The following is a 144,179-nucleotide window of genomic DNA, read 5'->3' on the forward strand; positions in this document are numbered from 1 at the left end:
CCATTTTCATATGACCCCAACAGTTGGATGTGTTAATAGTACTAACCACTCCAGATCCCCTTTAAATGACTGAATAAAATTGGTGAAACATTTTAATTTTTTCTGTGCTATAAATAAACCACAATTACCATGTACATAGATTAAGAACATGTCTCTGGAAAGACTGCTAAAAAACTCTGTTTCTTGAAAGTTATGTCTTTTGTGTTACCGCCATGACTCTGTTTGTTATGTCCTTGAAATCCTGGTGTTAGAATTCTTTACCTTCCAACTAATTTGTAAATTATTTTTAAATATATTATAATTATTTCTCTAACATTCCAGTAGTTATGTACAGGAATAAGTATTTATAACTTTACAGAATGTGAATTAGCATTTGAATTTTAAAATAGCTTTTGATTACCAAGACGGTTTCAAACTAAATGAAAAAAAAAAAAAAAAGACTAGCAGACACTGTCATACAGATTGTGAGTTCTTATGTACTTTAAAATGTATGAATTGTGACATGATTCAGGGAACTTTGAAACTACATCAATTATTTTGCATCTGGCATTGCACACCACCTGCATAATGAGAGAGCAGAGGGCTTGATGATTTTTGAAACTCGTTTCAGTGGATAGTCACATGAGTGCATTGTATTGTTCTCTAGACAGATGGAAAGCTAGTAATGTCCCAGAATTCAAACATGACTTGTATTGAATCTTGGCTTATATTTTACTTTGTTTGTTTGTTTTGTTATTTTGGCATATTCTGATATATCAAAAGCAGAGCATTTTTTTCTAAAGAGCAACTTAAATTGTATACAGCTATATCCTTCCTTCTACATGCAGTTGGGCTGCCCCAGGGGAACTGAAAGTAGAATTTAATATACACTGTCTGAAAGGGCACATTTTAATATCTACAGTTTCATTGTTTATTGGGTTTCAAATAGATTCTGTAGCCAAATAAGTTAATGTATGCAAACATTTGGCTCTTTCTATGTTCTCTAAAGACTTTAATTTAAATTCTTAATTTTAGAAGATCAGATTAAGAAAAAAACAAAACCAAAAAACAAGGGCCAGAGCTGGTACAGTGAAGGTATTCTTATTTTCAAATGGTGTTTCACATGTTGCAAGTAACAGAAGCTCCCAGCAGCAGAATATCAAAACTCTGCACTACTAAATACAGTTGTACATAGCATAATAAAAAATGTTTGTGTGTCCCTTCATAGTTTTAAAAAAATAATAATAATAAAAAATAATGCAGTGATTATTCTGACTGACAAAGAATATTGTCCTGGTTTTGGCTGGAATGAAGTTTTCTTTCTAGTACCTGGTATGGTGTTGTGTTTGGGATTGAGGATGAGAATAATGCTGATAACACACTGATGTTTTAGTTGTTGCAGAGGAGTGCTCACACAGAGCCAAGGACTCTTCCACTTCTCATGCTGCCCTGGCAGTGAGGAGGCTGGTGGTACACGAGGAGCTGGGAAGGGATGTGGCCATGACAGGCAACCCAGACTGGCCAAAGGGATGTCTCATACCATAAGGCATCATGCTGAACAATAAAAGCTGGGACAGAAGAGGGAAGAGAAGAGAATATTCAGAATAATGGTGCTTTTCTTCCCAAGAAACTGTTATGTGTGACAAACACTGCTTTCCTGGCAAAGGACTAATATCTGCTTGCTGATAGGAAGAAGTGAGTGAATTCCTTGTTCTGCTTTGCTTGTACACACAGCTTTTGCTTTACCTAGTAAACCATCTTTATCTCAACCCCTGAGTCCTTGCACTTTTACCTTTCTGATTCTCTCCCCCATCCTGCCAGTGACAGGGAGTGACTGAGCATCTGTGTGATGCTGAACTGCCTACCAGGGTTAAACCACAACGGACCCAGACTGGACATTGTATTCAGAAGTGGTATCACAGATGCCAAACAGAAGAGAAGTATCACTTCCCTGAAACCGCAGACTACACTCTTGCTAATGCAGGATAGGATGGGCCACCCATGTTGCATGGCCTCACTGCTGATCCAGGCTCAGACTTGATGACAGGGATCCCCAGGCCTTATGCTTCAGAACTACTTTCCAGAAAGTCTTCCCCCAGCTTGTACAGGTGCATGAGGTTATTCCACTCCAGGTGCGGGACTTGACACATGCCTATGATGAATTTCATGGAGTCATGCCTGCTCTCCTCTCCAAAGTTGCATGGGACCTCTGAATGTCAGCCCAGCCCTCCAGCACTTCAACCAGTCTCTGCAATTAGTTAGCATCCTCAACGTTGCTGAAAATCAGCTTTGATTTGATATGTCTGAGGTCTGTAGACCAGAGGTCAAACCAGGACTAAACTCTAGGTCTCTGATGCCCATGAATTGAAAGTGAAGTTGGTGCAGAAAGATCCCTATCAGGACTGATGAAGTATACCCATGTCAAAAGAGAATCTTGCTTGGTGCAGAAGGCATTTTATGCTGGATCAAATTTTAATCTTTATGACAAATAAAGATAGTGGAATATATTTCCAAAGAGGATGCCTTTCCACTCTCCAGTGTTATATGAAGGTAATATTGGGATTTCTTGCTAGGAATCATTCCTCCTCTGCCCTACAAAAATATGTCAACTTCCTGAACAGAAAAAAGTTATTCTCCTTCCCTGACTAAAGCAATGTAGGTATAACACAAAAAACATAATTGAATCAAGTGAATGGGTAGTTCTACTTGATATTCTGCATTTCAAAATGAGATATCTTTTAGATTTTATTTGCTTATAAGAAATAATCTTTTCTTCTTGCCTGAAAAAAAAAAAAAAAAAGTTGGCTCCTTTTTCAACCTAAAATGAATTTTTACAGACTGTATATAACACCTTGAAAGTAAGGTGTTAATGGAAGTACTGACTGACCTTTAACAACCAGAACAAATGGCTTATCTGTAACAATCAGATTTAAAAGCTCCTCAGGTACATGTGCAGGTGCTTGATTTTTGATGTGTGCTTATTAGACAGAAATGGAATAGATGTAAATGGTTTGGACTAACTTTTACTAGTAGAATTTTTGTTTTAATTGATATCCACAATAACAATGTGTTTAACCATCCAGTGTTTTGAATCGGTTGTAAGAACCATCTTCCAAAGGATGTAGACTTAGTAATGACTTTTTATTGTTACTACGTGGCTGTCTTTCACTTTAATGCCCCTCTGTATCCTGATTCTCTTCTCCTGCTTATCAATTTCATCAGTTTGAGAAAAGAATTAAAAATTTTATTAACAAGAAATGAAAAAAAAGATCTAAGAAAACTCTCTGATTTCAAGATTCAAGATTCAGATCCAGTATAAGAATTCCCCCAGGATCAGAAATATTTAGTCTTGGGGGTTGTAAGATTTTATTATTATTATTTTTATTTTTTGGTGGTGGGAGTTCATTTGGAGGACTGTGTAATTCTTTTGTTTGTGTAATTGAACATATCTGTAATTTATCCATAGGTTAAATAGGTTTCTGGTCATTCTTAAATAGAATGACTCTTAAAAGTTTTGGATTATATAGGCTTGTGGATCAACATCACAGCATCTAGCTTACACCTGGATGGCTCTGGGAAGAGGATTAAGATGAGCTAGCTGACGAAGGATAGTAATCTTGAGCTATCCATAGATGTCAACCACTTCTTCTGGGCCAGGTCCTACACTCTCCTCATTGATTGCCAAAGGGAGTAATAACTAATAGAGAAACGGGGATTTATTATGGTGTCATTCATCTGGCTTCCATATCAGCATGTATCTTGCATTAGATGTATACTTTAGGACGAAATGAATTACAAACTAAAAATGGCAATTGCTTCCAATAACTATAAAGGGAATTTAAATTATTAGCTCCTAAATAGATGTCTGTAATGCATCTGTGTTTTATCAGGTAAATTTCAAATATTGCCTTAGGTGCCTAAAAGCTTTATACAATATAGACTTTAGATTTATTTAGATTTAACTCAAAGTAAATAGCCAGATTTTCAAACGGACTTCAATGCATCAAAACAGAGTTAGATTCCCATTATTACGTTCAAGCATTGAATTAAAGATGAATTATTACCTAACTTTCTGAGATACACTTGAAAGTAATGTCAGCATCTGACTGCATTTCTAGGCAATTGAATACATTTGAAAATTGAACCCTACATCTTCAGTTTACCTCAGAAAGCAAAATGTCTCTGATAAAATAAATAAATCAAATTTCTAGAATTTCCCTTTATTTTCGTTTCAGTATTTCATGTACCACCTATCACTAAGGCACAATTAAAGGGACATAAAGATCACAACTGTATGCAGAAATGTACTTGATTCCATTCTTTATGCAACTGACAACAGAACAAAATTAGGTAGTAAAAATCCTTCCTTACTTTCAGTCACTTTCACAGCCTAGTACCAAGGTTTTGTGTTGTACAGAGGGACAGGACAAGAATTCTGTACTATGTTGGAGTAACCCAAGTTTCAGTGTCAGATCTGGTCTTCATTTAGGGTTCAAAATATAACATAACTCATTTGCTGTCAGTGACTTTTTGTCACTGACATCAATAATTTCAATAATACCCTCTGGTAAATTTCAATTAGGTATTTATTAAAACAAATATATTAAGTTGAGGTGTTGAGATATTGTACTGAGACAGATCTGATTTCTGCAAAATCCATTAAACTACTTAAATCATTATGTGTAATTATTAAATATAATTGTTATAATAGAGACTGGCCCACTTGGCTAGAAGACTCCTAAGAATGACTTACTATAAAATAACTTTAAATTACATGACCTGGTCTCTCAAAATGCAGAAATGAGGAATTTTCTATTTCCTAAGCTAAATATCCTTTCTTTAACTCTGTAATAAGCATTCAGATAAATTACTCTTACATAGTTCTAATCATTTGTCTCTGAGGTGTGTGGGAGATGACTTCTGGCTTTCCAATTAGAATTACTTTGCACTCTGAAATACTTTTCAAAACTAAGTTTTTAATTAATTATTATTTTTAATTTTTCCTTTATTCGAATTATATTTAATGTTATTTAAATTATTTTTAATGTACGAAAAGGTCTATATAACCAGGCTGGCACCTGAAACCTTCTGCAATACACAGTGGCAGTGCTTCTTTAAAGGAAATATAAGTTTCTTGGTTTAAAAGATAAGCAAAAGCAATATTAAAATGGCAGAATTAATGGTAGGATTCCTGGCAGCAGGTATAATTTGTTGGGATTGCAGATATTACAGTAATTTCAAAGCTGGGCCTAAATTTACTTTGCTTTATACTGAGTGAACACAAAGAGCTCCTTACTTTGATCCTTCTTAGATGTTTCTGTTCTTTTGGCTTGGAAATTTTCTAGTGTCCTGGTTCCAGTTAGGACAGAGTTAATTTTCCTCATAGTAGCTGGTAGGGTGCTATGTTTTGGATTAGGATGAGAAGAGCGCTGATAACATGCTGATGTTTTAATTGTTGCAGAGCAGTGTTTACACCAGGCCAAGGACTTTTCGGCTTCTCGCTCTGTCCTGCCAGCGAGCAGGCTGGGGGTGCAGCAGGAGCTGGGAGGGGACAGACCCAGGACAGCTGACCCAAACTGGCCAAAGGGTTATTCCATACCATCTGACGTCATGCTAAACAATATATAGGGGTGGCTGGCCGGGGTGGGGGGCCGGCTGCTCGGGGATAGGCTGGGCATCGGTCAGCGGGTGGTGAGCAATTGCATTGTGCATCACTTGTTTTCTTACACATTATTATTATTAATACTATTATCATTATCACTATTATTATTATTATTGTTATTATTATATTCCTGTCTTAATAAACTGTCTTTAGCTCAACTCACAGGCTTCACTTTCCCGTTTCTCTCCCCCATCCCAGAGAGGGAGGGAGAAGGGTGAGCGAACGGCTGTGTGGTGTTTAGCTGCCAGCCGGGTTAAACCACAACATCTAGACAGCTCATTTTTGTATTGTGAAGAATAAAGCCAAACAAATTAGGAAAGCCAAAAGAAAAGCATAGAATAGCTGGTCTGGTTTTGAGACTTTATATATAAATATATATATATATGTTTCTTCCCCTTGCTCTTTTCCTGAACCTGTCCTGGAAGTGTCTTCATAAGCTCTGAACTAGCTTGAACTTTGATGAGAACTTTTCATCTTTTGTAGCATTTTCATCAGACAAGTCCCCCAGTAAAAGCAGAGCCACTTGAGACTTGTGAGTGGGTTCTTCTGAAAACGATTATCTTGACATGGCCTAATGAATAGCCAGTGAAGCTTAGAATAGACTTTTCCTCCTGCATCATCACAGTAATTGGACTGTGGTCATGGTCATACTGCAAATCTTTGAGTACAGGGCAAATGTGATTGCTGAAAGCTCTGAATCAGAAATGCTTTGGGTTTTGCTTGGCAATACTTGATTTTATACCTCCTGGGTTCTAGGGGTTTTGAAATGGAAGCTTGTTCACATTCCACTAGAGAAAGGAAGATATTCCAAGAAATTCTACCTTATCTTCGAAACATATGGAAGAAAAATAGCACATAGTGTTCTCCATGTTATTTTATTTTCCCTCAATGTTCTTTACCTTAATAGAGGAAAACTTTTGTTTCATTGCTTTTTTTTCCACCTAAAATGAAGAAGATGCAAATTCAGACTATCAAATGGTACTTATAATGAAGCTACAAAGTCAGTTTTATCAAGGCAATTTAATTACAATAAGATGTCTCTCACCTATATATGAGGATCTACTTTCCATAACAATCAAGGGGAGTTTTTGCTTAAGGCAAAACAGATTGAAATTCCTTTAGAAAAAAAGAATTAGGATTAGAAGTGTTTTTCCACCAGAGGCTTAAGAATAAAAAGAGAATTTATTAAGTTAGAAAATTTGAAAGAAACATTTTAACAATTAGTTAATAATGTATTATTAATAGGTTCATATGGGATGGGGTTATCCAGCAGATTTAGATACTGGTCTCCTACGTAAGTGCCCTGACTATTTGTCTGGCTACTCCCACTCTTCCTCTTCTGCTCTCCCTCATAGTTTTAGACTGCTCTGGATTTGAGAAAAATTTCATTTTCAATCCTGAAAGTTTTATTCTTATTCATAGTCATTCTCTGAGTATGAATGCTTTATCAGAATCATACCAGGTACACATCGAATATTGTAAAGACATAATCTTTAAGTCCAACCATCAACCTGACCTAACAAGTGCCATCTCTAAACAATGTCCCTTAGCACCGCATCCACACATCTCTTAAATGCCTCCAGGAATGGAGACTCCACCACTTCCCTGGGCAGCCCATTCCAATGGCTGACCACCCTCTCCATGAAGAAATTCTTCCTAAAGTCCAATACAAACCTATATAAAACTTCCCTAGAACAATGTGAGACCATTTCCTCCTGTACTGTCACTTGAGAAAAGAGAACAACACCCACCTTGTTACAACTTCCTTTCAAGTATTTGTAAAGAGCAGTGAGGTCTTCCCTCAGCCTCCTCTTCGTAGACTAAACAACCCCAACTCCCTCAGCTGTTTCTCATAACACTTGTTTTCTAGTTCGTTCACCTGGTTTGTTGCTCTTCTCTGCATATAGTCAGGCAACTCAGTAACCTTCTTGTAATGAGGGGCCCAAAACTAAACACAGTTCTTGATATGAGGTCTCACCAGTGCCATATACAAGGGGACAATCACATCTCTAGTCCAGCTGGCCACACTATTTCTAATGCAGGCCAGGATGCCTTTGGCCTTCTTAGACACCCGGGCACGGTGCTGGCTCATGTTCAACCTGCTGTCAACCAGCACCCCCAGGTGCTGGTTATCAGCAACACCATCAGACTAGGGACTCTACTGACTTGTTTATAAGCCTTATTTTCAAACTAATAACAGTATTCTTGGTGCAAAAAGAGAGTTGCAGCAAATTTATAACATTTATAACAATTTACAAATAACCAGTCCCTGTCATAACTACATGAAAAAGAAAATTTAATTTTTGAAAATACTCTCTGAAAGTCCTGTAGTTCTCAACAGGGTGCTTGCTAGATGATAGTTACAGATTCTGGAGCAAGGACATTCAACAGCTGAGCCTAGGGTAGAAAAGAAATTGAAAATAATGCTAGATAGGGTTGAATATACCAGGGTAATACATTGTACTGTGTGGTGTAATGTAAAAGATCATCTTGACATGCAAACAGAAAGGATTAAAAAGTATGTGGAAAGTTATATTCCTAGAAAGAGAAATGAAGGGCAGATCGCAAAATCAATGAAGTCATGCTATTGGAACATGTGAATTATTGATTCTGATTTAAAATGTACACAGGAATTCCTCTGAAAGTTTGATAAATATAATCCTGAAAAGTTGTGGGCAGATTATGAATACTAGCCACTGTGAAGGTCACGAACAGGAGGTTTTAGGTCAACAGAAATATTAGGCTCAAGCTGTCTGTCTTAATAACCTAACATATCCTGCTAACCATAGACTATTCATAAGTGGTTTGCAATATGCAAAGGTTTAGTGCTGTATGCACAGATATTTTAAGACCATTTGAACTATTAAGCAGTACATGATTTACTCTTTGCACAAGGCAGAATTTCTCATCCTAGGCTCTAAGCAACTTACCCTGGTTTCCTAACTTAACCACAAGGTCATCTTTTCTCTTGACCACAAAATTATTTTTCCGGTCTCATATGGGTATTTCAGGTCTTGTTCAATTATGGCTTAGATGCATGCTCACTGAAGTAAGCAGCTGGAGCAGTTTGATATTTTAGTTCCCATCAACCAGAGAATAACACCTCATTGACTCTGGCAGTAGAAACGAAATATGAACCTTCATCAAACATTTCAGTAAAAAAAAAAAAAAACAGAACTTAGTTTAAGCTAAGGTTCTGTGACCTTTAGTTTATGCTACCAGTTTTTGCACTGAAGCAGTTGAAGTTTGTTCAGACACTGCAACCTACAGCCAAAAGAAGTGGTCTACAGTGGGGAAAAAATCTTGCTACAGCCATTAGTGAAACAAACGCATGCCTACGCCCTATACCAGGTCACACACCCCTGCACATATATATGTGGGTTGTAGGCAGTCCAAATAAGTGACTGTTTTTCTTTCCTCTCCTCCCCTCTGGGCACAGAGAAGCAGCTTGCATTCAGCTCTTCCTGGTTGATCTAATGGAAGAAAGAAAGGATGTGAAGACTTGCCACTGTCTGCCATGGCCTGTAGATGTGGTGGAAACTGTTCATATCTTCTCCTAACACATTTCCCAAGCCATAGAGCAAACTAGGGCGCACAGTGTAGGTTCTGTGTGTCAGTCATAGAATCCAGCCATAATAGTTGCAATGCTTTCCACGCATAAATGTCGCCAGAGTAAAATATTAATGTGTGTTACTGTGAATGATCCAGAAATGTCATCCTGTAAGCTAAGAAAGTGGCTTCTCAGTTGCTTCCTGGCCATCTGCAACATTGGAACAATTGCTGTGCTACATAATACAGATGAAGTGTGCCTTTGTGATCTCTAACTCTAGGTTTTCTCAGCCGTGGAACAAATCTTGCAGAGTGCATTGCTGCCACAGAAATATTGCTGTGAAATGTCCTTTATTCCATAGCCATTAATGATGTAATATGATCTTTAAAAAAAACTGTTATGTTGTCTATGACTTCTCAAATTGAAAGCTTTTTCTTGGGTGTGTTCATTCCCTATGGTGCTACCATTTTCAGCCTGAGAAATTATGTAAATTCAGAATTTGTTAAAGGATTCTTCAGATATTTCAAAAGCACTTGATTTTAAAAACTGATGTTACCCAGCTCCTGAAAATGGATCTCCTTTGAGGTGACCCAGGTTGGAATACAAAATCACAGATCACTGCTGGTATTTTTGTCTCAGTCTAACCGTAGATGTACTGCTCAAAGCCAGTTACCAAAGAGGTCGAAGCCAACCTTCTTTCATGTGATGGAGGAGGTGTGGGAATGAAAGAGTCTTGCTGTTCCTGTGTAATAATGAAACAAGGGCTTCTGGCTATAACAGCCTTCATATGTGTGAAATGCCGAGTCATCTGTTAAAACACATACTGTTGCATAAAATTTGAGTTTAAAGTTGGCTTTTTCCTTAGAAATGGTGAATAGCCTCTGACTTGCCAATTGTTATTGAAGTTCCCACCCAGAAGTCCTTCTGTCTTGCATAGCAAGGACTGAAGAGGAGGACTGTAATCATACTCCCTTCTTCAGAGCAGTAAGTGGTGGGTGAAACAGAAGGAGAGAAAGAAGAGAGGGCAGTGTAGACCAGCTGTAGTTTTAGGTTGACCTTCATGGTATAGAAACGTATACTGTAGAGCATCTGGAAAATTGTCTGTGGATGGGTGTCCAAGCCAAAACAAAGTTATGTCCTATTCTTTGGACCCCATACACTCAAGCAATTCACTCAGCTACAGCATCCATTCCTTTCTTTCTGAAGGTGATGCCTTCCCTCACAGCGGCTCTGCGCTTGCCACTGGGCATTCCAGCCCTTCATCACATGCATAGTGAATAATCTCCTTCACAGTTTGGATGTGCACTTCTCACTCTTTCTCTTTTCTTTGCTTTGTCCCACAGGTTAGAAATCCCAAAAGAAGGCATGGGACGTTCCGAGACTGTTTGGTTTAGAAAGCAGCTGACATCATGTTTCCTTGTGCAAGAGAAAAAGTTTTCACAGCACATAGGTGTTGTTCCTATGATTATCTTCAGGAAGATTCTCTGCAGAAGTGAGGAAGAAAGGTAGTTTTTTAGAAAACTAAAGCTGGTCAGGCATTTTACAAAAGAACTTGGGAGTCTTTTTCTGTGCATCAGCAAAAGGCCAAGAGAAATCAGGAAGTTTCAAAATCTGCCTCATTTCCTGCCAGCTCACCTTCCTTGCTGTATGTCATCCATGTGGCTAGCTGACAGGGAGCCAAGAGCCTGGTAGCACTGCCTGTTCAGCAGGGGGGCTCTCAGATCTGCAACAGCCTAGGCTGGGAAATAATGACCATTCTCCTCTCTGTTTATAAATAAATAAATAAGTAATCAATCGATCTAGTTTATCTTGCTTTTACAGGATTTAAATTCCCTTTCCTGATAAACTATTGTCTAATCTGCATATACATTTTTAGATATGCTGAAATAAAAAGTAATCTCCTATTTTCACCTATCTCCTTTTCCCAAAAGCTACCTCTTCCTCCACATATTTATCCTTTATCAAAGGTGGGACAGCATATCTGTCTTCTTTTTTTCCCTTCTCCTCAGTGCCAGTGCCAGCAAGTGCAAGATCCCCTCCACCCCTCAGATTCTCAGCAGGCAGTTGCACGAAGCATTAGGTGCACACACGTACTGTGCCCGTGACGTGCATTCAAAGTATTTTTAGAATTTAGTTAATAGGGACTCAGATAAAGCAGTTGCATTCCTGTGCTTATTTAGTTACGGGAAAAAATGGGGTCAATTCCATTTTCAGAGTGCTAAAGGCTTGAAGACTTTGTTTGTAAAAAGTCTCCTTATTTTACACCAAAAAGGTAGCAAGTTATTTTCAGTTATGTTGACTATTTATATCTGTTTATTTCATTAGTAGTGTTAGCATAGCTTTGTGAACAGTGTGGGTTCATCACTTGGATATAAAGATTGAGTTCAAATTCTTTTTAAAATATATTAATATTCTAGAGATAAATCAAATCAAAGAAAATTCCTCTTACAAACTATCTGGTTTTGGTAGCTTGTGCTTCAAAAACTTCTTGAAAAGAAGAATATATAATGCTAAAATATTCAAACAAAAATGGTACAAGATCTGAAAACATCCAGACATTAATCCACAATTGTTGTGTACCTTAAACAGTCCTCAGGTTACTCAGGCTACCTTGTCTCCAAGATACCTGCTCCTCTTGATAAAATAATGTGTGACCAGATGCCCTGCCAAGTGCATATATTTTAATAATAAATAAACAAGTTCCCAGTAGCTCTCTTGCAGTCGGTGAGGGAACTAATTTCCAGCTGCTTGTTTTCTTCTAACAGATGAATAAATACATTCCCAGTACTATAATACCTTCAGCAAGAAAATGATTGTGCAGTAACTCAAGGCCAAGATACGCTCATCCTGCTGTTGTTTATTTGAAAGCAGGTGGGTTATTGCCCAGGTACGTCTCAAAAATTTTATAAGATCTTATAGGTGAGGGATATAATCCAAGAAAAATATCTCTCATGGGAAACTGTAATTGGGATTTTCCCTTTTGAATTATAATACAAGTAATATGAGGGTGAGCAATTTAATGGGACTGAATTGGAAACAGAAAATGAAATCCAGTGTATTAAGCTCACAGAAAATAGAAAAGACTTTAAAGGACAGAGTTCTGAGACAAAATTTTTTCTTGTCATCTCAAAGGGCATCATACTTCCTCAAAATAAACTTTCTGTTTATTAATAGTACTGTTCTTTGTGGTTTGGACCTTTACCTTTGCCAGTTTTCCAAACTGCATTGATATGTTTACTCCTTAATAGTTCTATAATCAGTCCTTACATGCTCTCTGATTACTACAGCAGTATTAGGCTTCATTTTCTCAACAAAATACAAAGAATGTAATCTCTCATCTTTACAGAAATTCTGTGTATAGTGTGCTCTCCTCTCTGCATTTGATAATAGAGCTGTGCAAATGTACATAGAATCATAGAACAGTCTGAGCTGAAAGGGATTTTAAAGATCATCCGATTCCAACCCCCCTGCCATGGGCAGGGACACCTTCCACTAGACCACGTTACTCAAAGCCCTGTCCAACCTAGCCTTGAACATCTCCAGGGATGGGACATCCACAGCTTCTCTGGGCAACCTGAGAACATTGCAGACTTTATAGTGTTCCTCTTATAATGCAATTCCCTAGATTTACAGTTTGTTCTTCAGTGGCATAGCTGAGACCTGATGTGGGTAGACAAATGTACAAGTCCTTCCAGTACTGCAGCTGATAACACAGCATACGTAATTCTGTTGTACCTGAATAAAAACTTTGCTGAAATCACAAAGCTCTGGCAATGGGGTATCCTTTGGTCTTCACTTGGCCATGATCCAGGCATTTCTTGCAAAGCTCTTTTCTGTGACTGCAGTTTCATTCAGTGAGAGGTGAAGGAACATGGTCATGCTGGACTCGGGAAAGTAAAAGGAAGTTTCTTAGCTGCTTATCTAGAGATCTGGGTTACTGATTTTTTCTTATTATGCCTACAATGTGTGACAGCCACAAGTGAAAACCCCCTGCTAAACAAGCGTTATCAAGCTCTGGTGAGTCACATTTTCTTCTCACATATTGAGTGGGAGAGTACGCCTGATGGAAAGTGCTGCGTTCATGCTGGGGACTATCAAGCATGGCCAGACTGAGGGACAGAACATGGAAAATAATCATTCACCAAACAGCAGACTGCTAGAGACTTTCTAAATAATGTTGTTGCCACTAACCCTCCTTAGACAAAATTTCTTCCAGTCATTTCTTTTTGTCTTATTGTGACTTCCTTTTTGTATCTTTCCTACTATTTCACAGAATTACTGTTACCCTCCAGCCAGTCACTCATTACAACTAGGTTAAATGTGTCTGACCAAGACTTTGCGAAATCTGTCTTAATGTGTCTTAAAATACCTAAAGTGGATTCATCCTGCTTTTAATGGTCAGGTATCTAATTTTAAGTAGTTGATGAGAAACAAGAAGCACTGGATGGCAATATGTCTCATCCTAAAGCTTCTGTCTGTAAATTATTGGGAATAATAACCTTTGAGAGTACCTATCCGATGGTCCAGTACCTGGTCCATCGACCACAGAGGGAGACAAGGTGAATAGTTTAGGCTTAAGCAGTTAATTGATAGATGTGTGAAGTTAAGTAAAATCTCACTTGTGGTGTTTGCATCAAGACTATCTAGTTTTTTAGGCCAATGTCTGCAAAATAAGCACCTGCCCTTAACATAATGAGTCAGATAGCCTTAATATAGGAATGAGGAAGCTAGTCATCCTATATATAGATGTATATATAGGCATACTGTGAAAAATCAACACTTCTGAAGAATGATTCATTAGGCTAAGTGTGTTTTCCTGCCTCCATTAATCGTAGGCCTTAAATGCTTTTGTAGACTTGCTCAGTGCATATTGATCAAGGAGCTGCCTTGAGATAGGCACTGTGAAAATCTAGATGCTGCTGTCCAGATCTACATTTCTAAACCTTCTTTTGAAGCAGCTTCACAAAAGGAAAAGAGAGCTCTAAGTTCTTTTTCAGCTTGAGCAGGTTTAAACACAGATCTAATGTCATAACCCTGTAACTGTTGCTCAAAAATGACAAAAGAGTGTCCTTCATCAGTAGGCCAAGCACTCTTTTGTCCATTTGCTTTCTCTCCTGGCTGGAAAATGGCACTCTGCAAGAGAAAGGTTAACAGTTGTGCAGCCCCAGTCTTCCCCATAGACTACTCATTCAGGACAATAGACTTTAGAAATATTGTGACCCAAGAGGTATGTATTGGTTGCTTTGTTAAGATTTGGTAAGTGATTAAAAACACTCACTGCCATCTGGTCTGAATTTGGCCTATAGGTCTTATGTTTTTAGAAAAAAATGACATGAAACATATGACAGACTCTTCAAACTGTGTTTTTTTCTACTTCAAATGGATAATTTACAAGAATCTTACTTTAGTGTTCTTATGCCACCTCACAGTTCTTAAAATTATAGTGATAAATAAAAATGAATGAAGAAATCTGTTCTGATAAGTTCTTAGGGACAGATCACAGTGGCAGGAAATCAGTACTTCAGAAGATTTGGCCCGTAACAAAATTAAATATCTGATTCTTAATTCTGCTTTGTTTTTCCTGTTTGATATTAGAGGAACAGGTAAATAGGTAAGTAAAAGCCATTCACATATTTTATATGCCAGCAAAATGGACTGCAATACAGCATTACATAAATAAGTTTAAAACTAGACTTCCAGAATCATGGGAATAGGATACCACATAGTGGATCCATTATCAGACAGACTTACCTTGGGACGAGCATAGATGACAATTAACATGTTCAGCATTACTAGAATATGCAAATTGTGCTAGCCTTACGAAAAATGAGAACCTTTCAAAATATCTGAGTGGCATATCACCTTCCTATAACTTGTTGTGATACATGCAAATGTGTCTTTCATTTGGCAGGCTAATGAATGGCATCAGTTTCTCCCTAAATAATTTGATGATCTTGAACATGACAATTCACCTGCCACAGTGTGACTATAAAGCAAACAAGGTCAGGATGGAAATTATGAATCATTGGTTCCATCATTTGCAAGCCGACTCAAGTTGAAAACCAAATGCATTTAGCATTGACTCAGACTGGAGCTTCCTGACTCAGTGTGTGTACATGCAGCGAAAGGAAATCCTATTTAAAAGTAAACCTTCTAAAATGCAGATTAGTCTCAGCAAGATTTCCTGTGACAGAAAGATGGAAGTAGCTCTCTCAGTTTTATTTTTACACTTATTTGTGGAAAGATTAGGGTGCCTTTCAGTGAAGGATAAAAAGTGATTTCAGGTTTAAACAACTGAATTGTTCATTGAGCTTCGTTGTTGTTGTTGTGGTTTCTTTTTTCATGTTTAGGGTAGGTAAATGGAAAGTGTGTCTCATTTTAACATGACAAAAGGGGGTGTCATTTTGAAGTACCTCTTCACATTCAAGGAACAAAATGTTAAGTATGTTTCTTCATTATCTACTAAAAATAAATATAACAGAGCACTTTTTACCAGACGGTGTTCCTCTTACTGAAAGATGCCTATAGATGATGAGATCAAACTCTAATATGTTTTAGATAAATCCTTTGACCTCCTTCTCACTCCTTTTAGAATGATAGTATGTATGTATATGTCAACCTTATCCACAAGAAAAAAATAATAATATAAAAACCTGTGGTAAAATATATGGGTCTTATCTGGCATATCATGTACTAGTAGGAAGGATATTATTGTAGAACTGCACAATATATTTGCAACAGTGTCATGAATTTTCCCAGGTGTTGCAAGTATTTGCATTCACCAGAAGCTCTTTATGAGTGAGCAGTCTTTTCCAGATAAATAAGCATATTTATAGTTGTAGGATCTAGGTTGGAATTCATAGCTGTCTGGTGAATCTGGATCTCCAGGGTTGTCAGCGCAACCCAGTAAGCATAAAAGCCTTTGACATATTCAGGTGCTTTTCTGAAGAGGGGACTTCTTAAATCACTAGAACTGTTCTGTATGTACATAATCTTATTACAGTTAATAGATAAATATGGCCAATATTTCCCATTACATTAAAAATCTAAATTTTATTGCCTTTCAGTAAAATATAGACACTAACAAACCTGAATGTCTTTTGAAACAGCTTTTCTCTGTCCTGAATTATTTGGGGTAAGATTCATCTCTCCTTACTTTAGCCACACGCAAGTCAAACAAAACATCTGAGACAGTTGTGTAGTTTCCCTTTATCATCTATAGGGAGAGACAGGCAATTTCCAAAGAGCAATGCTTCCCTCTTGTTTTAGATATCTATTTTAAGATGAGCTAAATCACACTCTAGAGGTGCTTGTCGCTCTCCACTGATGATAAAAAGAGCCTAGAGAATTCACTTAGATGCCTAACTATTAGATCACAAAAGATACTAAGACAAGTAAGACACTCTCTTAGACACTCAGGAACATTACCTTTATATTTTAAGCTCTTTTTCCTTACTACCAAATGATGCCATTTTAAAGAAACATCCAAATAAAATAAACTAGATGTTGAATAGACATGTAGATGGCTGTTGTTCATCTACAAAAACAATCAAATGAAAAGCCACCACTACCACCACCACCAACAAAACAACTCTAAGTCTTTAGAGTTCTTGAGTTTGGAAAGATAATGGTTTTGATCCAGTGCAATGCAGCTACCTCAAAATAATATGTTCATAGGAAGTATTGAGAAATCCAGCATTAAAAGACAGTAGAAATTGTTAATGTTTTTGTTCAATTCACTGAGGAGACAATTATGATCATGTTTTCACAAAAGATGAACTCAGCCTGGAGCAGACTTAGAGAAGGACTGTCAGGAGTAGTAAGGGAGTAGAGGGTCTGTCTGACAGGATGCTCAAGAGTTCGGCTTGTTTAGTGTAAGAAAAGAAAAGTTGAGAGGGAATGTATTTGCTATATAGGGGCAAGCAGAGATTCAGAAGAGCTATTTTAAGCTAAAGAACAATGCTGGCATTACAGAAGCCTAATATAAGCTGTTCATGAATAAATTGTTCTGGAAATTAAAACAGTCGGAACAATAATGTTTTAAAACAGCCTTCCAGTCAAAATAGAGGCAGAAACTTTAGCTGTTTTTCAGACAAAATCCAGTGTTTTGATGCATAGGACAATAAGACATGGAGCCTTGAATACCAGAGGAACAGACTCCATGTCCCAGCACAGACAACTCTCCAGAAGTTAGTGGTATCAAATCCTGCAGACAGTTCCAAGAATAAGAATATAACCAGAAGATCTTTCCTAGGCATCTGTTTCCACTGGAGGCCTTCAGTCTATACCACAAGACAAAAATATGATAAAGAGAAATATTATTAACCATCCAACTTATTTTTCTTATTGAATCAAAAAACTTATGTTAAACCCCAAAAGCATTACAAAATTAAAATTATTTCCTAACCAGCAAAGAAGTGAGATTCTGAAAGGATGCTGCTTAATTTCTAATTTGAAGTTGAAGATTTATGATTTTATTATATTGTATGGGTGCTTGTGATATCAGGGCTTGGATGTCATCACCCACGTTGTCTCTTCAGACCTGTGCTCCCATAGTTGAGTATGGTAAGATATTGATATCAGTCAATATTAGACTGATAGCTGGGGGGATTTTATTGCTCCACGTGTGAGAAGCCATGAACTAAAATGGATCTTCTAACTACATCTTTACTGGATGTCATTACTGATTCACAAGACAGAAATCTTTAGTTTCCAACCTCTCTTACACTCACGGTGTACCTTCTGAGAACAGTCTGTTCATTCACATGTCTTCAGTTATATGTAGTATGTTGTGAGGATGAACCTAAACCGAAGTCTATATTACCAGATTTTGAGGGATTGCAATGACTGAAAGCATTCAGTTCAGGATCTCCCTTTACTATTTTTAATTCAGTCCTTTTTCCTACTGTTTGTGACCACTCATTCATTAATATAAACAAACAATATTCTGGAGACTTGCAAGAAACATCACCTGTCATCACACTTCAGAAACATCCTGAAAGAAAGAACTGGAGCAATGCAGTTGGTTTTGTTTAAATTTTTTCCCACAGACCTTTGTAACAACCCTGAGGCAAACAGTGCTGTGTAATAGCCAAGGGTACAGCTTGTGACAGACATACCCTGAAGTCTGAATGTGGCTAAAAGGTCTGATTTAAAATCTAACTGTGAGGGATGTGATATTGACAGTAGGCTTCAATGATCAGTAGCAACTCCAATCTAATTTCTTGTTTACCCTGTCTGTCATGGGAGGTTGTGCACAAGATGATTATTTTTGAAGCCTGTTCCTTGACTGGGCTGGGTTTACTTGTTCATTACACTCAGGAAGCTTGAAGTCTTCCAATTTTCTTGAATATTCCTAATTTGTACTAATGCAGATACAGTGCAAGGGCTGAGGTCACAGCTACTCCCCCGAGAGGAGGCCGTCTCAACATGCATCAGCAAATTGTTCAGATACTTGTCAGCCTTTGACTAATATTTCAGCTATACTCTGGGGATCCTGTGTCACTTCTTTCCCTTCGGGGAAGCAGCAGTCAGGCTGACTAGCTGTAAAACCAGGTGCACTTCAATCGAACATGTTAACATCTAAGCATTGAAGCTGAACCACTTTATATGAGTCTGTTAAAAGTTTGCAGTCTATGTAATACAGATAAAAGACTGATTCTTTATATATGTACATATGTCAGTAAAAGTTATTCTTTTGAATGAGAAGAGAAATATTTTATATCAGCATCATCTTTCCTTAACAGCATTCTACCAGCAGCTACACTATTACTGCATAGTATTTCTGATCAGTATGTTTCTAGGAGTACAGTATTAGTAAATAGGCTGGGTCTGGGTAAATTTTAGTTTGGAGATAGAGGAATTGAGGAAAAAAAAAAAAAAGAAAAAAAAAAAAGCAACTTAATCCTTTCCCTGAACATTGCACAAATATACAATAGTTTTGTGATCAATAGGGATCATGGGCTCTAGGTGGCAAAGACTTGTCTTTGAATTGAGGATTTCCAGGCCATGCAGGAGATTGAACAGAGGTCCACTGTTAAAACACACAGATATTGAAGCTAAATCTTTGCTCTCCTGAAGAACCTGGCCTTTGGGGCTGTGCTTGATGTGATTTAGTGAGGATCTGTTGCTGTTTTTAGCTTGATTTTCTCAGGAAACAAAAATATTCAACTATTGTTTTGTCTGTCAGTTCACTGTCCTCCTGAAACCCAAATATTTCCTTACCCTGTATCCAGAATAGCCCCAGCACTGTAGCCTCTTTCCCACTCAGATTTAAGGGGAGAAGTTATTGCAGTAAAGAGGTGTTTAGCTGGAGACAGAGGTATGCTTAGAGAACAAGGGACACAAACCTAGAGAAGCAAGTTTCACTCACTGCTTTGCTTACCAAATAACTTGTTCTTCTGAAGAAAATGAACTCACAAGTTTTTCCAAAACCTTGATGACTTTTGTTTGCTTAGCCTTGGATAGCCTATACTTACTCTCTTCCTTGAAATTTCTGGCAGAGATATATTAGGTATTTTTATATATAAACACAAGGGAGAGATAGGTTGGATGAGTTTACATACCTAGTGGAAAAACTTCCACTGAAGTAAACAAGTGGGGTTTGCTCTAAGGTGGTTTTGAAGATAAACTATACAAGGCGGAGAGCTTGGAATGGAGTACGTGCAGCTGTTCCAAATTTTTATTAGAATACAGCAAGCTGTTGTCCCTAGGAGCTGTCTTGTTATTAAAAGTCAGACCAGGTAAAGCAGAGAACAATTATATTATAATGTTTATTTTTTATGCTAAGTGAGTTAGGACATCAAGTACAGAATCACGTCTGTAAAACGCACAAAACTGTCTTCAGGTCTTACAGGAATTACAGTGTTAGCTGTGTCTTGTCAGCAAGGTTTTAATAACAGTGAAGATAATAGCTGCTGTTTATCTAATATTTTTCATCTGTATGGCTTGAAGCATATTACAAAGGAAATATTATTGTCCCCCTTTTATAAATGGAGTATCTGAGCATTAGAGAGATCAACTGCTTAAGGTCATACACAGAAAGGGATTTTAACTAGTCACAAATGTTATTGCTAATATTTTGGTAAGTTTAAGAAAAATGCTTTCTCTTTGAATAATCTGGATTTTTTAATTACTCTTACACTAACTATTCTATATATGTCATTGCCCCATTGCTGAAGAAAAGTAGATTGTGAGGCTGTGTTGTGTCAGATTTTTCCTAAGGAAAAACTTCGTGACACAGAATTGAGGGAATTTAGAAAATTCACAATGAACTCTGGAACGTTATTCACACTACATAGTCTGTACTCTCCTGACACAAGTAAGTCTAAGGAAATCAGTGGTACCTTAGAGGAACAGTGAGTAACACAGTCTGTTTCTTTAAATGTATGTAAGGCTTTTTAATTTCAAGTAGGTGTCAAGACCAAGGAAGCAGCAACTCCAGATCTAGAAACCATAGGTAATATGCTAATTAATATGTCTTGTTGAGAAGAAGCAGCTTTGTTCTCTCAGTTAGGATTTCTGCCCTCTTGCTTTCAGCTCAATCTTTGTTGGCAATCTGGGTCCTCTCCCTTGCAAAACCCTTTAGTTCAAAACCAGTTCGCAGACCACATGGGACTTGCATATTTTGTGTGTCAGTGGTGTTTTTGTCCCCAGAAAATACAAGTGTGAAATATCAACTATGGTAACTAAGAAGTCAATTTTTTTGGCAGTACCTAGAGTCGTGTAAGGAGAGATTTATCTAAGAAACATTTAAAATTTGGGCACTTAATTAAAGCTGGTTGAGTAGGCTCATTGAGTAGTAAAATGTGGAAAAAGCACTTTCAGAAAGTTGATTGTTCTATGCTAAAGAAAAAAAGAAAAGCACTTATGATAGGTGGAAAGCTCTCTTTCCATGCAATTTTATATAAATGACATAGGCAATTAACAAAAATAAAAGCCCAAGGTTTAGATGGCTAAAGTCAAGTAATATAAATTTCATCTATTGTGGTAAATCCTTCACTGCACTTGAGAAAACAACTTTAACTGTGTGTTCTTGCAGGTGTATAACTAGGCAAACTCCATTAAATGCATGGGCATCTCTTTCTTTCTGTGTAACTACAGAGATACACCATTTCATGTATTTTTCTTATCAGTGCATTCAACATAATCTGACCAACGTATCATAGGAAAAAATGTATGATCTAAGAACAGTTATTTAATACCATTTCACATCCACATAAACAGAGGTTTTGTGGGGAAAAACACCTGATGGGGACATGCTAAGAGACTGTGTAAAAGTCCTGGTGACCAAAAGAGAATGAAAATTAGGAAGCATTCCGTTTTACTTTAAGTGCAGCAGCAGTACCAGCCACTCTGTGAGTCAGATACTAAACAACAAGCCCCTGAAGGAACAGAAAGCTACAAAGTCTGTACGTGATAATAATCCTGATGGAACAAAGCAAGCAGCATCCAAGAGAGGTGTTTCAGTCTCCTTGAGAGAGAGAGAGAAAGAGAAAGAAAATGTCATTTATCACTACATACTGGGAAAAATGGAGAATAACAAATGCTGTAAACTCACCAAGAATACAGCTGAAAATTAGACTGTAACTGTCTGAGGAGTAATTTTCTGAAATAGTTTCTCAATAAAGTTAGTGAAAGGACATCAGTCTTTTGTATTTGGCCGTGAAGTTTGATCATTTTTAGTGTTAGCAGTGAATATTGCTTGATAACCATTGAAGCCCTTATTACCTCAGGCTCTTAGGGCAAAATTCACATGGACAGTAGGATTCTGCACTGTTTCACTGGAGTAAAAATAAATCTGTAACAATAAGTTGTGAAGCTCATACAGTAATTGTGTCATTCTTCTATAAGAAGTTACCATATGGAATTATGTAAATTATAGTTCTCAGGTTGTTAAAGAAAAACTGGATTCAACTTACTTCTCTGGAGATATGTTCACTTCATGAGCGACCAAGCAGTGGACTGCTGAGTATATAAATGGTATGAAAGCAAGGATTTGGGCTTTGGGGAGTTTTCTGCAACAGTTCTGTGGAAAATAAATAAATAAATAAATAAATAATCACATTGGCAGAGGCTTGTAAATAAGGGATAAAGACTAGTCTTCCTGGTCAATGGTAAATTGAAGTAGTCTAGAAGACTTTGTTAACATTGATGATAATAACAGTAGTTTTATCAATAGAGTTGATAGAACTGTGTGCATTATAGACTCAGGTTGCAAATTTATTGAACTAGAGGAGAGATAAGGTAAAGAAATGACTTTGTTTTCCACATATTTATGCTAAAAATCTGGATGACAAGTAACAACAGAAAATTCTTGGAAAGTGTGGTGTACTTGGCAAAGCAGGTTATAGCAAGCATGTTTTATGTGACTGGAATTTTTAAATCTTTGACTGTAAGAGCTGAGGATAAAGTGGGAGAAAGCATGAAGACATAGACAATGTGTGCATATCCAGAACTCAATTCAATGTGACTTTGAATGCATTGGGCAACTTAGCTTAGGAGATGGTGATCATGGGAGGTGTACGGCAGGTCGAAGAATTAAAGCAGAAAATTAAGTCAACCATATCTTCTTGTTATGTATAGAATTTTTTTTTTTTTTTCCTGGGGGCGGGGAAGTGTTGGCTATAGGGCACAGGCATCACAATTTCTAGAAGTTATAGACTATGATTTCTTATACAAAAGGTCTGGTACCCAGCAGTGGCTTATTTTATTTGCCATTAAGTTGAACAAAGATAAATTATTTCCCTATAAAAACAAGTAGGTGATTGCCTATAAAGCAGTGACTATTACCTGGTTATATTCAATAGGTAATTAAACAGAGGACAGTCCTAATCAGTTGCATACATGGTTCTTCTAAACAACTAATTTCCCGAAGCTGAGGGTAAGTATGAGTAATAGCGAGTGGGAGGGAAAAGCAAATAAAAACTGAGAGAACTTGAAGAGATTATTAGAAGCCAAAAAGCCACTGCTCCACAGTCAAGAAAGAAGAATTTGGCCAAGAGCCCACTGTATTTTTGTCATAGTATTACGGGGTAGTTGGTGAAATGGAAATTGTAATATTGTTAATAACTATTCAGAAATGCAGTTTCCAGAGCATACTAGATTCTCAGAAGATGTTGAAATACTCTGGTGTTCCAGTAGTGATCAGGGAAGTTACTAATCAAAGTTTTATTAAAAATAGGCCTTTAATAACAACTAGTCAACATTACTTTTATCCCAGAGTCATAGATGAGAGATCTCAGACAACTAGTCTCCTGGTGCTCCAGTATAGTTCTATTTCCTAAGAAAACAGTGATTATGTGATCATGCTGTCTGCCTATTGAGCTGCCGGTCTGCTGTCTGCTCTAACTCCTCATTTAAAAAATAAAAAATAAAAACAAATTGAACCCACTAGTCAATTTCAACTACATTTAAGAGACTGGTAAAAGATTCAAATATAAATAAGTTCCTAACACTTTCCAGAATACAAGTGCCATTTTAAAGTTTTTATTCTAAACTTATTCAGAAAAAAAACAAAACAGAACAACAACAAAACAACAAAACAACTACAACTGTCTACATGGTGATTTGAAAGATAGTGTGTATCAACAAAATTACACTGTTTTTATTTTTATTTTTAAATAATTTGAAAAACAAACTATAACTGCATTTTAGTCAATAGCTACACTATCATCTGGTTCCTGCTATTATGGGAGTTATTGTCTTGCACAGAAGCAGGACGTCAATTCTATAAAGAAAACAAGAATATTGGATCTCTGGGTGACAAACTTGGTAAAAAAAAAAAAAAAAAAAAAGACATCTGCCTCATACAGCAATCAAAAAGCAGCTTTAGCTAACCAGTCCTCATGTTGGGGACTTCCAGATCCCAGTGAGATCTGGATTCAGCAGTATCTGGGACTGGAAACCTGCTGTTGCAAGCAGAAAGAATTCTTTTCAGCCTTGTGCAAGGCAACAATTCTATGACTGTATAAATTTAGTATTATAAAAAGGATTAATTCTTCCATACCTTTTTAAACATTTTTAGTATTTTGAGCCAGAAGAAACCAGCAATTCTGCTCTCTTGATCCCAGCAGAAAGCAATCACTTTAGGCTGGGCATTGCAGATCACAAATCAGTGGTGCACATTTCTGTTGTCTGCTCAGTTTCTTCAATCCAGATCTGCCAGTGTGACTGACGACGTTCAAATGACAAAGACCAGGATATAATTTTGGATTATGTTCTTGGTTTCAGCTGATCCATATTTGCATTTTTTTCTCATACATGTGTAAATGATGTGGAACTGGCAGATTTCTCAAATGCAATGGCAAGAAAATGCAGTTTATATTGTACTACAGTGATCTGCAGTGGTCAGGGTGATGAGTGGGCAGTACAGGAAAGGAGCCACAGAGCCCTGCATGTTGTGGGAAGTTGTAGTTTTACTGAGAGAACAATTTGATGAAGAAAACAAACTTGTGTCGACACTTTCAGAGCAATAGGCCAAAAAGAATTGCTTTTACATAGGAAGTCTTCAAAAGACTTTTAAAAAGTATTCTTTTGTAGCATTTTTCCGTAACTTTTCATTAACAAGAATTTGAAGATAAAAATATATGTCTATTGTGAAACATTATAAAAAGGTCAGCAGCTGTAGCTGTGACTTGAATATGCATTGTCAGAAATTACTTACATACATATTCGTTTTTCATTCACAGACTCTGTTCTAGAAAGAGTGCTACAGTGCTTTACTGTGGGATTGCTAAAATGTTTCCTTTCATCGTCCTCTCCCATGAAATCATCCATGCATTTCGTCATCAGAACAGATTTGCACTCTCCGATCTCCAGAGGGGTGGGCTTGCCATCACACAATGTTCAGTTCTTTGTCTGAGGAAGCAGGCATTGCTCCATGTATGCGCCATGCATATGTTCTTGCACTCTAGGATGCCAGCAGGAAATCTGAGCTGTATGAGGACAAACAAAAATGAGTCACAGCAGCCAGAACTTAATGGCATTCCATTTCACACTCTGAAAGAGATGGCTCCAGCAGCAGCCTATTCATATGCGGGGGCATTGGTTCAGGAAAAACACAGCAACCTGCTGAAAAGCTACGGAGGGAGAAAGGTTGTCTGAGGGTTTGGTCTTTTGTATGTGTGTGTGTTTAACTTCACCCAGGTATCTCCTTAGATACCTCTGATCAACATTAAACCTGTTCAACCTGTAAGCAAAGAGAAAGGTGGAAAACTAGCAGATTAGGCTCTCAGCTTTCTATGAATTTAAAACCTGTTTCTCCACATACTTCATGAAGTGGTGCTCTCCCACCAGCTTTCATAATACACAGTGCTACCACCAAGCAGGACTAGCAGCTTAGTTTGAGAGGGCAGTGCTGAAAAGAAACTTGTTTGCTGAGGTCCATAACATTTGCAAAGGCAGCAGAAATTTCTGGCTGTACAATATGGGCAGACTCTGACCAGAATCAGGTCCTCCTGGTATTTTGTAGGATTTATGCAAGTTATTAGGAGTTGGTAGTTGTGTGCTTCTTCAAGTCATTAAAGAAGGCCTTCTCAGCTGGTTATCTGCTATATCTTCATCAAACAGCCTGGAAACTCAGTCCAGGTTCTTTCTCATAAAACCTCTATCAAATCTGCTTCACCTATAAAAAGGTATGGGCAAACCTTTTTCTTGCAGATCTTTTAGCTAAAAGGTGGCCTTTCATTGATTTCACTGAGTCCAGTATTTCAAAACTTTGCCTCGGCTTTTTGGTGGGAGGCTTCCTTTACCTCTGTACCCCACCCCACATTTCATGCTCCTGGGTAGTTCCCGTCCAAATCACCACACATACTGTCAATTTTTCCTTCTCTTTTTCTTTTCTATTAATTGCTTTGCCTTATCTGTCTATTTATTTATAATTTATTCATAATTTCTTCTTAATTTATTTCATTTTTTATATCACTGTAATCCCTACCTGGGATACTGAAGATCTTGTTGTCAGTGACTTAAACACTGCTGATATTTCATATCATGTTTGCTCATGACATTCTCTACTCTTTGACTTTTTGAGGAAAGGTACCAGAAGTCACTTGCATTGATAGTTTAGAGAACTTTGGTCTACAGTGTGCATCCTCCCATAAGGATATGATTTTTGTTCATATTCACTCTTGGAAGCAAACAAATGAACCATGAATTCCCTTTAGAGAAACAGGAATGCAGGAGGGATTTCCAAGAATGGTAGACTTGGCAAGCATCATATGTAAATCCAGACAATTTCTGTGTCCAACACATTCCTGTTAGATGTTAGAGCTGGCCACATTTTATTTTTACTGCTAAATTACCAAGAGAAATCTTATTTTATGGTACAGTCACTCAATCTGTACAGTTTTCACATTTTCCTCCCTTTCAAAATCTCTTTCATTTCCAGAAATAGCCACATCAATGATTAATTCTGCCTTCAAATTTTCTTAAATCAGCCAATGTCATGCTGGGCTTTCTCTACCTGTACAGCTGTTGAGTCATACAGAATTTATACACTATTATTTTGAAGTGTTTCTTAATGTTATGTCTCCATACTTCTTCACTGCATTCCAGTTTATGCTTTTTCAACAACTCCCACTGCAGACAGTCAGATACTTGATAATGTTACTTGTCAGTGAACCTGCAAAGATTGACCATTGAATTGCAATATGTTGCTTTATTTTTGATGTTCCATTATGCAAAAAGACTGATGGTAGGATTTTCTCAGGAAAAAATGTCTTGGGCAGGAATGAATGATGCATTGCTAGTAACTAAGCTTCAGATTCTGCTTTGATAATATCATAGTCTTTTCAAAATATAACATGCTAGGGTAAAGTTATTATTTTGTGCAAAAGGAGTTCCTTCTTAATTTCCCTATTTACACATGACATTTTCAAGACAGATACATTCAGTTACCTACTGCAGTCATAACTAAAATAGGCAGTCACAACAAAAAAGTTAACCTGCAAATTCAATAAGAATGCAGTTCTAAATATATAATTTAATAATCAAAACTAGATTCTGCTACCCAAAATATTATAAATGATTGTGGCCGAGAAGATAAAATACTAGTTGCTTTCCAATAAACAAGGGCACCACAAAATGAGTGATCTAATGTGTCTGCTATTCCAAAAGTGCAGGCCAAACATTTGATACTCAAAATCATTATCTTAAAAATGACATATTAGCTCTGGGTTGAATTCTCTTTTATCAGTGTTCAGCACAAAGAAGTAGGGAGGAAAAGGGAAAAACATGATTAGAATGGGATGAAAGGTCAGTCAGGGAAGACATGTTTTATATGTCCCTTCTTAGGCAGGATTTGTTTCTCCATACTAGTCCCTTTGCACTATTTTCAGTATACAAAAAGAACAATAATGCTAGCTTAACCATTATATTTTCCATGATAGGGGCTCTCAGAAAATGCAGTATTTGTTACTTTCTTAATATGCAGAATGGCAGCAGGAAGTACAGTACCTAATTTTTACTTGCTTACTTTGTATTCTTAACAAGTACGCAAGGCATCTTACTGCTCCGTTGAAGGCCAGGGTCCAAGACTGTTTGGGGCAACACATTACTTATTTCAAAAGAAAAAGGTGATCGGACAAGTGTGAAAAAGCTGGTAAATGTATGATACAAAGTTTAAAGCTTTTTCCAGTTCTTAACTGTCTCATATTTTTAATCAATGTTTTCATATTACTTAGGTAATGATGTTACTTTTTTTTTTTTTTTAACACTGAATTTTAATTTATTAAGACGTCAATGTGGTTTTTTGTTTGTTTGTTTGTTTCAGAAACCATTATATATATATTTTAATTGTTTAAATATTCAGTTTCAAAACCACAATCTATCAAGCTAAAATATACTCACTGGAGTGAAATAGAATGTCTTACATCTCTGCCCCTCATCTTCTTTCCTGAGAAACAATTAAAAAGATGCATACAATAGTGCAAACTGAAGCCTGTCCTTCTTAAAGATTACCTTGAAAGAAAGAAAGAAAGAAAGAAAGAAAGAAAGAAAGAAAGAAAGAAAGAAAGAAAGAAAGAAAGAAAGAAAGAAAGAAGGAAGGAAGGAAGGAAGGAAGGAAGGAAGGAAGGAAGGAAGGAAGGAAGGAAGGAAGGAAGGAAGGAAGGAAGGAAGGAAGGAAGGAAGGAAGGAAGGAAGGAAGGAAGGAAGGAAGGAAGGAAGGAAGAAACCCAACCCCAGACAAAAGTAACTTTATAAAGTGGAAAAGATGGTACACATGCCTATATACTTACTTTACAGGAACACTTTTGAAAAAAAAAAAAAGGGGGAAAAATTTAAAGGAAATGTACAAGCAGAATTTCCTATTTCTGAAAAGTCAGAAAGGAAAATTTGTTCTGAATTGTTCTAAAAGATTTTTATTATTATTATTTTTATCAATGTTTTCTTGCCACATTTAAAGTCAAAAAACAAAGATTTTGTTCTGACATTTTTAGTGAAGGAGGCTTAGTTATCCTATTATTTTATATAATTTTAAAATTTTAGAACTAGTGAATCAAAATGATATAAATAAGCCTGCATTTTTATTATTTTACTTTACTTGAAGATGTTTAAAAAAACAAACAAACAAACAAACAAACAAAGTTTGTCTGTTAACAATTCTGAATTTTGTTCCCAGTCAGCTAGGAGATCTGTTGGTAAATTGCTTCTCATTGCTTTTTATCATCCCAGATGAACATCAAAATTAATTATTTTGATCACTTTCATAAAGTTCTTCAGAATCTAGTGATTTGAAGTGCTTATATAAGAGCTATCCATTATTATTACAGCCAGCCAAAGTACCTGTGATGTCAAGTGTCAGAATGAAAAGCTCTTTGAATGGACATCTACTCAAAATTGTCTTTCAAAATGTAAATTCTGTGAAAATTCAGAAGGAAATACAATTTCCTGAATCATTGATGACCTGATATAGGAAAATATCCTTTTTCAGCATTAAGTACATGCTCAACTTCCAGTTGTATTTCACCTAATGAAAACTAATAACATGCTTGAATTATGTAATTTCAATAATCAGGCCTATCTACATTAGCTAAAATACTGTTGGGCCTTAATATGCTACTTTTGGTGGACTTCTAATTTTTTTTGTTATTTTTGGCTGATGCCTTCATGAGGATGATGCTCTGTATAGTTCATATTTTCTTTATTTAGCATTTGTGCGCAACTAATCATTGGTCAGAACAACTGCCTTTGATATACTCCCATAAAAATTGCTAATTCAGACGAGACAGAATCACAGAATCGCAGAATCATCTAGTTTGGAAGAGACCTCCAAGATCACCGAGTCCAACCTCTGATCTAACGCTAACAAGTCCTTCACTAAACCATATCACTAAGCTCAACATCTAAATGTCTTTTAAAGACCTCCAGGGATGGTGACTCAACCACTTCCCTGGGCAGCCCATTCCAATGCCTAACAACCCTTTCAGTAAAGAAGTTCCTTCTAATATCCAACCTAAACCTCCCCTGGTGCAACTTTAGCCCATTCCCCCTCGTCCTGTCACCAGGCACGTGGGAGAATAGACCAATCCCCACCTCTCTACAGCCTCCTTTAAGGTACCTGTAGAGTGCGACAAGGTCGCCCCTGAGCCTCCTCTTCTCCAGGCTGAACAATCCCAGCTCCCTCAGCCGCTCCTCACAAGACTTGTTCTCCAGACCCCTCACCAGCTTCGTTGCCCTTCTCTGGACGTGCTTGAGCACCTCCATGTCCTTCTTGTAGTGAGGGGCCCAAAACTGAACACAGTACTCGAGGTGCGGCCTCACCAGAGCCCAGTACAGGGGGACAATCACTTCCCTAGCCCTGCTGGCCACACTGCTGCTTATGCAAGCCAGGATGCTGTTGGCCTTCTTGGCCACCTGAGCACACTGCTGCCTCATATTCAGCCGACTATCAACCAGTACTCCCAGGACCTTCTCTGCCAGGCAGCTTTACAACCACTCATCTCCCAGCCTGTAGCGCTGCTTGGGGTTGTTGCGCCCCAGGTGCAGGACCCGGCACTTGGCCTTGTTGAACTTCATACAGTTGGCCTCAGCCCATCGGTCCAGCCCATCCAGATCCTCCTGCAGAGCCTTCCTACCCTCGAGCAGATCGACACACGCACCTTAACTTGGTGTCGTCTGCAAACTTACTGAGGGTGCACTCGATCCCCTCATCCAGATCATCAATAAAGGTATTACAGAGAACTGGCCCCAGTACTGAGCCCATTGCAGACTAGGAAAAGTGCTGACTGGCTCAAACAATGACTAAATCACCACGAGAGGGTGACTGAACTTTAAAAAATAATAAAACATTCAATTCTGTTTATCAGAAACCAATAGAATGTCAGAGAATCCATTGTTTGTTTGTTTTTTCCTAAGCCCTAACCTATAGAAATAGTATTAATTTTATTTATTTATTTATTTTTCCAGAAAGGTTGCAACAGAAGAAGACCAGATCCCAAATGAAACTATGAGTCCCAAGTAGTTGACAAAATTTACAGTATAAAATTAATTTCTCTAAACCCAATAGGCCAGGATAGTCAAGAAATACCATTAAATGAACTATGATAACTATTATTTTCAGAAGGACTAGCACTTGAGCTAGAGCCTACTTTCTCTTTGGATCGCCCCCTCAGATGAGTCACAGTGAAATTCTGTACCCTTTTCTGCAAATTAGACTGTTTTGGCTAGAACTAACTGGACACATATGTTGCCACCTGCTGCACGTTCTTTAGTCTGAAGTTTTACAACAGCTTGGTTTGTATCATTGAACAATTTGTTCATTAGAGAAGGTAGAAGTAGGGAAGGGAAGTGTATCCTTGATAGATTTCCAGCAATCCTATCCGGATCGGTTTGAGGCTGGCAGTTTACTGTAAAGTTGCTCCTAGGTTTACGGGTCAAACGTGTAGTTTCATTTCTGAATATACTTGTTTAGTCAGTGCTGGAAAGAGGTTACTTCACATGGTGACATTTAATTCAGGTTTTTAAACCAAACTCTAAATGTGCATGTGAAGATTTTTTCATATTCATTTGATTACTCATCTAGGTGTACAAATGGGTTTGTAATTGCACACAACTGTGGATTCATTAAATGCAAATTTAGAAAAACTAGGTGAAAATTCAGTTTCTTTCATTTGCTGGAGTGATTACTTCCAGTATTTTGGATGGAACAGCAACAGTCCTTTTTTTCTTTCTAACATATTTTGTCACTTGTCATCCTTCCTGTTATCTTTCTCATAAACACACACACACACATGCTGTTCCCAGACCTTATCCATTCAAGCCAAGCAGAAATAATCACAGTCAGATTAAGAATATTACATCGTTGTGATGGCACCTCTGTGAAATTTCATTCACCTTAACAGAACAATTTCTCATCCATGGCTTCAGTCAGAATCAGTCACATAGTGAAAGTCTGATCTGTCGCATCTCCATGAATAGAGACTATCTGTTTGGTTTGCTATGGTTGTGTGCTCACATTATTCACTATCCATGAACACTCTCAAGTACATAACGTATTTGTTATGCCAAAAAGATGTAGGGTTTTTAACATTCATGATGATTTCTTTGGCCCCCACTATTATTTATAAGGAAAGTCATATCATAGTGTCATGCTCCATTATTAGCTTTACAGTTACAGTGTTTCAGTTATCCACTCACAGAATGATCATCACAAAACAAACAAAAACAAACAAACAGAAAAGTAGAAAGCTAGGCAGAAAGTTCACATATGAACCATGCCCTTAAAATGAGTAATCTATAGTTTTCATATACTTATGAATAATAAATGCACAAGTAGAAAGAAATCAGTCTGGACTTGTATGTGATAGGAATAGGTGACGGCCTACATATAAAAATGTATATCCTTAATGTTACATTAAGGAAAGTAGATTGCAGGCCTTTAGTTCTCATATTTGATTATTGAATTATACATGAGCTTATCTAGAGAGTTCTAAAAGAAATTTTTGTGTGTAAATATTCATTAAGTTTGCTCCCTTATGTAAGCTTGAAGCCCCAGCTTTTAATGACTGTTGTTTTGAAACAGTTTGATCAGTTTGCCTTGCAGTTCCTCCCATCATCATGTGAGATTTACTTCTGCACTTACAATTCTCTGTGCCTAACAAAGATAAACCTTTGCAACATTGGGTAGTCAGTAAAAATTAATCCCTTTAGAGACCGTCCAAACTGAAGACTGCTGTGGGCCACTACAAGACATGCAGTGATGAGCTTAAGTGCCTTCAACTAAATACAAACTCTCATCTCATATTTCTTTAGGCAACTTCATTTCTGCTTCAGCTGGGAAATATCTTTTCCACACTTTGCCTCCCTTTCTCTTGTCTTCCTCTTATTCTAGGTCCAGAAAGTAATGGGAAGATCAGGGTAGGAAGAATACATGGAAAGGGTAAGTCAGGGAGAAATGAGGCCTACCCAGAGATGATGTGGAGTTGAAGTGTGATTTCCAACCTTGGAAATCCTCAAAAGCTGCCTGGACATAGTCCTTGGCAACATACTCTGAGTGTCCCTGCTTGGGCAGGGTGATTAGACTAAGTAGCCTTCAGCAGCCCCTTCCAACTTCAACCATTCTATGAGGGAAAGGAAAGTTAAACAAAGCCCAAAGCCAAGTGATTTCAGTCAAGTAGGTGAAAGGGAGCCCAAACGACGCATCTCATCTTAATGAACAGCATATTTCCAGACATCTAGCTAAACAAATTTTGTGTAAGAATGGAGGAAGGAGGAAAAAGAGGCTGTAAAGAAATTTAAAGAAGTCTAAAATCATAACAATAGAAAATATTCTGCATACTTGTTGGTTTGGCAGAGTTCAGCAATTTAGAAAATAGCTTCTCTTTCCTAACTAATAAGCAGAGAAAATGCAAGTAAACTAAGAATTCAGATCCCAGCCAAAGATAAATGTTTCCTGACTGATTTTTGAGACAGTTGAACAGTTCTGAATATTAGATTAAAAAATTAAATATATATTTATTTACCATATTTTATTCTGGCAGTCTGCATCATACAAGAGCAGATCTATTTAACATTCATTCTTATATATATATATTTTTTATTTATTTATTCCTAGCAACTGAATCTAGTAGTTTTGAGATGTTATTGTTGATTCCCAACATTAGACTTCTACAGAAATCAATAGACTTAGACCCATATAAATTGGTGCTTACTATGTCCACAAGGACTTAGCCCTGAAGATTTTGTCCTATTTCTATAATTCATTAATCTAGTTTCATTGATGTAAGAAACAAAATATTAAAATTAGGGGAAAAAAAAGATACAAATAGAATTTTTCAAATCAGTATTTTTTATTACATCATCTGGAAAACAAATCTGTTTTCAAGCATCATTGGAGACTGCTGGAATAATTGTCCTCCATCAGTCCGGTCACCTCATTTTTCATACAAAAATGTTGTGAAACCTTCTGAAAAAGCAGAGCCCTGTAGTCATCACTGAGTAAATGTTTATTATTAAACATAAATCTCTTCCTGTGAAATACTTCATGGCCTCTCCTTATTAAGTGAAAAAGAAAAGTAAATTTAGAATCACTGGTGTCAGGTATAAAATGAAATAAAGAAAGTTAAAAATAATCATGATAAAAAGTTCTTTTGATTATATTTTTATTTAATCTGAGGATATCTCAGGCATGCTGCATTTCCAAGCTGCCACAGGTTTAACAACTATAAACAATATAAGGTTTTGCTTTGGGACTAGACAAACATGACTCTCCTCCCCCCAGAATTAACAAAGAATATCAATTAAAAAGTGGGGACTGTTCTGGGAAACTGAAATTACAACTCTCTAGAGGTCTGAAATGAAGAATAAGGAAATTGCTTTTTCCCTTTGGGCATGACCTTTTCCTTTGAATGGATTCCACAGAATAAAAAGAGGAATCATCTTTTATTTAAACAGGAAGCAACTGGAGGCAGTTTGGGGCTCTTGGGAATACTTAAACACATGCTGAGAAAGAAATTGAAAGCTATGACTATTTCAAGGACAGAACTTCAGTGATCTGTGCCTTTAACTTGATACCCAGCCCTCCTGACACCAAGAGCAAAAATAGAATTTATCCTTTCATCAATACATAGCATTAACAATGCAACTGCCTGTGATAATGGCTGAAAATAGAGACAGAGCAGTTGCAGGGGCCTTCTGGAAGGAGTGGACACTCCTGGTAGGTCCATTAGAAGTTGCATTAGGGTAATTTAATTCCTCCAGCCCCGCTCCATCCATTGCTCCTCCTTTCTTCCAAGTAAAAGTTTGTTGAATCAATAACCATTAAAGCAAATCAGCCTCAGTGGGAAAACGCCCTTGTATAAAGCATAGCCTGACTCACTGCAATCATTTCACATCCCTGTTCAAGCAAGAAAGTCACAGTTGGGTCCTCAGCCAGCATGTACGCTATTTTCAAAGTAAAACCACAACCTCCAAGCAACACCAAGGAGCTGTGATACCCATAGAGAAAACTCAAGCCAGCTGAGATTTAAGTCAATGTTGCTTTGTGTTTGCTTCCATAAGAGGAAATGCAGTCCCTAATATGCTGAATTGCTCAGAAATCTGAAGATATTAATATAATAGTTTTACAGAGTATTAGAAAGAAAGATCCATTTCTCTCTGTTCTTTTCTTTCACTCAGGTTCCTGTAATCTCCTGTTTTGTTTGCAGCTAGATGTCTCTGGGTGATGTTTTTCATTTTTTTTTAATGACAGAATATCAGGTTGTGACTTTTTATGGCCTTCCAGAAGAACTGAGCCCTTTTATACCATGATGCATACTTTCATCAGTATTACCATACAACAGGATATTAAGGTCTAAATCAACTTTCATTCACTCAGTGCATTCAGGTGGTCAGAAAAGGATGGCCAGACATCCAACACAGCCCTGTGTGTTCTAATGAGTACAGGGGTCTGTCAAGACAAATGATGGTTCCAAGGGTGAAGATCTTCCATTGGGAGGCAAGAAAAAAGCCTTTTGGTGCAACCTGGGGACCTTACAAGACAGGACTTTGTGTAAGATCTGAATACACTGTAAGTGAATTGAATATACTCACAAGTCAACTAAAAGTCACTGCCTAAAAATTACTTTGGAAAATGTTCTCTGTTACAGCCAAATTAACAGTAAAAACTGTATGAATATACTTGTGCATGTGCTTACTATATGGAACTCAATGCAGTAACTGAAAATGAGTTTTCTCTGTGTATTTCCTTGCCTCTTCGTTTTTCACCATCTCTAAAGTACTATGGTATGTTAAGTGCTTATTTATTTTTTGTCACTAATTAACTCAGAAAAGAAAAAAAAAAGCCATGTGGCTTAATGTACAATAATGACTATGACATGATTTTCAAACTGTAATATGAAACACTGAAAATGTGTTATTCATGTAAGGAGAAAGATCACATACCTATTTAGAAATCTCCTGAAATGATGAATCTTCCAGTGCTGCTACCTATTTATAAACAGCTCAGGGTTATAAAGTACACTGACAAGTTGATGACCTAATATTCCATTATATTTTGACTTTATTTAATATGCATGGATTCTTTAATCGTAACAGCTCATATTGTATTACTTTATAGCATGTTCCAAATATAATAAATTTGCTAACTTTTGCAGATAAACCACAACAGTCACTAACAATTTTCTCTTATTTACTTTTCATTACAAATTATTCAGTTACCTCTAATGCTTATATTTTAGTCTTAAAGTAACAGAATAAAGGATAGGTTCATAACCACATTTTGATCGCATAGCACTGACTTTTTTTCTTGCTAAGAGCTCTGTAAGCACTAATGAAAGCATGAGACAGATGACAATGGATGGAAAGTATGAAAGCTTTGGTTTAATATGGCTCAAGGCTGGGAGGAATAATTGATGACAGGGAAATAAAATTGATGGAGACTGCTATTTTAAACAACGGTATGAATGGCAATAAGAAACAGAGGAGATGAACTGGAACTGGAGCAAGCTCAGACTGAGAAATGTCAGGTTGGTATGATTCTTAGAAACATTATGATAAGGTTTTAAGTATAGAGAGCTGATCTTTATTGCCATGTAAAGTGATATTAAACTTGGGCTGATTACTGGAATTTTCTAGTGCTAAGGGGAATGATCTAGAACAGCTTGTTCCAGAGAGGAACAATTCACCCATGAATTCCTTGGGAACAGCATGAGGCTAAGTACTTGTAAATGATAAGATCACAAATATGGCAAGATAAGATTATATGGTGCAATTTGTTAGGAGAGCTTGGACAAGGTGGTACAATGCAATCCTGCCTGCCTGTGTTAATCCATTGGGATGATCACACCCCAGTCTTCCATGGAATTCACACAGAACAACCAAGAGGTTGCAAAAGCCATCTCACACAAAAAAAAAAAAAAAAAATCATCTTTTCTACACACAGAAGCCCCAGTCCTGCAGACAGACATGTTACTTTTATACTACTATAAACATAGGAATGAGCTTATTAGATTCTAGGTGCTTAAAGTCAGTCCAAATAAATGTTACTGATTTCAACCAAAAAGTGTTTTTAATTTGCGCAGCTGGGTTACAGACAAGGAGTTTATTTTTTGTGGGTTTGAAACATGTTTTTCTTTCAAAGTTTCCAGAGGAAGGTATACTTCTCTTACTCTCTCCTCAAGAAAAAAAACAAACAAACATAAAACTCTGATGCAAGAAGGCCTTGACAATTAATTAATTTCAGCAGTGGATGGAAATTTCTCATTTATTTAAATTAACTTCAAACCAGGAACACGCTCTTCTTCCAGGTGAAATATTCATATTTTTTCTTGGGCTAGACAGTGCTTTCTGCAGAACAAATGAAAATTTCCTCCATGCAAACTTGCATGTTTACTGAAATACATGGAAGTTGTCCATACGAGCTTTGCAGGTTCCAGTAACTGGTTGTTTTAGAGGTTCGAGGTTTCTCAGACCAGATTGCACCAGTGTTTTCTCACTGTACTAGTTTTGGTTTTGTTTTGTTTTGTCTGAACTGTTTCTCTTGATTTCAACTATGCTGCTATTTTTTAAACCATTGTGCTATAGTAGGGAAAAAAAAAAAAAGAGCAATCCTTTCTCATACATGAAAATTTCATTCTATAGCAACAAATTCACTTGGAATGAAATATAAATATGAAGTGCACTGAATGCATAAGAGTTGACAGTAAAAATTCTTATGACAACAAATTCTCCTTCTGCCCAGCCTTGTGCTGGATTTGGTTAAGTCAAATGCTCCAATCATCCCCTGAAGGCTGGCAGAGCAGTGCAAGAGAAGGGAGAGATATACAGGGTCACATCCTCAGGTGAGGTACATCCAGTGATTGAACTCATCCTTGCTGATTTACCACAGCCCAAAAGCCAGCCTGTTATTTTTAACTTTTATGTTTTACTGGAATTTCACCGTTTCTCTCACCTGCAGGCAGAGCATATGCAGGGCTGCCAGTTCTGCTCCCACACAGCCGCAAGCTGCTTCTGCCCCTATTCCAACCACCCATCCTACAACTTGCTGACAAACCTCCCTTAACTACAATAAGGCGACTGCCTACACATGTGCTGGCTGATTTGTTTCGTGCAGACCCAACATACCACCTCCACAATCACAGCAGCCTGTTTCAGTGATTAAAAGTGTGAAGGAACAGCAATGAACAGGGCTTGCATATGCATCACTGTTTGGTGGTAGAATGAACTTTATAAAGATTCTTGTTCTCTTCCCTACAATGCATGACTTCTTCAGAGATTTCCTTAGCAGAAGGTGAACAAACCACAGTTATAATAAAAGTTGCACTTCCTCCTACACAATGTAGGGTATTTTGCAACTAGAAAGGCTGCTTCAGAAGTTTGCTGTATAATAGAGTAGTACTTCAGTTATGCTGAGGGATTCTGCTGGAAGTTTCAGCACATGGGGATGACGCTGCTGCATGAAGGTCTACGTTATGTCTTTTTATTTTGTCTTTAAACATCCACATATCCTGCTTCAGACCAGCTTCCCATAGTCTTTCACCTGTGTGTGTAAAGCAGTCAACTTTCCAGGCATATGTCAACCTGAACTGCCTTTGCTTTAATGTTAGGGTTGCTTATTCTTGGGAAAATGATAAATTTGTTTCTGCAGCAGTGGGATGACTGGTCAGAAGTCTTTCAGAACTCTGTTGAGCTTGTGTTCTTACAGAGCATCAGTCTTAATTCATTAACTATAACTCTTTTGAGACCCACTAAATGCTTTAAAAGAACTTGAGATGATTAACCAAAAGTGCAGGATCCACAAGTCCAAAAGTCCATGAGCCAAAGTCCATGAAGCATAGTGGAAATATTCTAACACCTAAACTATATAGAGATTTTAAGAACCTAGAGATCTAGATTGGAATAAGTGGGAGTTGCAAAACTGTTATCAGCTTAAGTTAGGCATCCAGGTGTTTCTCAGAACACTGAATTTCCCTTTCTTTGCTTTATCTGCCATGTCAGGTAGTTTATAAACACCTCCAACATTCAAAAATCAAGTGATTGAATCTGTTATTTAGCATGTTGGTCTTTGGATATAATTTGTTTCAGAGTTTCAGATTCACACCTCCATCTGGATTTAATCATTTTTCACACTCCGGGAAACATTGATTTACAGAATGGTATATTTTTAATATTCTTTTAGGTGCAAACTTCACAAACAATATTGTGGATCCCTGCCTTGGGGCAATGAGTCATCAGAAGTGGCTGGAGGAGTGAAGTGATTACTTTGAAAAGCATATTTTTAACTACAGGAGGAAATAACTTTCATTATCATTAGACTGGCAAAGTACTTGAAGGTAATAGCTCCATCAGGCATTTTTTCCTAGTCCTTATGTCAGAAAATAATAATAAAAAATCCTTCTTTTTTTTTTTTTTCCAAAGCATTCTTCACAGCAATGGAAAATTAGATGTAAGAGCAAGTTTCAGACACTGACAAAATAAAATAAATGTTGAAGAAAATAATAGGTGGATAAAAGAGAGCAGAAAAGAAAAAATCCCACAGGATACATTTATTTCAAGTGGGATTTTTTTCTGAGATCCTTTTGGACCACAAACACAAAGAAACACACTTAAAACATTCTAGTTTATACCAAAAGCAGAATAGTTTGAAATGATTTCAGATAAAGCTTGTACACCTATGATTTTGGGTAAGAAAGTGTTTTTAGTTATGTGCATAACCAAGAAGGGAAAGAATTTTACTGTTTTATTTGCTATAAGATCTAAACATACATAAATGAGGAGTACCTTTGTATGTGTTTTCTTTTTCAGTCTGCCACTTCAAACATCAGTAGCTGTGGCCATCTCTGACCATGAGCTCCATTTGATTTTGGATCAATTTCTGTATACAGGCAGTCCAACATTAATGTATTACTGGCTGTAGAATAATGGGATCTGTCTAACCAACAACTTAAACTCAACATATCCTATACAGATTTGCCCTTGTAGAAAGAGTATGCACAATTTACCTTTCAAGCTTGTCAATGGGTAATGAATAATATTCATATACTTTATACATGAAAATCAGTATCCAGGGATGTGTTTGTCATACGCACCCTCGCAATGTTTGGAGCTGGACTGAGTGCCCAAAGATCTTTTGAATCAGTTAACTGTAATCCAACTTGATTTACAAGGTTATCTGTAACCCAACTTGATTGAGTTGAAATGCAGGCTTTTGTTAACTTGTCAGCATAAATACAAGACAGCATTATGCATCCTTACACAGTCCAATTTAGCAGCCCTGCAGTAAAGGATGGTTTCTCTCTTAATTTTCATGCCTAATTTTTATGACAGTTAGTCCCAAGCCTCTACTTTTAGGCAGCCTTCTCTGAGAAGCTGCAAAAATAGTTGCCAGTAACAAAGTAGGCCAAATCCTCTACATTAATTGCAGCTTCATCGCTCCATTTAGCAGCCACCATCTGCCAAGATCTGGCCAGAACTGGGGTGGTCCTCAGGCAGGATTTGCCGAAGTAGTGACAAAAAAGCTGAATTAGGTTTCCTTCAGATTCTAGATGGAAAAATCCCTACTTAATATAAACTTTGAAACATTTGAATTCCTCTGACTCTGTCAGTACAGAAAATGTTATACGCATGGTAGAATTTGAAGCAGCTTTGGCTGTTGATCTCTCCGGTTGCATCCACATTGTATCTGAGCTATTTGGTCTGAGAACAAACTTCACATTTCCAAAGCTATTTAATACATATTTTCCCTACAAGTGACCAGAAATGAAAGTGTGCTTTGACTTTCTACAATATACTTATTCTTGCCGTGTCTTACTCTTGCATAAATCCTGCCACGTCCTTCTCAAACCACCTTCGCTGCCCCAAGTCCCTGATGAACCAGCTCAGTAGAGGTGATGTAAGGCACCAGACCACATCCTTCCATCAGGTGAACACTGTGCCAGAGCACCACAGCCACCCTGAGGGTTCCCACCTTCCTCATTATGTGCTTGTGCATTGCATATAGTGGAGTTCCTGTTACAGTATAAAGCAAATCCATGTATTGCATTTATTATGAATATATGGCAAAATGTAAATATGAATATGACTAGAGCAGAGAATAGGCCTAAGTTGACCTTGGCTCACTTGTATTCCTTTCAGTCATACTTCTTTGCTCCTGCAATATTTCAGCTTGCTATGTCCAGCTGAGGTTTGTAAGGGCTGCTACACTGCGGTAGTCATGCTGTGCTCTCCAAAAATCTTTCTCTGCTTTTGAGTGTTGTAAAAATAAATTTAAATATGGATTAATATTCAGCAATGCTTTGCATACATGCTATTCCCCATAGAAACCCATGTTTTAATATGCTGTTCATGCTAGAAAATATATCTATTTTTTGCCAGAATATTTCATTTCTATGACAATTTAGCTTAATTATACTAACACAAAGAATCAGGCCCATTTACTGCCACTACACTGTGGCATCAAACCTCCCACCCAAGTAGAAGGCTTTAAAGCTTTTGATTTGCTGCATAGTTACTGGTGAAATGAATCAATACCTACTAATAACATTTACAGTAGGAGAAATAATATGACTCAAAAGTGTTTTAGCTTTCAGCAGATCTAATTGTTTTCTTTGTCTCTCACTACTTCTGCTCAGTATCTCAGGGCTGATGAGGTTTAATTGTTCTATGAATACCAAACTTGGTAGCCATAGTTTTGCATGTGTTGTTTATTGAGCCCAGTAAGAGTTATTGTTGTGGCAGAAGATGTATCCTGAAAATTATATGGGACAGAAGCTGCAGGTGGTTTGAGTATCCCTCTGAAAGTGTTGAACAGCACCTTCCTACTAGGCAAGACCCTTAGGAGAGGAAGATGGCCACGTTTGGGACGTTATATTTAAGCAGATAGACCATGTACTAAAGTCCCCTTCTCTATCTCTTTTAAGCCTATCATCTAAAAAATGAAAAACTAGATTTTGTAAATATATCTTTAACTATCCAAAGTGCAAATAGTAAGGCTAAAAAGTATTAGTATGAAATGTTTCTTGTAAGACTCCTTAGTTTTAAGATAATTGTACAGTTAATAGTCCCAGCACAGATTCTTGGTTTACTAGTTTCTAGTCACAACCTTTTGAGCCTACTCTATCTTTAAACCAGATAAACTATTTTAATTTTGCCAAACAAGCATCATTTTGATCATTAGACTGTCACACAGCTGCTCTTTTTCATTGTCTTCACAAAATCAAACATTGTTTTTGCTTTTCTCATCACCCCATGGCGGACCCATATCAGTTCTTACCCTTTTGACCAAAGGAAGAAACCTGAAAACAAAGTGAGCTCTTGCTTTCACCTTCTGGGCAATCATGTCCTGCTCTAGGACATTCCAAGCTGTTACACCTTGCTCCATCTCTTTGTTTGCCAAACTGCCTGTTCTTAGGTCCATGCTGGTCATCTTCAGTTGAATTTTTCTTGTTCCTGGGCCTTCAAGTTTACTCTTCTCAGGGCAGCTACAGTTCTTACCTTCTGGTTTCTGTGATGACCAAGTTTTGGTACATTAGACATGAAAAATCACTAGCATCTAGCAGAATCAGGAGAATCTTGCTGGCTGTTTTCCATCCTGAGTGTTCAATTATTTTGTTTCCGTGCGTTGTTTAAGATGTCCTGCAAAATAGAGCTGATTGACAAGAAGGTGTAGGCAAGTTAATTTTTCCTTTAAATCTATTGTTTTTCTTTAACCTATAATTCTAGTCTATATACAGGTTTTGAAAGAAGGCCCTTTTCTCTCTTTCTCTTTTTTATTAGTTAATTGTGGTATGAATCTTTTACATATTCACCCAAACTGTTTCTTTGTTTCCCATTCCGTCCCCATGGGCAAGTGGATGACAGAAGAAATAGATTGTGTGCTGAAATAAATTTCAGCTCTTGTGAGAGACATCTCCCCACGGGACAAAGCACTGTTATGTTTCATCCTTCCCTATCTGCACTCTGCCTGCAGAAACAACTTGAAGTGATAGGCGTCACAACACTAAACACTGAATGCAGAGTGAAAACCATCTCTTTTCTCAAACCTCTTCCCAAGAGGTTGGAGTATGCTGTTGACTTGGGATGGCATAGGATGGGGGAGGTGTGGTGGGAAGGCACAACACAAGAAATATATCCATGCATGAAAGTTCATGTATGTTTATTTTTTGTATAACAAATGCTCTGAGAGGGGAGATATTTTTTAAAAATCTGAAAATTTAATTACATTACTTTTACTTCTGCATTCAAGAGAAAATGATATAATAATAAGAGCTTAAAAAAAATGTTCCTGACAGAAATTGGTGTTCCTAGTTTCTTTTGGATTGTGTTTTTTTTTTTTTTTTTCTTAATTTATTCCACCACATGCTGGATGTTCACACCAACATTCTTTTGGTTTCCTTTGTGGACATTTAGGACACGAGGCTGTGGATGTAAAAACTACGTGCTTCCTTTCAGCACTTTACTCAGCCAGAAACTGGAAAATTACAGTCTTGACTGTCTGGATGAATTTGTTCTAGTTTCATTTCATCTGCCCAATGATTTGACCACATTTTATAGCTTTTGTTCTGATGTATATTTACTGTAAAATTATACAACAATTGTTATCTATCATATCTATTCTTGTAATTTAATTTCTATTCATTTGTACATGTAAACTGTTTTTACATTTGCTTATGTCTTTGAATAATCAAAGGCTTAAATTTCCTCTTTGCCAACTGCTAGGAAATTATGATTTTTTGAGCTTAGAAAAAGCTAATTTCGAACAAAAGAAAAGGGGGGGAAATCTCAGCTATAGACATATTTCTGAATCATTTTAAAGTGGAATAGAACTGGCTTGAAATATGAACCTGCTTGGAACAGTGAGCCAACTAGGAAAGGTGCCCTCCTAGATCTGTTGCTGGAGAACAGAGAGGGTCTTGTGGGAGACGTGGCAATTGGTGGCCACCTTGGTCATAGTGATGCAGTGATGAGTCTGCTTGTCAGCATTGTAGGTCATAGTGACCATGAAGTGGTTGAGTTTAGAATTTATGGTGACAGAAGGAAAACTGTCAGCAAAAATTCAGCCCTGGATATGGGGAAAGCAGACTTCAGGCTGCTCAGGGAACTAGTCAGCAAGGTCCCCTGGGAAACTGCTTTTGAAGGCATTGGCGTCCATCAGTGCTGGTCAACCTTTAAGCACTGCCTCCTAAAAGCACAAGATCAGGCGATTCCAAAATATCAGAAGTCAGGCAAGTGGGGCAGAAGGCTGACCTGGCTGACCAGGGATCTTCTATTGGAGCTTAGGCGAAAAAAGAAAGTGTACGGCTGCTGGAAGGAGGGTCAGGCGACGAGGAAGGAATACAGGGATGCTGTTCATGTTTGTAGGGAGAAAATTCGTGTGGTCAAAGTCCAACTAGAGTTGAAGCTGGCCGTGTCTGTGGGAGACAAAACAAAGTTTTTTTTACATATATGAACAGAAAAAGGATAACCAAAGAAAACATAGGTCCGATACTTGATGGTGAAGGTCTCCTCACAGACAATGACACAGGCAAAGCAGAGACGTTTAACGCCTTCTTTGCCTCTGTCTTCAACACCGATGATGGGCTTCGGGACATAGGGTGCTCTGAGCTGGAGGACCATGACGGTGGGAATGACAAACTCCCAACCGACCCTGAACGTGTGCGGGATTTGCTGCTCCACCTGGATCCATACAAGTCCGTGGGTCTGGATGGGATTCATCCCAGGGTGCTTAAAGAGCTGGCTGACGTCATTGCGGGACCTCTCTCAATTATTTTTCAACAATCTTGGGAATCTGGAGAAGTCCCACTGGACTGGAAGCTGGCAAACGTTGTGCCAGTTTTCAAGAAGGGTAAGAAAGAAGACCCTAGCAATTACAGGCCTGTCAGTCTCACGTCAGTGCCTGGTAAAATTATGGAGAAGATGATCCTTGAGGTTACTGAAGCGCACCTGGGGGACAATGCAGTCACTGGTCCCAGCCAACATGGGTTCATAAGGGGTAGGTCCTGCCTAACAAATTTGATTTCCTTTTCCGATAAGATCACCCATCTAGTCAATCAAGGGAATCCAGCTGATGTGATCTTTTTGGACTTCAGCAAAGCTTTTGACACGGTTTCCCATAGGATCCTACTGGACAAAATGTCCAACATACAACTTAACAAGAACATCATATGATGGGTGAGCAATTGGCTGACGGGCAGGGCTCAAAGGGTTTTGGTAAATGGGGCCACACCTGGCTGGCGGATGGTCACTAGTGGGGTCCCTCAAGGTTCCATTTTAGGGCCAGTCCTCTTCAATGTTTTTATAAATGGTTTGGATGTAAGACTAGAAGGTGTTTTGAGCAAATTTGCCGACGACACCAAACTTGGAGGAGTTGTGGACTCAGATGAGGGTGGAAAGGCCTTGCAGAGAGATCTGGAGAGATTGGAGAGCTGGGCGATCACCAACCACATGAAGTTTAACAAAAGCAAGTGCCGGGTCCTGCACCTGGGATGGGGCAACCCTGGCTATACGTACAGACTGGGTGACGAGATGCTGGAGAGCAGCCCCGCAGAGAGGGATCTGGGGGTTGTGGTTGACAGCAAGTTGAATATGAGCCAGCAGTGTGCCCTGGCAGCCAGGAGGGCCAACCGTATCCTGGGATGCATCAAGCACGGCATTGCTAGTCGGTCGAGGGAAGTGATTGTCCCGCTCTACTCTGCGCTGGTGCAGCCTCACCTCGAGTACTGTGTGCAGTTCTGGGCACCACAGTACAAAAAGGACATTAAACTGTTGGAGAGTGTCCAGAGGAGGGTAACGAAGATGGTGAAGGGCCTAGAGGGAAGACGTGAGGAGCGGCTGAGGTCACTGGGCCTGTTCAGCCTGGAGAAGAGGAGGCTGAGAGGGGACCTCATCGCAGTCTACAACTTCCTCGCGAGGGGGAGTGGAGAGGCAGGTTACCTGTTCTCCGTAATCACCAGTGATAGGACCCACGGGAACGGTGTTAAGCTGAGGCAGGGGAAGTTTAGGCTAGACATCAGGAAGAGGTTCTTCACCGAGAGCGTGGTTGCACACTGGAACAGGCTCCCCAGTGAAGTAGTCACTGCACCGAGCCTGTCTGAATTTAAGAAGAGATTGGACCGTGCACTTAGTCACATGGTCTAAACTTTTGGGTAGACCTGTGCAATGCCAGGATTTGGACTTGATGATCCTTATGTGTCCCTTCCAACTCGGGATATTCTATGATTCTATGATTCTATGGTATGTGATTTTTCCTGAGTGCATGATTGGCTTCAATGTAATATTATAAGCTTTTGAAAATTGATAACATTGATTGCGAAAAGAAGTGTGCTTCTTTCACGTGTACCCATTCGACTCAGTGGACAAGGTGTACTCTGAGATCTGGTTTAAGTAGGCTTTGCATTGTAAGGTGGATTTATTCAGAAGAGACTAACTGGGTGCTGGCTGAGGGTTTCCAAAGTGAGTGATTTTAAAACCATGTTACAAAACAATAACGAAGTGGATGTAGTTCAGTTGAGACCAAAATGTGAAAAATAAAATAGTTGATTAGGTTATTCACTCCAAGTTGAAGAAATTAATTTTGCATAATTTTGAATAGTCAGTTAAAACAAACAAACAAACTAGAACAACAAAACTTAAATAAGTTCCAGATTTAATGAACATAATGAACTTCCAAACTTGAATGAGCATCATATTTTCCTAGTGCTTAAAACTACACTATAATCTTATCTGACTAATAATAAGTCAAGATCTACTCAATAAAGTATTCTGGAGTCACAGCTGAGCCACTTTGGTGGGTGGAAGAAAGATCAAATATTAACCTTAAATTTTTCCACCAAACACTAAATTGGAATAGGCTGTGTTTTTCCACCAAACAGAAAACAAAATTGTCAACAATATTTCCTTCTTTTATTTGTGTTGGAAAAAAAAAAAAGTAATATACATAATTTGACAAAATCTAGACTGTACGGTGGAATTATCCACATATAAGACAAGTGCCTATCCTACCTGTATGGCCAATGGAGAGAACTGGAAGTTGTGAAGTTCATCTCATCTCATGTATAGTAAAGGCATTTTACAGATTAGATCAAAAGCATGCCATAAATTCTTTTTTCTGTTCACTCTCTGCAAAGGAGATCTGGATCCCCAGGTCAGATGTCTATATCACAGGCACATGAAGTTCAACATGAGTTCAGTGCTACCATTTTATTGTTAATTCAGTTTATAGAGTAAATCAGGACTCTTTATATCAGTGTGCCTTTTAAAGTTTTACCATTGCTTACAGATCTCTTGTTTTTGCATTCTTCACTTGTGATTTAGCCCTGCCTCAGAATGTCCTTTTCTAGTTTTGTTCTATTATTAGTAAGCCTAGCTGCATTAGTAACAAAAATTCTTAGAAATACTTTGGAAAACAGAAAAGATATTATAAAATACTTTTTTTTTTTTTTTTACTTGCATGAGTAGACTTTTAAAAATATCTACACAAAACTTCTGTGGCAATTTGCAAAAGATGTAAATAAGGGAATATCTTGAAGGAAACAGAAAACCATTTAACATTTCACTGTAAAAATGGATGAAACCATGATAAATATATATATACGAAACAAACAAACAAACAAACAAAAAACACAGAACCAATTGGTTTCATAATGATCTGCTGAACAGTCTGTCCCCCTTCTTACTATAAGTGGAAACAGATTCCTACTGTTCTACACTTGCAGCAACACGGTGGCAATTTTTTCAGGCTCTTCTCTCTCTAAGGGTTGATTGGCTTTTCAAGCTGTGCCCACTCATTGATCCCAGCTCTGAAACATGCCAATAAATATAAATTCCTGGTCAAAACATTTCTCTTGACAAGTCACTTATTCACTTCAAGGGAAATTATTCTCAAGCACCGTGTTCCAAAGAAGTGTACCCCGAACATGATCAGACTTCAGAAGAGGAATGAAACTCTTCTACCTGAAAGGTTCATTTGTTTATGCACAGTTATACCAACTGTAACAGTTTGTTACAAATTTCCACCTACCTAACACTATTTTGAAAAACAGTTTTTGAATTGCTTTGGGGGATGAACCAAGAAAGTCTGTCCAGTGCTATTATTGCAAGCCAATTTACACCTTGCTTTTTTTCCTGAGGAGGAACACATGCTAAAAGTAATGGTTGTGCTCAAATCCATGCATAAACAGGGAACTCTTCCTAAACTAGGATGAGAGATGGTAGAAACCTGTCATTCAACAACTTACAGACCCAGACTGGCTGTTCTGGATGCTGCTTCAGGATGCCTATACGTACATGAATTCTACACATGTACCACAGGTAATTCCATAAATATAGTCAAACATTTAATATCACAGAATCACAGAATCACAGAATCGTCTAGGTTGGAAGAGACCTCCAAGATCATCTAGTCCAACCTCAGCCCTAACACTAACAAGTCTTACACTAAACCATATCACTAAGGGCTACATCTAAACGTCTTTTAAAGACCTCCAGGGATGGTGACTCAACCACCTCCCTGGGCAGTCCATTCCAATGCCTAACAACCCTTTCAGTAAAGAAGTTCTTCCTATTATCCAACCTAAACCTCCCCTGGTGCAACTTTAGCCCATTCCCCCTCGTCCTGTCACCAGGCACGTGGGAGAATAGACCAACCCCCACCTCTCTACAGCCTCCTTTAAGGTACCTATAGAGAGCGATGAGGTCTCCCCTGAGCCTCCCCTTCTCAAGGCTGAACAACCCCAGCTCCCTCAGCCGTTCCTCGTAAGACTTGTTCTCTCAATATGTTAAATTCTTGACACAGTTTGGGAATACGTTGCAAGTCAGAATGTTTTTTTCCCCTAGTGGGACAGAGGCCTTCTTCATTGATAAGCCTGTTTGACACAGACTTCAAAGTTTGAACAGATAATGAAACACTTCTTGAGGAGATATGGATGGAGATGATTTTGCTCAGTTCTTTTGCTGCACAGTCCCATAGCAGAAATTTTTAAAACCTTGAAAACTTTTTTTGTTAGATATAATGATATTGCTATGATAGCAGAAGACAAATGAACCATATTCAAGTAGCAGTACATTCATTCCACTATACTTTTACACTAGATGAGCCATTTAACTTTAAGAGAAGACATTCTCATTTCTCTGATATGGTTTATTGTGATTATATATTTGGCTATGTCAATTTCATGAATTTTCAAGCCATCAGAAAGTATAGTTGAGGATGACATGTATTATTGAAAAGCGCTGCATATAAACATCAAGCAATCTAGAGGGAAAGTCCAAGGGTAAGTCGCTGAGATATTACTGATATGGGTGGGAAGCTTCCTGGACTCAGATCCAAAGTCAGAACAGTGCTTGCTTAGTGCTGCTAAACAAGCTGCTAAACTTTCAAAGAACATTCTGTGTCCTAACAAAGATCATCAGCTGCGCTGAAAATCACTCTTCCTTAGAAAAGAACTAAAGATTTTCTTTAATCCCATACTCCCTTATATTTCATTTTCATATAATTATAGATAGCTCAGGTTGAAAGGGACTGTAAAGATCATCTAGTTCCAACCCCCCTGCCATGGGCAGGAATGCCACCCAGCAGATCAGGTTGCCCAGGGCCTCGTCCAACCTGGTCTTGAACACCTCCAGGGATGGGGTATCCACAGCTTCTCTGGGCAGCCTGTTCCAGTGAATAGGTTTTTTTAAAGATAGGATTTTGATCCTATCTTCACAGTAGCTTTACCTTTCCTTGTTGTTGTTGTTGTTGTTTTGTTTTTTTTGTTGTTGTTTTTCCTCATTTTGTCAGTATGAACAAAAAAACACTTGTTTTTATTTTCTGTGCATACATTTTTATAATACTTATGCTTTGTTTATATTTCTACATTTCTCCTTTATTGTATATTTTAATTTCTATTGCGAGGTATAAATAAGCTTACTTTTATCATTTGTATCATTTTCCATTACTTTCTCAACTCCATGATACAGATTTGTTGCTGATCATTCTCTGTTTCTACTCCTTTACACTCTTAGTTTGTTACAAGTATATTTATGATGTTCATTAATCCAGGTTAACAGCACAGTCAATGAATTCATTATATTCTACAAGTGTCATAAATTTAATAGTAATAAATAATTGCTGAAGCTAGTATTCTATTTGAAATACATCTAGGACTGTTAGTTACTCTCTAACAGATGTTCCAAAGGAGCCCTTTCTTGAGGTCCTTATGCCTTCCCTCTAATAAAAGAATCTATGCTTAAAGTAATACCTTTACCAAGCATCTTATTTTTTTTGGCCAAGACCCAGCTACTTGTCATGCACTCACTAAGCGGCAGTATCCCTTTGAAGTTCTACCTGCTACTCCAAGGCTGGAAATTTTACTTCCTAAGAATTGCAGGATCAAACACAAAATGGCTGCGTTAATTAAGGAATCGAAAGTGCCCAATCCTAGGTATTTAAAAGGACCTTTGCTGCACATATTGACATTGAAGAACAAAACAAGGAAATCAATGAACAGCAATTGAGCAATATAAATGCAGGGCAAACACATCTGAAATTCTATCTGCAGGTCTCAGTTTCGCAACCCTCTTGACTGCAATGATGTTGCACAAGTATAATGCAAGGCAGAACACAGTCTTCTGCAATGAATAATCAAGAGCCAAGAAGTGCCTTCTGATCCATGTGTAATGACAGTTTTTGCTAGCCTCCACAATCATCAAAGGCACTGTGTGAAGATCTTTATAACTGTTGTGTTTTTAAGGGTGGGAATCACTGCAATCATTTTAGGAAACACTGTTTCTGACAACAGCATCTAAAGGGATCTTTATTGCAATATTTCTGGTTATAAAATTATTTTAGGAATTCAGGAAGCATCATGACATCCTGCTCCACTATATAGGGGAAAACAGATAAAGTCAGTTCGACTCCCTAGAAATCAATATTACAGCAGCCAAAAATTTGGTCCAGGGTGTTATAATGCCTGGAAAAGACATACAAATTTTCCACTTTTCTGCATTAAGGATGAATCATTTTTCTTTGTTTTAGCAGCAAAGCTAAAACAAAGAATTGAGAAGGTGTATGCCAGAGGCAAGGAGGAGAAGGAGGACTTGAATCATTTTGAATTGTTGAAGAGCTCACTTTAATATGAAAAAAATATTTCAACAATCTGCAAATGAATGAGCCATAGAGAAGGGAAAGCCATACTTTTTGTATTAAATCAGTCCATTCATTTAACAGTTGGATGTGTTGATAGCTGAATTGCCATCTGCCATATAACCAGATGTTTTCCATCCATGTTTTAACGAATCTTATTTTTCTAATCAACTTTGTACAGAGTAAAAATATGCTTTTACGAAGCACTACATTTTCTTTACACTGCACTACTTTGGCCTGTCAAAATTACAGATTATCTTATCAAATTAAAGTGTTTATGTGACTGGATATCCTTTTATGGTATGAAATACACCCTCACTTAAGCAATGATTCTTTCCCATCCTTTTAAAAATGACATAGTGAAACTGCGGGCTTTCCCAGAGCAAGGCTGTGGCAATCCATCTGCAATTTGAGGTAGAGCATGCAGATATTGAAATAATTACCTCCTGCTATTACCCAGGGGCTCTCAAGTAATTACCTGTTTCCATTACCATTTTATTTGATTCACTAATTACCTTCAGAAAATCTGGTTGGATGTCCACTACCTGAAAGGACTACATCCAATTTAACAAAGATTTCTCTAAAGTTGTCAGCATGAAATTATAATGTAATCTGATGCATATGAATAGTAAAGTAGTAAAAACTTCTATGTGAGTCTTTTATCTTTGATTTGTTGAAAGTCACAGAAAGTTGTATGGATTTACAAGAAGGGAAGAGAAGAGAATGACATTTGTCCTCACATGGATGTTGATCATGCAAGCAGTTTATTGTGGAAGTACATCCATGTCATTTTGGTCTGATTCATCACACAGAGGGTTACATGCCCACACTGGTACAGAGTTTATTGAAGGACTGACCTCTGTGATATTTGATGGTTTCTATTTTGTTATATACTAGATGTACTATAGTTTGTTGTATAATACCATTGATTGATTGATAGGAAATATCTAAATCTGCTACTCCCCTAATTTGTGGTTTCGTCAAAACACATAAATTTCAGTTGGTGTTTAATATCTAAATGTGCATAATGTACTCTCAGGAAGTCTATGCTAGTAATACAAATAACCAAAAGAGATTTTGTAATGTATTAGATTGTAAAGTAGATTTATTCACAAGTTTAGTAATGATAATATGCTACAAGAGTAAAGCATCTACCTTATTAACAGGCAATAGAAAAATGATTTATTATTATTATTATTTTTAACGCCCCAAAGAAGAGAAGCTATTATAGTTTTTCACCATGGAAATATTTTCCACAAGAAAGCTCAATATAGTCCATCTGTTATTTTTGTATGGGCTTGGTGTTGTGGTTTTTTTTCCTTTTTTTTTTTTTTTGATCTTGTAATAACTGTATACCTACTTGCACTTCCTCCTTTTTTTTGTCTGTGGATGGAGTCTCCCAATGTTTACCCTCCAGCACATATTTATACACAGTTATTCATACATAGGTAAAATACTGGGCCTTGTGAAGAATGCCAGCAGCTTCACATTCAGTAGAACATTCTTGGTGTGAGCACCTCAGGACACTTGCTTTGGGAAATGTTGACCACTTGAAGTTCACAAAAAAAAAAAAAAAATTGAGCAAATATTTACAAAAAGAAAAAGTATTTTGAAGTATGCAAAAATATTGGAAAACCCAGTGACTTTGGTGAAAGTTGATGGTGATACTGTCACAAACACACAGAAGATCAACATAAATGTATAAAAGGTCAGAAAGTTCATTACAATGTTCCTAAAAGTACTTTTTTTTTTTTTTTTCCCAGACTACCCAAATGAAACTTAAAGTTAAGAAAAACAGGTTGAAGTAATTACATGGGATATGACACTTTTCAGTGATGTGGAAGAATTCCCTCAATTAGGATGCCTCCTGATTTAGATCATGGTTGTTAATTTGAAGCTTCCATCTCCTTTTCAGCTAAATGCCATACGCTCAGTACTATAGACTATGTGGGAACTGGTCTCTTCTCCCTTCTTAACTAATCCAATGTTAATCAGAATAGAGAAAGAGCACTAGTTACATTATCGAGTAGTGGTTATGTCATCTTTTGGTGAAGGAGAAATAAAGACTACCTTAAGATTCAGTTCTAAATAAATATTTAGGCTAAACAGAAAGCTTCAGATAGAAGAATGAGAGCTTGAGTTTTGAAAAAATCCTTAAAGCAGTGAAATAGAGAAGTTACTGGCAAAGCCTGAAATCCAGGTCAAATCCCACTGCCTGAATTAGAAGATAAACAGGGCTTTTTCTCCTGGGTGAATACCATAACCCTACAATGTAAGGAAAACGTCATCTACACTTTGATCTTGTGAACACTGCCCATGTAAATCTAACTATTTAAAATAAGTTTAATACTTGAAAGTAAAACAAAACATATCGTTTTGCTCAAAAAAAAAAGTCTTTCAAAGTTGAAAATAGCTGTTTGAATGACTTAACAGATAGGAAGATTACTGATTGATTTCCTACCTTCCTTTCTATTTTATTTTTCAATTCAAACACCAATATGATTCAAAATCTCATTCCAAGAAGCAGTCAGCAAAACTAATCTAAAATTTAAGATGTGACTATGTTGCTTCTATCCCTTCCCCATATAACAATACTGTTCCATCTCCATTTTGATTCTTTTGTCCCCTTTTCATCTGTCTGGAGGACAGAAGATGCCTCTTTTCTAGGGCAAAACTCATCTTACCAGAGTTTTGAAAAGTGATAATGCTATTTGAGACACTTGATTTCAGGGGAAGGTTTCCAGGGCCTCTGGCTAGGTATCAGGGTTGAATTCATTGCAGAGAAAAACATTAGAATGTAGACAGATGTTTTCCAGAGGCAAAGGAGTAAAGTCTGGGTCTAATAATGGCAATTACATTGCATGCTATGCTTCTGGTCTTCTAGAACAGGAAATACAATTTTGAGATAGAAGCTGTCATTTCCAGTATTCTGACATTTTTCTCTTTCTCCCCTTTGCATTGCTGCTTTGCTCATTATCATTTTGCATAGTGTTAGATTTTATGAAGAATCTCTAAAATTTAAAATTGAATTTAATGGCACATGCTTCACTTTTAATGCTTAAACTAAGTTCACTAACTAGTTATGCACTAACTAGTGCATTATGAACACTGTTTGGAAACTGGGAGACAATCTAATCTTATCCTAATGACATAACAACCCCCCCAAAAAATGTAACTAATACCGCCTTATACCAGCAAAGCAAAATCTATGATGTCCCAGTCCTTGCATATTCTTCAGGTATAAACTCAAGCAACAATGTCAGAAAAATATAATCTTATTCATACATGGTAGTAAAGATACCAACACAGCTGACCTGATTGGACATGATTACACTGAGCAATAGCCTTCCACTCAAAAAGGACTCCTATGAAGGGTGCATGTAGTGTTAAAATTAAATTGTGTACTAGTGACGTTTCAAGTAAAAGAAAATTGAATTTACTAAAGATGTATTTTTACTCCAGATCAAACTTCCCCTCATCATAGGCCAGTTTTGGAGGACTCCCTTTAAATTTAACCAACTTGTTTGACTGAAAAGAGGCTCATACATATCTATATATACAGAGAGATGGATATATTTCTCCATATGCTGTTAGAAAGTTTAGACACTTGTTGAATTAGGTGCCTAGGGAGGACAAAAGCACCAAAAATTTTGGTGTTAATCAAGCAAAAGGCAGAGTATTTCCTGTCGTATCAGAATAAAACTTTCTGCAGGAACATAAGTAAGCAGGTAAGGGTATTGTTTACAATCAGGTAATTATTTGGTAATAAAGTATTTCAGGGCTTTACCTTAAAAGAGTAGAACTGGGAAAGTTAACTGTGTAGTCATGTTTTCAGAGTCACACCTCACTCTGCCTTACCGACTCTGAGTTGAGGTAGATCCATACATTTCAGTTTTAACACATTGTTATTGTGTTCATACACATAAGTATTTCATTTTATTACAATAAAAATCATTTAATTGAAAAAAAAAAAACTGTAATTTGCAAGCAGAAAAAATCATTTAAAAATCATTTAATCTTTTTATATACCAGTCTAATAGCTTCCTCCTACTGGCAGGTTTTTTCAAATGTAGGAATTTATTGTTTCGTAGATGTTTTGTCTCTCTCTGTGGTATGCATTTACATGGTCAAGTTGCTAGTTCCATATTTAATATGTTGCTTAATTGTTTAGAAGACATGAGTAGCTTTCTTTAAGCAGATATGGAAAGATGATCAGAATTTTCCCTTCCAGTAATAAAATCTATGAATGAGCATCTTGCTTCTTCCCAAGAATACCTTGTTCTCCCTCCCCAAACTTCTGTTCCATGATATTTCATGCAGGTTACAAAAACAAGATGTTTCTTATGTTATATGTGGGAAATACCTATTCACATCACTTTGTTTCCCAATTCCTGGTCTGCAATATAGTCTGGGGAGTGCCAGTGAACCTTTTCTGAACAAACAGATCAACACGGAAATGGGATAGTGCCATTTCCATTCTTCTGTCTAGAACAGGTGATTCAGCAAAGTTCTCCTCTAAAAATTCTCTCTCTGGTACACTTTAGATTTAAAATGGTAGATATATTGCCCCATTGTATGGTAGTAGTTACGAATCACAGAATCTCTCTTGGCTGAGATAGCTGGGGTTGTTCACTCTGGAGAAGAGAAGGGTCTGGGGAGACCTTATAGAGGCCTTCCAGTACCTAAAGAGGACGTACAAGAAAGCTGGGGAGGGACTCTTTGTCAGACCGTGTACTGATAGGACAAGGAGCAATGGTCTTAAGTCCTAAACTAATGATTTAAAGTCTTAAACTAAAAGAGGAGAGATTTAGATTTTATATTTGGAAGAAATTCTTTACTCTGAAGGTGGTGAGGCACTGGAACAGCTTGCCCAGAGATGTTGTGGATGTCCCATCCCTGTAAGTGTTCAAGGCCAGATTTGGGCAACCTGGTTTGGTGGCAAGTGTCTCTGCCCACTTGCCCCCTCGGGTGGGGGGGGGGGGGGTGATGATTAGGTGACCTTTGAGGTCCCTTCTAACCCAAATCATTCTGTGAAGTTGCAAAACTGTGAGACCAAAAGAGCAAATGAGACAGATTTACCCTCCCATGGATACAAAGGAGCTAACACATGAGTGGGAAGTAGGTTTCGGAGCTTTCCAAATAGTTTGACCCAGATTTGGTTTGCATTCCTGAACATCTGCTAGTGTTTAACATCTAAGTAGAACCCTACACCAAATCTAAGTGAGGAAAACCAAAGACACAAAGGAGTCTCTTCATGCAGTCTTCCTGCATTTTTATCGCTATTCACTATATGCATAAATTTCATTAATATGTATCAGTCAAGCAAAAATCTAGGATCTAATTTTCTATTTTCTGATGGAAATCTTGAGTCCTTTAATATAAATTGATGCTGATAGTTCATTTCCTTTGTATCAAGTTTTCCTATACTTTGCTATATTTGACAGTCCAAAGTGAAGTGAATTATTAGTTTCAAATAATATTCCATCACTGATAATACAGACTAATAATACTGGAAATAGCTTTCTGCAAAAACAAGTAGAGATTAGCTGCAGACAGCACTGGCCAGATTGTTTGATGTGATCTGCTGATTTTGCTATAGCTCAATAAATATTCAAGGCACTATGGCTGAAGCTGACAGAAGGTTTTAAAAAACTAATGTAAAACTCTGGTAGATATTTAGGGGTCTAAGTATCCCTGTATGACACTCAAAACACATATATGTTCTCATAGTCATCTGAAAAACAGTAAGTACCTCATTTCTTACCAGAAAGATTTCTTGACTCCGATTCTTTCCAGAACAGTGACTCTCCCAGGAAAGCTGACTGTTTCTGACCCAGTTTCATATCTAATCCTTTTTGTCCACCTGTGGCATTAAATTCATCAAGAAATTTCTTGTATATAACAACGTTCACTTGAAAACATGGCTGGAGCTTGTGATTTGAAAATACCAAAGGAAGGAAGGAGAAATAACATAGCCATGCATCTTAAGTACCGGAATCCACCACCATTCACTGTAGTCATGAAGTAAGACAGCAGTGGGTAGCTTTTAGACATAAAGCCCACAAGAAAAATATAATTATTTTAACCTCTTTGAACTGTGATATAATTTCAATGCATAGTAGTTGGTGATCCAGAACTTTAGATAAAATGCTGTGAAAGACCTAACTTTATTTCCAGTATATTTAATTGTATTGTACATGGACTTTTACCTAGAATGGTGTGATAATTAAATCTTATTTGAGACAGACTGTGAGATGTAAATTTTAGCCTAGTTTCTTACACTTGCAGAAGATCATATCCAGTGAGGCCACTAGTGATCTTTACTTACCGGAAATACACTCAAATGGAGTGAATGCAAGATGATTCTTTTCTTTAATGCTGACTCTTGGAAGAGATAATCACCTAGAATCCAGACAGAACGTGTACAGTGACCTTACAAGTAAATAAACTGACAATAACAACTTTATGAGTTATGGGTCTCCTGGTTCTGAGTGAGGTACGTTGTACCGGTAGCTTTTTTCCAGTTCCAGGAAATTTCTCCATGATCTAAGAGCAGTTTTGGTAATGTAATGTGGTAAATATTTTGTGAAGTTAGTAAGTTTGGGTTCAACCAAAGCATAGCAGCATCTGCCATACTAGAACAGATACAGGTAAATTCTGTCCCCCTTTTATGTATTTCCTAAGTGCGTGGTTTATTTAATTGAGAGAGGAGGCTTGATTTTATATTTATCTATAAATACGGCAGATGTCACACAAGAGAGCCAATGGCACTGATAAAGACAATGACACGTTGTGCTTTGGGATGGATATGTAAAACACCTAGCCTACTGGCAGAATGACAGTCTCAAGTCTTAAAAGTTCATTCAATTGTTTCAGGCAATCTTCAGAGGGCATATTGTTTTGTAACTAAGCTAACACAATTTTTCATTATTTCCCAGAGCCTTCAATAAATTTGAAAGGTATGCTTATTACTTTGATCTACTGACCTAGGATTGCCTGAAAGGAGAAGCCTGCTGATTCACGTCAATTTCTTATGGTTGTTGTAAGACATGAAGAGAGCTCTTTTCCACTAAAAATTACAAATAAAAACAAATAAGCTTTTTTCTCAATGACCCTAAACAGCGAACCAACAAAAGGTGATGAATTCTTGGATTAATCTACTTAAATATCTAAAAATAATTGGAAAAAAAAAAGAAAACAGAAAAAAAAAGTAATTGTGACACATAATAGTTTGACTTAAAAAAGAAAACAAAAAGATTTATTTTGCCATAAACATTAATAAAAATATAAATAAATAAAATAAAACTCTTTTAAAGCAATAGAATGCATCCTTTGTTTCATTTTCAGATAATTACAAAAGTGGGTTTTGTTGGCTTTATAAAACATAACATCTTTTTTTTACCTATATTATAGGAAATATTAACTCAGCAGAAACTATGTATGTATGAAGAAGAAAGCAGCTCTCTTGCTAATAATGTTTGCTAGTAAAAAGATATCTTGGTATTTTTGCTGTGTTGAAGAAGACAGTACCACTTACTGGACAATATCAATTGATTAATGCTTGTTTTATAACAACTAGTTATTTGCATTCTATTTTGGTAATTTTTGAAAAGTTAAATCCTCAAAGAGATTTCTAACAACTGAATTATAAATTAATTCTATTTAAATATCATTCTGACTTCAAGGGGCTTTACTATAATTGCTTGTTTCAATTCACAATTACATCAGCCTTAACTTTCTTCTCAATTTCTACATCAAAGCAGTAGAAAAAAGCGCATGCGTTCTACTTTCATAAAATTCAGGGAAAGCGGCCTTTGTATCTGCTAATATATGGAAAATATAGTGGGCCTTCAAGGCAGTCAATGAGCATGATTATTTTTTAATCCAGCTGGAATAAAACCATAGCATCTAGACTGGCATTTTTTCCTGTCGTTACGGCAAGGGTTCCTCATACTTGATTTTAAACATTTAATCAAAGTGCCTGAGTGCCAAAGTGACTAAGCTGATTAAAGTTCACAGAGACTACAGCCAATGGAAACAGGTAGACAGCTTGGGGACTTTTTGTGTTTTAGTTACATATCTATGTTGCCTGCATAGGAATACAAGAATGATTGAGTTATACTGAGAAAATTATGGATAATAAATCTAATCTAAATATAAGATTACATGTCCAATAATATATCGGAAAAATAGATAGAAAATATTCAAGTCATCAGTGAGAATGCTATGTATTTTAGCCCAACCACATTTCACCTCTAATAGAAATAATACTTTCTAGAGAAAATGGATGTTTGGATTACTTTATTTTATACTTCCAGGTTTATTAGGGAGCAGAGGAGGGAGAATTTGGAGAATATAATTTGTCTTTGGCAGAAGTGATAGTGGATCCGACAAGCGTCTTTAAGAGAGAGGTCCATATGGAAAATGTTCTTTGCTATATTCATCCTTTTTTTTTTTTTTGTCTCCAAGAAATATACCTTTGCAAATCCATCAAAGACCAGTCAGTGAAAACACTCTTCTTCCACACTCTTCTTCCTTTAACTGAATGTAATACACCTTGTTGTTGTTGTTGTTTAAGAAAAAAAAAAAAAAGAGATATAAAAATTATCATTAATAACATATTTTTTGAAAAACATGAGTGGAAACTGAAGTGAAAAGATCCTTATCAGGATCAAGGCAGCAGCAGTTTTTAGTCTTGAAATCAAGCTTGGTTGAGTCAGTAAGTTAGAGCTCCTTCACAGATCATTGAGTTTGATGACGAAATTCATGTATAAAGCTTTATGACCTGCAAAATAAGTAGTCCAGACACTGCAAAAGCTGTCCTGTGTGTCAAGGATAAGCAGATGTGCAGTATAGAGTTTAAAAACAAAACAAAAGAACTTTCCTGTTCTTCCCAGTGATACTTAGTGTTTGGTGTGGCTCAAGTAGTTCTTCATGCTGACAAAGCCTTGCAAATATAACAATTTCTTTAGGATTCTGTACCCTTGCACAGGTGTACAGGATATAGCCACCAAGAGGGAGCCCATTATTTACATTTTTATTCTCACTTTTTTCCTTTTATTTTTTTTTTTGTCAAATTACCTGAAAATTAGAGGCAAGAAAGAAATATGTGCCCTTGTAAGACAAAAAATGATATAGTTGCTACTATATTTTTATAATAGAAACTTCTCCCCCCGGGGGGGGTGGGGAGATTCTGGTATTTTAGAAAGCAACTATGTGCATTAAGAAAAACATTTTAATTATTCAAAGTAAAACAATAATTTTTGTGATGACCTCAAATGAAAGTGTTACTGCCTAATATTGGAAGAAGTGTTCTAATCATTTCTGTACCTTACAAAAGCACCCAGTGTGTTCTAAACTCCCACTGGAGTCTGTCTAAAATTGCAACACAGAACATGCAGGAAGGAATATGCAAAATGTGGAACATAGCCAAATAAAGCTCAATCGCTTTACTCTTCACTTGAAGTACAAAAGACTCCAGTCAAAAAAATCCACCACATTACTGCACAGAGTTGCACAGATATTAAGAAATTGAGAAATATATTCTTACACAAAAATGAAAATCAAACAAAGATGCTGTGTTTTTCTAACTTAAGAGACCTCTGAATGATCCAAAACCTTGAAGCAGTATTTTACATGCAAATCTAGAATTGTTTTGTAGAAGCACAAAAATAAAACAGATCATAAATTTAGAATTATAATTATTATTTTGGAAATTCTGAATATATTTCTTATAAGGGTTAGCCCAGGAAAGAAATACTAACAGAAATGCTTTTTGTCTAACTTGGGCAGAGTTATTAATATGACCTACAGTACATTGCTACAGATGTAAAAGCTATCAAACAGTCTGGGAAAGTTTTTCTTTAAATATGGGTTCACAGATGTTCAATCACTCGGCTCTTGCAAACAGAATAAATATGAATCCTATAGCATATATTCCCATTGGTCTTCTGTGACCCAGGTTAGCTTTTCCTTAAAGAAAACATAAAGCATTGATGCACTATTCCTTTTCTTTGCTATGAAATGTAATAAAATAATGACAAAAACATTTGCTACTGTATATCCAACAGTAAATTTTTAGGTCTTGAGCAGTGTAAGATCACAGCTGAAAACTGCTTATAGAGTTTTCCTGTTTTCCTGTTTTTGTTTGTTTGTTTGTTTGTTTTTCTTTTCTCCTACAAATTGCAATTATGAAAGCTTGCTAGTAAGTCAAAGGGAAATTCCATGCTGGAATAAGGCTATGAAAAGAAAGGTGTTTTTATAACGATGAATACTCAGAAACGTCTGCAAGTTTATTTGTTGCCTATTATACATTCAAAAAATAAGGCATATTTATTTTAAAATAATTATTAGAATGGAACAAAAATCCAAGGTCAATGTCAGCATCATTCTGAGTTCACACTTGGTTGTCATCTTCAAATAGCTAGTCTTTGTTCATTCAGTGGTATCTGAAATACAATGTGTGTTTTTGTTTAGTTTTATTTTTCATTTTTGCTGTATGAAAGAAACTCGGTTCTTATGAAGGTTTTCAGTGTTAGCTGATGACGTGACAAAAGAAGGATTTTCTTTACATGGTGTGTCATGCAAGGATAGTTATTCTAGAATTGCTCTTCTTTAGTAACACTACAGCTATTTAAATAGGGTAAAAGCCTCTAATTCAGTTTAGTTTCATCTATTTTTCACAGTGAGAAGAAGGATGAGCAACAATGATTTTATAATCACACTTTACTTACATATGAATTAACTTCTGTGTGTATAATGCACCATTATAGCAAAGCAATTTATAAATCCAAGTATCTAGTTTGGAAATTCAGGTGTTGATTTTGGATGAAACTGTTCTCTATCCTGTCAGAAATCTAGGGGAATAACTATGTATTAATCCTATTTGTTAGAAATATAAATGTATTTAATGATTCTCTCTGCTGCAAAGCAGACATTACTATATTTTAAGATGAGAAGCATATCTGGTTGAATAACTCAGAGTAACTTGAAAAGACAAGAGAGCAGGGAAATGCTTCTGTGCAGGTGAAATAACTCCCATTCTTCCCTTCAAAAATGTGGGGGATAGATTATTTTTATTCTAACCCAGTTTTACTGCAGATATACCTCTGCTGTATATTATAGAGTTGCATCAGTGGCAGGAAGACCATATAGTATGTTGTAGAAAATATGTTTTATGACATAAAAGAATATCAGGTGCTTAGATTTATTTCCTCATTTTGTTCACTGGCAAATGCATTAAAACAAAACAAAACAAAACAAAAACTCTCTCTCTTTCCACTGAATTGTGGTAATAAATAACCTATCTATAAGTTGTTAGCATGTGAAAGAATCCTAGAGTACATGTTGATCCAGCTTCCTCATTTACACATATATAAAGAGGGGGCAAAATCTGGAGCACCATTCTTCCATGAATAAAATACATTAAATTTATGTTAGGTCAATAGCATAGTATAAACTAGTTTGCTTTTTTCCTCCGTATATTTGCTTGCCTTCCATAGCAAGTGTGTGCCTTGTAAAACAAAGTTAAAATCCTAGGCTGACCAGCATATTTCCATTAAATTTGAAGATTTCAAGATCTAACAATCTTAAATTCTAAATCAGATACAGATGAATTTGTCCCGTGAAGAAACATAAGGTTACTAAAAAAGACCTATACGTAATTTAAATCTGCAGAGTTTGGATAAATATGATTTTACTCAACAATAGTTGAAGATCTATTTAATAATTGAAAAATCAATATAATATCACTAAAAATTCTGCAACACTAATTACTTTCAATAATGGAAGAAGAACACTATACTTCCCTCTCCCTTGCTTTTTTTTTTTTTTGGAATACACATTTCCCAACAATCTTAGAATCTTAGTGCTCATTTTTCCATAAGTTTTCTCTTTTTTAAGTAAAATTGCAGATAATTTGTCCTGTCAAAGTCAACGCTTCATAACTGATGTTTATGCAAGTCGATGGGGCCGGATGGGATTCACCCGAGGGTACTGAGAGAACTGGTGGAGGAGCTGGCCAAGCCGCTTTCCATCATTTATCGGCAGTCCTGACTATCAGGGGAGGTCCCAGTCGTCTGGCGACTAGCAAACATGACACCCATCTACAGGAAGGGCTGGAGGGTAGACCTGGGGAACTATAGGCCTGTTAGCTTGACCTCAGTGCAAGGGAAGCTAATGGAGCAGATTATCTGGAGTGTCATCACGCGGCACTTACAGGGCAACCAGGCGATCAGGCCCAGTCAGCATGGGTTTATGAAAGGCAGGTCCTGCGTGATAAACCTGATCTCCTTCTATGACCAAGTGACACGCTTAGTGGATGAGGGAAAGGCTGTGGATGTGGTCTACCTTGATTTCAGTAAGGCTTTTGACACCGTTTCCCACAACATTCTCCTCAAGAAACTGGCTGCTCATGGCTTGGACTGACGTACGCTTCATTGGGTTAAAAACTGGCTGGATAGCCGGGCCCAAAGAGTTGTGGTGAATGGAGTCAAATCCAGTTGGAGGCCGGTCGCTAGTGGAGTCCCCCAGGGCTCAGTACTGGGGCCAGTCCTCTGTAATACCTTTATTGATGATCTGGATGAGGGGATCGAGTGCACCCTCAGTAAGTTTGCAGACGACACCAAGTTAAGGTGCGTGTGTCGATCTGCTCGAGGGTAGGAAGGCTCTGCAGGAGGATCTGGATGGGCTGGACCGATGGGCTGAGGCCAACTGTATGAAGTTCAACAAGGCCAAGTGCCGGGTCCTGCACCTGGGGCGCAACAACCCCAAGCAGCGCTACAGGCTGGGAGATGAGTGGTTGTAAAGCTGTCTGGCAGAGAAGGACCTGGGAGTACTGGTTGATAGTCGGCTGAATATGAGGCAGCAGTGTGCTCAGGTGGCCAAGAAGGCCAACAGCATCCTGGCTTGCATAAGAAGCAGTGTGGCCAGCAGGGCTAGGGAAGTGATTGTCCCCCTGTACTGGGCTCTGGTGAGGCCGCACCTCGAGTACTGTGTTCAGTTTTGGGCCCCTCACTACAAGAAGGACATGGAGGTGCTCAAGCACGTCCAGAGAAGGGCGATGAGGCTGGTGAGGGGTCTGGAGAACAAGTCTTAATGAGGAGCAGCTGAGGGAGCTGGGATTGTTCAGCCTGGAGAAGAGGAGGCTCAGGGGTGACCTTATCGCTCTCTACAGTTACCTTAAAGGAGGCTGTAGCGAGGTGGGGGTTGGTCTATTCTCCCACGTGCCTGGTGACAGGACGAGGGGGAATGGGCTAAAGTTACGCCAGGGGAGGTTTAAGTTGGATAATAGGAAGAACTTCTTTACTGAAAGGGTTGTTAGGCATTGGAGTGGGCTGCCCAGGGAAGTGGTTGAGTCACCATCCCTGGAGGTCTTTAAGAGACATTTAGATGTTGAGCTTAGTGATATGGTTTAGTGAAGGACTTGTTAGCGTTAGATCAGAGGTTGGACTAGATGATCTTGGAGGTCTCTTCCAACCTCGACGATTCTGTGATTCTGTGATTCTGTGATATGTTCTCCAGTTAACATCAATACAGCAAAATAAAAAATAATAAAAAAAAAAACTATATAAGACACTTCACAATTCTGCAGAGTCAATATGAATATGTAGAAAGACATTAACTGTAGATGGAAATAAGCATGCAAGGAAATGTACTTGTTGTTTCATTATATTGAATCTATTTTAGTTTTATACAGAAAATTCTGCAATAGCTAAGTACAGAAGTCCACTAACGCTAACTGATGTAGTTAATTTGACTTGAAGGCCTTTAGCTGAGCTGTTCACTCACCTATGGAACCATATTTTCTTGCTTATGTGACACAATAACCTTATCCTTACAACTTCAGTTTGCTCCCTTGATTGCAACTTGTATTTAATTGTGTCTTGTCTCAACTTAGAATGTACTTTCTTTAGGTCATTGTTCATACTAGGCTTGCACAATGAGGGTTCTATGTTCTAAAATAAAACCAAAATATAATAATGTTATATGAATGTTAAGAATGTTAAGGTTAATATGAGAGAGAAACAGACTTATTTGAAATTCTCTTCTGTGCTGATTTATTTTTTGTCATCTTTTTAACATTCTAAGGTGACTTATAGTCTCTTCTTCCCTCCATTGTCATTTCTAGTGGCTTTCCAAAGTAGGACTTAGGGTTAATTTCTAGGTGTAATGGCTTTTTTGTGTTCAGTGACATCGAAACACCTCCCCAGAAGAATATCAGTTTCAGTGAAACTTTTACTGCTCAGTATTTGTGAGGAATTTTTTTTTTATAACACTCTGATGATGATGAGCTCACCAACAATACAGAAGACATTCAAGTCCTGCTCATCTTGGTTTAAAGCAGGACTGGAAATATGATGTCTCACATTGTGGGTGATTGCCCTAAATTATACTCTCCAAGCTATTCTGGAGTGAGTCAAAATTTCAGACTGGGGGGAGATGATAGAAAGAGAATTGTTTTCTTTTTCCACAACATTGAAAGGACTTGGATATTGCAGTGTAATAGGGAAAGAAATCTTCACTTCTCTTAATCCAGACAATATTTGTATTAATTATGTGGGAACCCATATGAACTCAGGTATGAGGATAAAAACAAAATTGCAGTAGGTATCTGGTCAGTGCTTTAATTTCACTTTCAGATTGAATAGAAGAGAAGTCCTATGGGGAAAAAAAATCACATAGGATGATCAGACATCTGTTCTTTTTATGTTTCCCAGTCTCCACAGGGAAAATAACCCTCCATTTCCTGTACATATTACAGACATTTGCTAGACAATAAAAGAATATGAAGTACCATTCTGGGTTGTGGAAGACATTTATTCTAGCAGTGATAACCTTGTTCATTCTGCTTCCCTCATGCTTTTCATCAATTCCCTTGCCAATATCCCTTCCTCCATCTTTGTCACTCCTGTAACACTCTTCTTCTGTGCCTTCTCCAAACTGTCTTCTCTCCCAAAACATGACTTCTAATCTTCCTTACTGTGCCTGTCTTTACTAACAATGACAAAAATTTCCTCGAGGAAATAAACTAACATATTTTTGGCCTTCAATCCTTAAAGTTTGTGAACTCCAATTTTCTGAACCCCCCCATCTAACCAGCTGGCCATGTTTAAGCAATTTTAAAAACATGGCAGAAAACAAATTTCTCAAATTAGTTTGGTCATGTCCTTCCTCCCCCTAGAAAGATTCCAAGTTCCTATCTAAATGCACATTAAGATGGTAGAGCTTCACCTTGAAGCAGCCATAAGGATAATCTTTAGATGAACAAGACAAGGCATTTTCAGAAAGAGTAGAGCTGTTTTAGGTGGGAAGGCTAAAAATATTCAATCTGATACGTAGTTTCAACTTCATAATGAGTTTTCAGAATTTTAAGGCACACCAAACCACTCTTCACACTGTAAAGTTTTGTATAATATCATCTATCAGAACAGTTAATACGTACTGATACATCATGAATCAAAGCCAAATGCGAACACAATGCATCCTCTTTAATAGGGTAAGTTCAGCTTGCACATTTTAACAGATCCAGATATGTAAGATTAAATCAAGACGTGCAGTATCTCTGTAAAAACAATCAAGATAAAACAATCTCAGAACAGTGTGATTGATCTGACTTTGCCCTTAGATCTGGGAGAATATCTTCAGAAAGACAGCTTAAAGAGGCTACATTCAAAAGAAGCAAAACATCACAATGAAATAATGAATGCTGTACATAACAAGGATCAGACAAAGGTGATCTATGCCATTGCTTTTGTGAAGAAGATAGTGCAGGAGATATAGAAAGGAAGGTAAAGAAAGATTGTAGAAAAATGTTAGTAGTAACTATAAATTATTAGAAAATACTTCTCTCTTAAAAAAATAAAATAAAAAATGATAATAATCATAATAATCATTACAATGTGACTGCAAGTATAGAATTACATTTTGTTAAATTGTAGATTTTGATTAGAATATTTCAACTATCTGTATTGTGCATCTGTTGCTTAGCAGGCCTGAGGTAATTACTATCGGGTTTCTATTTACCCATTCAGGTATGCTACATTAGACAAAGATAAAAATATGTAATATGAGTCATCCTGTCCTATTGTAAAGCAAATACTTATATTCTTTGCTGTGGAAACTAATAAAGTAATGAAACAGTCAGAACTACATTAGAGAAAAAAGCTGCTAAAGCAATATTGTAATCTAACCTTGGGACCCTCATTTGCTCAACATTAGCATCTTTTATTCAGCTAAACAAGGTCTTAGTCATTTGCACCTGATGAAGTTTTCACATGGTGACATATATTAATATTGGGGAGAAAAGCAGAATCCTATAAGCAGAAAAATAAAATTCCATAAAAATGCATATTTCTGTTAAGTTTCCTTTTACTTTTTTCTGAACCACTGGAAGAAAAATACAAGCTGGAATCTCAGTAGAATTATATGTCTTGGCATCAGAAAAATGAAAGCTAAATTGACTGGCAGGTAAATACTGAAGGCAAAATTTTATGGAAAATGTATACTTTCCCAGCAGTTCAGGAGTCATAAGGCAATCATAACCACTACTGACATGAATAAGAATGCTGCCTGTTTGCGTCTAATCTGCAGTGCCTGGGGAGAATGAGGGAGAAGGAGCTGGAATTTTAAGAAGTATCAGCAAAAAGCAAGACTTCAAAATGGTGCTGAACCCACTCTGAACCTATTTGTCAATTTGAAAAATTCCATGAGCCAGAAATGTTAGATGGGAAGCAAGTGACCCTAGCTGCTTTTAACAGCACTGAATATGAAATAACTGTATCGTGTAACCAAGCAAGAAATGCATTATGAGTCTGAAACTTACAGCTGTGTTCAGCATTCTTGTTAAAATAGCTGGACAATATCACACATGCCAAATAAAATTACTGTTTCTCATCTCATATGTGAAGTCTAGATGAAAAGAAGTAACAGGGATAGGCTGCGTTTAAAAATGCAAAGAGGGCATGGACTAGCATTTTATCTCCAATTTTATCCTACAGGTAGTAACACCGGAGAGAAGGAAAAAGACAAAGAGTCATAAATGATTTTTACTACCAAATGTGTGTAACTTTACGTTCCCTTTCTTCTGAAGATTGCCATTTATGAACTCTAAGCCTGATTCCTCATCACTTTATTCTTGGATAGTAATAGATTTTAGTATAAAATTATATACATAAATGTATTATTATGATATTTTGGACAACTATTTATATTGGTTTTGTGTAACTGCTGATTACTTCATGACTTCCAAAAAGTCAGTGTAGACCAGTGACAAATAAACAACATAATGCTCTCTTAATTCCTTTGTTGCCTCTCCCTGTCCTAAGTGAGAAGTTACCATGAAGAGCATGTCCATGTCTGCTAAACACCTTAGCCTTTATTATGGGAAACCTCTGCTCTAGCAATAACACCATTTTCCTTGGATCTAGGAGCCTTCTACCTGACACACAGAATATCTTCCTAGTTCTTCTTTATGAAACCCATTGACTTTGCTTCTTTTCCTGTACATTCCGTACAAGATTATCTTAATATTCAAACATGAGTTCAATATCATAGAATCATAGAATCATAGAATATCCTGAGTTGGAAGGGACACATAAGGATCATCAAGTCCAAATCCTGGCATTGCACAGGTCTACCCAAAAGTTTAGACCATGTGACTAAGTGCACGGTCCAATCTCTTCTTAAATTCAGACAGGCTCGGTGCAGTGACTACTTCACTGGGGAGCCTGTTCCAGTGTGCAACCACGCTCTCGGTGAAGAACCTCTTCCTGATGTCTAGCCTAAACTTCCCCTGCCTCAGCTTAACACCGTTCCCGTGGGTCCTATCACTGGTGATTACGGAGAACAGGTAACCTGCCTCTCCACTCCCCCTCACGAGGAAGTTGTAGACTGCGATGAGGTCCCCTCTCAGCCTCCTCTTCTCCAGGCTGAACAGGCCCAGTGACCTCAGCCGCTCCTCACGTCTTCCCCTCTAGGCCCTTCACCATCTTCGTTGCCCTCCTCTGGACACTCTCCAACAGTTTCATGTCCTTTTTGTACTGTGGTGCCCAGAACTGCACACAGTACTCGAGGTGAGGCTGCACCAGCGCAGAGTAGAGCGGGACAATCACTTCCCTCGACCGACTAGCAATGCCGTGCTTGATGCATCCCAGGATACGGTTGGCCCTCCTGGCTGCCAGGGCACACTGCTGGCTCATATTCAACTTGCTGTCAACCACAACCCCCAGATCCCTCTCTGCGGGGCTGCTCTCCAGCGTCTCGTCACCCAGTCTGTACGTATAGCCAGGGTTGCCCCATCCCAGGTGCAGGACCCGGCACTTGCTTTTGTTAAACTTCATGTGGTTGGTGATCGCCCAGCTCTCCAATCTCTCCAGATCTCTCTGCAAGGCCTTTCCACCCTCATCTGAGTCCACAACTCCTCCAAGTTTGGTGTCGTCGGCAAATTTGCTCAAAACACCTTCTAGTCTTACATCCAAACCATTTATAAAAACATTGAAGAGGACTGGCCCTAAAATGGAACCTTGAGGGACCCCACTAGTGACCATCCGCCAGCCAGGTGTGGCCCCATTTACCAAAACCCTTTGAGCCCTGCCCGTCAGCCAATTGCTCACCCATCATATGATGTTCTTGTTAAGTTGTATGTTGGACATTTTGTCCAGTAGGATCCTATGGGAAACCGTGTCAAAAGCTTTGCTGAAGTCCAAAAAGATCACATCAGCTGGATTCCCTTGATTGACTAGATGGGTGATCTTATCGGAAAAGGAAATCAAATTTGTTAGGCAGGACCTACCCCTCATGAACCCATGCTGGCTGGGACCAATGACTGCATTGTCCCCCAGGTGCGCTTCAGTAACCTCAAAGATCATCTTCTCCATAATTTTACCAGGCACTGACGTGAGACTGACAGGCCTGTAATTGCTAGGGTCTTCTTTCTTACCCTTCTTGAAAATCGGCACAACATTTGCCAGCTTCCAGTCCAGTGGGACCTCTCCAGATTCCCAAGATTGTTGAAAAATAATTGAGAGAGGTCCCGCAATGACGTCAGCCAGCTCTTTAAGCACCCTGGGATGAATCCCATCCAGACCCACGGACTTGTATGGATCCAGGTGGAGCAGCAAATCCCGCACACGTTCAGGGTCGGTTGGGAGTTTGTCATTCCCACCGTCATGGTCCTCCAGCTCAGAGCACCCTATGTCCCGAAGCCCATCATCGGTGTTGAAGACAGAGGCAAAGAAGGCGTTAAACGTCTCTGCTTTGCCTGTGTCATTGTCTGTGAGGAGACCTTCACCATCAAGTATCGGACCTATGTTTTCTTTGGTTATCCTTTTTCTGTTCATATATGTAAAAAAAACTTTGTTTTGTCTCCCACAGACACGGCCAGCTTCAACTCTAGTTGGACTTTGACCACACGAATTTTCTCCCTACAAACATGAACAGCATCCCTGTATTCCTTCCTCGTCGCCTGACCCTCCTTCCAGCAGCCGTACACTTTCTTTTTTCGCCTAAGCTCCAATAGAAGATCCCTGGTCAGCCAGGTCAGCCTTCTGCCCCACTTGCCTGACTTCTGATATTTTGGAATCGCCTGATCTTGTGCTTTTAGGAGGCAGTGCTTAAAGGTTGACCAGCACTGATGGACGCCAATGCCTTCAAAAGCAGTTTCCCAGGGGACCTTGCTGACTAGTTCCCTGAGCAGCCTGAAGTCTGCTTTCCCCATATCCAGGGCTGAATTTTTGCTGACAGTTTTCCTTCTGTCACCATAAATTCTAAACTCAACCACTTCATGGTCACTATGACCTACAATGCTGACAAGCAGACTCATCACTGCATCACTATGACCAAGGTGGCCACCAATTGCCACGTCTCCCACAAGACCCTCTCTGTTCTCCAGCAACAGATCTAGGAGGGCACCTTTCCTAGTTGGCTCACTGTTCCAAGCAGGTTCATATTTCAAGCCAGTTCTATTCCACTTTAAAATGATTCAGAAATATGTCTATAGCTGAGATTTCCCCCCCTTTTCTTTTGTTCGAAATTAGCTTTTTCTAAGCTCAAAAAATCATAATTTCCTAGCAGTTGGCAGGGTATTTGGTGTAGAAAGGGTGTAAGCATGTAGAAAGGGTGTCAACATTGATCCCCCCTATCGGAAAGACAGAGGCAAACACAACCTGTGCCCGTGATCCTTTAAGTAGTTGCCCCAAAGCCCTAAAGTGCCTTTTGATCGCTCTCGGACTTCTCGTTGCTACCTCTTCATTACCAGCCTGAAAGACCAGTAGCAGGTAGCAGTCAGTGGGCCATACCAGGCGCTTGACTTTCTTAGCAAAGTCTCTCACCTGAGCCCCAGGGAGGCAACAGACTTCCCTGTGGGTTGGGTTTGGTTGCCGTATTGGACCCTCTGTCCCTTTCAAAACGGAGTCCCCCATGACAATAACCCTTCTTTCTTTTCTGACAGATGATGTAGCAATGCGGGGGGTAGGTGCCTTGCCTTAGGCACCCTCTCCAACTGGGATGGGCTTTCGTCTACTTCGTTGTTCTGAATGTCGTGTTCTAGACCCTCATATCTGTTATATAAGGGTAGATGCGGAGGTGAGTTGGGCAGGGACAGGGCTCGCCTACCACCCCGAACAGGAACCTGCCTCCATTTCCCCCCTTGGCCTAGGTCTCCTCCTACTGCCTGGCGGGATGAGGGAACTTTTGTCTTCTGTGTAGCAGTAGACACTTGTGCTGTGGCAGGCTTGTGAGTCTGTCTCAGAGAGGGTAGAGTACACCTCCACCAGTCGATTTCCCTCTCTGACTCCCTGATGCTCCTGAGCCTGCTCACCTCCTCCTGAAGCTCCGCTGCCTGGCTGAGCAGTTCTTCAACCTGGGCACACCTCCCACAGAGGAGCAAATATATATATATTCTCCTTTACAGAATCACAGAATGGTTAAGATTGGAAGGGACCTTTGGAAGTCACCTGGTCCAGCCCCCTGCTCAAGCAGGGCAACTCAGAGCTGGGTGCTCAGGACCATGTCCAGGCAGCTTTTGAAGATCTCCAAGGATGGAATCTTTGCAACCTCTCTGAGCAACCTGTGTTAGTGCTCCATCACCTTCACAGTAAAGAAAGTGCTTCCTGGTGTTCAGACAGAACCTTCTGTGTCCCAGTTTATGCCCATTGCCTCTTCTCCTGTCATTGGGCACCACTTATGAGTTACCTCTTGTTGGCTGAATACTCACATCAGGATTTATGCATTTTCTCAGCAAATGGGGGTAACGTTGTCATATGTCAGCCTTCACATCTGTCCCTGGTTAAGTTGGGTGAATTTGTTTTTGATGAGCACATGTAGGCAGGTACTGCAGCTTAGATGAGCTGCCTGTTCTTGAGATGGCAATTTGCCCATGTAAGTAAACAGACCCTTATACCATTCAGGAGCTCAATATTATTTCAAATAAAGCTTCTCTTGTTACTCTGGTAGAATAAGGAAACCGATGTCCAGTTGAGAATCAGACTCTTCTTAATAATAGATGCATCTGTTAACATTTGCTAACTATATGACCTAAGCATTATTGTGAGCCTTTCTTATCCCACTGCTTTTGAGGTGGCTTGTTTCCTTTTCCTTGTAGAACAGTGCTTGCAATTAGCCTTTACACCAAGGAGTTGCTTGTGCAGTTTTATTTGCTGTGTAATAGTTATTGAGATGGATTTGTTCTTCCTCGGCCAAAGTTATCCAAGTCATTCTATAAATATTGGAAAATAAACATGCCATTCTCTGTGTTTCCTTGTTTGTTCTGGACTATTGTAACAGTTGTCCAGGATGCTGTCTTGACTGATGTTGAAAAAAAAAATTAACAAATCTTGTGGGCTTCATGGAATATTTGCATGGTACCTAAATTTTCTTGCCATTTAATATACTTGGGATGAAGGATTTGTCTATTCTCAACCCACTGACTTTCCCTCATTTTTTTGTGTGTGTGTGTGTATGTTTTGCTTTTGTGTTTTGTTTTGTTTTTTTTTTTTAAAGCTTTCTTACACGAGCAATAAGCCTCTGATATCTAAACCACACAGGAGATATTTTGTTTATGCATATTCATAGGTGATTAAAGGAAATTATACTTGTTTATTTTGCCCATCTGAATTGTAATATTATCCATATTGATTCCTGCCTCGGAAAATGCTGCTTAAAACTCATATGAAAAAAGGCAAGAATTCCCTGTAGAACTCTTCATGGTTAATTCTATTTTGAAATAAACCTTATGCACAAAAGGCCAGTTTTATTTGATGTCATAAGAATAAAGATTCATACTTGCTATTATTTTACTGAAATGATTTTGTAATGCAAATTGAGCAGCTTTAGTATTCAATTACTTTTGTGCTAATATAAATGGTAGGATTAACATAGTCATACTATAGCTTCAGCAGTTGGTATTGTAAAAATTCAGCCAATTTCAACAGCTGCAGTTAAATGGTATCCTGTGGTCCAAATACTGAAATTGAGGTACTGGTAATAGAAATGCTTCTTTTGGACACAATTGTGATAATTAGAATACTGCATAATTTCCGAGCCACTGTCATGAATAAACAACAAAAGAAAAAATAGAATAAACATACAGAAGATATAAGCCTTTCTGTGCTTTACAGAAAGTAACACTGTGCTTTCACTGCATTAGTGGGTCATGTAGAAGTGACCACAGGCAAAGAGACTCCTGTACATAATCAGATGCCCACAGTATTTCAGGTACTTGAGCTATTTTGGCATCACCTTGTGATGAGGAAATGTATAGTGGAATATAAATCAACAAAAAGCTCAATCCCATTCTGAACAGGTCCCATGGGTGCTGTCCTTATATACTGCATAAGCACAAAATACTCCACCCCATGGATTATCCACAGGTTATGCTATTTTATTATTTAATTTTATTTATTTTCATTTTAATGGTGGGGGAGAAGCAAGGGAGAAGTAGAACTGGACTTTTATTTGAACACATTCTCTCTAAAGAAAGACTACAGATCATCTCAGCTAAAATGGTCCAGAAGTACCCCAAGTTAATGTGACAGCTACTGAGACTGCCCCTTATCACTTTCTGAGGCTGTCTGGGAAAAGACCTTGGTTGAAAAAAAAATAAAAAATGCCTTATTGTCCCATTTGCAAAAGTCTGATCATACTGGGGTTGGGGGAAAACAATAAGTGAATGACAAACAGATGTTCATTATAAAAATAAACCCTGCGTAGTCTTTACTTAGTTAAAGTATCCCGTTAGGGGCTGAATCTCTATCCTTTTCCTGCTACTGATACAGTTGCATACTCTTTAATGATATAGCAGACTTACAAAATGTGTTTTATGAATGCGTGATGAAGCTGAGAGGGAAATAGTACCCACCCTTTTAACTTTGACAGTCCTATAGCATTTGGGTATAGCTATTACAATCTGTTTTAACCTGAGACAATGCCTCAATTAAAGAGCTAACAGAGCCAGATCAGAATGACTATGGCTAAGGATCAAACTATGACTCCTCCTGTGCCACCACCCCAGTGTGTGGCATTGGAATGTCTCATGGTTTGGATCCTCAATCCTTATGGGAAAATGCAAATTTACATATTTTTTCTGTGTTTCTACAATGTTTTTCACTCATCTTCCACCACCCCCAACTGAATATGCACACAACCCAAAAGAGCTTTTGTAGTTCAAAGCAAGAAAAATCTCCATCATGTAATTCAATTGTTGTCAGTATATTACAAGAAATTTAAATTAATTTTAAAAACTTGAGCATGAATAGCTGCATATTGTAGTTTGTACCCAAGTGGCTGGTCTTGCTGGTTTAACGAGTTACTGAACACCATTGCCATCTAATTTCACAAAGTGTAAACTCCTTTTGTTTTAATTTTATATGAAATTTTGACAAGATTAAAATATAAAGAATAACATGATCTTCTCTATCGTATTTTCTACATGACTCCCCTAGTATGGAAACTGTTATGAATCTGCAAATTCATAGAAACTTAATCTGATTCCCTATTAATACGTTTAAATGATTTATTCGACTTAAACTATTTGATTAGACAGCCTCTGCTTTTTTTTGCTTGATATATAAAATCTTTTGTGAAATATGGTCCCTACAACTGTCACTTTCCATGGTGCCAGCTCATTTTAGTGTGTCTATGAGCAATCGGAAATTTTTGCATATGCATGATATACACTGCCAAGTAATTTAAATGTAATCAAAGTTCTGGTGAAGTTACTGGAATGACATAAGTAACTAAAGCATTGACTGATGAGGCAATAACAATAACAGAAGCTGGATATATGGTTATCTCACAACATTGATGGCACCAAAAATGAAAAGTGTGAACCAAATTCTATATATGCACCATGCTGGACTTTCTCCATTTATCTAGAGAAGCCAGTGAGCTGACGTTTTGTCTGCTTTGCATTATTGAAAGGAAACTGATGTGTCATCTTATTTTGTTGCAAAGTTAGAGGAACTCTATCATGGAACAGAAAACTTTGTCCTTGTAAATGATAAATGTACAGTACAGTTTTCTTCTTTCCAGGGAGGTCATCAGGTCTGTGGCCAATCATTATCACTGCTTCCTATCATCAGAGACTAATACATAAAAGTCATGAGGCAGCTGCTGGTTCAACAGTTGAGTTAACACTAGTCTGCTTTCACACTTTGAATACATAACTGAGTTGGTTCACTGGCTCTGTCAGATGGACAACTACAGCTAGTGGCTCTTGTCATTAGATGGGAAACAGCATACACCTGTCAAATTGTTAGTCTGGACCAAATTAGTGCCTTCATCACAGCTATCCAACAGCTTCTGAAACTAAATTACAAGAAATGCATCAGTTTTTATTTCTGTGAAGGAAAATTACCCAATATCTGCTTAATTTCAGAGCCAGTGCTGAAGGATGCTAAAGAAATATGTCTATTTGCTTAGAAGCTTTTGCTACAATGCTTCATTCCCTTTAGTTTCCCTGGAGACAACATGACATGAAACAAAGTTGTGGATCAGTCAGGTCACTGTAAGAACAATTTTACTGCATACTCATGAAACACAGGCACCAAAAAGAAGCCTAACACTGGAAGGTTTAACACCTTGTTGGTTGTCCTCAACAGCAGTCTAATCTTAAGGATCAAAATAAGATCAGCATTCAAGACACTGGTACTTGAGAAGACCCTCTACTTCAGTCTGGTTCCAATTTTACAGCTCTTTTGGTAGAAGAAGTTTACAAGGGTGGAAACAAAGGAATTGCAAACAATGTTGACCAAGAAAAAACAATACATACAATGGTTGTAGGCTTCAACACCTTAGGTGACATGGCAAGATTACAGTGACAGTCTTGGTCTATGTATAAGACAGCTCATTTTAATAACTCAGTCAAAATTTGTTATAGCTGACATTCAGTCTTCACATTAGTCTCCCGCACTTTGGGATTTATCTCCTCAGCAGGTGGCAGTTGGATAAAATCACAAACTCTCCCCCACTGTGTTCCTTCTTTGACAGTGTACTTAACACTAGTTATGACCTCTGCTGTGAGATTTATGTGTTGACCATGACAAAAGGATTATAACCAATTACATTAGCTTCTGATACTTCCTTTTGATAATTTCCTAAATTGGCAATGCTTCCAATCCTCTTGATTTATTGTCCACGTTCCTGAGGCACTGCACAAGTCTGCTACTTTAGTAAATGTATTTCTTAAAGAAGGGGAATGCTTACAGCCCACAGGTAAAAGGAAGATCCCCTTTCACTGGATCATGCCAAAAAGGGAAGATTTTATGAAGCATCTGCCAACAGAGATCAGGAGTCTGTTGCAGTGCTGCTGCACGTCTTCACCCCACGTAGTTATCTTCCTTGGAGTAGTTCTGTCTGACATGCTTTTTAGGATGACAGCAATATGCATGTTTTTATTCTGTAACCTGGGAATTGTATAGATCATCTGTGTGTTCTTGTACATTCCTCTGGGACTCATAAAAGTTGATATGGGGTGTGATACAAGTGAGCATTCTGTGTCTTAGAGCTTAGCTTTACACCTGGAACAGTGCTATCATTCAGCAACAGCTCTTCTCTCCCATATCTGAGATTGGTTCTTTCTCAAAGCATACAAAAATGTCTTTTTCTCTGAGGTAAAGGAAATGATGCTTCAAGTAACTAGACTAAATTTTTCAAAGTTTAATATATTATTTATAAGGAAAAAGAGAGTTATTCAAAGCAGTGCAGAAACCAAGGCCATAAGCAGCCTGCTTGTTTTAGGTATGTAATTTCACCAGATAGGTGCTTAGCTCCAGCACAACAAAAGAAAAAGCTGAGACTAATGATCTGAACTCCCTGTGCAATCGGTGCAGAAAATGAAGCTCTCCTGAACAATGCAGAGAATGCTAGGCTTTGGACTGCACAGTGAATCTAAGCTTCTCTGAAGTTAGCCAGTATTTCTGTTCTGTGTACTAGGAATCCTGTAGAGCCAAAGAACAGGAAACACCAAGTACAGGGATGTGCTAGAAGAGGAACTTGGCTTAGTGGGAACTTCCATTCATACACTATTCAGGACACTAAACCCACTGGGGAAGATAAGCACTCTCAGACAGAACATGAGGCTGCTGCAATGGACGTTCTGTGAAATTCAGCTAATACTCTTCCCCCTCTTCCACCTTTCTTCCTCAGTTTGTGTAGCTAACAAAACTACATCTGACATGGCCACCCCAACAGTGCTTACATACAAGGTAGGGCCCAGTTCCTCAGCCCTTTACAGTGACAAAACTGAAGCACAGCACAAGCAGTAGCTTTGCCCTTAATTTCCTAAGTTCATGTGAAGTCCCTGGGTTTCCACAGCCCTCCAACCTGTTCCTACATTTCAATGAGAATTTGGAGGAAATACACAGTTTTAGATTTAGTTATTCATGCTTCCAAGGCCATTTCAGGAATGGGAAAGATGAAGTAAGGTCCTCTGCATTTCATATGAGCCTATTTAACAGTCTATCTGTCATTGCTAAATTCATTGCACTTTGTCTGAAGATTCACTATATTTTGTATAATTTAGAAGTATGAAAATTGGATTCAAGTAGCAAGCATGCTTTCAGGCAAGAGCTTGCGGTGTGGACTGCAGATCACTTTAGAGCCCGTTACATGGCTCAGAAATTACCACTAAGCCCAGGATGTTCCCCCTGACATTACCATCATAAATCCATATACTATATTCCTATCTCAAGCCATAAATTTGGAATTCTTCCATTAGTACTTTTACATACAAAATAACATAAATAGCCTAGTTCCTAATATAAAATGACAACTTCTGTTCAGGCTATGAATTAAATTTCAAATTGAAATTGCAGATTGTATACATGCAGTTGACCTTGATTAAGTTTATAACAAGGTTTAGAAATCTTGGATTTTGATCAAATGTATCCTATAAGACTTTGATTTTATTCTGGTACACAATATCATCTGACTATTTCCCAGTTTTGAGTCACCCATACAACAGAATAGGAGTAGCACTTAATCTAAATACAAAGATGCTAAATTATTGAGAGATTTGATTTATAACCAAACTGTTGATTTATAATGTGGTGAAGGATCTGAGTCTGAATTTCATATCTGGATTCTTCTCTTATGTAGGGAAGTTGAAAACAATTAATATAATTCCTACAGGGACATTTTAAATATCAGTCTAGCTCTGAATTTTGTAGTGATATGAGTGGGTTTTTGTATGGAAGTGTTTTAACTGGGTGTTGGTTTCATCATGAGGAATGTACATGGCTACTTAGATAGGAGTCATATTGGTCTCAATGGGATCAACTTTATGCTTGGGGCAATATGAAACTGTGCTACCCCTGAATGAATGGTGAAGGGATCATGTGCCTCCCAGGAAAATCATTTCCTCAGGGAGATGCTCTGCCCTACAGGACTAGCCAAAGAGATTAATCTAAGCCATCTCTATCACGCGCTTCTAGTGCTTTGCAGTGAATAAAAAATAAAAGACTTTAGCACTAGCCGGCAACATCGGATGGAGGCCATTTAATATCTCTCAGCTACTTCACAGACAAGAATGAGCCTCACAAAATGTGGTCCATTGCATATGCATCTGCCTCTTTTATCAATAATTACATTATATACATCTAGGTTTCACAGATCTCTAGCACAAATGGGTAACTGGAACAAGATGAGGGCATTACCATCCAAATAAATGATTCTTGTGGGGTAAAGTGTTATAAATGGCAGTCAGCATATTGCACCTGCAAGCAAAGAGCATATTACCTGCTGTCCAATGCCAGTAGTAATTGCAGGTTTGGTGAGAGATTGTGGAATTCAATGGACAGCACTCCTGTGAATGAATAAAATTTTGAGCTATAGAAATATGTGTGTTTACACTCTGATCTTGGAGTCTGTGCTATCCATTTGTTCAAGCAAAATTGGAAAAATAATCATCCTTTCATCAGGAAAATACTAGAGCTGTAAAAATTTCCATTGATTAATCCAGAAATTACCCAAGAACTTGAAGCATTTGTTCACCATAACCTGTAATTTTGCTGACGGGCTACAGCAAGGCTCTCAGAGCCAAAAGGGTTCAGCTGAGGTGACACAGTAAATGTAGAGACATGCTGCACTGAAGCTGCATAGAATTTCAACTCACATCGTTAGCTTCAAGGATAATAACTCTGAACTCCAGGGCAAACTTTTCTTATAGAGAACTAATGAGTTTTTGCAATACCTCGGAACATCGTGTACCTGCTCTTGAGCTCTGAGTTAAACAAGCGGGAGGGAAAGTATCTGTCATTGCTACTGTCTTCTTCCAGTTCTATGGTTCTATGCTACTTTATGGTAAGTCATTTTACCTCCAAATGTCTCTTCAGAATTATGGATGAAATAGTTCCTCTCCACAGATCTAAAAAAGAACAAATTGGTTGAGAAATTGTAAAGAATGTTTTATATGCTGTAGATTCCAACTAGTTCACTTTAAATCCATTATATTTGCAATAAGAATGGGAAAAAATAATAGAATGATTTACTATCAAACTACAGTTTTATCAGAATAAAAAATTTGAATAACAACATCCAACTTTTGGTAAAAAAGGATTAAATTATTTTATATTTAATTTGAATTTATCATTTTGTTGCTTTTCATTGTGAATTGCATATTGTAGCTAACTATTAAAGTCAGCCAGCTGCATTATAATTAAAACAAAGCACAGTGCATCATATCTAGTACACGGAAAGAGATTAATTTAAATTATGAAAACACAACATTTTGACAAAATGAAAGAAAACTGTGTTAGTAATTGAACAAAAATTAATTCCTCCTCTCTAGAAAACATCAAAATTTTGGTATTTTTTAAAAAGAAAACGTAATTACATATTTAATTACATATTCATGTACAATGTTAGGCTTTCAATACTAAACCAAACCCTATATAACCTGATCTGTAGTTTTCCAGCTTTGCTTGGGTGAAATTATACACTACACATTCCTGTTGCCACAGTTTTCAGTTGATATTTTTCACATACAGATTAAATGCACAGAGAAAGCTGCCTCATGACTACAGTACCCATGCAAGCAAGGCTTTCTTGCTTGCACTGATGTGTTTAGAGGGTGTTTTGCCTCCACAGGATGCTATCCTATGCCATTTAATCCAGGGATGTGGAGCTATTAACACTCACCTGAAAGAGAATCTCTTTCTCCAGACCCACAACAATGTGAGACCTGTTTAAATCTCCCAGCTGTAGTTAATGATACACACCTCAGCACTGCAGTAAGTCACCACACCCTGTTCTTCAGGCCTCCTGCAGACCTCTGTTTCCCCTGCTGCAGGCAAGATCCACATCTCCTTCTGGCACACACCTGAGTACTGTAAAGCGCGGGCAGGATAAACAGAGACTGCACAAACTTCCAAAGCCTGTCCTTGGAGCACCTAATTCACTATAATCCATGACTTCCCCTTGAAAATCTCATTCCCTTGAAAATCTCATCCAGGCTGTTCTGAAGATAGGCCTAAGCACCCTGGACAACTATGTACAGTGCTGAAGTCATTTGCTTCACACAATGATGCCTGGTGCCCATTCCTGTTGGCTCAGGGTGTCTTGTGTCCACATGGCCTCTCTGGATCAGACCAGACCTTTGACCAGAGTCTTCTGTGCATCTCATGTTGCACCTCTGGATACAGCTCAGTAACCTAAACAGTACCAAATTCCATTCCTTGACCTTGAGGGATGACCAAATCTTTAATTTTCAAAGCTTTTCTGCTATAAAATACTGTGAGATCATCCAGACTAGGTACTGGGAATTGAGCCTGAATAGCACTAGCTGGCCTAAATGAAATTGTGGAGGTGACTAATTCTACTACTTTAACAGTATAGATGATATCTGGACTTATCTCTGTGTTATTGACTTTACTAGCACAAAATTAAATCTGTAACCCTGAGGCAGAACTACTAATTTGTTTTCTTATATTTAACTTCAAAATGCCTACAACAATGTGAGGGCTGTGTCACAACTAACCCGAGTGAGTTTTGTATACTGTGATAACATCATGCATGTCCTGGGATGGGGCGAAAGAATGTGTGAAGTTGGCCACAGATATGTTGCGGTCCTGAAGGAATACTGATGGGCTGGAGGGGTCAAAATGTTTGAGGGAGCAAACCTGGTGTTTATGTGGTTTGGGCTACCCATCAGAAGCAACCTATGGACAAAAACATTGCTGAAACCACATGTATGTTTCATCACAGAGCTAATATTTCATTCACTGCACAAAGATAATCAGAGTGAAATAACTCACGCACAATGAGGGTCTTCATAGCCCAAACCTCTACCTAGGAGCAAAAGGAGAGGCAAATAGTTTTCCAGTACTCACCTTGGCACAGCTCACTCAGTGCAACTCCAGGCTAAATTAAAACAAAAAGTTTGAAAGAATCTGTGTCTTTGTCACAGTGGACAATGGGGATCTCCGTTTCCACTCAGAGCTTTAGAATGGTGACAGTGACATCACATTCATCCACACAGTGGTTTTTTGTGACCCTGTATGTATACTTTTGCCATTCTTCATAAAACCATTCCTAGATTACGCAAGTCCGGAGAAATGCTGATTAAGTTGTACAGTAAATCTGAGCCTGAAACACGGGTAATTAACCACTGCAGCAGCTGCCAATAACTGCAGGGCAAGAGCTTCTTTTAATTTTCCTTCAAAAGCTGAAGGAAGAAATGTTTGATTGTGAAGCTTCAGCCAACAACAGAAGAAAATAGGGTCTTGTCTTTGAAATAACAGAGAAAATTACCAGCACCTCCTTTGTGCAAAAACAACTCTAAATCAGGATTCAAAATACAAAGAACAAATAAGCATGCTTTACATATATGTGTTAGAATAAGAAAAAATATTTTGAAGACAAGAAGTAAGAAGTCTTCAGTTGAGAGAAGACAGGGTTGGCTCTGAGGAGGAATTCCAACTTTGGTTTACGCAAAGGGCCACTGGGGGATCTTGAGAAAGTCACGTCTCGAAAAAGAGCCTTGGTTTCTCCGTTATAGATTATTCTGACAGCCAACAAAAACAGTTACATAAAAGAATTATACAATATACATAAATATATATTATTCTCTTAGTGCCTCAGCTATATTATTCTCTAAGTGTATCTCCTATTAAGTACAGTAACAGAGGAAGACAGCAAGATTTCTTCAGGATATGCTGTATTTGTGCCCGTAAGAGAGATACTCTCAACAGATAAATCTTCCCTTTCTGCCTCCTTTCCTGCCACAACACCAAAATCAAGAGTTAATTAAAAATACATAATTAAATAAAAGATAAATATCTTGCAATGAGAGAAGGTGGTGAATCAACAAAAGGGGACAGAATTTTCAAAGGATCACAGAATCACAGAATTGTCGAGGTTGGAAGAGACCTCCAAGATCACCGAGTCCAACCTCTGATCTAACGCTAACAAGTCCTTTACTAAACCATATCACTAAGCTCAACATCTAAATGTCTCTTAAAGACCTCCAGGGATGGTGACTCAACCACTTCCCTGGGCAGCCCATTCCAATGCCTAACAACCCTTTCAGTAAAGAAGTTCCTTCTAATATCCAACTTAAACCTCCCTTGGTGCAACTTTAGCCCATTCCCCCTCGTCCTGTCACCAGGCACGTGGGAGAATAGACCAATCCCCACCTCGCTACAGCCTCCTTTAAGGTACCTGTAGAGTGCGATAAGGTTGCCCCTGAGCCTCCTCTTCTCCAGGCTGAACAATCCCAGCTCCCTCAGCCGCTCCTCACAAGACTTGTTCTCCAGACCCCTCACCAGCTTCGTTGCCCTTCTCTGGACTCTCTCGAGCACCTCCATGTCCTTCTTGTAGTGAGGGGCCCAAAACTGAACACAGTACTCGAGGTGCGGCCTCACCAGAGCCCAGTACAGGGGGACAATCACTTCCCTAGCCCTGCTGGCCACACTGCTTCTTATGCAAGCCAGGATGCTGTTGGCCTTCTTGGCCACCTGAGCACACTGCTGCCTCATATTCAGCTGACTATCAACCAGTACTCCCAGGTCCTTCTCTGCCAGGCAGCTTTACAACCACTCATCTCCCAGCCTGTAGCGCTGCTTGGGGTTGTTGCGCCCCAGGTGCAGGACCCGGCACTTGGCCTTGTTGAACTTCATACAGTTGGCCTCAGCCCATCGGTCCAGCCCATCCAGATCCTCCTGCAGAGCCTTCCTACCCTTGAGCAGATCGACACACGCACCTAACTTGGTGATGATATAGATATTATTAGTCCATCTAGCTTTTGCATATATAGAGAGAATTTTGTTTACCTTCTGGAATTCATAAAATGGCAATAAGTATTATTTGAGACTTTTGTAACACAGTCTCCAGATTTCTAGAAAGTCTGAAAGGCTTATCTGATCACCTTTATAGGGAAAACGTATGGGTGGAGACTGAAAGCAATGACAATACATTCTCTTTCCTTTGTTGAACGAATTTATGTGATAACTTCCTATATTGAATAGTTTGTAAAGAGAGATTTGACCTACAATCTCTTCTCATATAAAACAATAATTTTCAGTAACTTTTTCAGATTTCAGTAGTCCTTCCAATTTATAGTCTTAACTTCTCCATTTAAAATGTTGTATATTTACTGTATATATTATATATATATATACATACATATAGAGAGTAAGGTAGAGTTTCGAGAGTGAAATACCCTACTCAGTATCAGATTTCTAACTGAGGCATATCGTAGAATGCTAAACAGTTTCTTCTTATGCAAAATCCTCAGTTATAATTACATTCAGTTATGTTAAAAATGCATATACTGGGGGGCTGAGTAGATCATGACTTGCTCATGAAGGGACGTTAAGTTGTCATTTCATACTCAGTCCTGGTGGTTAAACAACTGAAAGATGTTAATTGTTCAATATCCCACATGAAATGAAATGCATGGTCTCAGATCACTGGAGAAGTGTTTAACACTACAAGAACACCAACTCACTTGGCACTAACTGGAAACTTTATTGTCAGCCTCAGCATTTATGCAAATGCAAGAATGCATCACACTGACCGAACAACTATTAGGATGATGATGGCGTGTACACAAAGAGATCCTGAAGAAGCAATAAGCGGATAAGAATTAAATTGCTACTGTTTATTTTATATCTAGTTCATGAATTAATAAAAGGCTTAGTAGGGCTGGAAATCCACTATCTTTGGCTAAAGCTTAATTCACTTCAGAAAGAAAATCACATTTAGTAAAAAAAAAAAAAAAAAGAATTCAAAATGTTTAGGGAGATTCACCCCTGGGATTTGTCACAGAATTCAGAGATGAAAATTCCTTTGCATTGACAAGAGAGTTCACTTGAGAAGTCAGACCTTACAGATTGCATTTATCCTGTCTAACTTTAGCTATATAAAATGCTGTGAACCAGTTGTAAACTAATTATTTATGATCCTTCTATAATCAACAGAGAAAAAGAACTAAACCACTCTTTCTAACCTTAACACATTTGTCTCTTTATCAGCTACAGAAAGAGCCTAAATGGTTATTTTCTGTAGGTTATAACTGAGTGTTGGACTAGCCACATAAGTTTCATTGGCTAATCTTAGCAGTAATTGATACCGTAGTTTCTTTTCATGAAATGCCATTCTTCCTCAAATGGCCTTTGGTCACATTCCCTTTCATAGGATACAGGAATTGTCCTGGAGCAGTACCCACTGGACAACACTGAGCCTTATTGTGCCCATACCTGCAGTGACCCTGAGCATCTTGGTCACCGGACTATGAAAGGGAGAAAGACTGCTCCTATGGTACTGACAGGGGACATGTATGAAGCAGATCTGGGAGAAAAATCAGCTTTTCTATTTATCTAGATAGAAGGGAAAAGCTTGTAAGTTCTACTTTATGTGCGAACTGTGTATTTTCTATAGATTCTGTGAATAAAAATATTCAAAGTCCGCTTCAGATATCTACAGTCACATGACAATATCTTTAATTTTTTTAGTCATGGCACTTCCCCCTCCTAGGGTGAAATGAATTTGAGAGAGACTCTGGCCAATAGTGAATACACAGGAAAAAGTGGAAAAAAACAAGGCATGTATAAACTGCCCAACTCTCCATCTATCCTCAGCTCTAGCAGTGATCAGTTTAAATATTTCCTGAGCCAGACATTGCATCTGGGTTACTTATGGATTCATTCCCGTGCATTTCTCTAAACCCTGTTTAAATTCATTTATATTTTTGGCATCCACAGCATCTTGTGGAAATGACCTCACAGTGTGGTTATGCAACAATATGGAAAAGCATTTCCTTCTGTTTATTTTAAACTTGCTACCTTATAACTTTATTGTGTGTGTGTGTCGTTCTGAGCTTCTGTACTGAAAGGAATCCTATAGGTCTTCCCAGTTCCCCATAATATTCATAAACTTGTGAAAATCTCACGTTCCTTTAAGTTACCCTTTCCAAACAGAAGAGGTGCATTCAGTTTAGTCTCCCTACACATGGAAAGAATTCTCCATCTCTATCAACCTCTTTGCCTCTTCTTTTTTTATTAATACTATAGTTCTGTATTATTGGTAGGTTTTTTTTGTTTTGTTTTGTTTTGTTTTGCAAAAACAGCTAATACATTTTTTGTCCTATTTTTACATAACACAACGCAAAAGCTTCATATGACTATGCTTGTCTTCAGCCAAAGCATTTACTGACTCTAAGGCTGAATCCTCAGGAACTATATATGACGTAACATAAAATAAAATCAATTTCTTCATATTGCACGTTGATGCAGTTGTACCTTATTGAGGATTTAACCAATGGCTATCTTTTTAAGTTTCTTACATTGCCAGAATTGTCTGACAGTTTTATAGCTTGAGATAATCATTCTTCTCACACTCATGGCATTTCAATATTTTCTGAAACTGCATTGCTTCAGCCAGTTTTGTTTAGGTGTTTAGGCATAAATACAGGAACAGCAACAGATGTTTATGCTAATATTTAACTTGTTTAAAATGCACACAGAATCTCTGGTCTATTTTTTTATTGTTTGTTTGTTTAGCCAAATCATCGCTTTTTACATCATTACTCTACCGAAGTCTTATATGTAGCCAATTTTGTCAGGAACATCAACTATCTCATCTACCTCTAGCACTTCGTGTGGCACCTGTCATATTTAAAAATGAATTAGTAGATTCAGGAAAAGGAAAAAAAATATATATATATATAGATTCAGGTTATTTTAAAATGGATATTTCTCCAGAAGGTATATTGCAATGAGCAAATATGTGTTGGCAAATGGTCTGATATGGTATTTGTATCATTTACCAGAAAGCTTCTGGTAACATAAACAAAAACTTGATCTAACACACACTCCAAAGTCTTAAGGCTGACCTCAGATGCTCTTTTTATCAACAGATGGGTCTATCTGACTCACACTTATTCTATGTACTTGAGAAGCATCATGCCTTAGCAAGCCTGAGACCCTGAGGAACTGTATAAACCAATCTGTGAGCTGGAATAAGTTTCTTTTTCTGTTTGTTGTAGATGAAAGTAGAAAGTTCATGTGTTTTCAGGGAATGTTGCTGACAGCATTTCAGGCAATGAAAAAGTGACAAGGAGTTCAGGAAACTTCTTTTTCAACATCTGATTTCTCAGGTTCTGAGTTCATAGGATGTTTCTCGTGCACCTTTTTGTGTCACTAAATATTTTTGTTAGTGATTTTTTTTCTCTTCTTTATGAGTTTAGTAAACGCCAGTGAGTAAATTGCCAGGTCAAGGAAGGGAGATTAAGTACCTTAATACTAGCTTTTTGGTAATTTTTGGACGCTAATATTTCTTGTATCAGAACTATGTATTCTGGCATAATTTCTCATGACGTGACCAAAAATAAATAAAATGTAATAGAAGAAAATATAAAAAAAAAACCACTTCCATGCAATTATGATGTTTTTATTCACAAGGTAAATTTATTTGAAGACCTTTTATTCTATCACCCTCAGTTGTGAGAAGAGATCTCAGTACAGGTATTCAGCCTAGATCATGTAACTCCTGCCTAATTGTCATTCTAGAGATCAGGAGTCTTGGTAGTTATCCTTGACTGCAGAATAAAAGTGTGGATTAGTAGCTAGAGATTTATTGTGAAAAGCATATTCAATCTGAGGCCATACGGATGATTTGTTAAGATTAAAACTTATTGCATTAGGTCTTGGGTTCTGTTCCTGAGGCAATCCATGACCTTTCCTTTAGCTTATTTATAAAATATGATAGCAGTTCATACTTGAATGTTCCTAGCTAAGAAGGCAAGCATGGATTTATTTAGTATAAGTGGCTAAGTGCATGAAAATAAAAGCCGAAGTCAGTAGATCTGACTAATATAAATCCATGGTCTCCTTTTTTGTAGCTCAAGGAGTTTTCCTCTCGTGAAGAAGTGAGTAGGTAGTACTGCCTTTCTTCTTTCCTGCTGCAGAGAATTAGGATTCCCTAATAAATATTGTATTGCTCTGTTGACAGCCCAATATCTTTACACACTCACATAGTGCTCTACAGCCTAGCCCAAATCAACTAAGCCAAAAAGCCATCTAAAAGCAGTTCTGTGTCTGCTATCCTCAGGAGGTACCACTCACTCAAGAGCCTTGGCTTTCCTATGTGGCTCAGACCTCTCAAGTCGCATAGCACATTTAAATAAGGAGGGAGTCCCCTCACCCTGAACAAGGCAGGATTGTTTTTCTGTCCTACACTGGTTTATGCATTTCTTTTCCTTCTGGAAAAAAATATCAAACCATAATATAGACAATCTTTATCTATATAAAAGTTATAGATGTCTGAGTCTTGAAGAACAGGTGAAGAGGATATGGATAAGGTAGAGATTCCAGAATTTTTCTTCCAAAATAGTGATATAAAATAAAATAAAATAATAAAAAATCTAATCTGTCACTTTTAAGTACCTTAACTTGTTCTTAAATGTCTAATGAAATAGTTCTCTTCAAATAGAAGCCTACTTTTTTTTTTTACTTTTTTTTTTACCTTTAATAAAGAAAAACAGACAGCTCAGGAGACAGATTCATTTTGCTTGTCTTTAAACAGTCTTTCTTGCATATATAAGTAATTCAGGGATTTCCCTTACAAGAATTTCTTCATTAGGCGTCCAAAGTTGTAGCTACAAGTTAGCAGAAAAATGCAATATATTGCATGCAAGTACAAAAGCTTGGGAGGGGAAGAGGGATTATTTTACTGTATTAACCTGCCATTTTGCAAAACAGGAGAGAAAGCAAATATTACTAAACTGTTAAGTCCTAGGGTTTTGTTTCTGTGTTATTCTTTCATTTGTTTATTTTAAGAAAAAGTAGGCTTATAACACCTGTTTAACTGAAAACATCTTCCATAACTTTACCTGTGGTATCTCAGGTATCTCCATCATGACAAATGGTACATCCAGTCCAAGGAGAGTCAAACAACAGAGGGTGGATTATCTTGTTTATTATAGACAGAATCACCCCCATCAGGACAGGGGAAATGAAGATGATATGCTTTAGGATGAGTTCATTTTGAGTGCATTATTTTTATCTGTTAACAAACAGAAACATTTTTTTCAATTATTTAAAATTTTCTTTTAATATTTTTTTCTTCATTCTCTTAGTAAATACAGGAATTTTGAAAGTTTACTTTTTATTTCAGAGCATCTTTGACCTTCCATAAAGCAAGTACAGATTAGACTTTAAATTATGTACAATGAAGGCAATACAGGCTAAGATTTTAATGTGTTTCTGAATCATTAATTGTGTTGATAACAATGAATCTAGTAGGCTACAAAATCTGCTTTCTTAAATGAAAGCTATGCTCATTGTGTCATGAAGCAAGTTCTATTTTTTGTTAAATGTGATTATATATTTATATAAATCCTGTTAGGATTTAAACCCGGAAGTTCAAAAGGTAGAGTGATTATAGACTACTTAATGATTCTAAACTTCAAGATTATTTTATTCTCTGTCATGAAGTTAAGACAGATGGATTGGATACAGAACAATTTTAGTAATAATAAATTGGCAGAAAGTAAGTCTGTTTACAGAATAGTTTTTAGATCTCCTTTCTGTTTCTGAAGAGATGGATTGACACTGTGACTTTCTGTGTGCGTGTTTTAGAAAAGCTGGACCTCAGGTCTTTTTGCCTTTTTCAGCTCTCAAAATATCTCTGCATCTTCACTTATTAAGGAATATTCATAGATATGAATTATGTCTAATCTGGCTGTTCTCATCACAGCTGAGAAGTGCATCTTGCTTAGCAATAATTTTACATTCTCTTTGTTTCAACTTGCCTACCTCTAGCTCCTGTTAGTGTCATTAGTTGTTGCTTTTTCCATCATGATAAACCTGAACAAGCCTTCTGAATCAGAACTTTATAAAGCATTCCCATATTTTAAAACTCTGGTTAATTAATTAAAATTCTTTTTCAGAGGGGAAACAAAATTGACCTTCTTGATCCTCTCTACATGGGACAGAAAGCTGGAGCCATCATTTGCTGGGTTGAAATTATCATTTAGAGCCTGAAAAAAATAGTCCTTCATAATCAGTGGAAAAGTTTTCATTCACTACAGAGGTTTTTGAATCAAGTATAAAATATGTATTTGAATGATAAATGTTTATAAGTTTGCTTTCAGACAGAGTAGATCTGCATCAGTTTCAATGAAATAGTTTGAACGAGTGTCTGTTAAACATCAACAGGGTTATATGTGAGCTGGTTAAGGCAGAATTTGTCCCTCGCTTGGTAAACCCTGCTCTTTCTTCACTTTCCAGTTTTCAAGAAGCACAATTAAATCCCCTCTGAACAGCTCCCTTCAACTTTGCTTAAACACAACTGCGTGCAGCTCCTATCAAGTCCATAAAGAGACTGCATCTGGCATACAAATAATCTACTGCTCCCTATTTTTCCCCATTGTGAGCTGCTTTTCAAAGAATAGTCTTTATCAGGTGCTCAGTTAAACCTTTGTTTCTCTTCAGCCTAACCTTGATCCAGCCAATGCAATGTTCCAGTGTTGAATTTGCAAAGAGAGGCTGCTTTTGTTTTCTGAAGGCAAGCTTTAGGCTGGGGGAAAATATTCTGAGGAGCCAATAAGAAAGATTAAGTTTAGAGTCTAAGGGTCCATTTAAATTAATGATTTATCTTCATTCACACTACAGCAAAGCAGATGCTCCTCACAGCAGTGTAGAAGTTAAAGATGGACATATTTTAGATGGCTGCTCTATTTTCTAAGCAGTGTTACTGCTACTGCATAACTAAAGGCAGTAGAGTAAAGGTAAAGCTGCAGACATAAATTTTCAGCAGCAGCTAGTCTTTCTCCACATTTTCCTCACAATCATAGGATTTTTTTCCTCTGAAAAATAGCAATATCATTCCCAGCATTGCAATAGGCTTGTAAATATTTTTGAAATCTCTCAAGTTTCATGGACTACTGCAGAGGTGTTCAGCAAGCTAAGGAAATCCTCAGAGAAAACAGGGTTACAAAGCTCCTAACTCTATGGACTTTGTTTTGATCTTGTAAATAATGTCAAAAGGGAACCAAAATGAAGACACAAATTGGTGACCCCAAAATTTTGTCACCTGAGCAAACATCATATTAAGCATTTTAACTATTTTTATTTGTTCACCTATTTGTGCAACTATTGATATTATTGGAAAAGGAGTATCCAATAAAAAAAAAAAAAAAAAAAAAAAACAAGAAATTGTGAATTCTCATTCACCTTGGACAAGCTAAACCAAACACAATATTTAATATTTAACACAATTTTCTCTGGTGGAAATAAATAAATAAATAAAACATATATACAATATTTTCTAGAATATGCTGATTTTTGTAGAAACTGCACTTTCTTGGAAAAATATTCTCTGGAAAATTCCAGGTGTTGTTGAGACCTGGACACAATGGCAAATTTCTTGCTGTAAGCAGTCTACAGAGAGCAACACCCACTAAAAGAGTGCTTTATTATTTCAGTCCTGTTCCCACAGCCCCTTTGAAACCACAGCCACCTGCAAACCCAGCAGAGTGAGCCCAAGTACAGACACTGTACCAGAAACCATAAAAGCAAGCACCTGTCCATCAGCCGTTATGTTTCACTGTTGCAGATCTGCAACAATCATGTACTTCAATCCTTTTTATCCCCCCAACAGGCTAATAGGCTCTCCTTTTAAAATGAAAATTATGCTTACTAAAACCAGAATCTCTGTTTGAGGAGACTAAAGATGAAATCTTTAAAAAAAAAAAAAAACAAAAAAAAAACGTAGGAGAGTTCTTCTTCAATGTAGGTACTATGTTCATCACAGAAACCAGGAGATGTTTCTGAAAAAAAAAAAAAAAAAGAAAAGAGTTTTTCATTCTAAAAGAGCAAAAGTGACATCTTTACAGGTAACAGACTCTGAACATGAAATGCGGTTGGCACTGAAGAACAGCAAAATTTGTTTCCAAAGGAGGATTTGTACATTTCATTTCACTTATACTGAATCTTTTCTGTGCATTTCATTAAATAAAAGTAGAAAAGGTTGCCACTTGCAGGCAAATCTATAAATGAAGTGAAATTAATAAAAATGTCATTCATTCATTGCTTAAGATTCATCTAACAAATAGATTTACCTTAACCTCTTTTATGACTCGTGAATAGACAGAACTTTGTCCCAGAATCAGTTCTACCAAAAAGAGCACTTCACTTACCCTTTGACTATTCACTATAATCTCTCAAAGGAATAGGGTCTCATTCAATGGCATGGTAAAATACCCTTTGCCTGGAGAAATCTGTTCCAGCTACAGAATAACCAAGCCCAATAAATTTGATTTTTTCCTATCAAGCTGATCAAAATAAAGCTTGCAGGTGACAAAATACATTTCAATAATGAATGTCCACAGGCTTCAAGATGATATGAAATTAGGATGTGGAAAAGCAAGAAAAGGGAGAAGTTTTGCTGAAGTAATTTATCTCCCACTGCTACTTTCATTTCTTACATAGCAAGTACAGTTGTGATTCTGATGTCTATGTGAAACTGATACCATCTATGACTCAAAAGCTCTAATGAATGACTCACCAATGCTGAGAATAGCTACCAAAGGGTCACTCTGGGACTGGAAGGTTCCTTTCAGGAAACAGAGAGTGTATCAGTTCCTGCCTCACAATAAAATGCTCTCAACTGCTAAAATGAATTTAAAATACATATTTTTACATAAAATAAATGAAATATCACTATAAAATATTAACAGTACATGCACACAAAAACAAACATAAGAAAAATACAACAACAACAAAACAGTAAACTAGTAAACTTTTAACTAAACTGTTACAGAATTTCTAGAAAAATAAGAGCTGTGATTTTAGATTTTGCTTGTACAGATAATTTTATTTCATTAACAACAGTCTTAATTTAATTTAAACCTATTGTGAATTTTATCATTTATGTCCTACTACTCACTGAAATACTGTCTTTTACAGGAAGCAGAACAGCTTTGGGCTTCTGCACAGTTATTTATATAATTTATACATACATTAACGTGATTTTTAGCATAGCTCATCTAATCAAAATGTAGAGACAAGTGGATGCCAAAGGCTGTGAACTTGGAAATCAGTGAGGAAGAAGTTAAAATGCTTTGTGAAAAAGACAGTGACACACAGAATACAGACTGAATACATTTTCTCTGGAGACCCTCAGGATCAGATAACAGAGGAAACAAAGTTCTGAGTGTGGCAGATCCAGGGGTAAGCAGGAAAGACCAACTGCTGCAAGAAATTCAGTAAAGGGAAGGCACTGGGGAGAAGAGGTGTGACACATTAACTCTGGAAGACCTGGAGGTGAAACAAAAGAGAGGACTAAAAGGAAAAAAACACAATGAAGTCACAGGCATCTATTGCCTGGAGGCCACAGAAAAGACAAATGGGCAGGCTACATTAGATGAAATCTGGTGTGATATATTAGGCTATGCTTTGATTATAAGACAAAAGTGGGCATTGTACGTGGGTCTTTCTTGGTAAAGGTTTTTGGAATGTAAGGGATCTATCTGTGCTGGTTGGGACTGGAGGTCCCATGAAGCCATGAGAGTGAATGAGTAGGAGTCAAAGAGATTAACAATCACCTTAATGGAAGTTGACACCACAAAAGATTAGGCAGAAAAAATATATTATCTCACCACAGCATGGATATAGATTCTCTGAAATAGTAGATCTTTTCCATCTCAAACATACTGTGTAGGGCTTGGTATCTCTGTATTACTCAGAACTGATACCACATCTCTGATAGTTTCTTATTACAATTGCAGCTGTGCACCTAAAGCACCTTGCTGTAATACATAATAAAGAAAAGCCTTGGCTTTAGCCTTCAACAAATACTAATGTGTTCTTTCATTCATTGTAAGTCTGTGGCTGTACCAGGCTGTGATCTCTGATCTCTGACGGTAAGCAAGCTACTCTGACTAGAAGGTCTGAAAAGACAATGACAGTGTAATAGAATTTTATGATTACATTTTGAACATTTCCACTGTGAGCAGAAGGCTCCTGACTCAGATATTTTCATATTCTGTTCAAAGAACTATAAAAAATAATAAGAATAAATCAACAAGTTTGGGTAGAAATAACTCAATATCTGTGCTATATTTCCTTATGTTTTAATTTTTGCTTGAATTTAATTTGCTGAAACACAGTAAAAATAATTTGGTAGTTCTGAAAAGGAGACCAACATTACCTCAAACTAAGCGGATGGTCATCCTGTATTGCTGGAAATGGGTTTTTGCTCCCTGTGTATCAGTGATAAGAATGAACGAATGAACCAAGAAAGACAGCTTGAAGGAATGTGGGAGACGGAGGAAAATTCTGCATAAGAGACCATTCTAAGACATAATAGCTTCTCAATCAATGTAGAAGAGGACTGGGCATTAGGAAATCTGTGCAAAGCTTGTAATCATGTGCCCACATTGAAACAGAACCACAGCACACCTAGAAATGCCTGGGCCTTGTGTGCCTTTCTTTAAAAGAGACTAGTGTTTTGTCTATTAAACCTGACAGTGCCTGTTTATCAGGAAAGCTGCAATAACCTTTCATTTACTTCATCACAGACCTCATTCTTCAAATGCATTCACTAGCATTTGTAAAGCACTTTGGAAGCCTTGCCTGGCTGGCACAATATAAGCTCAAAGTGTTATTAAATCATTGAGCATAAAATGTCCTTTACCTCATTATATTTTACAGTGGTAACTTTTTATTATCATCTGATGGCAGTAAAACATGACACAGCCCATCTACCATGCTGGGGAAAGGTCTTGACTGAAGTTGATTAGAGTTTTGTCTGAATGATAAGTGAATAAAAAATGAGTTAAGGACTTCAGAATTTGGTTTCTTAATAATGTATTAGGAAAAGAACATATATATGAAAAACAAAAATGGCATACCTCTAATATACAGGTTACTAATGCTTTAGGTTTGACTGACTCTTTTTAATGGGGATACTAACTCTCCTAAATTTGAAATAATGCTGCCATTTTTTCATGTGTTTATTGCTATTACTAACTACAATTTGAGCATTTTCTATACACCTCCCTCATGCTGTCTTTTTTATGACACAACCATTATTATACTTATTTTAACAATATAGTGATTGTCTTTTGCAATGAGGATGATGAGTATTATTGGCCCAGTGAATTGAAAATAAGTGAAAGAGTGATGAAAGGATTCTGCAAAGAATAGGTCTTCTTCATGAGAGTGAGAACATCTCCTTGTACTTTTCACCATTTTTGTCACTAAGCTTTCAAGAATTAATCTATTAATTTCTCATGTGAAGCAATAGCTCTGGTGGACTTAAGGAACAGAGCAAATATTGAAAGAACAATGAGAAGAGAACTCCATGATATAACTATCACATGCTGAGTAGGAAATCAGTGACCTGGGCATCTCTTCCAAACCTCAACAAATTGTGAATGCAAGAAGGTAAGATAAAGAGGTTCCCTCCTACACTCTACATTTCCTCTTTTGTTAGCAGTTCTTTCTTTCTTCTTTCTTTCTTTCTTTCTTTCTTTCTTTCTTTCTTTCTTTCTTTCTTTCTTTCTTTCTTTCTTTCTTTCTTTCTTTCTTTCTTTCTTTCTTTCTTTCTTTCTTTCTTTCTTTCTTTCTTTCTTTCTTTCTTTCTTTCTTTCTTTCTTTCTTTCTTTCTTTCTTTCTTTCTTTCTTTCTTTCTTTCTTTCTTTCTTTTTCTTTTTCTTCCTTTCTTTCTTCCTTTCTTTTTCTTTCTTTCTTTCTTTCTTTCTTTCTTTCTTCCTTTCTTCCTTTCTTCCTTTCTTCCTTTCTTCCTTTCTTCCTTTCTTTCTTTCTTTTTCTTTTTCTTCCTTTCTTTCTTCCTTTCTCTTTCTTTCTTTCTTTCTTTCTTTCTTTCTTTCTTTCTTTCTTTCTTTCTTTCTTTTTTCTTTCCTTCCTTCCTTCCTTCCTTCCTTCCTTCCTTCCTTCCTTCCTTCCTTCCTTCCTTCCTTCCTTCCTTCTTTTTCTTTCTTTCTTTTCCAACCTTGATATAAGTAAATTTTCCTTACTCTGTGTTAATGTCATATCATTTAATTTCCTTCTCAGCCTTTTGTTCCCACATCACTCTATATGAGGCCCAAAGACTTCCCTAAATTCTCCCATGCTCCTGAGGGTTTTTTCTAACTATGTCAGTTTCTCCAAAGTCCTGCTTAATGACTTTATAGCATCCATCACTGCTTTCTCTGGTAAAAGGAATTATATGACTTAGATACTTAGTGTACCAACTCAATTAAATTTAAAAATTCTTTATGCAATACATTGCCTTTTGGCCTCACTTCTCACCAGTAATTATTAATTTTATAAACCCCTCATAGAAATACTGTATTTGGAGGGGAAAAAAAAGAGAGAGAGAGAATAAGAAAGAATAAGAAAGAGAAAGAAAGAAAGAAAGAAAGAAAGAAAGAAAGAAAGAAAGAAAGAAAGAAAGAAAGAAAGAAAGAAAGAAAGAAAGAAAGAAAGAAAGAAAGAAAGAAAGAAAGAAAGAAAGAAAGAAAGAAAGAAAGAAGAAAGAAAGAAAGAAAGAAAGAAAGAAAGAAAGAAAGAAAGAAAGAAAGAAAGAAAGAAAGAAAGAAAGAAAGAAAGAAAGAAAGAAAGAAAGAAAATTAGTAACCAGCATCACCACAGCCAACCGTTCTCACTGAAAATTCAAACCACATAGAAATCCCCTATGTCAGAGCAAAGAAAACAAAAAAGGCCACTTGAAGTAGACAGAGAGAAGTCAGTGCAGGGGTGGGAGAAACTGCTGCAGAAGAGGACACAATGAAAGTGTATGAAGATGCTTCATGTTGCAGAGAAGGCTGAAGGGAGCTGCAGAGTACTACCTGAGGACAGGAGATTCTTGCTTTTGGTCTTTTCCAGAGGTCAGAGTTACAGCAGCTTAAACAGTGTGCGTGTGGCAGGCACTGCACAAACAGCCCTATCCAAGACCAGGCACACTGTTCCTTTAACCAAGGGCCCCTGGTGTCAGCCCAGCAATCAAATGCTGTAGTACATGAGGATAAGCACCCATGCTGGCTGAACAGCAGTATTAATCGTGGGGCTCCCAAACTGCACTATGAGACAAGCTCGCCTTCTGTTTCAAAATGATGTTTGTGACAACAAATCTGTTAAACTCCTCCGCTGACATGTTTTACTTTCCCAGGATGAGAACACTGTGAAGGTTGCTTGTTGGCTCAGCTTCAATTCCCATGACAGACTTCAGGCAGTGACCGAACCTACCTCTTGCTTTACAGGAAACAGCTTGGAGATTCAAACTAGCTTCATCTACAGGAACTTAATGATAAATTGACCAGTGATACATAAGAAAAGAATCTGTCTTTTGTATTTATGAGAGACTATTCACCTCCAAGCCAGGGCTGAAGAGACATGCATCCTTTAGGGAAGGAAGTTTTATTTACAAACTAGAAACCTGCTTCCAAGGAAAATGGACTTGCTCTGGAAGATACAGAGTTTTACTGATTGTATTTCTTCCAGGGACACCTTACAGCCAGAACCAGAGAAAGATGGCTCAGGTCACTGGTAATAGATAACAAAGCTTTTCATGGTACAGCCATTTTTGAATACAGTAAGGGCATAAAAGGAGACATTTATAAAATGGTGTCTTGCTGATGAACTGTACTGGACTTTTCTTACTGAGTTACCTGAGTCCCCAAGTAACTTCTTCATAAATACAAACACATTTGTTGCTAATGGGCAGCCTTCACAACTCACCAAGAAAACAGAAAAGTTAACTGGGTGAAGAGACAAAACAATCTTGCACAATCTAATGTCAAGGTCAAAGGAGGGAATTCTACAATATTCACACTGTGCCTATTCACACAATAAAGGGTGAATTGCATTAGTCAGATAAATCAATAATGCACTTGTGACCAGCAGCAGATTTAACAACTTCATTCCCCCTCAACCTGAAAGACCTCCTGGCTGTTCTTGTGAAAATCTAGACCAAAAGAATTATTTATTCTCTGGACTGACCAGAGCTTAACGACATCCAGCCTGTGAGAGCAGAGGAGGCACACATCCTCCTGCAGATGAAAACAGCAGACCTGCAAGAAGATGGAAGAAAGGAACAGAATTTGTACAGAAAAATTCCCCTGCTCTACTCTACACTGCCAAGTGCACTCACTTCTTTGTCTCTGAAATCTTAGTCTGTCCTCTCCCACCTTCCAATCCCAGGGCAACAGTAATTCAAGTAATGAGGGATGGAAAAAAATGCCTAAATCCATCTTTCTTCTTCTTCTTTTTTTTTTTTTTTTTCTTATTTTTTTTTCTCTGTTTACGAAGCTGAGAGTAAGCACATCCCCAGATCCAGCTGCTCAATGGCAATGCAGGAACTACACATTATTAATACGATGGAGTCAGAGTGCATTACATTGAACAATTTACTGTTTTATTTCTATGAAAAAATAAATTGATTGAATTTGCATGGCTTCAGTCTTTTCATGCGTTTTGTTGTGGTTGTTTTAGGCATTAATTGATAAGGACATGAAGACAATCTTCTCCAATATCTGATTTCCAGCACAAAATCATACTTTCATGCATCAGCACATAACAGCTCAATTGCTGTCCAGTTTCCCAGTATTAATCTATTGACAGAGACATACCACTGCCAGACCATGCTTCAGCACTCTGGAACCCCCTGTTCAAAGATGCTTAGGCTGACAGCTTATATTTCAGGCTCATCTCCCTGCTGTATGGCACGGGATGGTTAAGATGAGGGTAGTTACTGAACAGCTTAGTAGTCTAGTATTGGTTAAACTTTTCTGTTATAAAACATTAATCCTTTTTGTACATCTGCTATGCTGTTCCCATGGGAGTAAAGCAGGGCAGACACCAGATTTTCTATTTCATGGGAAATAGAATGATTTCCTTTTTTTTTTTTTTTTTCTTTTTCTCCCATCAAAAAGAACTAAAGCAAAAACAAAGGGAAAAAATAAAGCAATTTAAAAGACACTGAAATCACTTTAACTGTTTTGACTAAAAAAAAAAAAAAAAGTTGACATTTCACTTGGTTTTCAGTTTTTTTAAATATTAAGAATACTTTGGAAGGAAAAAATAATTTGATTTTCAAGAAACATTTCATATTAGACATAATAAATATTCACTTCCAGGTATGTCAAAACAGGATAGTTTTTCTTTGGCCCCTAAAGCACTTTCTTTTAATGTGGCAGTTGAAAAGAAATATCTTAGAAGAAATTTCAGACAGAAATTAATTCCTGATTTTATACTGAGAAAGATTTATAACAAAACTCAACACAGTAATAAAAAGGGAAAAAAAATCTTATTTGGGTTCTAAAGTTACTCTATTTATCTGTGATTTTTTTGCAGGTAGCACCTATATGGGGCAGTGAAAGATCTCATACCTGCAATGCATATGAATAGATATTAAAAAAAATATGGGGGGGGGGGGGAACGTAGCAGAACAGCAATGATGATAATCTACCCATGGCATCAACTTATTTTTATACTCCTTCAAATACTAAAATAGGACAGTAAAAATGACACTCTTCTACTCCTCTGACGTCTGGAGTTTGTGATCTAGAAGACGGAAACGGTCTCAGACACGTGAGTACTGAAGTCAGTGTTTAACCAGCTCCACTGAGTCGAGCTCCATGGTACAAAGCAGCATCCTCTTCCTGAACTGGTAACTTTGCAGCCCACAGGTCCTGCACTGCAGTTATCCTTTACTTCAAGATAAAAGGCTCCCGTTTTTAACATTACACCGAAACTTCTTTTTCACTTTGGAAAAGGGAAATTCTTATACGAGGATCCAGACGTGCACAGAGCAACTGTATGGGCAACTCTGCCCCACAAAGAAATTGAGTGTCCTCCTGATGGAAATCTAGTTAGCAAAAGCCTGAGTTATCCCACTAGCTATCCTGCCTTTATAAAAGAAGAATGATGAGGTTCATCCATAGTTAGGTCAGGATATGGGAATTTATTTGACGTTACCTACAGTATATATTCCTGTATAGATTCTTTGTCTGGAAAATTGTTAGAAAGTTATTTTTCTGCAAGGTCCTCTATAAAATGGGACCTGAGAACATGTAGCTCCATGGGGAGTTACACTGAGGCAAAATTTGTGGTACTTTTCTACACAAGAAGCCAGCTTTCTGCTAGAATATGTCTGGCTATAGTTACCAGTATGATGACATATTACTCCTCTGATCCAAGAACATGAATGTCATAGCTGGAAATGCAATGCTAGTATTCCAGGAACCATGTATAGGTCAGCTTACCCATTTTGTCAGTGCTATAGAGAAAAGGAAAGGTGTTGATAGATCTACCTTACAACAAGATGCACCAAGTCTGCCAGGACGAGTCATTCACAGCATTCACCCATCACCAGAAACTGCTGGACAAATGAAGAAAACTGACAAGAAACAGGAAATTAATTGAGAATCAAGAGGCCAAAACTCATCAGTTGTACACCTGATTGTGCATAAATGTATCAGAGCATAGATCATAGTCCACTTTAGCATAAAGAGGATATAGACAATAACTATAGGTTGTGTGGTGGGAGGGGGCACAGGATAGTTCACTTCTGGGACGCCACTTCAGCTTTTGCTTTTTCTTTCTCCTGTCATGCCATGGGTTATCCAGGAAACTTGAGTCAAGCCACCTATAATGCTTTCCTCACATCCATGTACACACCACTGCTAAATGAAGGATGATGCTGACCTACCTCACATGGATTTTGAAAAAATAAAAATAAAAATAAAATGTTAGACATTTATCTTAGACTTAGTTCATAGTAATGGAGAGGAAGGCAACTACACACTGTAACAGGTATACAAAATGGAAAAAACTTACAAAATATATCTTTTTCTGAGTAAAATTTGTGTAAAATGTTAAATTTTGCCTTTGCACAAAATAGAAACATTACTCCTGTAATAAATGCTTAGAGTTCAGGACAATAATGCTTAGAGTTCAGGTTATGTAAGTCCAGATGCTTAGCAGACATAATTTATTTATTGCAGTTAATTTCAACTCTCTGACACTGATATTTTTGCATAAGTCAAAGATTTGATGACTGGCTTTTATTCCCCTTTTTTCCCTGCCTTTGTTCCATGACCCTAAGGAGCTTACGCTTCCCTCATCCATAAATTTGGCATAATAATATTTGTCTTTTCTGAAATTACTTTACCTCAAGGATACAAGATGCTCTTGTTTACATCCTTTGCCATTTAAATCGTTATCAATTTGCACGTGTTGAGCTTAACTTCCCTCCCCCCTCAAAAAAAAAAAATATTTTGTGGGGGGCATTAAAACACCCCTGTCTAATTTAAGTGCCAGGCAAGGATTGTATTAACAGACATCTAATGCCATCTATAGCTGGCAGAGTGGCAGCTTTTTTCTGTTCATTGTGAGCACAGTCCCCACTGGGATCAATTTACTTTTTCATTCACACCACACAAAAGAATGTGTCGATAGTGCTAGTGATGACATCAGTGCAGTCAGCTGCAGAGAGCCATGGAGAGTGCAAGTGCTGCAAATGAGAATAGCCATCGATAACATGCTCCTTGGATGAAAACCTTTCTGCTGGAAACCAGCGGTCACATTTATTAAAGCCTTGCCTTAAAATACAACCCACGACAATTCAAAACAGCCAAATAAACCAGAGCAGGAAATACAGAATGGTGATTTTATCCTGAAATAATTTAAAGAATGTTGAACGTCGGAAAATCTCTTATTTCTAAGGAATATTTCTTCTGTGTAAGTATTAGTGATAAAATACATACCAATTTTGCTGCATAATTCACTACCCAGGGAACAAACTGATGCTGCTAGGGGGACATATTGAGCTCTCTGTCTCACCCAGAGATCAATGCAGTCTCTAATAGTAACTTAAGAGCAAAATCTAGTTTGTTGCTTTCAGAAAAAAAAATAATAATAAAATAAAAAGGAAAAAAATAGCTTTTTTTTTTTCCTGAGTACTCAGCTGCATTTTTTAAGTGGTGTTTATAAAATATTTTGTTGTGCAACATTCCTGAAATCTATTTAATACAGCAAAGGAGAAAACATTATGGCTGTAATAATGAACTTGTCACAACTCACTACATTTTTTCAAGTATTTAGGTGCTAGTTTGGAGCAGGTACTAATTCTTTGCTTCAGGCGACACACATCTTAGGTTTATTTTAATAATTGATATTTTATCTAAATTTAAAGATTGTTAAGGCTGTTCTGCCAAAGCAAATCTTAAAGAGTGCATAAGCAATCCCTTTCCACTTTACCCATGATGGTAAGGCACTTTAAGAGAGGGAAGCATTTGAGCAGGCTGATGAGCTATAAGATAGGCATAGGAAGGTGCCTGCAATGGGAATCTCTCAGTTAACTTCAATGCCCTGTAAGTCAAAGCCTAAAAAGTACAAATCCAGAGCTGAAAGCTGCACGTAGCCTGTAATGGGAGTGTCACAGCAGCATACAGAGGCTTATCAGCCTAGCTATAATTTAGCTAGCTCCGCATTAATGGCAATGAAGTCATGGTACTTGCATAGACAATCGGACACCCAGCATCTCAGGTGGCCTCACCCAGCCTACACCAAAGCTGGTAACCCTGCAGCTTCCCCGTAAGGACACCCGCACTGCCTATACCAAAGTGACTGCCAACATCGTGCTGCCTGAGCGCAGTGCAGAAACAACCTTAGGGAATGATGTCTTTCATGTAGCTATGAAACAGAACACGCTTTCTCTGCTATCTTCCCTCTCGTGTATCATGAGGGGACCAGCTCTCAGAGCATAACTGCGTTTCTGTATTTATTCGAATCTTTGTCTCAGTGCTGACATTTTCTATGAGCAAGCTAATTTGAACCAACTGGGAGGGGCAGCAATGAAGAAAAAGAAGCCAAAACCACATTGGTTGGAAGAAGACTAAGGAAATAAGTAATTATTTTCTTTAATAGGGAACTACTGGAATGACTACAAGCCCATTAAAGTGCATAAAAGGCACTTTATTGACATCATTAAGGTTTGGTTCAGGAACAAACTGAGTTAAGTCTGATCCAACAATCTCTAAAATGAATGGAAAAATCCTCATCACTTTCAGCTGAAGCTAAATCAATCTGCAGACTAAACCACTTGGGCTAATTTAGAGTTTGGGGAAAAATAATGAAGACTAGCCAAGACAGGCTGGTAGACTATTGGCTTGCCTTAGGCTCATTTTCTTCTTGGTCTAATGCTTTCTCTGCAGTATCTTTAAGGACTTCAAGAAAGTTCAGATTTCTCAGTCAGGGGTTAACCAGATCCTCAGGTTCTTTCAGAAAAACCCTGAACCTGAGGGGGTGGGGGACAGGAATTAAATGCTCAGCATGAAGCAGCTCCTCACATAGGATTGCTGACCTATGTACAGTGGCTAGAAGTTCAAATATGGCCTTTCTTCTCTGTACACTTACACACAAACTGCCTGGAATATAACTGTAAAGAACTTTATTATTATTATTATTTTAGTCAGTGGAACTGGGAAAGTCAGCAGAGGCTTTGCCTTGTCTAACACTGCAACTTTTCTGTTTCAAGTCTGGTCACAGAGGAGGGAGACAGATCGCAACCCTGTGGTTTTGCTGGGACAGACAGGCTGCACTGCAAAGGTATTCATATTACAGAGGCAGGTTGCTGCTTTCTACTTGAGAAAGAAGTTTTATATTTATTGTCTTATAGAATCAGGGTATTGTGAATTATCACCACCCAACAGGGACTTTTCAACAATTCAGTTATATTTTGCACTATCTTGTTTCATTGGGTTATTCATACAGTGAAAATAATACTAATTTTTGTATTGATAAATATGTATGTACCTCTATAATATATGTGTAAGCACACCAGGGAGGGAGGTCTATATACACTTAATTTAGGGGCTGTTCTTACTGAAGAGCAAACGTGGAGATGATTACTTGGGCACTCCATGTTGCCTGAATCCATATCTGGAGTTGTTTTTTTCTTAATAAGCATCTGAGAGAGATAAATATATACGTATGTTGTATGTATATGCTATGAATATATGCAATGCATATATTTTATAGAAGGCATACAGCTTATATTAGGGATAGACCATATGAAAGAAAAACATTTCACTTAGCTTTTTGACAGGCTGTAACACATTTTAGTTAGCATGCATATTCAAAGTATCAATAATAACTGATTGCATTAAGTCAGCCAGCCAAAGCTCAAGAGCAGCTGGACTGTATAAAAGCTCAGTGTCCTGGCAGGATGAAAAGGGTTTTGGCTGTAGCAGCATGGTCCTGAGACCTGAATGCTGCTTAGGTGCAAGGCTGTGCAAGGGGAGCACAGGCTGGGGCTGGCCAGCAGCTCTGAGGAGTCAGTGGCTGTAGCACCGGTTTCCTGGAAAACAAATACAGAAGGACAAGGGAGAACAGAGGTGGCAGTAAAATCAATGGGCTGTGTTAGTAGAGTGAGTGATAATGGAAACAGAGCATCCGAATTCAGCTGCAGTGAATCAAAAATCCAGCCTTTATGTAAGATAAATGTAGTGTGTTGGAGAGGCGCTCCTTTGAGCTTCTGTCAGCCCCCCCAGGCAATGCTGGATCCATTCTTATTAGCTAGTGATTTTGCAGCTCTGCCAGCAGTTCATTTTATTTTAATAACACCTGGATTTCTACATCTGAGAATCCCTGAACAGCAGCAAGCACCTTGCTATTTCCTCACTGCCCACTCTTTCAAATGCTCTTAGGGGAGATCTGTTTTTTACACTTGATACCCTCTGAAAGGAAGAATGAATCCAGCTGACTTTTTTTTTCTTTTCCTAACAAAAACAATACTCTCAGCCTTAGCATAGATTCCCTCCTCTATATTGGATCCCTTGCTGCTACAGTAAGTCCAGTGGCATGCTTGGAAAACTTCTTGTCTCCTTTAGGCTTTGATAGTATACAAATATTAAGTAATATTATGCCATAAAAGTGATAACTCTACAGAGTTACAAAAAAAAAAAAGTTCTGTACCACCCCTATTCTATTATGAAAAATACAATGGATAGGAATCTCATACTGCTTTTGCTGACACAGGTCCAAATGACTTTCTGGCCAGAGACTGAACTTGCAGAGAGTAGGTAAAATTATTGTAATTTAGGCATGTGAGTATCTGATTTCCAGGAGCAATCAGGTGCTTAAACACTTAAATAGCTGCTGTTTCATCTGCAGCTAATTACACGCTTAGAGAAAGACCCTGGTAAGGAAGGCTGAAGGCTGGATCCTAATTTGTACTTGCTCCCAGAAAGGATCTCTTAAATGCAAACAAAAGAGGACTTCAAAGCAAAAGTTCATGAAGCAAATTATTTATATATATACTATATATATATAGGACCTGGCTTATCAATATCCCAAAGCATTTTGTATTCATTATTTGATGCTAAGACTCAGGATTTCTCAGTGTTATCAAAATTAAAAACTGTACCTTGGGACTTAGATTTGATCTAAGACTTAGATCTTTGCCTAGTGATTCCAAGTTCAGAAGAAAAGTTCTCTTAACTGCTGACCATAATTCATTGCTTACTGCAAACACTGATGTTTCTTATGAGAAGGGAAATTCAGTCACATGCCAGCTGCTAAGTTATGGTAGCTACATGTTTTCCCACTCACATTAAATATAAAATCCAACATGTATCTGTACTGCAAGTGGCAGTAAATGGACAAAGCTGTTTGTCATTTGTCAAACATTAGCTCTAAGAGATGTGCCAGGGCTTTGCAATAAGGTTGCAGCAGTAATGCTGGATCCATGCCCTTCCCCTGGGCTTGTCCATGACAGTCAACAGAGTATTCCTATGTCATTGATTTTTACGTTACTGTTGGGTTTTACCCCAAATTTTTTATGGAAGCTGAATATTTTTAAACAAAAGCATACAGAGACAGTTAGAAAACTTATGAACAAGGAAAGGAAGATTTTTGGTGTGTTTTTTTTTTGTTTGTTTGGTTGGTTGGTTGGTTGTTGTTGTTTTCCCCACAAAAGGGGAAATTGTTAAGAAATTTTGGCACTGAAAGCAGATGAGACTATTGCTTCTAGAGAGAAAATGTATTCCCTCTCTCTTTTGGGCTTCAGTCCAACATCTGTTGAAATCAAAGGGAATTATTTCATTGACTCTATTTCTGCTACACCTGGCCCTGTTTACTACTCAGGAACAGGCATGGTTTAAAAAATAGGGGAAGAAAGACAGATTAAATTTTTTTTATCCTCAATCCAACTGCCTTTTGTAGCAATCAGAAATCCCCTCCCTTATGCCCAAACATGTTTCTACATATGTCAAAGAAGACTGTTTTGATATTTTGCTTACAATGAGGTATGAAATGACCATTGTCCATGTTACCATTTCAGATATTATTGGTCTTAATAGTTAATATCATATGAAACCATTCCTCTTCCCCTCATACTACTTCTTGAAATTGTCAAAAGTTGTTAGCAGCTGTCATGAGGTGGGTAACATTCACTTCATATTTTGAACCTTGTGCTTAACCACAAAAACATGAATATCAATATTTTTCAGATGACAGATGAAATTCTGGAATACAGTTACACAGATGCATAATTATAAATAAGCACAGCAGAAACAGCAGTTCACTTTGCAAATATTGTTATGTGTAGGGTAAGCATCTGCCAGACATTTATCAAGAAGGGGAAAGTCAGGAATGATAAGGGGATTTTAGCCTCTTCCATCACTAACGCAGGTGCAGCATTTTTTTTTCCAGAGATTTCTGAACATCTGACATACTGAGGAAAATGACCACTGCATATTTGGACAAAGTTCTGTGTTGTTCTCCCCTCACTAGACCTAAATGATGTGCTGGAGCTTGGAATCATGCCTTTTCTGCAGACCTCACTTACAACCAATACAGCATCCTTATGACACACATGGAGACTACACTGCATTCACAGCATATCTGCTGTCATATTTTTTGTATGAAACTTCCATTTGATTCAGAGATCCCTAAACAAAGAGTACAAAAAAAAAAAAAAAAGATGTGAAGCTGGGTTCAAAATCGGGTGATACACTAACCAGGTGAAGGTTGAGCAACTAGAAATTGTTGTATGTTGACTATATCCCATGCTAGAGACATTTGACATTGGCATTGGCAGGAAAGGATTCCTGTGGCAGCAAATGCTATTTGTATTATCAGGAAATACATGTTAGTTTAGACAATGGCTACAGCTTTATTCCTTAAGAAGGAGCAAAAAAACCTTCAACATTTCTGGTAGTAGAAAAGAACTGAAATTTAATTAGAATAACTATAGATGGGATTTTGTACATAGTTTTTGAAACTTTATATCATCCATCCTTTAACAGAGGCTAAAACTGGACTAGGCAGTGTACTCAGACTGAAGTGATTACCCTGGAGAGAAGAAAGAAAACGGATAGAGATGCTGAACACTATGTCTGCGGCACAATGAGCATGACCAAAGTAGAATAGATTCAAACCACTTATTATTAAAAATGATAATGATGATAATTCAGGTACAAATATAGTTTTATACTGAAATTACAATTTAATGAAACTACTTAATGTTTTATACAAGTAAATATCACTAATTAATGTAGACTGTACATTAACTTCCTGTGTAATTACTTAATATCAATCTCATACCTAGAATGTGCATTTTTAAACTCTGGATACACTAACTATATTGTAATTATATAATGTAATGACTTTAAAATTATATACTTAGTTACAACGTGTGCCTATAACAAATTCCATAATTAAAATGCTTTAAGTACAGGATTGAATTTCTCACAGAGGAACTCCAGACTTCAGTACGTAATGCAGATAATCTGAAAAGCCAAAAGCAGTAAATATGGTGTGCACTAAATTTCTAAAATGGGTTCTCTAATTTGGTCACTCATTCAGATTATATTTAGTCACCTAGTGACTAGTCTAATTTTTCAAAAGTAATTCTTTTTCACTTCATCTAGCAAAGCAGCCTACAAAATATAACGGATTTTTATTGTACAGAAATAATAAATTACATTATAGATTAAGTGTCAGTGCACTGTAAATGTTAAGCAAAGCATAAAATTGAGATCCAGAGGTCAACTTTGTTGATATCCTCTATATTATAAATTTATGAAACTGTATTTGAAAGTTTGTATCCTTATTTTTTCAGCCTTGCTTGAAGTAGCCAGTTTGGATTTCACTGTTCTGTTCTATAAATGTTGCGAGAGTACTTTGTTTTATTTCATTAAAAAAAAAAAAAGGAAAAAAAAAAGAAAAAAAAAGTGAGAAAAAGATCAAAGTCCCATACAGTCTATAACAAAATGGTAGCCCAAAAACCTTTCAATTTAGAAATTCTCTTCGGCATTCATAAATTCTACTCACTGCCTGAAATTGGAACTTGCAAGAATACAACCTATAGGCAGTATCCTGTGATGTGCCAGGAAGGGAAGGAAGAATAACATTTTAAGGCTTTCAGAATCAGAAAGCAGAAAGGTAGTTGATATTTTCCAGACAAACCCTTATTAAAGCCAAAGTCACAACTTTCAGTAGACACTGGGACCAAAATTGACTTGTCCTTAAATCTGCCCATTAACAATTACCTGGGATTTTTATTTCAAGCCAGCCGTGTGCAAAATCTTCCACAGTCATTGACCTTAAATGTCTAAGTTAAAAACATTCATGTGCAACTTCTTACACAAAAGCTCATCTCACTTGCATATACAACTGCCAGATGTGCACACTTACATACCTGATGTGCATTTCAGAAATGTCTACGTTAACTTCTTTATTCAAACACTGCAGAGAGGTCAGCTCAGTGGGAAACACAGTGGAAACCCACACACAAATATATTCACGGGATAATCCCTTCTTCAAAATTTTCAAAGGACAAAGTTAAAATCTGGCAAAAATATACAAAACATTTTTTTTTTATCCCAGTTGATTATAATTTGCAAAACAGATACATAGTTCTGTGGTTGTACTTGCTTGAAAATCCAATATGATCTTTTCAATAAGACAGGAGATTTCACTTGACTTGTCTTAGAATTAGCTGAACAGTTCATTGACCTCCCTCATTTTTCTCCCTTGCCTATGAGTGACTCATTCAAACATAGCTATCTAACTTTCAGATGTCTCACAAAGGACAAATAAATTCTACAGTTCATCTCTTTAATGCAAATAGATGTATTCAAATGGTACTTTTCTTGGCTGACCAAATTAGCCCATTATCAAACAACATGAAGTCTACACAGTTTATCATCTACAGGTATTTTAACAGACAAGTTAATATCAATAGTTAAGGAATAGGTGTCTTGGTTTTACATGCCAAGTACGAAAACATACAATATGGAGCTTTAATAGACATCATGATATAAAGCTATTTCTAGCCTTGCTGGATCTGTGAAGGTGCTGTAACGTACACCAGAAGTCTACCAGCATGCTCCACATAGTATGTTTTTTTGTTTGTTTGTTTGTTTGTTTGTTATTATTTATTTATTTATTAAAAAGATAAGCCAGTTTTGAGGATCAAAAACTACCACTTAATTGCAGGATGCTTTGGATACTACTTGTAGAGGCTTCTGGACTGCAAACAGTTACATTCACCATTGTCTTTATCCATCAGAATAGCTACATGTAATGGTTTTACTCTAGTAGATTAAGCTTCATGCGTAAGTAATAGCAGGATAGGGACCTTTTACATTTTGTTTCTTGGTCTAGAAACTGCCTATTCAATTCACATAGAACTGAGTCAGCAGTCAATGAAATGAGTATTTAAATTCTGCTGCCACTGAAAGCTTGGCAGGCCCAGGGATGCTGATAACAGAGTTCCAGTCCAAGCACTCTGGCCAAATCTACTGAAATTTTTCAGCCTGTGCTATCTGTTGTTTCAAGTTCTCTACTTAGTGACACTGCATCTGACTGGTTAACAATCTGTATTGCATTTACCCTCACAGAATGCCTTAGTGGTTGGGCAAATGCTTATATTCTTCTTTAAAGAGGAAGAAAAAAGGCAAGTGAATTAAAGAATGCAGGTGTCTAAAGTCTGCTTCTCTTATCTGTCACATAGAAAAATATACACAACAGGGCCTAAGGAGATCTGAGGTTACTTAAACTATGCTGCTGTCCCAGGGCAGCATCGTTCATGCCTCCGCCACTGATACATGATATTTCTTTAACCCGTTTCTCAAAATAACTCCTTTAATAAAAATTCCACACTCTGTCAACAATTCCACTGCATCACTATCCCCTATATAGAAAGCTTTCCTAAGCTTTTTCCTTAGCTTGACATAAGTCTTTCTGCAACTTTAATCCATAACATAACCCATATAGGAATGGAGAACAGTTTATTGTCTTATTCTTTGTAGCAGCCATTTTTAAAGTCTCTCTTACAAGTAGACTTTTCGCCATTTCTTTGGACATCATATTTTCTAATCCTTGAACATTCTTCATGATACCCTCCCAGTTGTGGCAGATGGTCCACATCCCAAGCTGGTTAACTAGAGTTTCCCTTTCAGTTTAAACATGTGAGTATTCCATGTATTTTAATGAGTTCCTTACATACCTAAGTTAATCAGGTATTGACATGCCCCACTATATCATATAAGAGGGATCAGATTCTTGCAAAATTACATCCTGAATGAGAAACTGAAATCATAATTTACAGCAGAACTCAGAAAGAGCAAGAAAATTAAGAAGAACTGTATAACCAAGTACAAAAACATTTGTTAACTTCTTATACAACATTAGTAACAGCTCAGTATATCAACTTCTCCTGAAGTAAAACCCTAAGATATTCTGGACCTATATTGCCGTGCAGTTACTGTAAAACATGTAAGTACTCATTCAACAGCGATTCCCATTAAAAAAGAACTCAGCAGAGTTGGAGAGGCTTGAATGTTCCATGAAAAATGCATTGCCTCTTAATTTTAAACAGAGCTTCCCTCAACTACTTAATGGATATATTGACTAGAGATCACTAAAGAAGACTGTCTGCTACTAAGAAAGAATCGTATTACAATATTGCATACATAGCATCTGTTTCAGTAGGTATAATTTAAAAGTCAAGGAAAAATCTAAGGCTTTTGTGACTGGTATTTTCAGAGGGCAAAGATTCTACCAGCAGTGCTTCCCAAAACCCAGCTCACATGCATAATGCAGGACCTGTTCTTGATAACGTCTCTTACCAGCACAGGAAAATTGTTGCATGTATTGTAACACAGAGTAATTACAGCTGTAGAACTGTAACTGTTCCCAAGGCTATCTTACTGGTCCCAGGTACTTCTCTAGAAGAACCAGGTGTATTGTTCAAACATGTGATTGACTGCCTTGCTTTGAGGGGTCTGAGTAGCCATTCATACAGTCAGGACTGAGATCAGGAAAGAAAAGAAAAAGAAAAGAAAAAGAAAAAGAAAAAGAAAAAGAAAAAGAAAAAGAAAAAGAAAAAGAAAAAGAAAAAGAAAAAGAAAAAGAAAAGAAAAGAAAAGAAAAGAAAAGAAAAGAAAAGAAAAGAAAAGAAAAGAAAAGAAAAGAAAAGAAAAGAAAAGAAAAGAAAAGAAAAGAAAAGAAAAGAAAAGAAAAAAGAAAAGAAAAGAAAAGAAAAGAAAAGAAAAGAAAAGAAAAGAAAAGAAAAGAAAAGAAAAGAAAAGAAAAGAAAAGAAAAGAAAAGAAAAGAAAAGAAAAGAAAAGAAAAGAAAAGAAAAGAAAAGAAAAGAAAAGAAAAGAAAAGAAAAGAAAAAAGAAAAGAGAAGAAAAGAAAAGAGAAGAAAAGAAAAGAGAAGAAAAGAAAAGAGAAGAAAAGAAAAGAGAAGAAAAGAAAAGAGAAGAAAAGAAAAGAGAAGAAAAGAAAAGAGAAGAAAAGAAAGAAAAGAAAAGAGAAGAAAAGAAAAGAGAAGAAAAGAAAAGAGAAGAAAAGAAAAGAGAAGAAAAGAAAAGAGAAGAAAAGAAAAGAGAAGAAAAGAAAAGAGAAGAAAAGAAAAGAAAAGAAAAGAGAAGAAAAGAAAAGAGAAGAAAAGAAAAGAGAAGAAAAGAAAAGAGAAGAAAAGAAAAGAGAAGAAAAGAAAAGAAAAGAAAAGAAAAGAAAAGAAAAGAAAAGAAAAGAAAAGAAAAGAAAAGAAAAGAAAAGAAAAGAAAAGAAAAGAAAAGAAAAGAAAAGAAAAGAAAAGAAAAGAAAAGAAAAGAAAAGAAAAGAAAAGAAAAGAAAAGAAAAGAAAAGAAAAGAAAAGAAAAGAAAAGAAAAAAGAAAAGAAAAGAAAAGAAAAGAAAAGAAAAGAAAAGAAAAGAAAAGAAAAGAAAAGAAAAGAAAAGAAAAGAAAAGAAAAGAAAAGAAAAGAAAAGAAAAGAAGAAGAGAAGAGAAGAGAAGAGAAGAGAAGAGAAGAGAAGAGAAGAGAAGAGAAGAGAAGAGAAGAGAAGAGAAGAGAAGAGAAGAGAAGAGAAGAGAAGAGAAGAGAAGAGAAGAGAAGAGAAGAGAAGAGAAGAGAAGAGGAGAGGAGAAGGGAAGGGAAGGGAAGAGAAGAGAAGAGAAGAGAAGAGAAGAGAAGAGAAGAGAAGAGAAGAGAAGAGAAGAGAAGAGAAGAGAAGAGAAGAGAAGAGAAGAGAAGAGAAGAGAAGAGAAGAGAGAGAAGAGAAGAGAAGAGAGAGAAAGAAAGAAAGAAAGAAAGAAAGAAAGAAAGAAAGAAAGAAAGAAAGAAAGAAAGAAAGAAAGAAAGAAAGAAAGAAAGAAAGAAAGAAAGAAAGAAAGAAAGAAAGAAAGAAAGAAAGAAAGAAAGAAAGAAAGAAAGAAAGAAAGAAGAAAGAAAGAAAGAAAGAAAGAAAGAAAGAAAGAAAGAAAGAAAAGAAAGAAAGAAAGAAAGAAAGAAAGAGAAAGAAAGAAAAAGAAGAAGGAAGGAGGGAAGGAGGGAAGGAGGGAAGGAGGGAAGGAAGGAAGGAAGGAAGGAAGGAAGGAAGGAAGGAAGGAAGGAAGGAAGGAAGGAAGGAAGGAAGGAAGGAAGGAAAGAAAAAAAGCTACAAAGAAAGAAAAAGCTACAAAGAATTCTGAGGAGTAATAGGAAGGAAAGGTCAGTTTTAACAAATCTGTCGAGATGGAAAACAGGTCAGCACAACTTCAAATTGCTTCCAGGGGTGAGGACATAGAAAAGGGCAATATAGAAGAATCTGTTCTAACCACAGAAAGGAGGACCCCAACCAAGTTGTTTTTAAATGGAGATATGTTTTCCTCCACAATAATGATTGAGGGCATATAGCTACATGGCAAAAGTTAGAGTTTTGAGCATTGTCCTTGGCCTTCATCATTTCTCTTTTTTGACATTTCTATCTGTCTTGTTCTATATTATTATCAAGAGTGGGCTGTAGGAAGATGTGGTTTTAAAATTCCTTTCCTCCATTATTTTGAGAAATTCTTAGACCAAAGTGTACATGCAAAATACATTACAGTATTATATACTGTATATACATATACAATACAAAATACAAATAATAAAATACAGTAAAAAATAATAAAATACAAATAATCAAAATAAAATGAAGATTATGTATAGGCAGAAATAGCAAAGGCAGTAAGTTTTGTGGATCTTTAGCAGGGTGCACTTTATTGTAAATGACCAAACCTAAAGAAAGATATGCAGAGATATATAAAGCCATGTAATGTTATGTTCAGATTCTCAGTTGGTATAAAATATTACAGTTTCATCAGAGTTCATGAATATACACCATTGTGCATATACCAGCTGAGACTCTGACACATTGGTCATATCTAACCACAGATTCATTAAAGTGGATAGCAGATGCTGCAGGGGAATTGTATATCTCTCACCTAACTAGGTTCCTAATAACATCTAACAAATACACAGCTGTCAGAACAGTTTAGAAAAACTGCTTAGAACTGTTATCCACTGTTTATTTCTAGGACTTATCTCAAACACAAGCTTTCTTGTAGGTTCAGAAGGCAATTGAAGTAGTAAAAATCTTGCTGTGGTTAAGAAGCAGATGTGATCTTTGGCTTTAAAAATGAGACTCTGAAAAGCGTAAATTGATATTTGACAAATTCAACTGCAAACCCCACCTCCAGCTCCCGAACCACTCTTTTCACTAGATTTCTGTTTGATATTCCTTGCTATATCTCAGAGTTGCTGAAGGATGATAAAGTATGACTTTTTGTCTCTTTTTTTTTTTTACAAAAATCTATTGTTTTCCCTTTCCTTAACTTCAAGATTTTTTCAATTTTGAAATACAGCAAGCATGAAATAAGAAGCATGACATTAATCCAATATTCAGCATTTCCTATCTCATTTCCATAACCAATCAAATTACATTGTGCTTTGCCTGTTAGTAACTAGGTCTACATAGGTATACTTTCAAAAAGATTTTTAATTTTGTCCCAGCATGGGGTTAAAGTACAAAATACTTGACCCACATTTTGCATTTCATTATGCATTTCATTATTGTACATTACGCCTGCTTAGATACCAGTCAGTATTTTACTGCTAAGAACTCAGTTACCTCCGTCTCTGCCACCACAATGGATTACCAGCATGTCTTCCTGATGATCTTAGCAGTAAAGGAGACTAAAGTAGTCACTGCACCAAGCCTGTCTGAATTTAAGAAGCATTTGGATTGTGCATTTAGTCACATGGTCTAAAATTTTGGGTAGACCTGTGTGGTGCCAGGAGTTGGACTCGATGTTCCTTATGGGTCCCTTCCAACTCAGGATATTCTATGATTCTATGATTCTATGATTCTAAATATATACAGAATATTTTAAAATAATAGGCACTTAAGGAAAAAAATATTGTTTAAAAGTTATTTAGTAAAAAATCTTTTGGGAAATTTTATGTTGTTGATGTGAAATTGTTATTTTCAGTCTAGAGGTTGAAGTCTAACCTCCTGCCCTGAGCTGGACTCAAGCTGAGGAAATATGGGGGGAAACAAAACATTATTCTTTAACATCTCAATGCTATCGCTTAAGAACAGTGGAACAATAGTAGCTATTTGCTGAGCTACTTTTTTCCTTTAAGGATTCTATGATCTGTAATTTAAACTGCCTTTCCCCTGCCCCAGTGTCCCTGCTACTTCTTCATACAAGGAGAATGTCTGCTGCCCACATTAATAAATTAATGATTAGATAAGAGAAGGGTGTCAGGAATCTCCAGTGGAGTGTATACATCTGGAGCGCACACTCCCATATGCATACCCTGTCTTTGGCTGGTTTGGTTCTAGGCCCCCACTTTTATCCCTCTGGAAGTGATATTGGGAGTTATGCAGAAGATTGGCCAGTTTGGAAGCAATTTCTCTAAAGATTTTTGATTCAGACTTTTGATTCTGAATTTCATTCAAGAGCATGGCACATTTTCGCATTCCAACAGGGCTAGGTGGATAGCCACAACTTTGGTCTTGAATGGTGGCTCAGTGTTGCCATTTCAGTTTTAGGCAAGCTATGGATAGACGTTAATCATTTTATAGCATTTCTGGAAGCTTGAAAGGAGCTTTAGCAATCCATATATACAGAACTTGATCCAATTGCTGTAGAACATCCTAATATGCTGAGGAAAAACAGTATGTCTACCCTATCTATAGAGTCTGTAGGTAGGGTACCTGTACAAAATGGGTAAAAGAGGAAAAGACACCTCAACCTGAAAGACATACTGAAAAACTTAAAATCCTAGAGCTTATCCATGAGAGGTGGAAGCCAGAGGGAATGTTTTTTAATGACAAAAGTACAGTTCCTATTTCATTGTGGGGCATAAGTCAAGAGGAGACTACAGTAGTGTGAAAAGTGAATAAAGAGATTTAACAGTCATGTACGAAATACACAGCGATGTTGATAGCAATGTTTGGGAAACACTGGCGGGATTTTATTGGGCACAGGGAAAAGAAACAAATATTCTCACTTTTTATGAAAATCTCCAACATTTTCAAAGAGAATGAATAAAAGTTATGGGTTTTCAAAAATTCAGCTGTTATTCAAAATAACTTTTAATGGAAAATTTTCATACTGACTCAAGATCATAGCAATGATCACAACAGGATTTTAGCTTTTTAATCCCAGGCAGTGGGACCGCCAAGGCTGCAATGAAAGATAAATCTACCCTGACAGCAGAGCTATCAGCCTGCTTGATTTTCTCTTTTGATAGGTTTATGTTTCATGCCAATCAATCCCATTCTACTGTGCAGCATAGTCACATTACCTTTATAACGTTATCTACTAGCAGCCTAAAAGCTTTGAAGGAAAACAGTGCCCTCTAACTACAACAGGAAAAAAAAATGTGTGAGAGAATGGGAAAAGATTTTTAAGAAAATTATTTTATTTATTTTATTTATTTGCTGTTTAACAAATGATTTTTAGCCATTCTGGTGATTACATTCTGATGATTTCCCTGGGGGAAACACATGTTCAGTGTGCTCACCTTGGGGTTCCTGTTCCTCACTTAGTCATTGCAACAGTAAAGTGAAATCTCTATGGGCAGATGTCTCTAAGGAGTGAGGTCTTATGGCCAGTGATTCACAAGAAAGTACATTCTTGTCCTGAAAAAAAAGACAGACAACAGCAAAGTGTAAACTTAGTTCAAATGTTGAAGTAAATTCATATGCTAAGCAAGACTCTGATATCAGTTAATGGAAATGTAAATTCAGACAGTTTATTTGTGTGCTGAAGCTGGTTTAGATTTACTGTATTTTAATTAAAATGAGAATTTTACTCTTTGTTGTTTTAGATTTTTTTTTTATCACTGAATTTTGCCTACATACAGCAAAATGATGGATCTATTTCCAACACTGTTCCTTTAATAAAAGTTTCACTAGCCCTTAGTACCTTAATCTTGCTACTAGCACCAGGATTGTCCTTTGGGGTACACCTCACATATGCTGCAAATCAAGTTATCTCACTTAAATATAATACCGTAACAGCTTTGACTTCTAATAATCAGTGAACTGTAAAATCTCAGTGCAGGTTATCTCAAATGAAAATTCCAGAGACAAAAACAGTTTGGAGGTTAATGGAATTATCTGAAGTCTCAGGCCGTGAGACAACAATATAACTTTATGCTGGATCTGCAATACTGTGTGGAATAGCCAATTTGATTTCTTTTTACTCCCCTTCCTCTCCCACTCTTGCTGTTTCCCTGGTTTCTATGAAATAATGTGGAGCTTTTGACAGATACTCTAAAAATGAATCCTGACAAGCCATATGCAATATAATATAGCTTCTTCCTTCATTTTTAAAACAATTCTCCTTCTGAGAACACTTACAAACATGTCCAGTCCCATTGCATGGTTCCAGCTGTGCTCAGCTACCCGAGTTAAATGGAACTCATCATGTATCATAAATCTGAGTCACTGCATGGTCTTATGGTTCTGAGTTTATTTTAAAACATAGAAAATAACAGGAGAAAAGCAAGACAGGTTCAGAAGAAAAGGGAGAGCAACCTCTTCTGTCCCCAGTTCAGCCACTGAAATACTACACAGCTTTGGGAAAGGTGGGCAAGTCAAAAGTTTCCTCAAGCATGCAGGTGGAGCACTCACGCTGGGCTATCTGAGTCTGATAGAATCTGAAGGATTTGGAAGCATACAGACAGGCTAAACCTGTGGCTAAAAATGGACTGGAAAGAAAGAGATAATTAGCATAGTTTAGGAACGCAAAAGTTGAAATAAGGTTGCTAATTTTTCCTAAGAAATACATCTAGTAATCATTTTTGATGGGAAAAAAAAATACAGTAAAAATTTTCTATAATTAGAATAGCATCTGGTTTGGCAAGAAATATCCTGTGAAGGTGAGAATAACTGTCTAGAGAAGCAGAAATTCTTCTAGCATGGACCTACTGCCAGCAAAGGAATTTTCTACAATATCAGCATCTGATGCCCTCCTTCTTCTACCCCTTCTTCCTCCACATCCACTACAGATGGTTTCAGTCCCCTTACTTGTGATAAATGACTGAGAATTTTTGTATCTGAATTCTAAATAAAGAGGGCAGAAACAAGCTGTCAGATTCTACAGAAACCTTTTAAAACACAATTAAAATGACCATAAAAATTACCTGCTCACCATCTTAAATAACCGAAACCAGATAAGGTACAATTAACAGCTACTGAAAGGACCAAGCCAGAAAGGATTGAGTATTGCAAGGAATGATCCCACAGCACAGCCAGGAGCTGGGATAAAAGAACCATCATCTCTAACACAGCTGCAACAAACTGACACACCAAGTTGTCATAAACAGCTGTCTTCACCTGCTGCTAGGGCAGAAAGACTGGTCCTTACCTCCTGGCTTGATGGGTCAATGTTGTCAGGGAGACAAATTTCAACTGGAATTGTAGCATCAGGACAATAAGGGTACCTTAATGGACTGCAGAATGCAGAGTAAGATGGCTTCTTTGGAAATAGAGTCTAAAGCCTTTGTTTTGTTAGGATCTGTAATACAGTTGGGAAGGTGAACACTAACAAGCATCTTATTATTGTGTAGTGTGAGTAACTCTGACAGATAAAGCAAATAGCCAGATTATTGTAGATAAAAATATATTGCTTTGAAATGAATTTCAGTGATTTAGGCAAGTGGCACTGTGTGCAACAGCCATTTCTGGCACTCCCTTTGTACTCCAAAACATAAGCACAATGTGTGTAAATGTAAAACTAGGATATGTATAACTTTATTTTCCATGCTGTGCAGATTTGCATTTTTGAGGAGCAGCCTGTTTGTCCTTATGTCTATGCAATGCAACAATATCTCAGATGTCTCTAAATGTCCTCACCGTGGAACACGAAGCGGCATAGCTGCAGCAACATGGCAGAACTAATCAGCCTGGGCACCATGCCCTGCTGACGCAGCTCTCCTCTTTCCAGGACCCCAGCTAGCCTCTCTGCAAGGCACTAAGTGCACACTGCTGAAACTCACATACTGTAGTCATGGGGACAGACAGCGAGCAGCCAAGAGATAACCTTCCCTCACATGCTAGTAGGTCAGGCACATAAAGGAGAGGGGGCAAATTTATCCAATCTCATGCAATTATTACTTTTTCAATCTGAAGTAAACTGTGCATGTGCTGCACCTGGAACCATCCCAAGTGATTTTATGAGCTATTAGGTTAGGATTATTGGGGCATGTGGATTCCATACTCTTGGTTACAGACACTACATCTAGACTGCTAAATTTAACAGTGTCAGAACCCTTTCTCTGGCTCTGAACCCAGCACTGTGTCCCAGACATGCCCATGCTATGCTTCCAAAGAGGGCAGCTGCCTCCAGACAGCCTGCTGGAAACTGTCCCCACCCTGTGCTGGCCTCTGGGAATTGTTTGGAAGAACACTAGTAGGCCCAGGCCAAAATTGTGCTGGGAAACATGCTATGAGTATACAGACAAGGCCTGGGCCCCAGAATTAAGCTGCTAGCATCAGTACTTCAGTGAGAAATGTTAGAAAGCACCTAGACTCTTTGAAGAGCAGCTATTGAAGAGCTTCTATATAGTAAACACTATAAATAAATAAATAAATAAATAAATGTTTACATTAATTGTCACAAAACCAGTGAAATCCAGAACCAAAATAATAAATGATAAACCACTGGTGCCAATGCTGAGGTGAACTCTGTTCTTTCTGAAGTATGCTGAGTGAATCTGATGTTCTTTTGAACTCTTAAGAGACAGGTAGTGCCTTTCAGACTTGAAATACTCAGACTGTATGAGCCAAGAATGACTCATGTTATCAAAGCCCTAGGAAAAAAAGGAGAATATAACAACAACCTGAATTTAGAACACTATCACATTTGGTCCCAATGGGAGAAGTAAAAGAGGTTGCCTACACCATAAAAATACTGTGTTAAAAAAAATAAATAAATAAATAATAAAAAATAAAAAGTTTATTTTGTCTTGTTTAATAAAGAATAATATATATTTATTTTTGAGTAGCAGCCTAATAATATATATATTAGTATTAATAAAATCATTAATAAACCAGCCATTCATTTTCCTTAAGACTGTATATGAAATTCTTAAACTGATTTTTGGACTACAGTTAAAACCTACCAACCTTCTCAGAATAGCATAACTGTTTATTTCACGGATGTCATTTTGTTTCAGTAGCCTAAGACATCCTAAACTAAACAGCACAACAACTCAGGTTTCTGTTTAACCCCATGGTCATTATAAGACCAGCATAATTAACATTAATATTTTAAGAAGGCTCAGCATTCATTATTCTAGTACATATGGTTAATACACCCAGAAGGTAGAATATAAACCCTGTTTTGGCCAAGCAAGTGGCTGTGCTTTGGTATGAGAGCAGCAAGAATCTCGTGGAGAATAAGAGGATGCTCACAGAAGCAGCACAGGGCATACTGATGTGCATTATTCTGCTTGCTTGCTACGTGGGGAAGAAGAGGAGCACTGTTGGGAAGTGTGTGCTCTGACACATCAGAGAGCAATGAGGATTCTGGGCTCCTCGACAGCAAACAGATCCTTCCAAAGAACCTTCTACAAATGCAAATATATTTCACAACAGCTTTGACCCACGGGTGAGCCAGTTTTTCCTCAGTTCACTCTGGGGTACAACTATAAAATGGCTTGAAATGATCAAACTTCACCACACCCTTTATGGGCACATTCTGAACATTCTTGCACTCGTCAAAGGTGTCTTACTCTTTTGACACAGAATTCCTCTCAAAATCTGAGTGCAAATTCAGCTGGCTGGCAGAAATGACTCTCTAACCTACTCGCTTGCAGTGAAGCCATAATGAGAAAGCCAGGTCATAAGGGACTCTGAGACAGAAGAAAAAGAAGCAAGGTTACCTCAGGATGTCTAAGATGGCAAAAAAACACACACCTCTCTCTCTCTTTTTCTCTGTCACTCTCTCACTCACAGATACACATCACATCACAGTGACAATAAGTTGTGGCACAAGCTGGAATATCAATAAATCCTTCATCAACCTGAGGCTGAAATACAGCCAGCTAAAATTTATTTTTAGACTAGCTTGGACACCAGCCAGAATGAAACAGGCAAGAATAAGACACTGCAATAAATGCTGGTAATGCAAAGCCATAGCTAGGAAAAGAGGACCTTAATCCATATGCTAGTGAAGGTGTCCCTTCCCTTTCTGAGAAGACTTTAAATAAATAGAATCATCCTCATTCAGGTTATTGGTTTTGCCTTGTTTGGTTTTAGTCTGGATTGATTTCAGCTCACTTTATATCACTTTAAATATGCCAGAAAACAAATACTTCTAGGGAACAAATGATAACCCTGCCAAAATGGGAATGGAATATAAACTGCTTTTTGAGACTATGATTATAATAAAACTGTTTCCCAAGGTTATATCCAGTCACAAAGTACCAGCCCTCTCCCCTTCTACTCACACACTCACTTATGTTCTTATGTTTGAAATAAGAAGGTCCCTTGACTCAAGAGAAGAGACGATAAAAGAGATCCATCTGGCCCTACTCTTCTCGTTCTTCCCTTTCCTACTTGCATGCTTCAGTTCACCCTGGGGGTTGCTGTACATTTCCTTAGGTATATCTTCCTGCCTCTCCTGGCAGTGCAGCTATGCAGCTTTGCTGTCAAGGTAACTCCATACCTCCAGAGAAATGCAAAAATTTCCCCATGGGGAGGGATGAGGCATGAAAGAGGTACTCAAAGACTGTTTACAGTACCCAGAAATGGCTGTTATGAAACTGGGCATTGGATTTGCTATTCTTTTTCAAACATGAATGTCTATCTAGTCCAAGATCCTGTCTCTGGCAATAACAAGCACTGGATATTTAGTACTTAGATATTTAGACATTAATACTAGATTAATGTGGGATAATGAAAGCATACCCTAATCCCTCCACATCTCTTTAACAGCATGATAGCTGAAATTTGGATGATACCCTGAAGGATAATTTTCTTTTCCAAAACTTCGTAGCACTAATTTTTACAACTCTAAAAATTCTTGTTAGATTCTTGGTTCCTCTTTACCACTTGTAAAATTCTTGGCCTTAAAAATATCCTGAGACGATGAGTTTCAAATATTACAGTTACATTGCACCCTAAATGCATTCCTTCCTATTCTACTTGCTCTTCAGATTTCATTAAATTCATAGCTGATCTGTCCATTTTTTGATGGTGAGACAGAAAATATTGATTCTACTTCTTTCAAAATTTGTATTTCATGTAATTTGATACATTTTATTCTGTTTTCCCTTGTTATTCTGCTTTTCAAATAATTCCAAATTTTTCAGTCTCTGTTCATATAAATGTTTGTCAAGCAATTTCTAAACTCCTTACTATAACTTTAATTCATGTTAGATTACAACACTAATGTGGATTGTATACATTTGTGTTATTATTTTGTAACGTTTGCAAATTTCTATGCATGAACAGAGTTTATTCAAAGTTATTTCAATTGTTCTTAAAAAAATAAAATTATTAATGCTAAATTTGAAAATAATGTAATTTTGCTAACAAAGTAGCATTACAGGCATGTTACATTGCCGTCTCCATGTGAAGAATAGCTTCATATTAAAAAAAAAAAAAAAATTTTCAAGGACTGATACAGGTCATTAGTAGGAGAATGTAGAAATAAGGTAGGAAATATCATGTCATTATTGCAAGTCAGGTAATGGTCACTAAAACCTGTTCATTTCAAAATACACCTATTTTAAGCAGCAAGACAAGCAAACAGGACAAAGAAGATAATGGGCAGTGCAGGATGATAGCATGGATTGAGCTGAATGATTTTCATCTGGAATGCATTGATCTCAGAAAGCATTAGAGGACTCAAAGTCCATCCTCTTTACTCATCTGTGTGAGTCATCCTCATTAAATTCAAAGGATCTCAGAACATCTGTGCAACTGTAAATTGAATTTTAACACTCAAATGAGCAGTGACTCAATACAGCCTTCCATGCCTGATACTAAACTGGGCAAGTGAGGAATTGCCTAAACGCAACAAAGCAGTACAGAAATTTGACTTAGAAGTGTCAGTGTTAGTAGACAGAAGGTTGAAAAATTAATTTCCTCTAGATTATTAAAACATAGCTTTAAATGTTTTTCAATTATAATTATCCAAGCATTAGTATAGCTAATTTAATACAGAGAGGATTAAACTTTTCTTAAGGATACAAGTAAATAGACACTGCATGAGACATTCAACAGAAAGAGACGGGAAATAAGAATCTGAAAAGAACTTTAGTATTAATGAATAATGACCAGTATTTTCAATAAACAGATAACATTAAATGAGTAAGTTTTCATTTTAACAGTCACCATATTTCAGGGTTGATTCCTTGCTGAATAAAAGATATCAGGTAAGACCTGAATGCAAAAGATATGGGTGTTTTTAAGTGTTAAAAGACACTAAACAATACATGTGAAAGTGCGAAGGGATCAGATTTGCAAAAGTATTTAGATATAAACATCAAAAAGATGCCTCACTGGATCTTTATCAAGTGTGAAACAAAATACAGTTAAGCATCGAGAACCCTCTGAAAATCTCATGGGTTCTTGTCTGGTTCTTCTTTTCACCTGAAGACCTTTAAAATCTGAACAAATACAGGTAGAAACCCACTCATTTTTGGTTATATGTAACTTTTTTGTGCTTTTTTTTTTTTAATAAAGTTCTTAACAATTTCATAAAACTTCATAAGCTGATAAATTCATAAAGGCCATTGTATATTCAAGTAGTCTATTGTACATGTGTCTATAAATAAACAAGTCAAAAATAAGAATAATCCTAGAAATATTCAGGTTTGTTACTTAAAATAAATACATAAATAGAAAGGGAAAAAAAAAAGCTTCTTTGTTGATTACAAACAGTACTCACTACTTGAGCATGGCTGCTTGCTTCACCCATGGACAAGGTACACATTTTTGTAACTATCAAAGCTGGCTCCATGGCTATATATATATTCAAGAAGACAAAAAGTGGCAGAGAGCTCTCTGAATGCTGGAATTTGGTTACTTACACTAATCAGTTGTTCAGCCTGTCCCATGCATGCCATGGCATTGCTTTCCTACACAGCTTCTGAGCTTAGTTTGAGTTCCAACCATGGACTATTCCCATTAGGTATTTTAGACACAGCCACTCTATTGTATAAGGTAAATACCATGGACACAAACCTCTCTTTCCAATTGTTTGTGGTGCCAGAGAAATATTCTGGGCATTGTTGGATACTAGACACAGGTTGTGTAACAGTGGGATTAGAAATTTGTGAATGGGTTAATTCCTGCCACACAATATTCTTTATTACAAACCATATGAGCAGTCCGGAAAAGAGGGACTGGCACCCAGTCGTCTCTCTTTCCAGCAGCATGCTCCAACCAGAATCATGAGCCTTTACTACAATTTGCGCACTGCTGGGTGACCAAGCCCTGTCAAGCTAGTCACAGGATCACTAGATCAAGGAGAGAAGGAGATCTAGATTTCAGTCACCCCCAACTGAAAGCTCCAATATATGACAAATATGTCATTTCTCACTTCTTCCTACGATCACTGCCAGGCTCTTCCTCTGGATGCCGTGTTTTACACAGCTCATCACTGCCCTACGTGTGCTCAGGGCATTTCTGAGTGCAGGAGAACATCCCAGGACTGAGTCAAGATGCCCTTCTGAATTCTCACTGAGCTGCAATTCTTCTTTGTGCTTGAGCATCTGCTTTTCAGTGAAATGCCATATTCAGCCCAGAGTATAGGGTCTGGCTGTAATGCATCAAGTTTTTGTTTGTGATATTCAGAAATCTCCCAATTTCTGGCTTAAATCTCCATATGGTTGTGTGTCACTGTGCCTCTGTTATCCTTTAACTTCCCTACCTCCATCTGCACCAGTTAAGAAAGGACAGAGTGACCTTGCTCTAAGATACAGCCTAAGCAGGATTTCTGTACTTTCAATTATCCAAAGCCCACTCCTACACAGAGCAAGAAAACCATCTCCATAATACCTACTGTAGGTTATATAAAAGATTTTTTGTAGTGTTTCTTCATGTCTTCTCACAAGTAAGACAGCATGCAAGACAAACAGGCCATATAGATCATAGTAGATCTTCTAAGAACAAAAATCTTGGTGTTTTTGTTTTTTTTTTCTCCTCACTAAAAATGTGAAAATAGTAGAAGTGACAAAATAATTGCAAAGAACTAACAAAATTGTACCCTATTACAATCCATATTCAGTCATATCCCTTAATTCTGACAGGAAATTGAACAAGATTGTCAGAACTCACACATGACTGAAATGATCCAGTTTTGTAGAAGAAAAGCTGTTTACTGTGAGCAAGATGTTTTCTCCTTTTCTAACTCAGAAAACATAATTTGTTTCGGAAAGGGCACAGTTTTCTATATGATCATAGATGCTTCAAACTACAGCAATAAGAACATTTTCCTGACCAGTTTTTTTGGTACTACAAAGCCGTAAGATGACATAGACGTTGCCTGCATAATGAAACTCTATTAGGAATATTTGAATATATTCCGTAATTAAATAGTTTGAATTTTAACAGTGTATCATCATTTGCAGCTGCTAATGGTAACATTGGAAGATACAATTCTGTCCACAGACTAATTGAAAATTAGAATACTTGCCTCCAGCTACTGCATTAGGACAAATATTGCTTACTGTAAGAAAGTGCTTTATAGATAAATCATCATTAACTCTTTCAATTTGCAGAATAGATTTTCAGACATTTTATCTCTTGTAAAGAAAGTTTTAGAATGGTGAGAGATTTGTTTTGTCAGTGTTGGAATCACGGGAATAGAAATTTCTCCATGTAGCACCAGTTTACCTTCAAATGCCCTCCAATATCTGACTTCATATTTTGTTTGCTGTTTATTTTAGCTAATAGAATAACTCCAACATGATTCATCTGCTTTCTCTACAAAATGTTGACATTTCAGGAAATTATCAGCATCCCTAAAATTTTGAAAATTTTCAAATGGCTTTATGTGATTTATCTGCATAAAAAATGTTACTTAGCAAAAGATCCAATGAGTGCACTGCAAAAGATCAAGAACTCTTGTACCTGGGAAAAGCCGAGACTCTCTCTTGGTTGTAGTTTCCCCAAGCCTTTAAAACTCAAAGAAATTTTATGTCCTTTATTAATTAAAATGTAGGACTGAAAGAACAAATTCCATATATATGACAAAAAAAAAAAAAAACCTTGAAAGACTGCAGGATTCTAAATAATACTAATCCTGTTAAAAATGACCTTCAAATTAATTTCAATTGTATGAGTAAATATCATTATGATTTTTATTCTTATTTTTTATACAAAGTTGAATTGAAATGTACTGCAACCAATGATAGATAGCATTTAAACAGAAAATTGAAGCTTGATGTGACCAGTTTGTACACTGGAAGCAACAGAGATATATATTTCAATACTATATTTACTAAAAAAGATAGCATTTCCAAATTACAACCCTTAAGATATACATATGTTTGTATATTATTTCCAACCAGGAAAGATGATCAGCCCAGGAACGATGAATAATAACATGTGGAAAAAATCCATTGTGTAGGCTTCTATGTCCTGCACAGCTTTGAAAAGTGGCCTGTTCTACTAAAAACAGGTGTCTGTGTCAAGAAGAGTCTGTCCCTGAACCCTTAGTTCAAGGTTAGGTCAACCATTTCTGCCATCAATATTAGGCAAAACTGGTCCCTACATTTATAGCAGCTCTGCTGACAGTGCCTCCAGGTGAAACAAACACAGTGATGCTGTAGTAGGAGATTTTAGATTGGACAAACAGAACTGGATTACAATTTAGTCTGAAAGCAATGGGAGGTATAAATTACTATGACTCTCTAGTGCTGATTGACATGATTATGTGAGAAAAGAGATAGAAAAGATCTATTAGGTCATCTTGTCCATTCCCCATGATACATTTTAATGTCTCCAAAGGAAATGTTATAATGTGTTTTGACAAGGACCTGGTTATTAATAATGCCATTAATAATTTTTATGACATGTTTAATTCTCTTTGCTTGGGCTTTTTTTTTTTTTCATGATCTGATAGTAGATGCCTTGTTCTTTCACAATATTACCAATATAGGCAATATGAAGTGTAGTAGAATGGTTCATTGTCAAAAAAAAATAATAATACAACACATTAAATGATTAAAATTGCTCTGCATGACCAGAGTGCTAAAATTTAACCACATTAAAAACAGAAGGAGAAAAATATCTCAATATTAATTTCCTTGGGTCTGACCTCACTTCCCATCATACAAAATAAAGAGCAACTTCTGCCTCTTATCCATTCTCTAATCTATGGAACTAAAATCTGCACAGCTTTCTGGCTGAGAAGAATTTGAGGAACTGCCCCCAGTATTCAAAATTAAAGCATGAATTATTCCTTTATGCATTAATTTTCCACTGTTTTTCTCTGTCTCTTTGTGGTTGTAGAGAATCTGGAAAGTGCTACATTCTAGAATCACTCCAGAAAATGTCAGTCAGCCTACTTTTGAATTTGACAGAAAGTATCTTTACTTGTGAATCACCCAGCATTCAATCATTGACTATATACTCCTATGAAATTAAGATTTGTCCTACTTTGTATAGTAGTGAAATGGCAGTTATTCTGAATGGCTCAGAGGAGCCACAAGTCTGGGACTCAGGTTCAGGATAGCACTGCCACATATATTAGTGTCCATAGCTGCAGCACTGAATAAATCATTTGGTTCTTTTCATGCAGTTGTTTCCACTCTTACTTTTATATATTCAGTCTATTTACATGACAAAGTCTACATCTGAACTATGGCCAGCTCCTGGATAAGATATGGACCGGCGTTTCTCCCTCTCTTAACCCCAGTTCCAGCTTGCTGTGGTTCTCAGTAGGGGCAAGCCAGCCAAATGAGCAGGGAAGAAGCTGTTGCGTACTCCAGTTGATATCATCATGCTGGTGGCTGAAAGTTCATTGTGGTGGAACACTGTCAAGATGACACTCTTGAATTTTGTTTGCACTGTAGTGCAGATAACTAACAGGCACCTTGTGAACTAGTGGTATTTATGTCACAAATTCTACAGTCCATGCAGAGGAGGTACAAGATCAGAAGCTAAACTGGCTTGCCAAGTAATGAAAGGGTTCTCCTCATGAGTGAAGAAATATTGGTGCTGGTTTTTTTTATTATTCTGTAGCATGAGTTATCTGTTATTTGGTCCTTTTCACTCCATGAAGTAGATTAGAGAGATTTTTACTATAAATCAAGAACTATTTGTTTCAATTTATGGAAGAAAACTGGATGGATTTCTATGCCACTTTCAGTGAATGACAATATTGTAAAATAGTTTTTGTTTTATATTCTCACCAAACATGAAAACATAATAACCATAAATTTAACTGATGAGAGCACGATAAGGGATCATTAGCTGCACAAAATTGTTTTTTATCAAGCTAGTGTGTGCATGTGTGTGTGCATGCACTTTTTTAATATTTATGAAATATTACTAGGTACAGCTAAATTCATTACTAACTTATTTGAGAACGTATTTTACAACATATATTAGTAATGAATTGTTAACAAGCAACGTCGCAACTAGCTGTTATAAAGAATATTGTAATGTAGGGCTCATTAAAAGTAAGGACATGCCTGATTAATACATGAATTCTAGAGGTAATATAGCACATTTAAAAGTACAATAAATGTATTAAATAATAACAAACCAGTTGTGCAAATGGATATCATAAAGAGTCTGAAAATGGTATGTAAAGCCAACTATAACAGAATAATCAAACACTCTTGGTCTATGTAGCTTCTAGTCCTAGTTCGGGCCACATATGAAAACAAACGGAACAAAGGAAAATATGTTAATAAGAGCACAATATGAAGTCTTTGTCTGAAATTAATAAGAAAAGCTCATGCATAGATGTCATCAAGTGCTGAATTTATCTTGATATGTTATGGCTAGTTTCTCCAGCTTTTCTATAGACAAAGGTGGAGATTCTTCAGAGTCCAGCTGAAGACAAGAGACAAAGTTAGGAACTCCAGGTGGCTCTTGGGAGAATTTATCTCCCTCTATTGACTACCCAGAAAGCCTGTGGGGATTAGGTAGCTAAAATACCCGTCTAGATTACATTTCAAAAGCTGGATGTTGTGGTTACTCCCCCAAATGTCAACTGCCCCCAAAAAATTTTACATAAGACGACTGTTTATGTAGCTGCACATGCTACTTTGGAGCCACCTTCCTTTTGAGATGACCATGCAGATTTTTGCAGACATATTTTCTAAAGGAAGACTCTTAATGCTGGCTTTAAAGCATGGCTTTAAATGCTGCGGTTAACTTTATTGGCAGAATGGCTTTGAAGACCAATTTTTATGAAGGATTTTTTCAGACCCAGACTGTTAATTTATTATGTGCTGACCAGTAATATGAAAGAACTCTGTGTTTCAGAAGTTCAGTGGTTCTTAATTATGAGCAAGCTTTGAAGCACCCAGCCATGTGTGACAGACTTCCTGATACCTCCTTGTCTCTTTCTTCTTGCAGCCTGAGCAATTCCCTCCAGCTCCCCTGTTGCCTGGAAGTGTTTGTCTTTATCTTGAAGCTTTCTTCAAAACATCTGACTACTGAAAGATTCAGAGTACATGACTTCACAGATTTACAGTATGATTTAATATGACAAATCATATCCTATGCAATACTGCAAAATTAAAAAACTGTTGACCGATATTTATGTCAGAGCTAAAGGAATCTATATCCTGTGGTTTTGTCTTACCTCCAGCACAGCAATTAACAACATCTCCTGTTCTGCACGCAGCATTAGAAATGTAGAGCCAATTTCTGATCTTGCAGTATTTGACTAAAAGCCTGAGCACACATTAGTGATGCAGAAAACATTATTAACTAACCTTCTGGCCACAGAGTGTAGGGGAATCCTTTCAGAAATATGAATCTGAGCAATCCCAAGTTATAAATCATAGAGCAGCAAACTCATTTTATTGGAACAATTAATTAATATTGATCCTGCAAGGACAGAAGAAATTTCTCTAGGTATTTTAATTCAACTGAAAATCAAATAGATTTTAAATGACACTAAGAAATGTCCTCACATCGTGGAACACAATTTCTAACTTCCCAACTGGAATTAGCAAAGTCCTGGATTCATCTCATTCAATTTTATGCATCTAATATTAGATGGTCATCTAAATTTGATGTGTGGTTAGTAGAGAGAGAAGCAAAGAAATCAATCCATCTACAGATACACATAAAAAGCATGGGGTGAATGTCTCTCTGAAAGTGCTCATCTATCTTCAATGACTTTACAGGTACTTAGGTGAACTGCATAACTTTCAGATGCCTAAAATTTGTTAGATGAAAAAACTTGTCCCTTTTTTCCTCTCTCATTGTTCTCATTGTTTCGATACATCAGGAAAGACAAAATCCATACAAACCAGTCATAACAGGATGGTGTTCTTAGAAGAAACTAAAAAAAAAAAAGTGGTCACTGAGTCACTGAAAGCAAATTTCCAAGATGAGATGTAATGCCACAACCTCAGCCTGAGCCAAGCACTGCTCGTAGGAGAGCCATGGGGTTAGTAGCTTGCCATGTTTTCTCCCCACAATTTTTTTAGCATGTGAGAAAGGTTAGTCTTGCACTTAAAAGGTTGGATCCAACATCTGAGCATTTCCATCTGCTAATTGTTTTCTGACTCAGAAAGACTGTAATAAATGTGAGGGATTCAAACATGACAGAGATGAATGATATGTCGCAGTTTAGCTAGATAGATGTTACAGTAGTTTTGAAAGGATTCCCTGCAGACATGCACATGCACATTTATGAGTTTTTAATTTCCTCACTTCTCTTCCCTATACTTCTGCCTCTAAGCAGTCAACAAGAAAAAGACGTGAGAAATAAAACTTTTCCTCACATATCAAGTTTCTTTTTAAAAATACTTTCCAAAACGATTATATGAATTATTCATTACCTCTCTCTCTTTGTTCCTATTAATATCAGCTCCTAGGGATCTGTTTGTTTGGGATTTTTTACCCAGTCCTTTTCGTGCTTTGCTCATTTTCATTGATGAGATGTTATTTGTTTTGCAAATTAAAATGCCTGCAACTAAGCCATTAATCCTAGAAAGGTTCCGATAAAATTATTGTATTTTTCATCCTTCACTTGTCTGAAAAGGGTTACAATGCTTAACCATTTTTAACATGCATCAAAGACAGACCACAATCCTACAGCCTATTTACCAGCAAGAATCTGTCAATAATTGCTCCAAGAAAGAGTGAGACATAGAAATATTCAATGATACAAAAGATCCACATACAGCCTTTACGCCAAGGCCATGAGAACCAGAGTCTTACACCTAGGTGTATGTCCTAATATCCAAGCTACAGGGTCTCCTGGTGTGCCAAGGGCTCCAAGGTGGAATACAATCATTGCCACATTACAATGTGATGCATTTTTTCTCATTATGGTGAAACAGACATGAACTGAGTGAATTCAGACTGCATGTAATTTCATATTGCCCATGAATGTAGTGCAACATAGATCAGTCTTAGAAAAACAGTAAGGAAAGGAAAGGAAAAAAAAGAAAAAGAAAAAAAAAAAAGAAAAAAAAAAGAAAAAAAGGAAAAGAAATGAAGGGAAGGGAAGGGAAGGGAAGGGAAGGGAAGGGAAGGGAAGGGAAGGGAAGGGAAGGGAAGGGAAGGGAAGGGAAGGGAAGGGAAGGGAAGGGAAGGGAAGGGAAGGGAAGGGAAGGGAAGGGAAGGGAAGGGAAGGGAAGGGAAGGGAAGGGAAGGGAAGGGAAGGGAAGGGAAGGGAAGGGAAGGGAAGGGAAGGGAAGGGAAGGGAAGGGAAGGGAAGGGAAGGGAAGGGAAGGGAAGGGAAGGGAAGGGAAGGGAAGGGAAGGGAAGGGAAGGGAAGGGAAGGGAAGGGAACAAACAACCTTGGCACAGTTAGGAACATTTTTTCAGGATACTGAGGCACAGGACAGGCTCATAGGACAGCAGAAGGAGCCCCTCTGCCTTACAGAAAAGACCAACAGCCCTGTGGCATGAGGAGTAGTAGCATTCTAACAGGGAGGAGAATGCACATCAGAACCAGGAGCTGTCAACTACAGTCCAGAAGGGACTGTTTTGTGGTGTGTTTTTTTTTTCTGGCAGAGAAATATATTTGGCAGGAGATATTGCTCACAGCAGTCTTCCAGACATCAAGGTTAAAAGCAATCCTACAGAAGAGCATGCATCTCCACAAGCTGCTGGGCTACAAACCTAGCTATGCATGTCCAAAGGCTGCTGGATGTTTTGCCTCATAGCACGCTACATATGTAAAAACTTCAGCCAGTCACAACATTTTCTCAGAAAAGTGGTTTAAAGGGAACACAAGCTCCCACTGTGGTATCAGGAGAGATGAGATAGCCACTAGCTTCCTGTTAGTGTCATCTAATCATAAACACAGAACTGCGTCCCCAATTCTGGCACGCATACTCTGGGGTAGACAAATGGTGATTTCAAAGTCTGCAGTATTTATAAAACAGGCTCACTGTACAAGATCACTGCACAGTTGTGCCCATATTGTCTTTAGATATTTCTCCAATTTCAGAGTACTATGTTACAGCTATTGTCCCACTCATCTCATAAAACCTTTTAACAAACCGATAAACCAGGGGGAAGAAATAACCCTGTGAGTTAGGGCTGTTTCTTCTTATCATGGTTCCTGGCTGACATGAGGCTTTGTCAGATCCTCACAGCCAGTACCTGGGTCCTTCTCACCACCCCAGACAGGAGCAGGGCTGGCAGGGCAGTGGGCATCTCACTGGGGACAGGGAAAAGGACAGGCCAAGGCCAGACAGGGGATATAGGCCTGTAGGTGGGCCCCGCTCTACCCATGATTGGGCAGGGCAGGGCTATGGGGAGCTGGATACTATCCTTGCTGTGGTATCAGTGGGGCAGAGACGGGCAGCCCTGGGGTCTGAAATGGGGTCCTGGGCCATGGGCAGAGTGAGGGGAGCTCTGGGTGGGCTGGTCAGGGAGAGTCAGGATTGGAAGTGCCCTTGGGGCCCTGAAAGAAAAAGCAGAGCTGCCTCCAGCTGGTGTAGGTGACAGAGCAGCACAGCTGCAGAGTGGACATAAGCCACCCTGGCTACTAATCGGCCTAGCACTTAGGGCCACAGCCCCTGTTACAGTCCGAGATGTTTCTGTTTGAAATCTTCCGATTTAGTTTTCTTTGCGCATACCTTCCAAAAGGCTTATGTTATTGATAAAGCTGAAATAGCTGAATGTTTTATGTGCAACTATGATTGAAAATATTCAACAGATGCAAACAGTAATTTACTTGTGCTACTGCAAGTGAAATAGCCAAATTCTAGTAAAACAAGTCCATTGAAAATCTGGCTCACGTTTGACAAAGCAATAAAAATATCATCATTTATGTCCCACTAACTTCTCCCTGTGCTTCATTCTTGATCTCAGTCCAGATGAAAGAAACAATAAGTGAAGTGAATACATTATCATCAAAATTATCTTTTTTACTTCTTGTTGTTAGCATAGCGTAGAGAGAAGCAGCTGGGATTTAGAAGCTTGCAAATTTCTAGCGCTGGAACAGGTAAGAGAGTTTCTCAAAAATAAAACCACTTACAAGCTATCAAGTCTGTGGAGAAGAAAATAGCTATTATCTATCAATTAGATCTCAGGGAAAAAAAAAAAAAAAGCTGGAAACTTAGAAAAGAAGATCATAGCCCATGTAGTAACAGAAAAAATATATTATCATTAAGTACAGAAATTGATATTTCTGCTGGTGTTTTAGGCATATTTTAGAGTAGTTCAGATGAAGTGTTAAAGCTATCTAAGAATTACAGTCCATCACTCTGAATACAAAAATGGGAATCAAAGATTTTAGGATTAACATTCAGCATATTGACACTTAGCAATTAGAGTACTATTTTCAGAACACACTGGTGTCCAAATTTCATTTAATTGCTAAAGTGTTCTAAAACTAGGCAATTAGAGAATTCACGTAGAGAACTCACTAATTTGGTGCATCTTCAATTATTTATTCCCATGCTTTTTCAGGGGTGCTCAATATCCTGCAATCACAATATTGTCTGCTTAGTGTTAAACACGGGCCTTGGGTCATTGTGTCCTGTTTGAATGCTATTACCCTACAAGCTCAGGACCTTAGATAGGCCCAGAAACCAGGTAATAGAGGGTCCAGGGTCAACATCAGGCAGCCATGTTGCCTAAACATAGTCCTCTATGGGCTTTTGAAACTCTCTGTATTATCCCATCTACACTTCAGCTGGTTATCCAAGGGGAACATGCTTTCTGTAGATCCATTCTCTGCCTTAGCTGGTTGTCTAAGATTCTTCAGGGCCTCTCAAGTCAGTCTAGACATCTCCTTAGGGAACTGAATTGAGCCTTCACCATCATGAGCAAAACCATCATTACCTGTAACTTTTCTGTTTCTGAGGTGAGGAACTAGTCATTTGGGTACAGCTATGTGTTTTGCTAATTACTGATTTTCTTTTGGGGAAATAAATAAATAAATAAATATGTACATATATACGTGTATATATACGTGTATATATATATATGTATATATATGAAAGGAACTAGCTGGAGATCTGGTAAGTTGCTTGAGATGATTCTCAGTCCAGACATTTATGTTGGAAACAAGATGGACCCCTTAATAGAGTGACTTTCTCTTTCTTGCAAACTGTACAAAATGGTAATAGAGACAGCAGACTCACGTCTACTGTTAATAGCGCCCTGTTTGCCTGTTGTGATGTTCCCAGGGAGATCATCCTCAGGACAGTCAGGAAAGCTCAGACTCGGTAATCAATGATTGGCACTGAAATATGTTCAAGGGATTGTACAGTTACATTTCATCACACATAGGAGTACTGAAAGTCAAATTCTCACTGCTTCAGTTTCAGCACTTCCTCAAAATTTGACCTTTGCACTGTAGGGAAGTTTTGAAAACAGAACCACAGGTTTAGAGATGCAGTAAACGTATTATTTGTTCTTCTAAAGCACCAAATTCTTACAGGCCTCCTAGCAAAAACTAAAATGAATAACGTGCTAATCTGCGAATGAACTGTGAGTTTTAAATTATGTATCTCATAAACAGCCAGTGAGCTGTTATTTTACAAGCACTATTTTGAGGTTTCATTATCTCACAGAGATGAGCAAATCTGCAACCTTTCACTCATTCAGCAATCTTCAGTGCTTAGTTGTGCAAAGTTTAGGAGTTTGAATTAGAACACACTATTTACAATGGTCTATTGTTAGGAAAAGCTGTGCCATACCTAATTAAAAAGAATGGTACTATAAGTAAGACTCGGCAACAGAAACTTACAAGAACAGAAGATGCCTCAAATCTGAAATTGAATTTAGGCAAGCACAAACCACAGTAAGCTCAGATTTGTGGCAACTGTTGGTATCCATATTCTATGGTTAACCATCTCAAATAATCTTGAGAGATGTAGGAAATTCTATAATTACTTGTATCATTCACTATAGCTTGCTCTAGCAGCCATCTTTGGTACTCTTGAAACAGCCTGGAGAATGGCTAACAATTTATCAAACATTGCTTCACATTTGGCTAAGGCAAGTTCATGACACAGACTACGTGTTTAAAATGGTCAGATATTTTTTTTCTTATCTGTTGGCCATATGGTGAAAGAGAATTACACTCTGGTGAGGCCACACCTCAAGTACTGTGTTCAGTCTTGGGTCTCTCTGTACAAGAAGGACATCGAGGCCCTGGAGCTTGTCCGGAGAAGGGCTACAAAGCTGGTGAAGGACCTGGAGCACAAGTCCTACAAGAAGCAACTGAGAGAACTGGGGTTGTTTAGTCTGGAGAAGAGGAGGCTTAAGGGAGACCTTATTGCTCTCTACAACTACCTGAAAGGGAGTTGTAGGGAGCTGGGGTTCGGCCTTTTCTCACAGGTAACTAACAATAAGACTAGAGGGAATGGCCTCAAGTTGTGCCAGGGAAGGTTCAGGTTGGAAGTTAGGAGACATTTCTTCTCAGAAGGAGTGTTTAAGCATTGGAATGGGTTGCCCAAGGGAGGTGGTGGAGTCACCATCCCTGGTGTTGTTTAAGGAAAGGCTGGACATGGTGCTTAGGGACATGGTTTAGTGGGTGACTGGTGGTAGGGGGATGATTGGACCAGATGATCTAGGAGGTCTTTTCCAACCTTGATGATTCTATGATTCTATGATTCTGTGTGAGGCTACAGAGACCAGTAAAAAGTTAAGGATGGTGTCACATCATCTGATGGGGTATCATGGGCACTACATGAAGTTATGGGGACCAAACTAACAGATGATCACACCATTTTAGCTTTTGTTGCGTAGTAGTTCTATGGGCATTCAGACTCTCACTTCTGTCCTCTGCTGAAGCAAAGCATTGGATTGGAGAGTTTCCATTCAAATCCATCAAGGAAGTTCTTGTTCTGAAATTTTCATGTGTTTCTTCAGTCAGAGGGAACTCTTTGTGACTATATATTTTTACCTGTATGTGTGGTTTTGTATTATCATGTTCTGTACATCAATGCACAGATTTACACACACATATTCATATGTATATCTCATTAAAGAGTGTTTTTTAAAAAATGTAAAAAATGTGAAAAATACACTTTATCTAGCACTGTATAAACTAAACGATACAAAACACCAACTGCTTATATGTACTGTTCCTGGAATTACAGTTATTCATTGGCTCACTGATGGGTGGAAACACATCTACTGTTTCTATTCAAAGTTGTTCATGAGCTGTGTGGTCTAACCCACATAGGTGGTGGTCAGGAAAAACAGAAAAGAGTTCTGACTCATCGAGCAAAGATTCCGTTTTCTTTTTAAGTTTGGGGTAACTCTGAGTTGCCATCAAATTAATAAATTAACAGCACAAGTTAAAATTGCTGATAACAGACTAGTCTTCAGTTTTTCAGTTCAGATCTCCATGACACCTCATGTCTCCAACCCTCACATTTTTCTGATTTTCCACCTTTCCCACACTGGAAATGTCCTCATGCTGGATTGTGCGGTGGTTTAATGAAGTGGACTGATGTGAACCCAGGTCAAGCACACCAGAAGCCTGTCACATATCTTATCTGCTCACCATGCTCTTGTATACACCAGACACTTATATACATAAATCTAGAGTCATCTATACATCAAAGGGGATGTAGCATCAAGATACAGGTATCTATCCATACAGACATATGTTGACAAAAGGAAGCAATAAGCCTAAGAATGTCAGCTAGTCAATGCAAGGTGCTTTTTGGAGCAAAAGAGAAGCTAGTCTGCTGTAATCCCTGCAAAGAATACCACAGCATGAGGTCTCTCTTCAGACCAGTAACTCCAAAGGGCTCTACAGGTTCACAGACTTTCCATGGACCTCCATCTCACATGAGATACTGCTATGTGGGGGATTTTGGTGCAGGATCAATTAGATTTTAGGGGTATGGAACCAGAAATGTGCCACAAATGTAATCCACAGCTGGGAACATGCATTTCTCACGTGTTCCATTGAGCTGGGATTCTAGGCAGTGTGCGTGACATCTCCTTCACTTCTGTGACCCCAGAAGTCAAAACAGATATTATCTGATGTGGGACCAAAAAAGATGCTCCCTGTAATACCTCACATATGTGATAATGAAAAATATTGATAATGAAGCAAGTGAGCAAGTCTCATTCACAGACCAGCAGAGTTGACAGATCTGGGTGTGTGAAGGGAGCAAAGACACTGCAAATACACATTAGGTTTACACTTGAAAAGAGATGGACAATTCTAGCAAATATCATTGCTCTCCCATGCAAGAGTTATATAGAAATCAACCTTGAATGTTCAATGCTTTAGTACAGCTACACAAAAGTGCCCTTGGGAAAAAGTCTGCAGTATCTAGAATTTTTCTCAAAAAGATTAAATAAATAATAATAGTAATAATAAGGATAAAATCCATAAAGAACTTTTTTAATAGATCAACATCGAAATTACTTCTATCACTCATTATTGTGACTGAAGATGTCACAAAAGTCCAGGCAAAGTACAATGAGACTGTTAACACAAAGACTTCTTTTGATGCTGAAAAAAACAGTTCCAGCTTTCACTCTCAGCAAACTCTACCTTCTCTTTGGGCCTGGACTGGTTGCTTTTTGGAGTACTAATTGTCCTGCTCAATCTTCAGTCCAGTTCTCTCCTTATATATTGAAGGCTACACTGGTCAACATGTGAGACAGACTCTATCCCTCATTTAATTCTTTAATATATATTTGCAAAGTGTTTGATCAGATGCTTTAAAAATATGAAAATGATACAATTTATCTGATTCATCTGTCCATGTCACACATACCCCTCCCTCCCTCCCTGGAAGAAAAGAAAAAAAAAAAAAAAGTGGGTTCCCTATCTGCTGTTCTGGAAAACGTATTGGCTTTGCTGTCATATTTTGGGTCACCAAATTCAGACCTAAAAACACCAAAGACATGTTTTTACTTCATATATATATATATATATATATATATATATATATATAAGCACATAACTTCACTACCCAGTACACTACCTTTAGGACACAGCAGTTAAGAGCATATGTTGTTTCTGAGCTGCAGCATAACGTGCTGTGCAAAACTAATTCCATTATTTTGGGGTGTTTTTCTTCTGAATTTTTGTTTAAGTGCGTTGGAAGCATTCTATTTCTGTTCTTTATTCATTTAAAGTGTATCTCCTAGAAAACTTGCAAACTCTTGTATGGACTTCACTAGCATGAACCTGGTTAAACAACTGCTACAGAGCAACTGCTTTGTGGTCAGGGCAGTTATATTTCTGTCACATTGTCTTTCTGTCTTTGATCAGATCATTCTCTTTCACTTCTGCATTGAGATATTTACTAAAACCAGAAAGATGGACACACAGCAACAATCCTCTTCTGATCTTTTGAGGTTGTGTATTCCCTTTGTTTCCGTAACTCATTTTGCAACTCTACGTGTTAAAGCCATTTGCATGATCACTGTGCAATCACTAAAAACTCTCAGGTATAGGCAGAAAGGTAGGTCTGACAATAAAAGAATTTGCAAAATAGGCCATAAGTCTGTTCCAAATAAAACTAAATCTAAATAGCTACCTCCTGATGCAAATGCTTCTTTTTTTTTTTTTTTTTTTTTTTTTTTTTTTTTTTTTTTGCTATTGCCTTGCTATGTGAGACAGAGTAAGTGCAATGTAAGAGCTGGCTGGTATTTTCCATTCAAAATGGACTTCTCTGACATTCTACTTCTGGACTTCTCTGACATTGCTACATGATGAATTCATGAAAGGTTCATTAGCCCAGAGAAGAGAAGGCTTGAGGGATCTTATCAATTTATATGAATGCCTAATGGGAGGGTGCAAAGAGGACAGAGCAAGGCTGTTAGTGTTAGGTCAGAGGTTGGACTCTGTGATCTTGAAGGTCTCTTCCAACCTAGATGATTCTGTGATTCTGTGATTCCTGTCCCAGGACAGAACAAGAGGCAATGGGCACAAACAGGAAGACAAGAGGTTCTGTCTGAACATCAAGAAGCATCTTTTTGCAGTATGCGTGTCCAAGCAAGGGAACAGGCTGTGGTGTCTCCCTCCCTGGAGGTATTCAAAAGCTGTCTGGACATGGCCCTTAGCCCTTACTCTGTGTCCCTGCTTGAGCATGGGATTTGGACCAGATGGCCTCCAGAGGTCTGTTCTAACCTCACCCATTCTGTGATAAGATACTCCTCATATTAGTTTTCCTTCTGTGCTCTGCAGAATCTGGAGAGCCTGTTTCAAACCTCTTGCTTCAGCTCTGCCTCAAATCCTGGACACTTCATTTTAAGGCTCCACCTGACCAAAGTTCCCATGTCCTCATCTGGATCTCTCAAGTTGCATAAGACACATGCAATAAACATATAAAAACTGGAGACCTCTTTCTCTTCCACACCCAGGACTGTGGCTTTTAAAGTGATTTGGTTGTACATTTGAAAATTTTTAATTTAATTAATCTTTTCTCCCTTTTTTCCTCTTTTCCAGTTGAAAATTGATTTTGTCTTTCCAAAAGGCAAATTGACTAAAACTTATTTGACAATCTAAAGAAGTACTGTTTTTTTTCCTTAAAAAATAAATAAATAAATAAATGAGCAATATTCTCCAATGAAAATGCATTGTTTTTAATTGGCAATAAGTCTTGACTGAAGTGTTTCAATTACTGGTGGAGTTGTTCAGGAAAGCTACTGGCTCTGTCAGAGTGTCTGTCAACCTGAGTCTGGATTTTTTTGGATTGAATTCTTCAGGGAATAGATACAATTGAGGAGTTTAAATCAACAGGACTTCTCACGTGCAGTAAGTGATTTGCCTATTTAATTTGCACAAAATCAACTTCAGGATATTGTTCTAACAAGCCTTTCAAGAGGATATCGCTGTTTTGAAAGTGATCTTTAAAGTTGATTTTATGCAAGAAAACAAGGCTAAAAAAGAAACCACTCAGAAGCTCTTAACTGCAAATCTAATTGTTACTCCATCTTGTGTGACAGTTGAACTAAATGGAGACCCACTGGAATATCATAAAGAAATCAATTAAATCAGACTTCCACTGTAGAACAACAACAGAAACCTGTAAGGAATTCAATACTTGCTAATAGCTAATATATTCTGCTTCCTAGAGAAAACATCAAACTATTAGCAAAGCAAAAGCATAGTAAGTGTATTTCTTTTGGAGCTGGCAGCCTCTTAAGGGAGCACATCGCAAAGGGAATATTACAGAAGGAACCCATCTAAGAAACCGAAAGGCACTATATCTATGAAAGTCATGTATTAACACTGAGGAGGGTTCACCAAGATCTCTGTAGCTTTTAGAAGAGCTTCAAGCCTCATCTCTACCATTTACCACAGGAGCAAAGTCACCTCCATAATCAGTGGATTGAGAGAGATGCCTCCAGAGGAAAATTCAGCCACATGGAAATTATGTCAAATGAGTCACCATAAGATACTCAGTGCTGAAATTCTTTTGAATATATGCCCTTACCTGTAATCGAGTACTTTTGCAGACTTTAGGAATCCAGCAAAAAAGAACTCAAAAAGTCTCTCAATCCTTCACCTTCCTCAAACATTACAGATATGACTACAGAGATTCAGACAAGAATCATAAACTATGGTATCATTACACTACTGTCATTTTCTCATTTTCTTTTTGTACCTTCTGAAGCCAAAGCTATGCCTGAGGGGAAGGAGGTATAAATATAGTTGCTAAAGGAGAATGCCCTCTTTTGAGGTAGCCTAGGGTTCTTTCCAATGTGTTGCAGGGGACTGTTTAGAGCATGTACGCTGCATGTCCATCAGCATCAAATTCACAGCACCAGTCAGAATGCTAAAGAGGCTTTCTTTCTCCAGTCGTTTGGAGTTAGCAGCTGTAGAAATATTGCAACTACCTTTGAGTATGTGTTTACAGAACATTTTTTGTGTTTTTACTCTCTTAAAAACCCAAGAGCACAAGTCAGTTTCCACCCTTGTACTTCAATAAATACAGATGCAGGCAGGTTACTTTCTCTATTTTAATTTTACACTTAAATCTGTGGCTTTGGGGTACTGAGGCTGTTGAACAGTGCACACAAAAATGCAAATGTATGCATATAAAGCCATTGTCAAACTGTACAGTAATTTCAGGAAATCTTGAAACCATGTGGGGTTTCTCCAGTAATATTCAAGGGTAGTCAAATATAGCCCATGTCCATTAAATTTGACCATGAGTGCTCAGGGAGATGATCTAGAAGTTTGCCCTGCAAGAGGAAGTAAGACTGCCCTGGCCTCTAAAAAAATGGCAACACAGGGCTCTTATCTCTCCCTCCTCCATGGAAAAACTGTATTAACGTGTTCTCAGATATTGAGCTTCTTCAGGCAGAGTTCACATCTGTGTCACGTGGTTGAAAAGAATGATTGTCCCATTGCTAGTGCCATTTAAATCCCAACAGAAGTGGTATTAAAGTGCAGTTACATGAGTGCAAGCAGCAGACTTACTCTTGTGCTTGTTTTGTAAAAAGCACAGAACCAAAATGGACCATCACTGCTGCTTAGGGTCTTAGTTCATTTACGCCCATGGTTAACCTGAAGAACTTCCATCTGGTTTCCTCCTTTAACCTCTCTGCTTGATGGGAATCATAGCTTCCAGCTAACTTTTGGAACCTGCATGTCACATTTCAGCACATCATCGGATGCCAGGGATAAGGACAGAACATATTGCATGTCAACACTATAAACTGTAAGCAAGTTATTGCTATGCAAGGTGTAAATCGTTGCCTAAAGGAGATTTTAGTCTTATGTCACAAATCCTCCAGGTCAAACATAGTTCACAGGTAGAAAAAAAATGTGAAAGTGAGCTTATCTCCATTTAGCTAGCCCTGTTTTCATCTTCTGGACTTTTAACTTTTTTTTTTTTGTTGTTGAGGGCTCTGAACTTCAAATCTCTTCCAGTGATTTATTATTGATTTAATGTACCTTTAAATTTTACCCTTCAAATAATACTGCTGAATGTCATAGGATGTTGTCCCTTTAAGCCAATATTGTGAACCAGTATGCAGGGCTGACTGTGCTTGACCTAGTTAGGGCAGAGCTTTCTGTTACACAAGGCAGAAAATAAAGTTGAATCATCGGATACTCTCACTGTCACACAAGACTAGCACTCTCTATCCCCACCATGAATCAGTCAGTGATCAGCCCTTACACCAAAGATGCAGTTTCCTTATATAAGGGAAACAAGGAAAGCCTGCCAGTGATATTTTTGCTCTTTATAATCTCTGAACTTTTTGGGGCAGCACCAACAGTTTAAAGTATCTCTACAGGTCCTTCTCCATGGCTGTGCCCTTTGGCCACATTACAATATAGCATTCTCTGAAGTGGTAAGCTTGGGATAGCTTCTTAGTTGTTTAAATATGTATTCTATTCTTGTCCAAAGAGCTTAACTGAGACTGAGCTTCTTTCTCCTTAGTATTATAAAGTCATGTAGTAATATACAGTCCCTGTCCCTTTGAATCAATAATCTAAATGGCCAGCTTGATACAGAAAGAAAAATAAAAAATAAATAAAAATAAATAATAATTTCAAGAAACGTCATATTTCATGCACGTCTGACTGTGCATATATGAATGAAGAAATATATGCAGAAATTACACTTGTGAAGAAATCTTTGAAAGTAAAAATCCTAGTATGGACGTTTTGTATGCAGATCTAGAGCACACAGCTGTGTGGATGTGATTTTTGAAAGGTAAGTACTATATTTGTAGAAAGCTTGGGCACAGCAGGGCACCTGTACAATGCCATGGCCACCCTTCTTCTGTTATTACACATGAATAAATTCATACTTTCTATCGAACATTGCTTACTGCATGTTCATACAGCCCTGTGAAAGGCACCAGTCACCTTTCCTCACCATGCCATCAAAGAAGCAGGAGAGCAGAATGGCGTTTCTCTGTGTCATGTATCTTACCTTTAGTTTGAAAAGGATATAGCATATCTGCTAATAACCTGGAACCTAAATTTTGGGCTTGATGAAAACAGCCATTGACATTGTTATTTCTATATAAGTTTGCAAGATGAGCAAGATGAGTATTGACAGCCACAATCATGTTCCTGGAAATGATTGCAGTGATCCCTTTTCAGGCACTGAAAAATGAGCTTGACACTACGTTGTCAGAGCTGTTCCAAGTTTCTTGGTGTAAAAGTGACTTTGCTCTGCAGTTTGTTAAATGTCTTACAGTGATTTTAGTGATGGTCAATGTAGTGGCTAATTCATGACTTCATTCTTATTTTGGCTTCAGGACATCTTTAGTCTTAAGATTTGACTCTGAAAAACCTCTTTAGTTTTTGAATGTTAAGCAGCCAGATGAAGTATCTCTGTCAGCAAAAAGGAAATATATGTTCTCCTTTCTCTCTGCACAGCTCCAGAGACTATATTCTCACAGCATCCTGCATATAGTGTTCCCACAAATGTTAAAAAGTTATATATCTACATTTAAAGCAGACTATGACAATGAATTGTTATCCTGCCTTCGGATACTGCTGTTACTTCTGATACCAGCACTACTCATTTCTCAAGTGAGAATACTTGATGTGGAAGATCTTACACTTCTGATTTCCAGTGGGGAAAAAATGTTTAGTACAGACTCAAGGTACATCCTGAATGCAATTTGTTTTACATATACTACTTCTGGCACAGAAATACCAAAACTCAAGTGAACTGATCTGTCTTCAGAAATCTCAGGACCATAGCCAAGTTCACAGGCAACCCTGCAAACAAATCAACCTCCTCTAGGTGACCAAGACTAAAGATTTTCTCACAGACTGAGAAGAAAGGGAACACACTGTGCAAAAACAAGCCTTGGGAAATATATTTTCATTTTATGAAGAAAGAAACAAGTTTATGCAAGCTTCCTATGCAGCAAGTTCTTAATGTCCTTGCTATTCCACCTGAGCCGACAAACTGGGAAGGAGCTTATAACTTTTCATCACTCAATAATTTAGCTGCCTATCATTACAGAACTGGCCTATTTGGCTGTAGCTGTACTAACAAACTAAACTTAGTCCAGACTAGGTTTGAGCCCTGGCACCTGATCGATGCTGTTACATGGCTGGCACATTCCCATATGTGGTTTTC

General features: G+C 37.5%; 3 long non-coding RNA genes across 5 annotated transcripts; 2 read left to right on the forward strand and 1 right to left on the reverse strand.

The window, feature by feature from the left end:
- The first annotated feature begins 5,647 nt into the window (after positions 1-5,647).
- On the forward strand, positions 5,648-98,574 carry LOC310896777. Of its 2 annotated transcripts, none has more exons than XR_014581832.1 (3): positions 5,648-5,670; positions 94,987-95,132; positions 96,859-98,574. It is a non-coding gene; the product is annotated as an uncharacterized lncRNA (long non-coding RNA). The 2 variants fall into 2 exon arrangements; XR_014581833.1 differs by lacking the exon at positions 5,648-5,670 and adding an exon at positions 35,591-36,157.
- LOC310896779 lies at positions 15,992-26,812 on the reverse strand. Of its 2 annotated transcripts, none has more exons than XR_014581835.1 (3): positions 24,199-26,812; positions 22,112-22,218; positions 15,992-17,473 (listed from the first exon to the last, which is right to left on the reverse strand). It is a non-coding gene; the product is annotated as an uncharacterized lncRNA (long non-coding RNA). The 2 variants fall into 2 exon arrangements; XR_014581836.1 differs by lacking the exon at positions 15,992-17,473 and adding an exon at positions 18,347-21,663.
- A 4,299-nt stretch (positions 98,575-102,873) lies between the features above and the next one.
- Positions 102,874-107,596, forward strand: LOC310896558. The gene is made up of 3 exons (XR_014581604.1): positions 102,874-103,130; positions 103,228-103,298; positions 107,000-107,596. It is a non-coding gene; the product is annotated as an uncharacterized lncRNA (long non-coding RNA).
- Positions 107,597-144,179: the final 36,583 nt, after the last annotated feature.

The sequence above is a fragment of the Anser anser genome (genome assembly GCF_964211835.1).
Source record: "Anser anser genome assembly, chromosome: 3".
NCBI classification, from domain to species: domain Eukaryota; kingdom Metazoa; phylum Chordata; class Aves; order Anseriformes; family Anatidae; genus Anser; species Anser anser.